This window comes from Eubalaena glacialis, chromosome 3 (assembly GCF_028564815.1).
Source record: "Eubalaena glacialis isolate mEubGla1 chromosome 3, mEubGla1.1.hap2.+ XY, whole genome shotgun sequence".
Classification (NCBI taxonomy): Eukaryota; Metazoa; Chordata; class Mammalia; order Artiodactyla; family Balaenidae; genus Eubalaena; species Eubalaena glacialis.
In genome coordinates this window covers 174,080,173-174,202,068 of record NC_083718.1, presented here as the reverse complement: position 1 = coordinate 174,202,068, position 121,896 = coordinate 174,080,173, and the positions used below count along the sequence as shown (strand labels likewise).

The 121,896-nt window shown below is 50.1% G+C and overlaps 7 protein-coding genes and 1 pseudogene across 7 annotated transcripts; 4 read left to right on the top strand and 4 right to left on the bottom strand.

Moving 5' to 3' along the window:
* The first annotated feature begins 802 nt into the window (after positions 1 to 802).
* Positions 803 to 24,338, top strand: ZDHHC18 (zinc finger DHHC-type palmitoyltransferase 18). The gene is made up of 8 exons (XM_061184684.1): positions 803 to 1,218; positions 5,435 to 5,595; positions 18,867 to 19,016; positions 20,451 to 20,588; positions 20,719 to 20,767; positions 21,290 to 21,392; positions 22,907 to 23,019; positions 23,934 to 24,338. Exons 1-8 carry the CDS (start codon positions 878 to 880, stop codon positions 24,049 to 24,051), a joined length of 1,173 nt encoding a protein of 390 aa, XP_061040667.1. The 5' UTR covers positions 803 to 877; the 3' UTR covers positions 24,052 to 24,338.
* SFN (stratifin) lies at positions 23,985 to 33,196 on the top strand. Its single transcript, XM_061184685.1, has 2 exons — positions 23,985 to 24,033; positions 31,949 to 33,196. Exon 2 carries the CDS (start codon positions 31,953 to 31,955, stop codon positions 32,697 to 32,699), a length of 747 nt encoding a protein of 248 aa, XP_061040668.1. The 5' UTR covers positions 23,985 to 24,033; positions 31,949 to 31,952; the 3' UTR covers positions 32,700 to 33,196.
* A 6,746-nt stretch (positions 33,197 to 39,942) lies between these two features.
* On the bottom strand, positions 39,943 to 51,810 carry GPN2 (GPN-loop GTPase 2). Its single transcript, XM_061186939.1, has 5 exons — positions 51,182 to 51,810; positions 50,440 to 50,596; positions 47,570 to 47,730; positions 41,811 to 41,941; positions 39,943 to 40,315 (listed from the first exon to the last, which is right to left on the bottom strand). Exons 1-5 carry the CDS (start codon positions 51,590 to 51,592, stop codon positions 40,243 to 40,245), a joined length of 933 nt encoding a protein of 310 aa, XP_061042922.1. The 5' UTR covers positions 51,593 to 51,810; the 3' UTR covers positions 39,943 to 40,242.
* A 190-nt stretch (positions 51,811 to 52,000) lies between these two features.
* On the bottom strand, positions 52,001 to 58,471 carry GPATCH3 (G-patch domain containing 3). The gene is made up of 7 exons (XM_061186938.1): positions 58,032 to 58,471; positions 56,331 to 56,755; positions 54,607 to 54,781; positions 54,212 to 54,271; positions 53,484 to 53,605; positions 53,248 to 53,375; positions 52,001 to 52,746 (listed from the first exon to the last, which is right to left on the bottom strand). Exons 1-7 carry the CDS (start codon positions 58,462 to 58,464, stop codon positions 52,509 to 52,511), a joined length of 1,581 nt encoding a protein of 526 aa, XP_061042921.1. The 5' UTR covers positions 58,465 to 58,471; the 3' UTR covers positions 52,001 to 52,508.
* Positions 58,472 to 67,713: 9,242 nt separating this feature from the next.
* NR0B2 (nuclear receptor subfamily 0 group B member 2) lies at positions 67,714 to 69,837 on the bottom strand. The gene is made up of 2 exons (XM_061186937.1): positions 69,268 to 69,837; positions 67,714 to 68,297 (listed from the first exon to the last, which is right to left on the bottom strand). Exons 1-2 carry the CDS (start codon positions 69,806 to 69,808, stop codon positions 68,056 to 68,058), a joined length of 783 nt encoding a protein of 260 aa, XP_061042920.1. The 5' UTR covers positions 69,809 to 69,837; the 3' UTR covers positions 67,714 to 68,055.
* A 10,026-nt stretch (positions 69,838 to 79,863) lies between these two features.
* NUDC (nuclear distribution C, dynein complex regulator) lies at positions 79,864 to 90,813 on the top strand. The gene is made up of 9 exons (XM_061184676.1): positions 79,864 to 80,070; positions 82,145 to 82,222; positions 87,007 to 87,210; positions 87,302 to 87,367; positions 88,178 to 88,294; positions 88,368 to 88,562; positions 89,799 to 89,882; positions 89,978 to 90,096; positions 90,546 to 90,813. The coding sequence occupies exons 1-9, from the start codon at positions 79,990 to 79,992 to the stop codon at positions 90,595 to 90,597; spliced, it is 996 nt and encodes a 331-aa protein (XP_061040659.1). The 5' UTR covers positions 79,864 to 79,989; the 3' UTR covers positions 90,598 to 90,813.
* Positions 90,814 to 93,191: 2,378 nt separating this feature from the next.
* On the bottom strand, positions 93,192 to 101,012 carry KDF1 (keratinocyte differentiation factor 1). Its single transcript, XM_061186935.1, has 4 exons — positions 100,951 to 101,012; positions 94,980 to 96,050; positions 94,414 to 94,488; positions 93,192 to 93,850 (listed from the first exon to the last, which is right to left on the bottom strand). The coding sequence occupies exons 2-4, from the start codon at positions 96,016 to 96,018 to the stop codon at positions 93,768 to 93,770; spliced, it is 1,197 nt and encodes a 398-aa protein (XP_061042918.1). The 5' UTR covers positions 96,019 to 96,050; positions 100,951 to 101,012; the 3' UTR covers positions 93,192 to 93,767.
* Positions 101,013 to 106,865: 5,853 nt separating this feature from the next.
* Positions 106,866 to 109,206, top strand: LOC133088836 (protein CEBPZOS-like; annotated as a pseudogene).
* Positions 109,207 to 121,896: the final 12,690 nt, after the last annotated feature.

The following is a 121,896-nucleotide window of genomic DNA, read 5'->3' as shown; positions in this document are numbered from 1 at the left end:
TGTGCCACAACTACTGAGCCGGCGCGCCTAGAGCCCGTGCTCCCCAACAAGAGAAGCCACCGCAATGAGAAGCCCGCGCACTGCAACAAAGAGTAGCCCCCGCTCGCTGCAACTAGAAAAAGCCCACGCGCAGCAAAGACCCAACACAGCCAAAAATAAATCAATAAAATAAATTAAAAAACAAACAAACAAACAAAAAACCACTGGGGCCCTGTGGCATCAACCTTGCATTAGGTGATAGGAAGCTTGGGTCTGGGTCCAGGTCACAGAGCTGGGTGAGGGAGGACAGAGGATGTGCCACACATACCACTTGGGCACTTTGAACTTCAAGACAGTAATTAACAGGCCCCTGGCTTTCAAAGCAGATTGTGTCCCCATCCCCACCCCTGCTGGCCCCCCAAAATGCCTGTCCAGTAGGTCATCAGAGATGGGTGAAGCCTGGCCCTGGAAATACAGATTGCCAGAAGTAGATCACGAAGTCCACCTCTCCAATCTCGGCGCTCGGCACGGCGCCCGGAATACAGCGGACGCCCAACAAATGGTTTGATTGCAAAAGAACAGAAAGAGTCCTGGAGCGCGCCTCTGCTGCCCCGTCATTGTGCAGCAGGGATCGGGGCGGCAGGGGATTGGTCGGGGCCCTGCAGCGGGTCAGGACCGGGCCGCGGGGCCCGAGCGCCATCCCAGGCCCAGGCGGAGGGGGCGCTGCGGCGGGAGGCCGCGCGGGGCGGGGCGGGGCGGCGATGGGGACGCCCCCTGCGAGCGAGCGCCGCGCGCCGCCGCCGCCGCCGCCGCCGCTAGCAGCTCCTCCGCTCCGCCCCGGTCCTGGTGCGGCCCGGCAGGCCCGCGGGGTGCAGAGCCGAGGTCCGCGGCCGACCGCATGAAGGACTGCGAATACCAGCAGATCAGCCCCGGGGCCGCCCCGCCACCCGCCTCCCCCGGGGCGCGCCGCCCCGGCCCCGCCGCGCCCCCCGGCCCGGGCCCCGGGCCCCCGCCGCCCGCCGCCGCGCCGCGCTGGAGCAGCAGCGGCAGCGGCAGCGGCAGCGGCAGCGGCAGCGGCAGCGGGAGCATCGGCCGCCGCCCGCGGCGCAAGTGGGAGGTGTTCCCGGGCCGCAACCGCTTCTACTGCGGCGGCCGCCTTATGCTATCCGGCCACGGCGGCGTCTTCGCCCTCACGCTGCTGCTCATCCTCACCACCACCGTCCTCTTCTTCGTCTTCGAGTGAGTTCGGCGGCGTCCCCGCCCCCTGAGGCGCCCCATCCCTTCCGATCTCCTTTGCCGCCTGCCGCTCACCCCACCTTCCCCAGCCCTTGATGGACACTCCAGCCCCTCTGGTCCCCTGCTGGGCACCCCGGCCTCTCCCACCTCCTGGGCCCTCCACCCTTCCCAGCACCTGCCAGGCACCCTCCCTTCCCAGCTTCTCCCTGGCCTCCTGGTGCCTCTCAGAATCTGCCCTCAGGCCTCTCCAGTCTCCTTGCTTATCTCTCACCTGTCCTTTCTGGTCCCCTCCCAGACTCGCCATCCTTCCGTGACAATTTGGATCACCATCTAAGCTGGTCTCCTCCATCCCTGCCAGCCACCCCATCCCTTCTGGCCCCTCCCTAGCACCCCCATCCTTCCCTGGCACCCTGCCTTTGCCAACCTCTGCCAGGATCACTGCCCTCCCATGTCCCTCCAAGACCCCTATCCTCTCTGCCCTCTCAGAATCTGCCCCAGGCCTCCCCAGCTACTTGGATAGATCCCCTCTCCTCACCTATCCCCTGGACCATCTCTTGTTCCCAGCTTTTTTCTGACCCCTTGAGGCATCTTTTCTTTATATCCTTTCGAGACAACTTCTGAATTTCTTCCTTGTCCTTTGGCTATATACCACCTCAGATTTCCCAGCCATCTTTCCTGTTCCCTCCAGGGTCCCTCTAGGGTCCCCTAGTCATCTCTCTACTCTCAGACCCTCCCCCCTTGCTTACCCTTCAGTCGTTCTCACCCTAGGCCCTCAAATATCTTTGGGCCTCTCATACCTCCCCTTTTCTCTCCAACACCTTCCTTAGTTTCTCCAGAGCTTCCTGTCCTTCCCTCCTCCTCCTCTGGCCCCCCCAGACATCTCCCAGGCCCCTGCCCCTCACCTCCTGACCTCCTGGCTTGCTTTCCCTTCCCAACACTCCAGAGTACCTTCTGGCCTGTTCCACGGTAGGAACAGTTGCAGTGCCTTGTTATTTTTCAAAAGAGGATTTTCCTGTGACAGGTCATGTTTGCCCCCATGGCTTTTTGACCTCTTCATATCCCCAGTGACTCAGGATTGGCCCACACAGTATTCTCCATTTCATGGATGGAGGAAGGGATGCCTGTCACTTTACCAGGGTCACATATTTGTATCAGAAGTTTTCCACTCTACCATTGATCTCTAGCTTGAGCCACCTGCTTCCTGATTCCTTTCACACACACTCACACATACACACAAATGCACACCTACCCATGCTGCATGAGCCCCACCTTTCTCCTGGTTCTACCCATCCTTTGTGGTCTTACTCAGTTTTACAGGTGGTTAAGAACTCCATCTCTGCAGCCAACAGAGCTGGTTCAAATCTCAGCTCCACATGCACCAAGTGTGTGACTTCAGGGCAGCCACTCCACTACTCAGAACCCCAGTTTCCTCATCTATAAAATGGGGTGTATAATAGTACCCCCTCCTCAGGTTGTCACGAGGGTGGCAGGAATTCATGCACATAAGCTTTTAGCTGGTAATAAGCATTTAAAGCTGGCTGCTGCTGTTACTTGTCATCACCAAAAAACCCTTCCCAAGGGCCATGATAAGGCTTCCACCAAGACACTGGCCCCCAGTTACCCTTTCCAGCTGCCAGATCATGTATCTGCAACCTTGGGTTTCCCCTTGAAGCAAGGTGAGGACTTCCTACCAATTAGCTTCTCCCTTTCACCCTTTCCTTTCTGACTCAGGGTGGATAAAAAGTTCCCGAATAATTAACAAGCAGAAACTCTGGGGATCCCCCAGCCTCCAGCATGGCCCTTGGGCTGAGTTTCAGATACACCCCGCTGTGCCGGCCCATGTGGGTGTTTTGGAAGTGACTTTTCCAGCATCCCTCAGGCTCCACCAGGTCCTCCCAGCCAGGGATGCAGCTGAGGCAGGAGGAAGTGGTGCTTGCCAGGGCTGGCCCCTGTGACCCTGCAGTGTGGGATTTGGTCAATTCAGAAACAGGACTTCCTCTGGGCTGAGGGGATATCTTCATTGGTGACAGATTTGTCCCCAGAGAGGGAGGAAGCGAGGACTTCTGGGTTCCAGGAGAGCTTGTGAATCATCCCGTCTTTGTTGCTGCGCTCCTCCTCACTTGGGCCGGTGGTGTTGGCAGGAGGGTTTGGGTTTGGGCTGAGAGCTCGCCTGGGCCTGGACTGGGGTGGAACCTCAGTAGGGACCTGGTGTATGGGAACGCTGTTGGTGAGGGCCTGGAGGGCGAGAGGTGCTCGCACTCTCCCAAGGCTCTGGGGAAGGGTAAACATGGCTCTAGGGCCTTTCTTGCTGTGAATGATTTTCTCTACTGTTTGATTTGGTGCATTATTGCACAGGCCTCCCAGCTTCTGCCCTGCTTCCCATCCCCACACAGCAGCCAGAGTGCCCCCTTTAATTCCAAGTCAGATCTGAATATTCCCTGAATATTCCCTGCCTCTCTGGATAAGAGCCAGAGCCCTCGTGGTGGCTTCCTCTCTGTCCCCATCTCCTCCCACTGTCCCCTGTGCATTCCCTCCCAGACACATTGGCCTCCTTGCACACTCCGACCTCAGGGCCTTTGCATGGTTTGGAATATTCTTCCTTTAGATAGCTTCCTGGCCCACTCCCTCACTTTCTCCTGTCCTTCCCTGACCATCCCTGTAATATAGGAAACTGGCCCCCTCCCTCCTGTCCCATCTGCCCTTATTCTCCAAAACACTTGCCGCTATCTGACATACTACACTTACGCTTCTTATTAGCTTCTTGCCTGTCTCTCTCCATGAGAACAGGTATTTATTCTCACTGTTGTATTCACAGTGCCTAGAACAGGGCCTGGTATGTAGTAGGCACTCAATACAGTAAATACATTGCAATACAATATAGCAAATACGTTTATTTGTGGAATGAAATGGACAGAGCATTTGCTGGGGGCCTGGAGACCCCAATCCTGCCATTGCTTGGCTGGGTGACCTTGGATCTGGCTGTGGGCTTTGGAGTCCCCATCTGTAAAACCAGGGGCCAGGACTTGGTGTTTCTGAGGGCTCTGCAAGTCTTCTCCATCTCCCAAGAAGTCTGGTTGTACATGAACTGGTTGAATTGTCATGTGGGTGACACAGAGGGCGCAGCACTGTTTGAGGCTCAGACCTGGGGACCACTGAGGTGTTTGGAGCAGAACGTGGCCCACTTGGAGCCCTTGGTTTCGGCAGTCTCTGCTCCTCAAGGGCAGGGCCTCTCTGGAGGCCAGAGCCTCCAACAATGGAGGCTCCGGAAACAGCGTGTAGATGCCCACAGGTTTGCTCCTCCGACTGTGCCAGCTCCTGGGACGTTGGCTGATTCAGGCCTCCCAGCGGTCAGTCATCCCCAAATAGCAGTTCCTCACCCCGTCAGGTGCCACTCTGGCTCTGGGAGGGAAGGCCACATAGGATGGTGGTTAATAGTATGGGCGGGCCTTAACGTCAGACCCGTGCACAGGCTGTTGGAGCCCACTAGGGTCAGGGGACCCGATAGAACTGCCTCCGGATGCCAGCCCTCGGGTGACAGTGGCAATAGCTGGACCACGCTCTTCCCCCTACACCCTTTACCTGGCTGACCCTACTCATTCAGGTTCTAGCTTAGGAAGTCTCTCCTTCATCCAGTCTTTCCTAACTGTTCTACTATTTTCCCCTTCCCCATTATAACATGCCAAGCCCTGTGTGGCAATTCTCTGTTTACATGTCTGTTTTCCTCACTGGGCCATAAGCCTCATTGAGGGAGCAGGGAGACTCCTGTCTTACTCACTGCCGTTATCCCTGCTGCTTGTTGAAGTCATTGCCTTTAACACAGAGAAGACCTCAGTAAATATTTGTGGAGTGACCGAATAAATGAATGAACACTGTCTTGGATGATTCATCTCAAGTGACAATCCAGTTCATTGGTAGTGGCTGCCTGAAGCTCTGTGTTTAGAAGGATTCTGAGGCTGCAGCCAAGTGCAGGGGTTGAGTGCTGGGATCTGTTGATCACATCTGCCAGGGGCTCAGGGAGAAAGTACAAGGATCAATTAGTGATGTCTGCTCTAGGCACGGACGGGTGCGGGGCTGCACTCATCCAGGGACCATACATCTGCCTCTATTCAGGACCGTGGTGGTGTTTGATGGGATGACAGCGCCTACCTGGTGCTGTAGCCCTGAGCCCCAGGCAGCCCTTGGAGTGTCTGCTCATCTCTCTCTCCCTCTCTTTTTCTAGCTGTCCCTTTTTGGCCCGCCAGCTGACCCTCGCCATCCCCATCATTGCTGCCATCCTGTTTTTCTTCGTCATGAGCTGCCTGCTGCAGACAAGTTTCACCGACCCCGGAATCCTGCCCCGGGCCACCGTCTGTGAGGCTGCGGCCCTGGAGAAACAGATCGGTGAGGCTCCTACTCCAGCCGTGGCTGTGTCTCCCAGCTCCGCATTTCTTGATTTGAGAGGAGGCCTGATTTTCTCTTCCCACACTGTGCTAGGCACTGGGGGTACCGTGGTGAGCAGGGCAAGCTGGAGCCGATGCTAGAGTGGAGGAAGCAGAGGATAAGCACATGAGCAAATAAGCAAGAAATGCTACCACGTGAGGGCTGGTGTTGACAGCCACACGGTACTGAGTGCTCATTGGAGCCCAGGCACTGTGTTCACCTCTTTATATGCATGATCATATTTAATCCCCCAGTAATCCTGTGAGACAGGTACTGTGGTTATTCTCCTTTTACTGATTAATTAAATTGAGTCTCAAAGAGGTTAAGTAAATGGTCGAAGGTCACACAGTCAGTGGAAGAGCGCGGATGAGACCCCGGGCACTCTGGCCAGAGTCCCTGCTCTTAAACATTCATACACACTTATTCATTCACTCATCAAACATTTATTGAGCCCCTACTATGTGCCAGGCACTTTTCTAGATACAGCAGTGAACAAATCTGACGATAATCCCTGTCTTCTTGGAGCTGACATTCCAGTGGGAGTGGAAAGACAGTTAACAATTAAATATCTAGTCTGTAACACAGAGAAGAGGGAAGCTGGGGGAGGGAGGGCGAGAGCTGGGGGAGGGTGTACAATTTTAAATAGGGGGAAAAAATAGGGGGGTGGGGAAGGCCTTGTGAAGGAGGTGACATCTGAGCAAAGACACAAAGACCTGCAGAGATGAGGAGTTGAGCTGCGTGGGTGTCTGGGGGAGAGCACGGTGGTGCGGGGAGTGGGCTGGTCCAGGGAGTGGGCTGGTCCAGATGAGTCGGTCAGGGGAAGCCCTTTGGAGGAGGTGGCGCTTGAGATGAGCCAGTAATGTGCGTTCTGGACATAGTAAAAGCAAAAGCCGGGAGTGGCGACCAGACTGGTGTGTTTGAGAAGTGGCAGGAAGGGCAGCGTGGCCAGGAGGGACCTGTGTTCCCAGCACCCAGGTGGCCCTTGATGCCTCCGTGAGTGCTGAGTGGGTGTCCTGGGTGGCTGGGCACCACGGCCACGGCCTTAATCTCAGCTTGCTCCACCCCAGCTCCTTCCTGCTGAGAAGTGACGTGGGGATTTGCACACCTCAGGGGTTTCCGGTCCGTGGTTGGCTCCTTCCCCTAACAGGGTGGCTTTCAGACAGACTTAAATAAATACCCAGCTGCCTCTGAAGAGCCCTGGCAGCCTGTGAGTGGCAGAGCCCTGCTGCATCCGTCCTGGAAGTCATTCCACTGATGGTCTGGAGTAGCTCAGGAGGGCGGCCGGGAGAGGAGAGGATGTTCTCCCATGCTTGTCTGTTCTTTGTCTCTTTCGTCTGCCCTGGCCTGTCTTCAGCCACGCCCTCGGTTGTCGTCTTCCTCTGCCTGCATCCAGCTTCCTTCCCCCTCGCACCCCTGGGCCACTTGCCACCCAGCCTCCTGGTCTCTGCTGCTTCAGTTTCCTGCGGTCTGACCCAGCGGCTGGCCGCTGGCAGCAGGGGAGGCTCGGGGCAGCCCTGTTTCTCCTCTCCCAGGCCGGGGCTAATCATGAGGCAGGATTATTGTCCAGCTCAGCCCAGGCTCAGAGGTCTGGCTGCCTGGAATCCTCTGGCCTCCTGTGAGCTGTTTGGGTCATACTGACAACAGTAATCCCCTGTGTTTGGGGAGAGCTTGACTGTGCTGAGTGCTCCCCAGCCATTATCCCTACAGATCCTCGCAACAGCCCGGCTGTGCTGATGCAGAAACTGAGGCAGGGGATCCCACGGCCGGGAGCGGGGGCGCGGAGACAGAGCCTTGACCCCCAAGCTGTATGCTTTCTCTTCTGAGATGGCGGCAGGGAGACGTCCCAGTCTTCCGCGGCCACGCGCTCTTTATTCTGAGGTCTCAATTCAATTGACTGGGAAGCCTCTGTGACCCCAGGTGGGCTGCACCTTCGTGACACCTTCCCAGAGCACCTTGTCCTTCCACCATGGCCCTGGGCTGCATGGTGGTCATTACAGAATTGTCAGGCAAACCCAGCGGCCTTTCCTGGGTGGTAAGTGTCTTGTTCACCTTGTCCGCCACGTGGAGGGCTCAGCGACGTTGGCTGAACAGACCAGCCTCTGCAGAGGCGCTCCTTGCTGTCCACTGGTGACTGGTGGAGAGACAGTTGGAATTTCTCCTAACCAGGCATTATAGGTTTGGTCGTTTATGCGTTAATTCTGTATGCCGACTCCTGACTGCAGGGAGAGGAGGCAGGGAGGCTGGGGGGGAGGGGATATGAATCTGATGTGAACCCTCCCTCTGGTGGTTTCCAGCTTAGCCCAGTCCAAGGTGGAAGGCCTGAGTGGCCGCCACAGGTTAGATGACGCTTTGGAAAAGGATCGAAGAAACCAGGGTATCTTCTGCCTGGAGGTTATGTGGAGGCTTCCTGGAGAGGTGCCCTGAGCCAAACCATAAGGTTTGGGTGGCGTTCAAGCACAGGAAGGTGTGTGAAGGGAGGCCCCCACGCAAATGGAACAGGAAGAGGGGAGGACAGAGTGGGAAGGAGGGGGGCAGGCGTGGGAGCTGAGCAGGCCATGTTGGCTGGACACAGGAGTGCTTCAGAGGATTTGGAGGATGGGTAGAGTCAGCCTTGAGGGCCCCTGAGTGTCAGGGTCAGAAACATCCCTTTGAGAACAGTTCCCAAGCCTGGAAAATGGCATCTTTGGGGTCTTTGAATCTAAACTGGAACTGAAGGCTTCTAATCAGGGTGAAACATATTTTCTTAAAAAGGACTAAAGTCACTGAGCCTTTTCGAGAAGGTTGGGGGCCGGCTCTGAGGTGCGTGGTGCTGTTCATATAAACGTGTGCTGGTGACCGGGGCCTGGACCCATGCAGACAGTGTGACCTTCTCATTTTGGCCCCATAGGCCAGCCACTCCAGCCCCATGGGATCTGGTTCTAGGGCTCCCACCCTGCGAGGACCATCCCAGGTGGGGTGGCCAGCTCTTCACAGTTTGCCCAGAACTGTCCCTGTTTTAGCACTGAAAGCCGCACATCTTGGGAAACCCCAAAGTTGCAGGCGGAAGGGCTGGTTGGCCACCCTGGTCTGAGCTCCTGACTTGTCAGCTGGTGAGCCGTGCAGCTAGATTACCCTGCAGGCTCTGGGCAGTTGGCAAAGAGGTAGGAGGAGGCGGCAACATTGCCCCCAAGAAGCTCCTGGTCTGATGGGAGGTCATAGGAACACCTGAATCTGAGTGACAGACACTCACCTAGCCACAGTTACAGCTCACACGACAGACACAGAGGCCGCCTCTCCCTCCGTCACCACACAGCAGGTCACAAACCGCATCCTATCTGCCTCCAGAGTGTCTCCCCTCTGGTCCTTCTGAAGCCGACTGCCCTGGGCAGACACACCTAATTTTCCACCTGGATTGGCTCAGGACTCTGCTGACCAGGCCCCGTCCTCTCCCTTCGGTCATAGTTGTCTCTCCAAGGTCCAGATTTGACCTGGCCCTCCCTGGCTCAGAATTTGGGTGACACCCTACTGCCCTCAGCAGCATTTCCTGAAGATGGGCCATTGGAGTGCAACCTCGGTGATTTTTGCCCTTTCTGCATCTCCCCTTGTACCCTCCTTTCTTTAGTATTTTCCTTTAAATGGCTTGCTTTTAAACGATTTTTACAAGGAAAATTTATATCACCCCTGTTAGCAGAAGCCACTTGCTCTAAATAGAAGATAATCATAAGAACAAAAGCATAGCAGTGTTACAGAATTCTTGATGGTTACAGTCGCCTGTGGAAAGCAGTCACCTTGAGGCCTGTGAGGATCACAGGTATTCGGTGTTAAAAGCTGAGACTTTCCCCTGGATGGAGTCAAGGCTTGAAAGAGAATTGAAAAGGGAGTGACTTTCTCATCATGTGATTCAGTGCTGCTTAGTGTCATGGCCAGGAAACAAACCATCTCCCATCTTCCTGAAAGCTCGTCCTCGGAGGCGCACTCGCCTGCAGGATGAAGGCAGGCTCCGGCCCACCCTTCCCTCCTCATCGCACTCCACTCCCCGGTGTTCCAGCCACACTGCATGCGGATGCCTTGACCCACGGGGCCCCCTCTGCTACTGTGCCCCCCCCATGCCCCCATGAGCCCGAGGTCTCAGTCTCTCCCAGCCAGCTGCATCGCTGCTTCATCTCGTTGCTTTCTTGAATGCTGCCTCTTGCCCGCTCCTGACATATTCCACTCTGTCTTCTCATGGTGGGTTGAGTACAGACACCGGTAACACCATTCATTGACCAGCAGTGGGTTACACCTTTACATCTCTCATTGGCATCATCATCTTACAGGGTTGATACTGTTATTACCCAGTGAGGAAACTGAGGCTCAGAGAGGCGGAGCAACTTCCTCAAAATCACAAGCTAACAAGTGGCCAGGCCAGGTTTCTCAATGAGATCACGCTGGCCCCAGAGTCGCCACCCTTGACTCACCATGCCTCCTGTGCTGACTCTGTAATCATCCACCTCTCCTGCTAACTCTGCCCCCAGGCCGAGCTCTTCCTGTACCCCCAGGCCTGCCAGGAAGCCTGTGTGTGGCAGGGGCTCCATAAACCTCCAGAATGAACAGAAATGGTCTGGTGGCGATCACAGTGACCCAGTATTCACAGCCTGGCCACTGAGGCTGACCCCAAGCCTGGAAGCTGGGCAACTGCAGCCCTGCAGCTGATTCCTCCACAGGTGGGAACAACAGAAGGGCAGCGTTGGGGCCCAGCAGGGCAGGCAGAGGTGCCCGGCCTCCCCTCACTAATGCCTCCTCACTAGCTCATGGCCAGCCTCAGGGGCCTCCCCACCAGCCCTGGGTTTCAGTCACAGCCCCGGCCGTTCAGCGCCTGGCTGCTCCTCTTCGGGGCCGGAGTTGGGGTGAAGATACCCAAAGCAGGCCCCCTGGTCAAGAAGGAGCCTCCCTCTCGTTACCACGTCCCTGGGGGCTTTAGTTTCCCACCTGGAGGTGCTTTTTACTTCTTGGGGAAGAGCCGGAACCAGAAAGAGCTCTGGAGGGCTGGGAGAGCATCTCTTATTACCACTCCTTCATTCATTTCTTCAACAAATGTTTTCTGAACTGAGGAACAAAGCAACCACATTTGACTCATTTCTGTGTACCTACCCCCTACTTCCCTCACCTGCCACCCCGGGCCTTGTACAATATCTTGACATCATAGATGCTAGTGTCTGAAAGAATGGACAATGAATGCCTTGGAGGACAAGGGTTCTAATTTCAACCCCACCTTGTACTGTTGGAGTGAAGTCTGTAAAACGCGGGCACATGTCCCATCGTTGCCCAGCCCAGGGCGTTTTTTGTACGAGTGAGACGGGGAATGTCAGTGCACTTTGAAAATGGTTTTTCTCTACTGAAACTGAAGAGGCTTGAGACTTGTGGTCAGGAATGGCAAGTGGTCTTGCTCTGGCCACTGACAAGCTACCACTGGTAATGGCTGCTGGGAGGAGTGGGTTGAGGAGGATTCTGAGGCCGAGACCAGGGCAGTTATTGGTCAGCCTGAGAATATGCTTTCTGGCCTGAGAAAAAGCAGTGGGACACCTGCTTGTCTTCCCCTACCCCATGTGGGGTCAGCCCTGAAGCAGCATCCCTGCAAAGCCTCCTTTGACCCATCTGATCTAGGGCCCTGCAGTTGGTGACTTTACTCAGCGTCTGGGTGGCACCCTTGCACTGAGCCATTTTTCCTCTCCTTTACCTCCAGCTCCTGGCAGCCTGAGGAAGCTGGGTGTGCAGAGCCTCACTTCCTCTTTCTCAGGGTTCTAGAGAGGAGGAGTCCTGGCTGCCAGGGGCCAGAACATACTGGTAGGAGTTCTCTTCCTGCCTTGGGGGAGAGGCATGGGCACCCCTCTGCCCTGGGAGGGCCTCTGGGAATCCAGTGAGGGTTCCAATAACTTTTCTCTTAGTCCCGAAGAGGGTCTGTGGCTGTCCTTCACTCACAGATGGGTTGTGTTCTCAAGTCTCTTCTACAAATCAGTTGTTGGAATATAGTGTTTTGTAGAAACAACAATAATAATAATGGCTAATATTTATTAAGCTCTTGCCAGGTGCTGGGCACTTTGCTAAACCCACTTGATGAATTCTTGCCTGATCCTCCTAACAGCACTAGGAGGTAGATTTGATTATGTCCCATTTTATTTGCTTAGCAGATGAGGGCACAGAGAAGTTAATCGACTTGACACACATCACACAGCTAGTAAGTGATTGGGCCAAGATTCACACCCAAGTGTCTGTCTGGCTCCAAAGCTTGTATCCAAGCCTGGGAGACCACACTGGGCAGGGGCAGGCACTGGGACCTAGGGCCCGAGGGGCAGGATTAGGGGTTGGGTTTGGAGTAGCATCAACAGCTTTGGGAAGAGCTGGGGAGTTCTGCACATTGGGGTGTCACAGCCTGAGCCGTTTGTCAGGACTAAGGCTCCTGTGAACCCAGCACTGTGCCTTGCAGCCTCTTACTCAGCCCTCACCACAGCTCTATGAGAGTGAGATGGTCTTGTCTCCATTTTATGGATGAGGAAACTGAGGCTCAGAGAGGTGAAGAGACTTCCTGAATTAGCAAGTGGGTAGCAAAACCAGGATTCGAACCCAGTGTTTCAGATTCCAGAGCCTGTGCCTTGCTGCCCCTCATGAAAACAGCTACTAGTAAGTACTCACCAAGTGTCAGTTGCCTTATGTGTACTATTTCTTTTCTTTTTTCTTTTTTTTTTTTGTTCAATTAAGTTCCACTTTTTAAAAAAATTCATTTATTTATTTTTGGCTGCGTTGGGTCTTCCTTGCTGCGCGTGGGCTTTCTCTAGTTGCGACGAGCAGGGGCTACTCTTCGTTGCGGTGCGCGGGCTTCTCATTGCGGTGGCTTCTGTTGTTGCGGAGCACGGGCTGTAGGCATGCAGGCTTCAGTAGTTGTGGCATGTGGGCTCAGTAGTTGTGGCTCACAGGCTCTAGAGCGCAGGCTCAGTAGTTGTGGCGCACGGGCTTAGTTGCTCCGCGGCATGTGGGATCTTCCAGGACCAGGGCTCGAACCCGTGTCCCCTGCATTAGCAGGCGGATTCTTTTTTTTTTTTTTTTTTCCAAAGTACTGGATAAGAAAGGAGTGAGGCGGCAATGGGAGGGATGCTTTCTTTTTTTCTTTTTTTTTTTTTTTTAAATTTATTTATTTATGGCTGTGTTGGGTCTTCGTTTCTGTGCGAGGGCTTTCTCTAATTGTGGCAAGCGGGGGCCACTCTTCATCGCGGTGCATGGGCCTCTCACTATCGCGGCCTCTCTTGTTGCGGAGCACAGGCTCCAGACGCGCAGGCTCAGTAATTGTGGCTCACGGGCCCAGTTGCTCCACGGCATGTGGGATCTTCCCAGACCAGGGCTCGAACCCGTGTCCCCTGCATTGGCAGGCAGATTCTCAACCACTGCGCCACCAGGGAAGCCCGGCAGGCGGATTCTTAACCACTGTGCCACCAGGGAAGTCCCGTGTACTATTTCTGATCCTCACCACCCTTCAAGGTAGTCACTATTATTTGTCTCCTTTTACAGATGCAGCAATAGGTTCACAGAGGTTAAGCAGCTTCCCCAAGGGCACCAGCTTAAAAGTAGAAGAGTCAGGATTTTTTTTTTTTTTTTTTTTAATAAATTTATTTATTTATTTATTTTTGGCTGCGTTGGGTCTTCCTTGCTGTGCACGGGCTTTCTCTAGTTGCGGAACCGTGGGCTAGTATTCGTTGCGGCGTGCGGGCTTCTCATTGCGGTGGCTTCTCTTGTTGCAGAGCACGGGCTCTAGAGCGCAGGCTCAGTAGTTTCAGCGCACGGGCTTAGTTGCTCTGCGGCATGTGGGGCATCTTCCCGGATCAGGGATCGAACCCGTGTCCCCTGCATTGGCAGGCGGATTCTTAACCACTGCGCCACCAGGGAAGTCCCAAGAGTCAGGATTCGAACTCCAGGCCTGCCTGTATCTCTCCTCTTTGCCTGCTGCCTCGTAGTTGATAGGCCCAGGACTGCCTGTTTGTCCCACTGTCCTTGCCCTCAAGCAGTGTAGGGTCCAGTTGGAGAGACAGTGTACACACACAGAAGTCCTGTCCCAGCTCAGCACGGAGCAGAGAGCGTGTTCTGTGCTGTGTGTGAGGCCTGACAGCCCCGAGGCTCCTGTGGTCAGGGAGGCTGCTGACAATGCCCGGTGAGTTCTGGTGTGCAGAGAGAAGGGAGGCCGGGCTCAGGAACAGGGGCAGGAAGCTGGGGCAGAGTAGTGGGAGAAAAGCTGGGAATGGAGGTTGGGCTCAACTGTGGAGGGTCCTAACATCAGGACAAGAAGTTTGCCTTTATCTTGTTTTTTAGGGGAGGCCAGTGAAGGGTTTCTGAGCTGGGAAGTGACTCACGAGGGGTTATTTAGAGGAATGTGACAGTGTGTACAAGGCGGGTGGAAAGGCAGAGGGTCTGGGAGCAGGTAGTCTTCTGGGGAAGCTGTTTGGTGATACGGGCCTGGCCTGGGTTAGGGTGTTGGGAGTGGAGAGAGTGACGGGTGATGAAGGAAGAACCTGACCAGACCTAGCGACTGGCCAGGCATGGATGAGGGAGAAGGAAGGGTCTGCGAGGAGACTTCAAACTGGGTTCCCCTGCCTCTGCCACTTACTGGCTGTGTGACCTTGGACAAATCCCCTGACCTCTCTGGGCCTCTTTTCTCATTTGTAAACTGAAGGAGTTAGAACAGAGGCAGTCAGTGAAGGGACATTTATCAGGTATCTGCTATGTGCCAGGGGCTGTGTTATATGCTCTTTGAGGTTCCTTTCAGCCCTTGGATTGTGCCATCAGCAGAAATAAGGAACCAGACAGGGAAAAATAACACTCATCATGACACTTCAAAATGTACAAAAAGACCTCAAGCCCAAGCTTTGGGAACTTGGGTTCACATCCTGATGTGAACCCAAGTCACTAGCCTCACTGAAAAGGCTCCTTAACTGTAACCTAGAGATGATGATGATAACTTTACCTCCTGGGATGTTATCAGGATTAAAGAGGAGAATATATGCAAAGTGCTCAGCATACAGTAAAACTCAGTGACCTGTTCTCTTTCCCTTCTTTCTCTCAGTAGTTCTATGAGCTGGCAGTAACAGTGCACACTTCTTAAGCATTTATTTTGTGCCACTTCACATGTATTAACTCATTCAGTCCTCACAACATCTTTATGAGGTGAGTACTCTTCTTATCCCCATTTCAGTGATCGAGGAAACAGGCACGGAGAGGTTAAATGATTTGCCTTGTCACACATCTAGCAAATGGCATCATCAAGAGAAACCCAGCTAGTAAGAGGTGGAGCTAGGATTCGTGTCCCATTCTACCTGTTATTCACATTTTACAGATGAGAAAACTGGGGCTCAGAAAAGTTCATTTGACTGCAACCTCACACACAGTCAGTGGCAAAACCAGGTTTCAGAGTATGTCCATTGGCCTCAAACCCCCTGCCTTGACCATGCTGCCGTTGCTAAGGAAGAGATGCTTAGATGCTTAGTTCCATTTTAAACATGCTACAGTCAAAGTGGTGGTGAAACAGCCTAGCAAAAGTCTCTGGTAGCTAGGAATGTGAGACACGAATCTGCTTCACTGATGCATGCCAAGTGCCTAGAATAGTGCCTGGCACACACTAGGCACTCAGTAAGTAATCGTCGGGGGGCAAGTGGCCAAACTGGAGATATTATCTGGGACTCAATCCGGTGGAAATGATGTCTGGGAACATAGCCGAGGGCTGGGGATCCCAGGCAGCCCTGTGTGACTCTCGGAATTCTGTCTGGGGAGAAGCCACTGGTCTGGGGAACGCTGGTCTTCTGTGGCCTGGGGTACCAAGAGGCTCTGTGGGTAGAATTGTGGGTTTTGCATATGGCAGATCTAAGTTCAGCTTCCTGCTCTGCCAGCCTACCCACCTTGTGACTCAGACAAGTTACTTTCTTTTTCCTTTTTCTTAGATTTTTACTGAAGTATAACAGGCTTGCTAAAAGTGTACAACTCGTAAGTGTTCTGTTTGTTGAGGGTTCACAGTTGGAACACACACGTAATTAGCACCCAGATCAAGAAACAGTGGTGTCCCAGGAGCCCCCCTTGTTCCCCTTTCCGGTCTCTGTCAGCCCCCGCCCCCAAGGATAACCACGATCCTGACTTTTAACACCATAGATTACTTTTATCTGTTTGTGAACATTTTGTGCTCTTACGTCTATGGGTATTTTTCACTTTACACAACGTTTGTGAGATTCATTCATATTGCCGTGTGTAATTAAGGATCATTCATTCTCGTTGCTGTATAGAATGCCATTGTATGAATATACTGCAATTTTTTTTTTTTTATCCATTCTACTATTGATGGGTGTTTGGGTAGTTCTAGATTTTGGCTATTTTGAGAATTGTTGCTAGAACAGTCTTGTACTTGTCTTTGGTGCATGTCAGTTCATGCGCATTTCTGCTGGGAAAATACCTACGAGTGGGATTGCTGGGATGCATATGCTGAGCTTTGGTAGTTAGTGCAAAACAGTTGTCCCGAGTGGTCATATGAGATTTCTAGTTGCTTTACATTTTTGCCAACACTTGAGAGATATATGTGTGTGTGTGTGTGTGTGTGTGTGTGGTTTTTTGTTTCTTTTTTTCAATTTTAGCCATTCTGGTGCATATGTACTGGTAATATATTGTGGTTTTAATTTGCATTTCCCTGATGACTTAACAAGTATGAGCACTTTGTCACGTGTCTATTAGCCATTTGACCACCTTCTTTTATGAAATGCCTGTTTGAATCTTTTGTCCACGTTTGAATTCAGTTGTCTGACTTCTTCTTACTGACTCATAGGAATTCTTTACATATTCTGGATACACATCCTTTGTCCTTTGTCAGATAAACATATTGCAAATATAACTCTGAAGGTCATCTTTTCATTCTCTTGATGATCTCTTTAGATGAACAGAAGTTCTTAATTTTGATAAAATGCTGTTTATCATATTGCTCTTTTATGAGTAGTCCCTTTGTGTCTTGTTTAAGAAATCTTTGTCTACTCCAGAGTCATGAGGTTGCTCTATTTTTCTTTTTCTTTTTTTTTAATCCAAAACGTTCGTATTGCGAGCTGCAGTCCATCTGGAATTGAATTTGTATTTAGTGGGAGGCAGGGGTGCAGATATGTTTTTTCCCCCCATTTGTGTATCCAGTGGACCCTGCACTGTTTATTGGGAGGAGACCATCTTCCTTCCTTTTTTTAAAAAAAAATAAATTTATTTATTTATGGCTGCGTTGGGTCTTTGTTGCTGCGCGCGGGCTTTTCTCTAGTTGCGGCCAGCAGGGGCTACTCTTCATAGTGGTGCGCGGGCTTCTCATTGTGGTGGCTTCTCTTGTTGCGGAGCATGGGCTCTAGGCACGCGGGCTTCAGTAGTTGTGGCTCGCGGGCTCTAGAGCGCAGGCTCAGTAGTTGTGGCGCATGGGCTTAGTTGCTCCGCGGCATGTGGGATCTTCCTGGACCAGGGCTCAAACCCGTGTCCCCTGCATTGCCAGGCGGATTCTCAACCACTGTACCACCAGGGAAGCCCCCATCTTCCTTCTTGGCACTGCAATGTTGCCTTTGTCGTGAACCACACGATCACGTACATGTTCATATCTGGAGTCTCTGTTCTGTTCCATTGGTCAGCGTTTCTACCCTTGTACCCAAACCAGGATGTCTTAAGTGCTAAGGCTTTATCATAAGTGTTGATGTCTCGTGGTATAAGACCTTTAGCTTTGTTCTTCAAGAGTGCCTTGGCTATTCTTGGCCCTTTGATTTCCATGTGAATTTTAGAATGAGTTTGTCAATTTCCACACCAAAAAAATCCTGACTGGGATTATGTTGTATCTACAGATTAATTTAGGGAGAATAAATCCTTTTTTAATATTGAGTCTGCCAATCCATGAATATCATATATCTCTGCATTTCTTTTTTCTCTTAAAATTTTTATTATGAAAAATTTCTAACATTCAGAAAAGTGGGAAGAATTAATACAACAAATTCCTATACATTCACTGTCTAGATTAGTTATTTGTGTCATACACACACACACACACACACACACATAATTCTTATTAAACCATTTCATAATAAATTATATACATCATAGACACCTAACCCATAAATACTTCAATATGTATCTCCAAGATTTAAGGATAGCCTCCTCATAATGACAATTCCATTATCACATCTAGGAAAATTAATAGTTACCAAATTTCTAATCTATAGTCATTTGTCCCCCATCACCCTCCAAATCTCTTTTGTTGCTGTGTTTTGTTTTTGGAAACAGGATCCAGTCTAGGATCAAGCATTGTATTGGTTTATATCTCTTAAATCTCTCTTTTTTTTTTTTATGTTTTTAATTACTAGTCGTTTCTTTTGAGGTTTTTTTTTTTTTTAAAAATTAATTAATTAATTAATTTATGGCTGTGTTGGGTCTTCGTTTCTGTGCGAGGGCTTTCTCTAATTGTGGCAAGCGGGGGCCACTCTTCATCGCAGTGCGCAGGCCTCTCACCATCGCGGCCTCTCTTGTTGCGGAGCACAGGCTCCAGACGCGCAGGCTCAGTAGTTGTGGCTCACGGGCCTAGTTGCTCCACGGCATGTGGGATCTTCCCAGACCAGGGCTCGAACCCGTTTCCCCTGCATTAGCAGGCGGATTCTCAACCACTGCGCCACCAGGGAAGCCCTTAAATCTCTTTTAATTTAGAACTATCTCCCTTCTCCTTTTGTAAGTGACATTGAGTTAAAAAAAATTTTTTTTTAATTGAAGTATAGTTGATGTACAGTATTGACATTGACTTTTGTTAGAGAGCAGGCCAGTGGTCTTGTAGATGTCCCACATTCCGGATCTGATTGTTTCTTCATAGCTTTACTCTCACTGTGTCCTCTGTCCCTCTGTCTCCTGAACCTCCTGGAAACCAGAACTTAGATCTAGGTTTGTTTATATGCAGATAAACCTCACGAAGCCTTCCCTGGTCTCCCTTTCTGATAGCCCTCCTTAGAGTGGAATGTGAGCAGGTGTGTGAAGCTTTAGCGCGGCGCTCGGCACATAGCAAGTTTCGGTAGGTGGTAGCAGCTCTTGAGATTTGTCCCCCACTTAGGCAGGGATTTTGCCCTAATGTTTGTTCCCCAGAAACAGCTTCCCTAAAGCTTCTCTTGTCCCAGCCAGGCAGCACTGGCTTCCCCCCGTGCTGAGGCTCCTGGCTCTGGGCTTGGCCATCCCCCATCTGTCTCTCCTCCCCGTCTCAGACAACACAGGCAGTTCCACGTACCGGCCACCCCCTCGGACCCGGGAGGTGATGATCAATGGGCAGGTGGTGAAGCTGAAGTACTGCTTTACCTGCAAGATGTTTCGGCCGCCCCGGACCTCACACTGCAGTGTCTGCGACAACTGTGTGGGTAAGTGGGAGCCCTGAGAGGGATGGAGCCTTGCAGACAGGGGAGTTGCTCATGGGGGGTGGGGGGTGTCTGAAATATCCAGGGCTGGGCAGGAAGTCTGGTTCACTGAGGAGGGGCTGTGGAGCGGGGGCTCTGAATGTGACCAGTGGTACCTTGGCTTCAGCGCAGGATTGGTGGATTCCTTCCCCCAGCTCTGAAGTGTGGGGCAGACACAGAGATGCCCTGAACCCTTCTTCCAGGCCTTGGCCTGGTCCTCAGTAGGTCCAGGTTCCAAGGAGCCAGAGACTGGAGCAATGACATTCTAGATATGTGGCCCAGGGCCAGCTATACTGAAAGACTTTGACCTGATTCCCCGAATTTGGAGGGACAAGAATCTGGAAACAGAGGAGTTTAAGCTGGTGAGGTGGAGAGGACATAGCCAGGCTTGGAAGCTAAGCTCCTGACCCACAACTGCAGTGGTTGCTGGGGAGCCAGAGGCTGTTTTGTCCCCTCTCCCTGCTCTCCAGAGGCCTGGCAGCTCTGATGGGGACCCAGGGTGCGCCCCTGGGAGGGTGTTGTAAGGGAAAGGCTATGCGGAGGACCCAGGCGAGCTGAGCCACGGTGACTGTGCCCGGTCTCCAGGGCGGAGACCTCATCACGCTAGCTCAGCAATCCCTGAGCAAGAGAACAGTGGGGAACACCCGGGACAGCAGGCAGTGAAGTGGGTGACTCAGTGGGCGTCATTCATCCCTGAGAATCTGCCCCCCCCCACCTCCGTGAAGGGCCCTGCCCTGGGTGTGAGACCTGCGACAGGCTTGTGACCCACATTCCCACAGGGGACTTTCCTCACTGGTCTGGGTGTGACCCCACCCCCAGGGACATAGTACTGGTGTGAGCTCAGCCCTCTGACTAGGCCTCCGATGCCGGTTCTCCACAAGTTACGTAGCGGCCCAGCCCCTCCTTGGTCCTCTATTCTAGAGCAAGGGACAGGGGTCGTTGGTTGTTGGCATGGGGCTGGGATCGTAGGCCAGGCGACAAGTACTTTTTGTGGCTCTTCTTTGTACCAGACACTGCCAGACCCTGGGATTCAGCTCAGGCCCTCTCATGGAGCTCACAATCGAATAGGGGTTACAGGCCAGCCTACCAATTGTAAATAAATATATAAACACACGTGGGCAAAGTGCTGCAAAGGATAAGTGCCGTGGCAACAAGGCAGATAACAGGGGCCTTACCTTGTCTGGGGTTGGAGGAGACTTTCTCAAGGAAGTGGCCTTGCAGCCGAGACAAGAAGAAAGAATTACGGGACCTGTCAGGTGAAGGACCAGAGGCCAGGAGTGTCGAGGAACTGAGAGTCAGGTGTGGAGAGAGCGAGGGGGTGGAGATGCGAGAGGCCTCTAAACACCCCTGCTGGTTGTGGGCCAGGGCGGCCCTAACCCATCTCCCTGGCCCTTCCAGAACGGTTTGACCATCACTGCCCCTGGGTGGGCAACTGTGTGGGGAAACGGAACTACCGCTTCTTCTATGCGTTCATTCTTTCCCTCTCATTCCTGACGGCCTTCATCTTCGCCTGCGTGGTCACCCACCTGACGCTGCGTGAGTTGGGGATGATGGTGGGAGTGCGGGCAGGGGCAAGCGGGCGGCCCGGGCCAGCAAGCTCGGCCAGGTCAAGGGACTGTGGTCACCCTCCGTTGAGCCGTGCCCTCTCCTGTCTCTTCCTCCCCAGGCTCTCAGGGAAGCAACTTCCTCTCCACTCTGAAGGAGACACCAGCGAGATATCCTTTGTCGGCAAGGGGGAGCCCTGGTGGGACCTGAGGCCCCTTCACTGGGGCGGGTCCCCGCACCTCATCCCGTAAACAGAGAGGAATGGAGTAGAGCTGATGTTTGCGCTCTAGAATCCAGTCTACCAGCTGCTTCTGTTCAGCCCCAGGCTGGAGCCGATTCTGAATGGGCTGTTGTGGAGCTGGGATGGCCGAGAGCTCTCAGGGCCACAGTCCCTGTCCTCCCTTAAGACACCGAGCTCCCTGGACCATGCCATGTCCGTGGTTCTGGTGTTTGGAATCCTCAATTCCCTCTACCATCCATCACCCTGGGCTCGTCCTGCCCTTGGGGTGCTCCCAAACCCTGCCTGGGGCCCAGGAGGTGATCTGAGATCACGGAAAGCTTACAAAGTTATATCCTTTCTGGGGAAGTAGCTCCACAGAAGGATGGGTGAGAGAGGCTGGCGAGGCCAGCTTCCAGGCACAGGGAGGCTCCCGGCCCCAGTGTCCGTGTGCCTCCTTGACTGCACTGCTCACCGTGCTGGAGTTGGTGATCTGCTTCTTCTCCATCTGGTCCATCCTGGGCCTCTCAGGGTTTCACACTTACCTCGTCGCCTCCAATCTGACAACTAATGAAGACGTGAGTAAGGCTGGAGCAACACCTCACCGCTGGGCCCGATCCCAGGATGGAGGCAGGGCTGAGGGAGCCTGGGGCAGCCGCAGTGCAGTCCTGACTCTCAGACTGCCAGGGAAATGCGGGTGGAGACGTGAGGTGGCCTGACATCTCCTTCCAGCTCTCAGGACTGGGCCCTGGGAGACCCTGTGCAGGCTTCCGAGGCCCCCTCGGTGCTGGCTCCCAGGGTCCCGAGGTTGCTTTCTCCCTAGCCCCGCAAGAGCAGCACTCACACCACAGCCATCATTATATTTGGCCAGCTCATTACCATTTCCAGAGTTCTTTCAGTTTCCGTCATCTCTCTGGGTCCTTTTGCCCACTCTGAAGCAGAGGAACAAGGACGCTTTTTCTTCATTTGATGGCTGAGTGACTTGCCCCTGGTCACCCAGCTGGAAAGGGACAGAGCCAGGGTTGCACTCAGAAGCTCGCTGTGCCCACCGCACTGCCCTTGTAGACAGCAGCAATGTGCCTGTTCTCAGGATGTCCTGGGGCTCTCTGAGGCATCCTTGCTGAGGGGGCCGGCCAGGACAGAAAGGTGAAGCTCCGTCAGCCTCCTGACCTGCTGCCTTGTAGATCTCTACCGACAAGCATTGTTTGAGCACCCACTGTGTGCCCAGCCCTGGGCCAGACCTGACCGCCCACCCCCCCGCCCCACCATCCTTCCAAACAACAAAAAAGCAAATGAGAGCCTCTGTTCCAGGGCCACCATCTGATACTGCTCAGAGGCCCATTGACCAACAGAAAATACATTTCTTGACCTCAGCCTGTCTTTCGGGGAAACAAAACTTAACATGCACAATAGGGTATCACATGCTGGGTGATTGGTACAGAGCAGAAATGATGTCAGCCAGCTTCTCCCAAGGTGATTTCCTGGGGGCTGTTTCTGCAGGATAATACTAGGGGTTAAGCAAAAAGGGGTGTCATGGTCAAATAAGTTTGGAAAACTCTAGGTTAAACTCAAGCCAGTATCCTTTACTGCTAATCTCCTTAGTGCCTTTGATAGCCGGCTTCACAGAGCTAGAGATGGGCAAGATTTCATCTAATGCTCCAACAGTGTTACCAGAGAGTTCCCTATTTTTCAAATGAGGACTGAGACTCAGAAAAGTGGTGACCTGTCCAGGGTCATGCAGTAAGTCTGTGGCAGAGCCAGAGTTCACGGCCAGGTCAGCCTGAGCCCTGTGCCCTTGCACTATCCTCCCTCTTGGGTGGCTGGACAGAGAAGGAAGGATGCACCCAAAAAGTCTCCTTTGGAGGCTTCTCTTTGGCTTTGCTCTGTCTTCTGTCTTGGTTAGCGCCTCCTCTTCTGGGTGCCCCCCAACATCCAGCAGTCCCCCACATCCTCACTGAATGGCCTGGGTTAAAGGCGTGTTCCCTGCAATAGACTAGCCAGAATTGGTTTCAGAATTTGCTGATTTTCCCCAGCCTCTAGAACAAGTGAAATGAAGGGAGGTACCTGACCCAGAGCTCCTTCCTGCTTGCAGATCAAAGGCTCGTGGTCCAACAAGAGGGGCGGTGAGGCCTCTGTCAATCCCTACAGCCATAAAAGTGTTATCACTAACTGCTGTGCTGTGCTCTGCGGCCCCCTACCTCCCAGGTAAGCCGGGGGGTACAGGGGAAAGGTCATAGGGCCTGGCTTGGCCAGGCCAGTGGGGGGTGGCCCTGTGAGTCTATTCCTCTGAAAGAGGTTCTGGAATCAGCAGACCTCTCCCCACACCACAGATGCCCTCTGTCCACCATCCCCTGCTGGATGCACTCAGGACACTTGTCACATAAAGGAATTCTGTAGAGTTTTAACTTGTAATCCTGTGTGCTCATTGTAGAAAAAAATTAAGTACAAAATATTAACAAGAGTATTGTATATCACATGTAATCCTACTCCCCAGGGGTAACCACAATTAATGTTTTGTCCATGCTTGAGTGACACTGCCTTTCTGGTGCTGATGGCTGGACTGGGTGGGGCCTCCGTCTTCCTCCTGGCAGAGGAGAGCCCTGGTGGCTCAGCCCTGCTGGGAAGCGCCCCCCTCTGTCCTGACACCAGGGGGCGCTAGATGTCCAGATCCGAAGTTAAATTGAGCACTATGGGGGCAGGGGAGGGGGGCTGGTAAGACCTCCCAACACCATCCCTACCTCCTCCTGCTCAATAGCCAATATGCCTCTCTCCGATCCTGCCCCCGGGGAAAGGACAGTAGGAATTGCACCATCTCCCAATGCCCTTTCATCCTTGCTCTTCCCCTTACCTGCAGCCTGGGAGCCCGACAGAACGCTGGACAGTTTGAATTAATAGTGGGTAAAATCTGTGGCCAAAAGCCAAGTGTCCAGAGTACAGAGACGGCCCTTCCAGAAGGGAAGGGTCTTGAGCCGCCAACTGGAGAGCAGCTCCCCTTTCCTCAGCCTTTCTAGGGCTGGGTCTTTCCTTGGCTGGGAGATGGACCCTGCCATCCAGCCCCCGGCCTGGAGCTCTGGTGTCAGGCAGGGCCTCATGTGTCCCCCCACCTTGTATTTTGAAAGCCTGATTGACCGGAGGGGATTTGTGCAGTCTGACACCGTGTTGCCCTCGCCCATCAGAAGCGACGAGCCAGCCTGCAGAGCCAAGCCTGATGCCAGCATGGTAGGAGGCCACCCCTGAACCGTGCTCAGTACTTGCCACCTGCTGGCCTGTATGCCCCTCCGCACTCACCTGCCGCCCTCCACACCTGCCAGGACCCTCCCCATTTCACCCGAAGGGAAGCAGAGCCGCCAAAGACTTTTTAAGTCTTTTCGTATTTATTTCCCACCCTGCGTGGCTTTCCCCACACTGTGCCATGGCTGTACCCTCTGCTCCCCAAACCAGGTTCCCACGGTCTTGGGCGCTGAATTCCCCCAGCTGATCAGTGGCAGGAGTGACAGGAGAGAGAGGCCAGGGCTCCTGAGGCCGCCCAGGGGACCACGCCAAGCCTCTGCCGTGCCTCTGAGCCGTGCCCCGTGTGAGTGAGGGTGCGGACTGAGTGTGATGCCTCCGAGGTGGGAGAGCTGCTGGGCCCTGCTGGGCCGGGGTCCAAGGGGTGAAGCAGGACCGAGGAGCAGTCGGCTCTGGACAGCAGGCTGTCGGAGAGGATGCTTCTGGGGTCTGCTTTGGTCTGTGGTCTCCTTCATTCTTTTTGTGATAGCCATTGTTCTTTCTTCCATTTTTGTTTTTGTATGGAGTTGGCCAGTAGACTAGAGCTGGGGCTCCAGGTAGAGAGGGCAGAGTTGGGGGTGGCAGGGGCAGCCTGTGTCAGAGGAAGCCAAACCGGCCAGCCAGGCACCCGAGACCTCAGCTCCTGCATGATTCCTGGGCAGCACACTAGGAGGTGGGGGCCTCGCCCTCTCTCTGCCCACGGATGGTTCAACAGGGGCCCAGCCTGGACCCCCACCTTTCTCCCCAGTCAGGTCTGGGGATGGGCAGGTTATACTCATGCTGGCAATACTTGAAATGGGTTTATTAATGCTGGGTATTTTGCACAATTTTATAGACCTCTTTTCTACATAGCCTTTTTTAAATGGAAGAAGAAAAAAGAAGTCAGCCACATTGCTATCTGTGTAGTGCCAGGTTAAGGGTTATCAGAAGGCAACTTGGTTTTAATAAGTTTATTACAAGAGACCTTCTGGCCGTGAGTGAGTGTGTGTGTGTATGCGTGTGTGCGCTCGCGTGCCCGTGTATGAATGTGGCTGGCTCCCACTCCCCCAGGGTTGCCTCACTCCCCACTAGCCCCCTCGGGTGTCAGCCGGTGGTGGCAGCAGCAGGAGCAGCCTGAACCAGGGGGACGGGGAGTGTGTGCATTGGTCACAGGAGACCCCTGGGCTCCTGCGGCAGCTCAGCCCCATCCTCCCATCTTTCCCTCCTCCAAGGACTTCAGACAAACAGTGGCTGGGACTCAGCTGCCCGGCCCCCAGGTCAGGCTTCCAGCTGGGACCTGCCCAGACCGGCTGGGGCCTGGTCAGGTGGATGTCGTAATGGCTGTGGGGAGTGGCTGCCATCCTGCACGCCACACTCCCTCCTCCAAGGTCTGAGTATGGGACCCAGTGCCAGGGGCTAGAGCATGGGGAGTCGGCCAACTGGAGGCCTCCCTCCAGAGAAAAGGAAGGAACAGGGTGGGCCGAGAGACGAGTGAAGGTTGGCCTAAATCTGGGTCAGAAACTTAGAGGACGTCCCTCCTCTCCTGGGAGTTTTAGTTTCTTGTCAAAATAGATAGGAAATTGTCCCTCTGTCTCCTTCCTTGGCCCTTTAAGTGGGCTGAAGCCCTTGGAAAGTGACATAGGAAGTCCTCGCATCTTGTCCTTCCTTGCTGCAGAGGCTAGTGGGTCACAGGCAGCTGAGAAGTGGCAGCCGCAAGGGGTTCCCTCTGGGAGAAGCAGCTTCGCCCCAGCCTCAGGACCCTGGGCCATGCTGCCGTGGCAGTGGGGGTGGGGAGGAAGCTGGCTAGAGGAGGGGACTCCTACCTGCCTTTTATTTAAGCCAGTATTCTTTGTTCCTGCTTGTAATAAAATTTTTGTTTTTAAGAATTGATTTGCTTTGGTTTGGTTTTTGTTTGCTCTTTCTTTGCTGAGGCCCCAGCTGGCAGCCCTCTATTCTTCCAGCCAAACTTGGTCTTTCCTGGGGAGACAGAAAGAAGGCAGGCAGCCCAGTGATCTGGCTACCGTTCTCCTCCCCTGGCTGGAGGCTGAGCAGAGGGGGCTGCGGCTAGGCCCCCGCAGGCGTGTAAGAAAAGGCCATCCTGTCCCTTCTTTGTCGCCTCTACCTTCCCCTGCCTTGGGGGCTTGGAGACCCCTGAGTTCTTCCTCCTTGCTGTCTTTCCGTGCTGACCCCCAGTGACTGCTCAGCTAAGAAAATGTTTATAAGGCAGTGGATTCCAGTTTGAGAGCCAGAACCTCCCTGGCCCCCGCCCCCGCCCAGGCAGCAGGGCCCGGGCCAGACAGCTCGTAACGCTGGCCCACCTCTGGTATCTCCCCCAGGACACCTGTCAGGATTTTGCCATCTCCTGCACAGCCTGAGGGGAGCTAACAGGCCTCTTTGCAGAGGGTTAGCTGGTAAGACTGTATCTCCCCGTCAGCCAGCACTGCCCGCTCCCCTCACACACTGTGTCATCCTCATCGCATGCCTCGCCAACCCCACGGAGCCCGTTCATCTGTCTGGTGTGTGGTGTGGTGTGTGTGCTGGCCGTGGTAGGGCCCCCAGGACTCCCCCCTAAGCAGAAGGGCCGGGGTGTTGGGGCAGGTCTAAAAGCCCAGCCCCACTCTGGACTGAGGAAGTGGCTTCGCACAGAGCAGCTCCCCAGCTGGGGCAGGAGGTGAAGAGCGAGGTTGGGGAGAGGATGCGCACCTGCCCTGAGGTGCTGGGGCAGTTCGGGTGGTGTCCTGGTGTGCAGGGGCCCTTGATCACTAACACTGTGTCCTGGCTTTCTGCCCCTGCTGAGCTTTCTCTCACCTGCCCGTTTTCTCTCCTGCTTTGTTGCCTGCTGCCCGAGCCTTGGCCCTTCTGTGGGGAAGAGGCAGGTGCTGTGGCACCCCTGTGGGCCTCCTCTCTCCTCCCGATCTCGCTAACCCTCTCTCTTCTCCTTCTTTGCTGTCCTGCCCTGGATCTCCAGTGTGTGCGGGGGCTTAAGGACCTCCTGAGGACCGCTGCTCTCTGCCTCTCCAGGAGCGGCCTGGGGGGAGCCAGGCGCCCGGCACCTCCACCTGCCTAACCCGGGCCACCGTCTGTGCCTACAGGGTCTGCCCCCAAGCCTGCCCCACACGTGTTCTCACTAGGGCCCCCCATAGGAGGCAGGGGCTGGCCTCTCTGCCCCCGCCCCCCTCCACGCGGCCAGTGTAGAAAGCCATAAAGCTGCTGTCGGCACGATGACGTAATACTATGCCGAAACTCACCCTCCCCTCCTCCGCTCTCCTTCCCCTTCCCCGGATCTGTAAGGAGTCAGGACTCTAGGAATCTTGCCTTAGAGCCTGCCCAGCCCCAGAATCAGGCACAGCTCTAGTCGAGCCGAGCAGGTTTCTTCAGGAGCCTTCTGGGGTGCTGACTGATGCTGCTGAACAAGTTCACTGACTGTCCTAAGCACAGCTGGTTTGACACTGTTCCCACGGCCCCACCCCCACCCCCGGAGCAGGTAGGACGCCAGGAGAATGCTTGTACCCTTTGCTCCAGGCACTGAGGGACTGAGCTGGCTCTGACAGCCCCGTGCTCTCCAGAGGAACTAAAGGAAACCAGGCCGGGCCTAGGAAGTCTGCTGAGCCCATGGGCGTGGGGTGGGTGCTGCTTGTCTGCTGTCCTGTACCTTTTTTAACCAAAATAAAGATTTCCCTCTTGCCATACCGTTGGCTGTCTGGTACCACCTCTGCTTTGGGGTCCAGGGCTGGGGCCTGTGATGAATCTGCAGAACATCTGGCTTACCCTCATCGCCAGCCTTGTCAGCTGGTCAGTGCTGTTCTGGAGATTTAAAAAAGAGGCCCAACGGAGCCAGAAGTGACACAGGCAGAGTAGCTAGTGTTGTCTTCACCCTGCCCCTCCGGAACTCCTGGTCTCAGTTCCAGAGACCTTCAAACCTTAGCTGACCTCTGAACTCGGAAAGGTCCCAGCCTAGGCTGGGACAGAGGGTTTAACTCCAGTCTGGGACTGTCACACCCCTGCACTGAGCCCAGCCCAGGGTAACAATGGAACCTTCCCTTTCCCCAGCTGCCGCCCCACATCGAGATACACACACAGTGTGCTAAGAGCTAAAAAATAATTACAGTGGCCATTTAGCAAGGGCTTGCCCATTCTCTTCCCTAAACCTATGAAGAAGGCAATGACAGCCTTTTTACAGGTGAGGGAACAGAGGCTCAAGAAAGGCACAGAAATTTCCCAGGGTCTCCCAGCTGATAAATCCAGGATTTGAACCTGATCTCTGCCCCAACCTCTGACCCTTCTGCACCACCCAAGGAATGAATTTGGCTGCTGTGGGAGGAGGGGATCTCAGAGGGAGAAACCCTAAAATTAGAGAATGTCATTCAGAGCCAACAGGGGGCTTAGTGATGATCTGTGTTGGCCTCCTTGTACTGATGGGGAAACTGAGGCCAAAAGGCAAGAAGGGACCTGCTCAAAGCCTTATAATAGAGCTGGGATGCAGTTCCACACCCGGACCTTATTCCATTCTCTTTCCAGTAATTCCACACTGTGTCCTCGACTGGAATGGCCTAGGAGATGTAGGGTACTCTAAACAGCAGCACCTTGAGGAAGAAAAGACTCAGATAGCTGAGTCACTTAAAAGTAATCTAATATCTCTCCCAAAGGCAACCAACTAGTAGAGTGAGCTCTTAGCTGAATAACTGAACCCTTGTTCACAGCTAACCAAGGGAGAAGGTGCCATAGTTTCTTCCAGTCACCTGTTTAATTTGATCATTACAAGACTGAAAAAATTTCCTAGGAAGTTCTTTCTGCAATCAAACCAGAGTCCCTCCTGCTACAATCAGAGCCCTAGCCTTTTTCTCAATGGAGGTAGATAGCAACTGGTTGCTATCTTCTGTATGCCACAACCCTTCAAAGCCTGTTAATTACTGGCTAAGACGGATTGGTTGTCTGTGAGACCAGAGGCTTTGATCCTGCTGGTAGGATGGATGCTATATGGGAGGGTGGGGAGGTAGCAAGCAGGATGAGGAAAGCCCCTTTGGGCTGCAGCTCCTGCTCCTGTCCTGCTGACTCAGGTGGCTGACGGTGGAACTCCGTGCCCTGCCAGGGCCTGCTGCCTCCTGCCTGCCTGGGCTCCTGGACTTGGGAAAGGGAGGCCTGGAGGCAAAGGGAGGTGCCTGAGACAGGAACTGAGTCAGGACCGACAGGCCAGAGCGGGCAGGAGGTAGTTAGGTAGCCTGGCTCCCAAATTCACCCCCTGAGCTTCTTCAGCAGGGGAGGGGAAGAAGTGAAGAGGCGTCGTTTCCCCTGCTCATCGCTGTGCTGAGGGCATAGAGCTTGTGGTGTGAACCATCAGGTCTCCTGGCTTGAGTGGTAGGAAGAGAATGCTTCCTCCCTTGAGACAGAAGCATCTCCAAAATTCCTAGGCCTATCAGGCCCTGCCCTCCAGGTTTCTAGCGTTCTGGGATCTCCTGCTTTCCCCCAGGACTTGGGAAAGCCTGAGCTGGATGACTAGTAGGAAGGAAGGTCCTTGAGGCCCCAGGGCCTGCGTAGGCCAGAGGAACGTCTGGGCTGGAGAGCGAGGAGGCAGTGCTGAGCGAGTGCATCTGACCAGTCATTCGTCTTCTCTGCAGCTGGGCAGGGTCTGGCCTTCGGCTGAGGCCTGGTTTGAGACCCTTCCTTATTTCATAGAAACCAGCTCCATATTAGTGCTTTGAGTGTATATGTTTATAATAATAAACATTATTATCATGTGGATTTTTTTTCACATGATATTAATAGTTACCATCCACTCTACTAAGTGCTTTCCTCACAACAAGCCCCGTTTTATACTTAGGAAAACCAAGGCTCACAGAGGTTAGGTCACTTAGACAAAGCCACAGCAGCTTGTGAGAACTGAACCCAGGCAGTCTGATTCCAAAGATACTAGGCTATTCTGTCTGCCATAGAAAAATAATACACATTCACCATTGGTAACCTGAAGATACTAGGAAAATCAAAAGAAAAAAAAAACCCACTTAGACTCCTACTACCTAAAGATGTACTCTGTAAATTGGTACTTTAGTGTATTTCGTTTCCAACGTTTTCCGTGTCAGTGATCTGATTTAAGCAAAGCCTTCAAGATGGCAAGCCTAAAATCCCTTCTGCTTCCTTGGAGAACCTATAGCATCAGCTCAGACTTGTCCTTACCTTTCCTTCAAAGAGGCAGATCTCATCTTTGGGCCTCAGAGTTCTGGCCTCAGAGTCCCTCCAGGAGGGGAGGGTGGGTATTCAGACACCAAGAGGAACTGGGGACGGAGAGGCCTGTGAAATAGCCCTGGTTCAAGGATTAAACTGGCTGGATCCCAGAGAGAGGAGCCCCACCCCTGAGTCCCATCTGAGCTTTGGCTAGGGGTGGAGCCGATAAGCAGGAACTCACCCTCATAGGTGCAATGCCAACACCTTTAGGTGAAATTCTTGGCTGACACAAAGATAGCACCTCAGTGAACAGGGACAGAAGATTGGCAACAGAGCAGTCTCCATCTCTGAGGCCTCTGCCAGGGGTCAGGGGTGGGGCCATGGTCAACGGGAAGGGGCAGGGAAACTTCTGAGAGGCAGGCTGGGGAAGGCAGCACTCAGCCGGGACTGCTGCCCCGTAAAACAAAATGGCCTGTGTGACAGCCACTTCCTTTTTTTCAGTCCTGTCTCTCTTCCCGGTTACTAGCATCCCGCCCTGGGGAAGCAAACTGGGCAGAGTACCCAGGTGGCCTGCTTCCCAGCCTCTGACAGAAGGCGGGCTGAGTCAGGCAGGAAAGTGGGATAGTCAGTGAGCTGGGTCCCCACCCTCTGTGAGCCCCACTGATGCATGACGGCAGGTGCCTTGGAGGGGCAAGGTGACCTGGTGTGGAGAGCCAGAGGGTAAGTCCTCAGACAAGTGGCAACAGGCCACCAACTTGAAAGGGAAAATTGTGCTGTGATGGGGAAAGTATCCAAAAAACCTACTGGGTGACTGATTACAAAGGCTGGGCTGGAGCGTCAGAAGCCGCTCGTTAAACACCTCATTAAGTGGCACCCTGAACGCTGCTGCTTGTGCATTTTGGGAGCTCAGAGGGGACAGGACCCTGAGGGGGAGTGAGAAGTGGGGGATGGAACCATTTCAGGTAGACTCTGGAAGAAGCCTGCATCTTACTTCTAAATACAGCCTGGAGCTCACAAGTCAGAAGCCTTGATGGGAGAGAAGCCAAAGCTGTGTGACCCTGAGCAAATCTCATCCCTCTCTGAGCCTTAGTAGTACCATCTCTGCAGTGGGAGTAGCAGTCACAGTCCTGCCCATTTCGCAGAGACACAGCAGAGACTATAGATCATGGGTATGAAGGTGCTTGGGAAACTACAGCCCTACCTAAACAATGAGTTATCTCACCTGAACCAACGGGGGAAATGTACCTGGCAGGATCAGGAACCCCATCCTCCTGCACCTGGCTGCATGGGCTCTGCCTAGGCCCACAGCGGTCAGGTAGCTGAAGCCATCCTCAGCCCCTGGAAGGACACGGTGAAGGAGGATCTGATTTGAGAAACTGGGGCAGCTACCTCGTGTGGGAATGTAATGGAAGCCCTGAACAAGAGGGGGCAGCCTGGAGGCTGGAGAGGTGTCAGTGCAGGTGCGGCCAACGCCCAGATTTCTCCTGCTGACTGTCCCAATGACTCACCCCACATCCCAGCCCTTTCACCTTTAAGGAAGAGCCGGAAAGGGTGTGGGGGAAGAGGAGAGGAGGCAATTCCGGGGCCCCAGTCCCGCCCCCTGCCCCTCCCCGCCCTGCTCTGGGCCTGGCCTTCCAGCCAAAAGGCAGGCGGAGAGCAGGAGCGGCACAGAACACAGCATTGGTTCCGAGGCAGCCAGTTAGCCCGCCGCCTGTCTGTCTGTCCCCAGAGCCATGGAGAGAGCCAGCCTGATCCAGAAGTCCAAGTTGGCCGAGCAGGCTGAACGCTACGAGGACATGGCAGCCTTCATGAAGAGCGCCGTGGAAAAGGGTGAGGAGCTATCCTGCGAAGAGCGCAACCTGCTCTCAGTGGCCTACAAGAATGTGGTGGGTGGCCAGCGGGCCGCGTGGAGAGTCCTGTCCAGCATCGAGCAGAAGAGCAACGAGGAGGGCTCAGAAGAGAAGGGCCCGGAGGTGCGAGAGTACCGGGAGAAGGTGGAGACGGAGCTCCAGGGCGTATGCAACACGGTGTTGGGCTTGCTGAACACCCATCTCATCAAGGAGGCCGGTGACGCCGAAAGTCGGGTCTTCTACCTGAAAATGAAGGGCGACTACTACCGGTACCTGGCTGAGGTGGCCACCGGTGATGACAAGAAGCGCATCATTGACTCAGCCCGGTCGGCCTACCAGGAGGCCATGGACATCAGCAAGAAGGAGATGCCGCCCACCAACCCCATCCGCTTGGGCCTGGCCCTGAACTTTTCTGTCTTCCACTATGAGATCGCCAACAGCCCCGAGGAGGCCATCTCGCTGGCCAAGACCACCTTCGACGAGGCCATGGCTGACCTGCACACCCTCAGCGAGGACTCCTACAAAGACAGCACCCTCATCATGCAGCTGCTGCGGGACAACCTGACGCTGTGGACGGCCGACAACGCCGGGGAAGAGGGGTGCGAGGCTCCCGAGGAGCCCCAGAGCTGAGCCGTGCCTGCTGCCCTCCCTGCCCTGCCTGCTTGTCCCCCACTCCTGGCAGAGAGGACTTGTACGGGGTGGGAGGCCCAACCCTTCTCCCCAGATGCTCTGCCCCAGCTCAGAAAGGCTCCACAGAGAGGAACCAGCAGAGCTGAGGCCACCTGGAGCCAGAGGATTCCATGCTTCCTGCAGCTGTCAGGTGCTCCTGGCCACTGGTCATCCCACCCAGCCCTGCTCTCTGCACCTCCGCCCCCCGACCCCACCCCTGAACCTGGCCACTTCCTCCCCACCCCGCCCCCCTCCTGCCCCTGCTGCCTCTGGATCTTAGGAATTGAGGAGTGTCCCACCCTTGTGGCTGAGAACTCAACTGTGTGGCAGAGGCTGGAGATGAGAGAGAGAGAGAGAGAGAGAGAGAGAGTGTGCGCGTGTGTGCGTGCAGCGAGCAAGACCAAGGAAGAGAGGGAAAGCATGTCTGCTGGGTGTGACCATGTTTCCTCTCAATAAAGTTCCCCTGTGACACTCCTCCTGTCTTTTCCAGTTATTGCGGAGGGACGGGACAGGGTTTGGCGTATGAGTTACAGAGACCCTGACCGCCCATGGGGCTGGCTCAGTGACCCGCAGACAAGACTCTGGAGCCAGTGACTCCAGGAGAGAGGCTGGGGGTCCAGCTCTCTCCATCGGGGTCTGGTCTGGTCCCTCCAAACTGGTCCGTCCCGGGAGGGTCAGGTGAGTGCAAAGACGGCTTGGAGGCTTCTCTGCCGGGGCCGCGGGGAGGGAGGCTTAAGAGCTCAGGTCTGAGGGGACAGGAAACCAGGCGTGAGGTCCGAGGACAGCGCCGGAGGGGTACGCTGCAGTGAGCGGCTCTGGGCACCTGAGATCTGAAAGCGGGAAAGAGTCATTAGATCTGAGCGGAGGGGAGTACGGCCTGGGGCAGGGGTATGATGCTGCCTTTAAAAGCCCAGGTCTGAGAAGACCGCCCTCCAGCTTTCGGAGATGGGGACAAAAATGAAACGGGCTGACGACGAGGAGGCTCAAGTTGAGTGCGAAGGGCCGCGAGGAGCGCGTCCGCCTTGGCCGGCGGTGCCCTACGCTTCCAAGCCTCCACCGCCCCGCCCCACCCCACCCACCCCGCTCCACCCACCCCGCTCCCAGCTGCAACACGCCTAGGAATGCGGCCTCTCCGTGTGGCCAGGCCTTCGCAGCCCGAGGCTGGAGGCGGGCCCGAGGCCGATGTCATCCAATCACGGGAGGGAGATACTCAGGGTACCGCCCCCGGGGCCCGACTGACCAATAAGAAAATGAGCGGCGTACTGCGCGCATTGCGTCTTCCCTCCGCCCACCCGGCCCCGCAGGCGCCGTGATGAGCTGCCCCACTGAGGGGCCCCGGGCACCCGCCGGGTGCCAGAGGCGGCGCTCTCCCGGTTTCACTCGGACGAGTTGCCACCCGTCCTACCCGAGAGCTCGGCATCCTCAGAGCAGCGGGACAGGGCGGGGCCGTGCGGAAAAAGTAGTCCCTGCCCTCTGAGTCATTTGCTCTACCGGCGGTGCCTGGGCCTGGCCGGGCGGGCAGGATCGGCTAGGAAAAGGCCCCCAAGGTGTCCCCATCACACTCCAGAGCCCAGGCAGCACTGAACTGGTAACCAGGAGGCTTGGAAGTGTCCCTGACTGGCTTGGAAAAGCCATTATACCTCCCTGGGCCTCAGTTTCCCCTTCTGTATCATAAGGGGCTTGGACTAAAGGCTTTCTAACGAAAAAATGTGAAGTTAAAACTGCCTGGGTTTGACTCCCAGCCTGCCTTGGCCAAGGCTCTTCACCATGCTTACCTTCTGTCCTCATTTGTGAAGTGGCGATTAAAAAATAGTACCTTCCTCTTAAAAGTTGCTGGAAGTTTGAGCAAATACATGCATGTAAAGTAGCCCATAGTACATATTCAATACATGTTACCCATTATTAATCCTTCCAGCATCAATAGTCTAGGATTTATCCAGCATTTCTGTGCCCAAAGCAGAATAATAAGGCCCAGTACTGAGGAACAGCTTTAGTGCCAAATCTGACCTACATGATCACTGGGCCTCCTGAGAATACTGGCCTGACATCAAGTGGTCACTCCTCCACCTGACAGTATTGGGGGAACTCAGTCCAGCCTCATCAGATTCCCCAGAGTCCAAGTTTGGTCACACCCATGGGACTCAAAATTAAAGGGCTCTTATCAGAGCTACTAATTCTACAGGGGAAGCTGGCAGGACCACTCTGATGCTTTCTGGGTCCCTCGTTTTCACCTCTCTTTTCCCAGAACAGTGTTGGGTTTCAAGGTTCCAAACCAGTCAGAGACTCTGGGAGAGGGCAAGTAACTTACCCTCAGCTCTGGAAGTGACCTGGTCTCTCTTACCAGACAGGTCTGGTGACTTCCTCTTAATGGGTAGGTCCTGAGAAAGGAAATTCTTTCTTTTCTCTCAGCATTTGACTTTTGCCTACTCCCTCTACACCGCTCATGGTTGCCCTCTATGGGGAAAGAAATGAGCTACCCTAAGGTAGCATGTTGGTGTTGACAGATTTTAAAAGCAGATGCTATGGATTGGAGTATCACCAAATCAGACAGCTAGCTGTGAGCTGGCTTAGGCACCAGCTTCTGAACTGGGTCCCAGACTTTTCTATCTAAAGCTTCCTTAATGTTACCCAGGGTGGGGTCTCAGTGAGCATTTCTTGTCATCTTTTCCTGGCCTAAATTTGACATTTAAAATTTTTCAGTCCTACGCAACATTGTAAATCAACTATACTTCAATAAAATTAAAAAAAAATTTTTTTTTCAGTCCAACTGCTAATGTATATGGAATTTCTCTTGGGGTGATGAAATGTTCTGGATTTAAATACTGGTGACAGTCGCACAACTTTGTGAATATATGAAAAAACACTGAACTGTAAACTCTATAATGAATTTTATGATACGTGAATTATGTCTCAATGAAAAAAAATCAGTCCCAGAGGGCAAAGTTGGTAAGATTGCCAAGTTCTGCTGGAAATTTCGTGGTGGCCACTCTTTCCAGTTGTCCTCTCCACTTGAGCACTTTCTTTTAACCTTTTCCAAATTTCAAAGCCATCTTCAGGTCAAAATATGACTAGCCACCATCCCTTTCACTTTAACACATACAGAGCTTTGGGTATGCTATCTAGTCTGCCAACTTCTTTCACTTATGTAAATACATTTATTCAGTCATGATTTCATACCTACTTGATTCTACCTCTAGGTTTGCAACTATGTCCTGGGTTTATTTTTTATCTATCTCCCCAGAGAGCTCCCTAAAAATGGTAACTTTGTCGCATTATTCCTCCTTCTTCCCACAGCGTCTCCAGCAAGCTTTTGTGTGCAGGAAGGAGCTCAAAACTTAGTTTTAAAACTGTCCTTCCAAATGCCTGGAAACCAGGTTAGTGCCAGGTCCTCTATTGTGGAAATGGAAATATAGCTAGTTCTGGGATAAAGCAAAGCTGTCTAGATAGAAATTGGGCTCACGAAGAGTCAAGTAACTACAGTCCTATCCTTAATGCACTGCCAGGTTATCCCCCAGGAAACAGAGGCCCAGGGCTTACAAAGATTTTCCTCTCCCAAGAATTTGAGTTGTATGGGGAAAATTTGCAACCTAAAATTTTCTAGAGAAGGTATCTACTCTTCTCTCTCTTACATGCAGTTACTTCAGAGAGCAAAGTCCAAATTGGCTCTGTAGATCCACAGAAGTAGGTGATGGAAAGCAAGGCATTGGGGTTAAGGTACCTTCTCAGAACTAACCGAGCACCCTAGGCCAAGGCATTGGGGTCAGGCAAGCCACTGTGTCTCCTTCCAGAAAGGCATGATATTCCTACACACCAACACACACACACACACACACACACACACACACACACACACACACACACACACACAATGTCCAAGTGTCCAGTGCCTTTTTGGGAAAACCTGATTTCAGATGCACCAAGATTGCTCTTCTGGCCAAAAGTGCCCCACTCCTGCTTCTTCCTAAAGAACAGAATACAGTAATAAAAGCACATGGCATGACTGCTATGTGCCAGGCAGTTTCATACCTTATTCCTCACGGCAATACATATTATCATCTTTGTTTTGCTTATGAAGAGACTAAGGCTCAGAGCCACTTGGGACACCTGGGCTTCTGGGGCTATGTGAAGTTGGCTCCCTGGCTGGACATGGAGGACACAGTGGGTTGGAAATGAGGCATATGGCTCTCCCCTACCCTCAGCAAGCCTGATGCCACTGAGGTCTGTGTAATCTGAGACTCTTCCTTCCAAAGGGGCAGGAAGAGGAGGTGAGCAGCCCAGACCAGGCTGGGTAAAGGCTCAACAACCAGGGGCAAGAGAGAGGAAAAGGGAGAGGAGGGGAGCTACTCAGCTTGATAGAGAATTTCCCTCCAGGATTTTGAGGTAGTTGGGCCTCCCAGCTTCTTCCAAAAACGGGGTGGGCCTTAGTAGTGCTGGGAAGTCACTTCCCTGTCTCTCTCAGGAGCCTTGAGAAAGGACAGAGAATCTCTCAGATCCTAACGGGATCCTCATCTTCCCACAGACCCTAATGGGATCAGGCTTCCTATTCTCAGCCAGCTGTGGGTGAGCGTTTTGCTACTTCAGAAACAGCTGAGGGCAGACTGGCTGTGCTTCAGCTCTGTGGGCTTTAGGGTGTCACCCTCACTCCTAAGCCTCTTTGTCTGGACTGGAAGCCTTTCCAATTAGCTGTGGTCACTGATAGGTTCCAAACACTATCTTCCAGTTGTTGGAAGTCCCCAAATTCAGAGCCAAGATATGCATAGTATAGCCCAGTGTCAGTGGTTAGCAGAGAAGACCAAGAAGGTCCCTTGGAAAGCATTCAGGGATGGTTTCCTCCCTCCGGAAGTTCACGATTGCCAAGTGAGGTCGGGGGTGAGAAGAGCACTTCCAGACAGTGCCTGTGAGATGTAAAGTGGCATTTTTCTGGGAGGCATTTTGGCAATATGAATCCAGAACCTAGAAAACATCAGCTATTTTATTTCTAGGACTTTATCATAAGTTAAAAGTCAGAGAGTCAAAGATGTTAATCACAGCACTATTTACAATAGCAAAAAAATTGCTAACAACTTAAAGGCTAACCATGGGAGTCTGGATAAACAATGTTATAGCCATACTCCAGAATATTATCATGTAGACATTAAAAAGGTCCTTATAGTTTTAGTTACACGAAATAATGTTAACTGAAAAAAGCAGGTTACAAAGCATTAACAATATATCCCACGTATATAAATGCTATAGCTATCCCTCTGAATGCATAGAAAAATAAGAAAGAAAAAACACAAAATATACATTTGAATAGAAAATTTATTATAAATATTTAAAAATTATTTATCTGTGGTGGGATTACGGGTGACTTATTTTCATTTTCCAAGCTTTTTACTTTTCTATCAGGAAAAAAAGAAATCTTAAGGACAGTCGTCATATGCTGACAAATCGAGGATGGTCTTTCTCTTACCCTACACACTTCATGCTGAACAGACCTCACCTGGAACCCAGACACCTCTGCTTTTCTGCACTGTGCTATCCCCTCCCAATCATGACAGGGGGGATAGAAAATCACGTTGCTATCAGTGGGAAGCGGACAGAGCTCCATTTACTAGAGGAGGAAACACCCTTGTTGTCACACCAAGGCCTGAAAATAAAGTTTGGAATTTTTCCATTCTTCTTCACTTGATGACTGCAGAGAATAAATGCTCAGGGTGCTTGCATATGAGGCCATAGAGTTCTAAATGATGCTTCCTTCCAGCTGGTGTGCTTTGGTGATAGCTGGGGCCTCCAGGATGGGGTAAGCATCAAAACCCATGACCACAGCTACTGGTATTAGTTTCAAAAACACAGCACCCACCCTCATGCCCTAACTGATGAGGGATCTGTCCAGCAGCCTGGGTGTCATTATTCCTGGGCTTCAGGCCCCATAGGTGACTCACAGCCAGCCCCAGGCAGTGCCTCCTGGCCTCAGTTTCCCTGGCTTGCACTGTTGACACTCCCTACCCACTGTGTACAGTGTCAATAGGGATGAGGTGCTTTGAACTCCTTAGATGAGAGTCGGGGAAGGAGCACCCAGTTATCATCCCCTATCCCGCCAGGCGTGGGAGTGGGGGTTGGCTGCTTTCACACTGTTCCAGCCCGGGGAGCCTCCTCACAGCCCCTCACTCTTCTGCCTTCTGCTCTGGTAACCAAATGTGAGAAGCAAAGCCCACTCACCCCCATCTCAATGCTACTTCAGAACAGTTTTCCTAAATTGAATTCTCCAACTGTCCAAACCACCAGTCATCTATCTTCCCCCTGATTTATGATTCAGTAATACCCTACAGGTGTCTAAATGCTTTCTCCTGATTGGTTACAAACCCTGTGGGAGGAGGGCTGACTTTTCACCATTAAGTATTCAGCAAAGTGAGCTATGAGAGAGACAGGCTGACTGAAGTTCAAACTCCTCATCTTTCTGTTTCCTCACAGTAAAGTGGGGCTTACTACTATTCCCCATCTCGTCTATATCCCTAGGAGCTGCTGTGAAAGCCACATGAGGACTGTGTGTGTGGAAGCTCTTTGTTAAATGCTAAGCCCTTCCCATGTATTAACAGCACTGAGTGTCTGCAAATAAGACTACTGGCACGACAGCCATCTGTCCCCTTCTGCTTCCAGGCTACAGCTGAAAAAAAAATTAAAATTAAAAAATAAACCTGGGATGCTACCTACTGGTTGAAAATGTGAATTGCATCCAACCAGTTGCAAGAAGAGCAAAGGAAGCAAACACCAGTATCTCCAACTTCAAGCCATCTTGATTTTTCCCACAGCCCTCATGATATCAGATTATATACTGATATTTTTCTTTAAGCAACTCATTTTGTATAAATAATTTCATTTTAAAGTCAACTTTTAATCACTACTATAAATGGAAAACTAGTTAACACTTGCCTCAAAAAACAATAAAACCGTGACATAAATACAACGAAAATAAAACATTACAAGATCTGCTAGGAAGTGTTGTCTGTGAGACCTCAAGCTTGAGGTTCACTGTTAAAACTGAAGACTAACCAAAGAGCATAACTGAGGACTGAGAGCCAACCCTCTAGTACGATCCCGTGCTTTGGGGGAAACACTGCCCTGTAGTATGAAGAAATAGGACTCTTCTGAGGAAAGGTGACATTCCCATATTCCCAACTCACTCGGCCTGGATGGTTGAAGAAAGTTTGGAAGCCACAAAAAGTAGAAGATAAACTCTTGTATTGTAGCACATTCCATCACAGCCTGAGTGGGACCAGTGCTGAATCCCTGGTGGCAGCGCCCAGAGATCATGAGGCTGTGATTGGTGCTCTGCTTGGCTACATGTGTGGCTTTTGGCCAGAAGTCCTCCGCAAGGCTGAGTATCCCCTCGCCAGTCTCCCAGCTCTGGCCGGAAGCGCTGCCCTTGGATCTGCAGCCCACTGAGCTGTCCGCTGCTCACTGGGAGCCGCCACTCTCCCCAGCGCTGGGTCGTGTGTCTTGTTCTCCAGAGCTCAGCTTGTTGCTACAGCTGCATGGCCTCCTGCTCCACTGACTGCTCTGAGGGCGCCAGGTACTTCTCCTGCAGGCCCAGGGTGCTGATGGAGGAGGGCTCGTCAAGGCTGATAGCATAGGCAAGGATGGAGAACTGGTCTGGGCAGGATCTGACCTCTGTGATGTGTGCCCTCTAGCTGCGTCTGGAGGTTCCTCCCATCCCACTCCCTTCCTCATAATTAGAGCTTCAGGCAACAGGGAACAATTGGGTCTGAGGAGTCCCTGAAAGTAACCAGACCCAAATGCTCCTCTGTTTGCCTCTTGCCCACACTGCTGAGGAGCAGAGAAGCAGAGAGCACTAACCCTCCAGCTCTGTGTTGTGGCACGTGCTCTGGAGCCAGGCCGTGGGGTTAAACCCCGATTCTGCCACTTCCTTTTTCTCATCTGTAATACAGAGTCGTGAGGACCAAATGAGACAACGAATATAAAGCGCCCAGCATGGCAACCGGCACACAGTAGGTGCTCAACAAATGACTTCTCTGTGACTTCTCTGCTTCAGCTAAAGGAGGGAACTCAAGGGAGCTCAAAGGAGACAACAACTTTCTGCTTGGGCTACACAGGGTGCCTCCTAGCTCTCTCTGGAATAGCAGGAAAGTGGGGCAGGAAGGACATCAATCAGAGTCACACAGGAAAAGACCACGACACTGCCCATGGAGCTGTGTGAGGCTGGCCGACCTGAGGCCTGGGTCTGGGGTCTGACTATGGCTATGTTGGCCACCACGGCTCTTATACTAGAGGACTCCAGCGTCACAACTTGAGATTCTACAACCAGGGAGACTGAGTTCCAGTACATCCCACGGCCCCCTCAAACACAGCACAGCTGCCAGTTCCCATCCCTGCCACCCACGTGACACACCTGCCCTCTCCTCTTCCTTTCCTTGCCTCAGTGACCACAACCGCCCCCTACCACTGACTAAACCAGAAACCTGGGCGTCTAACTTCTGCTCCACCTCCTTCTATCCCGTAACCACCTGGCCACCAGCTCTGGCTGTCTGTCGCCTTCATATTTTTCCAGTCCACACCTTTTTTGCTATTCTCACTGGTAATGTTGCATCCGGTCTCACCTGGAGACTGTAAAAACTCTCCTGCTCCCAATCACATCCCTTAAATGCATTTTCCACACTTGGAGGTGCTTTTCAAGAACGTACATCTGATTGCATCACGCTCCGCTCGACAACAGTATGCTGGTTCCCACTGGCCACCCACGGCCGAAGTCCACACTCCTCCATCGCCTACCTCCCCTTCCCACTGCATCTCCCTTTCCCCTTCACACTCAAGACACCAGGCAAAGCGAACCCCTCGCACCTCTCCTCAGTGCCCAGTGCTCTTTCATGTCTGGGCCTCTGTATTTGTTGCTCCTTCGGATCAATAGCCTCCCTTGCCCTCAGGTACAAACAACCCTGAAGCCTTCCAAGGGACCAGTTACCAGGGAGCCCACTGGCCAACATGAAATCAGTCATCTGCAAGCGCAGACATGGCCATTCCTGAGCCCCTGGCCTCCCGCTCTTGGCTGTGGCGGAGGCTAGCGAGCAAGGATACGAGGAGAAGTGGAAGTCAGCTCCCACCGCGGCAGACATCACGGCCTCCAGGCTCCGCTGCTCCTGGACCCCAAAGCAGTAGCCATTGGCTTTATCCACAGCCTTCAGGACCCGCTGGATACTCTCCTTGTCCTGGGCAGGGAGGAGAGAAACAGCTCTGAGTGAAACAGAGGTATGTGGAATTGAGGTTGTACCAAACCGATCGCAGTCTCCAAACACCCCCCTTGATCTTGCCTCATGAAGCCTCTGTCCATGCAGCTCCCTTGGCCTGGAGTACTTCTACATGTCCCCAGAGGCCTGGCTACACCTCATCTTTCCTGACTACCAACCCACCCAAATTAGAACAGATAAGCTCCTCTACGCACAGCCGCAGTCCCCTGGGTTTATCCCCACTGTAGCTATGATCCTTACCATCTTACTAACTATTAGCAAGTTATTAACTCATCTGCCTCTCCTACTTGACTGTGCACCCCTTGAGGTCGGGAACTTGTTTGTCCAGGCATCCCCAGTGCCTGGCACAGAACTTATCTAACAGTAGGCACCCAATAAATATGCATGTAACTTATTTGTTCGTCCATATAAAAGTGGTAAGAATGGTCCCTACATCACATTATGGGAAAGAGAGATCAAAATAATGCATGTACAGTCCTCAGCACAATGCCTAGCACAGAAAGCCTTCAATAAGTGGTAACTGTATGATTAATATTATAGGTTTCACCTCCTTGTTTTAGAGGAGAAAAGTGTGGCATTAGACAGAGAAGAAACAAGTTCCCTTAAGTTCACCCCCAGCAGAAAGGAATCTAACATGCACCTTTGTCTCCCAGGTTACCTTTGTAGGGTGCAAGGTGAGAGACACAATGGTTGGGTACTACTTTGCAAAGTCAACAGGCAGTTGCCCATCTTGAAGGAGGCTGAAAGACTTGTCCCTGGCCTTGGTCAAGTCCCTTGCTGATAACTTTCTGAACTCATCCTTTTTCACACTGAGGAGGGAACATGTGTAGCGAGAACCCAGCAAAACAGAACAGGGGGGCTTCCCTGGTGGCACAGTGGTTAAGAATCTGCCTGCCAATGCAGGGGACACGGGTTCAATCCCTGGTCCGGGAAGATCCCACATGCCATGGAGCAACTAAGCCCGTGCGCCACAACTACTGAGCCTGAGCTCTAGAGCCCGTGAGCCACAACTACTGAAGGCCGTGTGCCACAACTACTGAATCCCGCACGCCTAGAGCTCGTGCTCCGCAACGAAGAGTAGCCCCCGCTCGCCGCAACTAAAGAATGCCCGTGCACAGCAGCGAAGAGCCAACACAGCCAAAAATAAATAAATTAAAATAAAATAAATTAAAAAACAAAAAAACAGAACAGATAGGGCCAAAATTTGGTCTACCCTCTTTACTGGAATCCTGCCCACCACTGGTCTCGAAACCAAGGAGACTGAATGATAGTTGGACCCAGGACAAAGACCATTGTTTGAGCCCTCTAAGCCTCCTGGACACGTAGCCTGGTGTGCTCCCAGGCACTGCAGAGCCAATAGCTAAGGGACGAGGCTTCTTAGTGCCCAGTACAGGCACACCTCGGAGATACTGCGGGTTGGGTTCCAGAGCACCAGGGTAAAGCAAATTTCATGATAAAGTGAGTCACACGAACTTTTTGGTTTCCCAGTGCATGTAAAAGTCATGTTTACACTATACTGTAGTCTATTAAGCATATAGTCAATAGCATTATGTCCAAAAAAACAATGTACATACCTTAATTTAAAAGTACTTTATTGCTGGGACTTCCCTGGTGGCGCAGTGGTTAAGAATCCGCCTGCCAATGCAGGGGACACGGGTTCGAGCCCTGGTCCAGGAAGATCCCACATGCTGTGGAGCAACTAAGCCCGTGCGCCACAACTACTGAGCCCGGGCCCCTAGAGCCCATGCTCCGCAACAAATAAGCCACTGCAATGAGAATCCCGTGCACCGCCACGAAGAGTAGCTCCCGCTTGCCACAACTAGAGAAAGCCCGTGCACAGCAGCGAAGAGCCAACACAGCCAAAAATAAATAAATTAAAATAAAATAAATTAAAAAACAAAAAAACAGAACAGATAGGGCCAAAATTTGGTCTACCCTCTTTACTGGAATCCTGCCCACCACTGGTCTCGAAACCAAGGAGACTGAATGATAGTTGGACCCAGGACAAAGACCATTGTTTGAGCCCTCTAAGCCTCCTGGACACGTAGCCTGGTGTGCTCCCAGGCACTGCAGAGCCAATAGCTAAGGGACGAGGCTTCTTAGTGCCCAGTACAGGCACACCTCGGAGATACTGCGGGTTGGGTTCCAGAGCACCAGGGTAAAGCAAATTTCATGATAAAGTGAGTCACACGAACTTTTTGGTTTCCCAGTGCATGTAAAAGTCATGTTTACACTATACTGTAGTCTATTAAGCATATAGTCAATAGCATTATGTCCAAAAAAACAATGTACATACCTTAATTTAAAAGTACTTTATTGCTGGGACTTCCCTGGTGGCGCAGTGGTTAAGAATCCGCCTGCCAATGCAGGGGACACGGGTTCGAGCCCTGGTCCAGGAAGATCCCACATGCTGTGGAGCAACTAAGCCCGTGCGCCACAACTACTGAGCCCGGGCCCCTAGAGCCCATGCTCCGCAACAAGATAAGCCACTGCAATGAGAATCCCGCGCACCGCCACGAAGAGTAGCTCCCGCTTGCCACAACCAGAGAAAGCCCGTGCGCAGCAATGGAGACCCAATGCAGCCAAAAAAAAAAAAAAAAAAAAAAAAAGTACTTTATTGCTAAAAAATGCTGACCATCATCTGAGCCTTCAGTGAGTCGTAATCTTTTTGCTGGTTGAGGGTCTTACCTCCGTGGTGATAGCTGCTAACTGATCAGGGTGGTGTTGCTGTGGCAATTTCTTAAAATAAGACAACAATGAAGTTTGCTGCATCAACTGACTCTTCCTTTCACGAACGATTTCTCTGTAACACGCAATGCTGTTTGATAGCATTTTACCCACAGTAGAACTTCTTTCAAAATTGGAGTCAATCCTCTCAAATCCTGCTGCTACTATATCAACTAAGTTTACATAATATTCTAAATCCTTTGTTGCCATTTCAACATCCTTCACAGCATCTTCACCACGAGTAGATTCCATCTCAAGAAACCACTTTCTTTGCTCATTCATAAGAAGCAATTCCTTATCCGTAAAGTTGTATTATGAGACTGCAGCAATTCAGTGTCGTCTTTAGGCTCCACTTGTAATTCTAGTTCTCTTGCTATTTCCACCACATCTGCAGTTACTTCCTCCACTGAAGTCTTGAAGTCCTCAAAGTCATCCATGAGGGTTGGATGCAACTTCTTCCAAACTCCTGTTAATACTGATATTTTGACCCCTTCCCATGAATCATGAATGTTCTTAATGGCATCTAGAATGGTGACTCCTTTCCAGAAGGTTTTCAATTTACTTCGCCCAGATCCATGAGAGGAATCACTATCTATGGTAGCTACAGCCTTAAGAAATGTATTTCTTAAATACTAAGACTTGAAAGTCAAAATGACTCCTTGATCCATGGGCTGCAGAATGGGTGTTGTGTTAGCAGGCATGAAAACAACATCTCTATCAGAGCTCTTAGATGACCAGGTGCATTGTCAATGAACAGTAATGTTTTTTTTTGTTGTTTTTAAAAAAAAATTATTTATTTATTTATTTATGGCTGCGTTGGGTCTTCGTTGCTGCGCGTGGGCTTTCTCTAGTTGCGGCGAAGGGGGGCTTCTCTTTGTTGCGGTGCACGGGCTTCTCATTGCGGTGGCTTCTCTTGTTGCGGAGCATGGGCTCTAGGCACGTGGGCTTCAGTAGTTGTGGCTCGTGGGCTCAGTAGTTGTGGCTCACGGGCTCTAGAGTGCAGGCTCAGTAGCTGTGGCGCACGGGCTTAGTTGATCCGCGGCATGTGGGATCTTCCCGTACCAGGGCTCGAACCCGTGTCCCCTGCATCGGCAGGCAGATTCTTAACCACTGCGCCACCAGGGAAGCCCCAGCAGTAATGTTTTGAAAAGAATCTTTTTTTCTGAGCAGCAGGTCTCAACAGTGGGCTTAAAATATTTACTAAACTATGTTGTAAACAGATGTACTGTCATCCAGGCTTTGTTGTTCCATTTATAGAGCACAGGCAGAGTAGATTTAACAGAATTCTTAAGGGCCCTAGGATTTTCGGAATGGTAAATGAGCACTGGCTTCAACTTAAAGTCACCAGATGCATTAGCCCCTAAAAAGAGAGTCAGCCTATCCTTTGAAGCTTTGAAGCCAGGCACTGACTTCTCTCTAGCTATGAAAGTCCTAGATGGCATCTTTTTCCAGTATAAGGCTGTTTTGTCTACATTGAGAATCTGTTGTTTAGTATAGCCACCTTTTTTTTTTTGGCCACACCGGCCGCTTGTGGGATCTTAGTTCTCCAACCAGGGATTGAACCCCGGGCCCTCAGCAGTGAGTGCAGAGTCCTACCCTCTGGACCGCCAGGGAATTCCCAGTGTAGCCACCTTCATTAATTATCTTAGCTAGATCTTCTGGATAATTTGCTGCAGCTTCTACATCAGCACTTGCTGCTTCACCTTGCACTTTTATGCTATGGGGATGGCTTCTTTTCTTAAACCTCATGAACCAACCTCTGCTGGCTTCAAACTTTTCTTCTGCAGCTTCCTCATGTCTTTCAGCCTTCATAGAACTGAAGAGAGTTAGGGCCTTGCTCTGAATTAGGCTTTGGCTTAAGGAAATGCTGTGGCTGGTTTGATCTATAAAGACCACTAAAACTTTCTCCGTATCAGCAATAAGACTGTTTTGCTTTCTTATCATTCCTGTGTTCACTGGAGTAGCACTTTTCATTTTCTTCAAGAACTTTTCCTTTGCATTCACACCTTGGCTAACTGTTTGGCACAAGAGGCCTAGCTTTTGGCCTATCTCGGCTTTTCAACATGCCTTCCTCACTAAGCTTAATCATTTCTAGCTTTTAAAGTGAGAGGCATGGGACTTCCCTGGCGGTCCAGTGGTTAAGACTCTGTGCTTCCACTGCATGGGGCATGGGTTCGACCCCTGGTTGGGGAACTAAAATCCTGCATGCTGCGTGGCCAAAAAAAAAAAAAAAAAGTGAGAGATGTGAAGCTCTTCCTTTCACACGAACACTTAGAGGCCGTTGTAGGGTTATTAACTGGCCTAATTTCCACATTGTTGTGCTTTAGGGAATAAGGAGGCTGGAGGAGAGGGAGAGATGGGGGAGCAGCTACTCAGTGGAGCAGTCAAAACACACACAACATTTGTGGATTAAGTTCGCCATCTTTTTTTTTTTTTTTTTTTTTCCGGCCACGCCATGTGGCTTGCAGGATCTTAGTTCCCTAACCAGGAATCAAACCTGTGCCCTCAGCAGTGAAAGCACAGAGTCCTACCCACTGGACCGTCAGGGAATTCCCAAGTTCGCCGTCTTATATGGGTGCAGTCGACGGTGCCCCAAACAATTATAATAGTAACATCAAAGATCACGGATCATAGATCATCATAACAAATACAATAACAATGAAAAAGTCTGAAATATTGTGAGAATTATCAAAATATAACATAGCGACATAAAGTGAGCAAATGCTGTTGGAACATGTACTTGGTTCAATGCAGGGTTGCCACAAGCCTATAACTGGTAAAAAAAAAAAAAAAAAAAAAAAAAAATGCAGTATCTCTGAAGCACGATAAAGCAAAGTGCAATACAATGAGGTGTGTCTGTACCTGGATGTTGAGAGGGATGAAGGAGACCAGGCTGTAGTCTTCGATGAGCTGCACCAGCTTCTCATTGAGCTGACGGTAGTGGCGGAAGAAAGGATCAGAAGCCAGGTGGTCAAGCAGGTAGGAGAGGTCCAGGACCTCTGTATAGTAGTCCAGGTTGAAGGCTAAGAAGAGAAACTGGTTAGCACAGGGAACGATAGTCAATATCCTATGATAAACCATAATGGAAAAGAATATAAAAAAAGAATGTATATATATGTATAACTGAGTCACTTTGCTGTACAGCAGAACTTAATACAACATTGTATATCAACTATACTTTATCTAAAGAGAAAAGAAAAAGAAGAGAACCTGTGTTCTGGAGCAGCTGGCATCAGGCTAAAGACTTGAGGACAGGGACCATAATTTTTTCCTTCTTCCTTTGCCTTCATTCACTCACTCACTCATTCACTCATTCGTTCATTCAACAAACATTTGCTGAGGCAGTGAAATGAACTTACTAAGAAGAAAATACTTGATTTACTTGTTGGCTCTGCCATTTACTAGCTCTATGGGCAGTTACCCACCTCATGGGGCTACTGTGAGGATTAAGTGCTATAAACCCCAGTGTCTGGTTCAGAGAAGTGCTTGATCAGTGGTAGTAAGGTAGAACATGTACCAATAATAGTGCTTGGTCCCTGCCTCAAAAAGCTCATAGCCAGGCAGAGCTCCCAGGACCCGGCGCACTATCTAGTGCCTCTATCTAGCAGGATGGCCTCTTGGGAAAATCACTTTCCCTTTCCAGGTCAGTTCCTTCTTAGTGTAAAATGAGAAGATTAGACTAGATGACTCAGAGGTCCCTGACTCAGTTCTATGAATACAAACTTCTCACTAAGAGAAGGAAAGTGGGCCTCTCTGCACTGTCCACTTCTGCCTGGAAGACTCAAGCAGCTGGGCTACTCAGCAGGTCTGTCCCAAAGTGAGCCGAGGGAATCAGGCTATCGGGATCGACTGACTCACTCCCTGAGTTCTGCTTCCTGCGTTCTTATCAGCTCTATTTAGAAACTGACACCCCTGTGCCTGCAAGGAAGAAAGTGCTGGGCATTCCAACAAACTTCTTGGATTGTCTGACAGGTACGTTTCTCACTGAGAATGCAGAAACTGCAGCCAGGTACACTTGGTTTAAATTTTATCTCAATTAACAGGCTAGCTGAGTGACTGACCTTGGGCTATTCATGTAATGTCTCTGGGCCTCAATTGCCTGATCTGGTTTGTACCTCAGTCTCTTGTGAGGATGACTGGCAAGAGTCAGAGCTAGAAATGTAGAGGACCAGCATGTAGCCATCTGGGCTGTAGGCTGTGAAGGGGGAGACAGGCTTGGGAAGACACAAATCTGGACATAGATAAAATGGGGCTTTTTATCTCCATCCTTCCATGTCCCAACCGGCAGCCAGTCACCCTCCCTGGACAAGGCCCTGACACTTCACTCTCCCCACAACCTCCCTTCCTGCTCACTGCTGGTCATTTCAGCTATTCTTCCCTAGGTTCCTTTGTGGCTGAAGATGCTATTTAGGGAACTAATGCCCCAGTCAGCAGCGCACTAATTTTGCAGGAAAAAAAATGTTGGCCATAGACCCCTAGGCAACGCCCCTGCCTCATGCCAGCCTGCTTCTCTCTCAGTCTTTCCCACCTTGACAAACAGCACCTTTATCTGTCCACTGGTTCAGTCAGAAACCTGAGAGTCATCCTTAATTCCTCTGTCTCCACATGCGTGAGTTTTGAATCTATCTACTTCTCTCCATTCCCACTACCACTGCCTGGGCTGCTGCAAACACCTCCTACAGGATCTCTGTTTTCATTCTTGCCCCTTTCAATTCACAAAGTAGCCAGAAGAACCTTTTTAGTTCATGGTGTTTGTTCCCTTGCTTCATATTCATCAATGGCTTTCCTCTGTGTTTCAACAGTACAGGTTCTAGCCCCTGCCCACCTCTCTGACCTCGTTTCCTACCACCCTTCCCCTGGGCACTATCTCAGCTACCCTGGGCTCCCTTCACTCCCCACCCCCTTTTCCTTGAACACAAAAAGCTCTTTCCCGGGACTTCCCTGGTGGCGCAGTGGTTAAGAATCCGCCTGCCAATGCAGGGGACATGGGTTCGATCCCTGATCCGGGAAGATCCCACATGCCGCAGAGCAACTAAGCCCGTGTGCCACAACTACTGAGCCTGTGCTCTAGAGCCGCGAGCCACAACTACTGAGCCCGCGTGCTGCAACTACCGAAGCCCGCGTGCCTAGAGCTTGTGCTCTGCAACAACAGAAGCCACCGCAATGAGAAGCCCGCGCACCGCAACAAAGAGTAGCCTCTGCTCGCCGCAACTAGAGAAAGCCCGTGCGCAGCAAAGAAGACCCAACGCAGCCAAAAAAATAAGTTAATTAAAAAAAAAAAAATTGTGGTTCATGTGAAATGGCAAAAAAAAAAAAAACCAACCCACCAACAAACAAACAAAACTCTTTCCTTAAGGATTAGGGAAATAGGGACCCCTACTGGTCCCTCTGCCTAGGAACAGTTCTACTTTGGCTGGCTCCTTCTCACTATTCTGGTCTCAGCTCAGATGGTACTGTTCACTCCCCTCACTCCCAACCACTCACTATCCCATCACTTTCTTCTAATTCCTTCATAATACATATCACCATCTGTAGCTCTCTTGTCCCCAAAACCCAGAACAGTATCTGGCACAGAGCAGCACAAAATAAATGGGCAGGGGTCAGACCTGACTGTGGCTACTATCACCAGGCCATGCATGGTCCCTGGAAGCAGCTTCCTTCAGCTGAGATCTCTGCTTCACTCCAGCCCAGCCGCTGCCCTACTTTTTGCCTGTCAGAACAGGATCTCTTACCCAGCTTCCCATAGTGTTCAATGAGGTCCATCTTGGAGAGGAGGTTGACATGGGGCAGCTCCACATGCAGCATGGTGGCCAGGGAGGTACACAGTACCGAGATGAACTTGGCAGGGTCTGTGCAATAGTGAGAATCCACCAGGTGGACAGCAGTCAGCTGGGAGGGAAGGAAAAGACAAGGTGAGAGTGGCCTGGGGAGGCAGGGAACATTAGGGCCTATGTCTCCCCCATCAGACTGGGGACTTCTGAGGGCAAAGGGAAAGTCTTCCCATTAGTGTTTTCCTGCTTCTGTTTCATTCTAATAGCCACAGTCATTTCCTTATCCCAGGAGATGTGGGGCATCTTTTCCTACAAGATGCCTTGCACTGAGCCTCCCAGTGGGCAACTGGTTCAATTCCCACTGCATCTGACTCTATTCTTTCACTTTCTTTTGTCCACAAGTCACAACAACAATTACCATGCCACTTTCCACATAACCCCTTCCATACTCTCAATAATCCCAAATTGGGTACTGACACACCCATTTTACAGATGAGAAAACTGAGGTTCAGAGAGATAAACTGACTTGCCCAGGACCACACAGCGAGTCACTGTCAGTGGCAGAGCCAGGATTCGAACTCACAACTGTTTTACTCCAAAGCGTCTCGACCCCTACCTCGCTGTGGGACATGGGGGCGTGGCATCTGTTCTCCTCCCTCAGTTCCTCCATTTGCAAAAGGGGCCTGCCCGTCCCCAGACGCACCCTGAGGTCCCACTGCGCCATCTGGGAGAAGATGCTGCGCAGGGCTCCGTGGTGCGTGCAGAGCTCCACTTGGCCAGGGCAGTCGAAGAGGAAGTAGTGGCCGCGGAGGGGGTCGAGCTTGGCACGCAACCAGTCCAGGTTGGCCTCCAGGTACTCCATGCAGTACAGCAGGCCGCCGTTGGGCCCCAGCTGCAGCGCGTCCATCACGTCGCCCAGCCCCACCAGCTCGCCCACGTCCACGGCGCACTCGTACGGCAGCCCCTCATTGGCCGGGTCCAGGTTCACCACCGCCACACGCCGGCCCAGCGCGCGCAGAAACTCACTCATGCCCAGGCAGTACGTGGTCTTCCCCGAGCCCGGAGGGCCGATAACCGCCTGCCCAAAGGCCGTGGTCGGAGCGGCCCCCGCCATGGGCAGCCGGCACACGGCCCCGTGCGGAGCAGGTAAGCTCGGCAGGGAAGCAGGGCGGGAGCCAAGCCGGAGACGAGAGCCGAGGGCAACGGGATCCCCGACGTGCACTTCGTCGGGGGCCGGCGGTGATGCCCGGGGGTCGCCTAAAGAGGAAAAGCAGGCACCCGCGTGATGTGAGGCGACCAAATGGCCAGGTACTAACGGTACCAGCACCCGACTTCCGGACGACGTCGGAAAGAGCAGGGCCGGGAGAGGAAGTCCCGCCCATACGGTGACGACACAGCTTGGCGCCGAAGGGCGTGGTGACGTCGGTGCGTGGGGCGGACGTGGGGGCCTGGGGGAGGGGGCGGTTACCTTTCTGGGGATTTCCCCACCTTCCTCCCGGCCGAATTAGAAGAGAAAGAGAAATTCGGTAGTAAACTTTTTTATTCTCTCGTCAGGTCGCAGACCTGGGACACCTGCAGCGGACCCTCCGCTGCCCGGTCCCAGCCAGTTAAGGGTAGAGGCGATGGAGGGCCCGCCCCAAGACCGTCTCTTCCAACCACAAATCCTCTCCTCTTCCATGTCCCTTTTCCCCTCTTTCTGGGCTTCATGCTGAACCCTCTCCCACCCTCCCCTTGCCCCCAGGAAGGTTGTGACGATGACCTCAGTCAATCCAGTTTTCAGGGTGCTGGGGGAGGCAACAGGAGCAAGCCCATACAGGGACTAGGGTTAGGAGACCACCGAGGACAAGTCATTCAGCCCTATCATCAAAGGGTAGGATAGGGGGCTTTTTGTAAAAATGCCCCTGAGGTAGACAGGCAGAAGGCAAGTTCTGAACAAGCCACACAGACTGCTGCTCCCAGAGTTCTTTCTGCTTCCGTGGGAGATAAGGCCAGGCAGAGGGCTGCCACTGTGCAATTATGAGTGATCCTGATTAAGGAAGCCCTTGAACCTGCCACGCAGGCTCTGAGGGGCTGTCCGAGGCACAGCTGGAACCCCTCACAAAAGCCATATCTGTGCGAAACTTCATGCTGGTGGGTGGCTGGCGGCGGAGCAGCGACTCCCCCTGGTCCTGGGGTAGGGGCTCATCGTAGATGGTGGAGATGAGCCCTAAGCCAGTTCCACGGGGCCTCTTCGGTTGCCCAAAGGGCTGGAGCTTCTCTCCATGGTACCTGGATCAAAAAGAGCTCTCAGTGAGAGGGCTGCTATCTCACCCCAGTAAAGGGTTTGAGAAAGGACAGGGTAATAGCTATTACATATCTGGTTTGTCTCAAAGACTGAGCATTGAAATCTGGATCTTTGCTCTCCAGCCCCCTTATCCATCCATTGCTAGTGCCAGCAACCAGAGGCCTCACATACTGCTTTCATTTTAAATAGTACACGAAATTTAGAACAACTGTCACCACTCTGTGACTTACAGTCACTTTCTAATAGCAATCATCAAGTCCAAACTCCTCAGACTTGGGGGAATGACTCCCCCAGGAGATTAATGATCCTGTCAAGCCTGAGGACTCGGTCTTGAAAAAATTAGCGCCAGACCTACCTTTTCCTTCTAATTCTGTTCTGAAGTTCATTCCCTAGGGGTCTCTAGCACCCAATCCAAAACCAGAGGGAAGAGGGTACAGCTGAAAGGCTCACTTGGGCTCCCAGGGAAGTCCCTCACCCATACTCACCCCAATCCACGCTTGCATCTGGGGTGCTGGCCGTCACTATCCAGGGCCTCGGGCACCCCTGAGCACCCGCTGCCCAGGCCCTGGCCCTCGGCCCAGCCCTGCCGCTCCATCACCTTCCGCCCAATGCCCTGCAGAGGGAAGGGAGAAGACTCGAGATGGGGCTCCTGTGGGGGCGGGGAAGGGAATGAGGATAAAGAAGGAAAAGAGGGGGGTCAGTGGGCTGGCACAGTGCTCACCTTGGTGTGGCGCTCGAAGGTGCCCATCTGGTATCCGATCACGGAGCCGGCCTCCTGGCCATCACGGAGTCTCCGTTCCAGACGAATTTGGACAGAGTCTCGGGCATCCTTGTCTCCACCATCTGAGGAAGTAGAGCCCAATTTGTGGAAGGGTCTCTCTCAGCAGAAAGGGGGAAAATCAGGTTTCTAGGCCCTCCTCACAAGATTTAAATATTCATTTTTATGGTGTGTTATTACTGTATTATTATTTCTCCCATTAGACTGGGAGCTCGCCAAGAATAAGAACCACAGCTGTCCCATCTTACAGATGAGGAAATGGAAGTACAGAAAAGTCATAAAGCCAAAAAATGAGAGATGGAATTAGGACCCAGGTCTTCCCTTCCCACCCTCCAACCACCCTAGGTCATTTCTGACTCCAGAATCTAAATTCTTAACCAGAGCCCGAACTCCTGACCCTCCCACTCTACTAGGGTCTGCCCATCAGAACCAGAGCTCCCTGAGGGCTGTCGCCACATGTCCTTCCTCCACAAAGAAAGGAAAAAGGCTCTGCCCACAACCAGCACTTAATGCACTCAACTAGCAATGTTTTAAGAGAGGAACCCTCTCAGTGGGCTACCCCAAGGGAACTGGTGCCCTGTCTCAGCCTCTGCTAAGCAGGTCTGGTAAAGTGTCACTGCAAGGCCAGGGCACCATTCCACCTCCCAGTACTGCAACCTCTGGCCCAGTACCTGCATCGTAGTACACACTCATATCCACATCCCAGTCATCGGCTGTCTGTTCATCAAAGTCTGCAGATAGAAAAGCATCAAGCAGAGTGAGCCAAGGACTCTCAGTTCTGTCAAGAGTTAAATTAGACTTTCTAGAACTTGGGGCTTTTGATTTTATCTTCAAATCTCTCCTCTGAAGGGGGGGTCATTCAGAATTTGTAGGAGGGCATTTTCTCTCCACTCCACTGATCCCTCACCCCTAGAAAGGATGGCTGGTCTCTCATATATGACCAACGTAAGCCTCTTCCCTAGCCCTTTAGTTGGGCTCACTGCCAGGGAACCCACCGTGTGGAGCAGAGCGCCCTGAGCGAATGCAGCAGGGATCACCCCTGCCCTTGCCCGGGTGCCAGTGTTACCTCCTTCCTCTTCCTGCCAGAATTGGGCGTCAGTGTAGAACACCAGGCCTGAGCCGCCCTTCTCCCACTTGAGCTCGATCTCCTCCTCAAAGAGCCGCTCAGTGGTCCGCTCCTGCCCAGTCACGTCCTCATGCAGCGCTTCGTGCCGCTCCCACTCCTCACCCCGGTCGTCGTCCTGGGAGAAGGTGGGGAGAGGTGACCTGCCCGTCCAGCTTCCTGACCTCAGGCCCACGAGGAGGGCAGCTCAGTGCACAGGAGGTCCCATAGATGGGACCTCAGCTCCTTTCCTCCAAATTTCTCTGAGAAGCAGCACTTTCTGGCCCCTAAGCCGTGACCAAAACATCTCTCCATGCCCTGACTGTTTCTCAACATACTTGGCCCCTTCCGCCACAAGCCTGACTCACTCTTATCCCTGTGCTTTTGGCCATGTTGTTCTTCCTGCCTGAATATCTGCCCTCCTCTCCCACCACCACCTCCTCTTCACTTGGTTAAATCCTCCTCATTCCTCAAGTTCTATAGCTCACATGAGGTCCCCCACAATGAGGCCCACAGCACTCTCACTGGTCTCTGAATTTCTCACTGCTAATCAATACACCCTGTTTATGCCTTTCTACACTATGTCACAAAGAAAGAAGGGACAAGAACTAAACCTATCGTCTACTGTGTCAGGCCCTTCACATACCTTAGCTCCTTTAATCACCCCAACAACCCTGTGAGGTTAGTACCATTATTCCCATTCTACAGGCGAGGAAACCTCGATTTAGAGGAGTAAAGTGATTTGCCTAAGAGAGGGGCAGAGCCAGCGTTCAAACCCATACCATACCACATCCCCTTTCCAGATGCTGGTTCTCTCTCTTCAGGGAGCTTGAAGGCTCTTTGAGGGAAGGAAATGAGTCTTAGAATGTCTTTGGAATCCTGCGCTAGCCCCTGTGTTTACAACTGCTTGACTGGACTTGTGGAATGATAGAATGACTCCTGGCTTGAAATCTTGGGGACTCCTGCCCCAGTTAAACTCCAGGAGGTCTCAGGAATCACTGCTACAGAGCAGGTGCTGGAGAAAAGGCAGGACAGTACCACACACTAAGGATGTGGTCCAGATGTGTTAGCAACTCTGAGCTGGGAACTTTGAAGACACAGGTCAATTACTTCTTACCCAGAGTATGCATTTAAAAAAAAAAAAGTTTCCCAACAAATCACACCTCTCCCGATTGTATGGAGGAACAACCAAGTTTGGAGAAAGAGGTAGAAGAAATGTCTATTTCATTGATAATGTTAGAGTGGAGGCTAGTGTTCAATCCACAGACTCAAGGTCAGAAAATAGAGGCGACTTCTCAACCACATAATGAAAGCACACAGAAGTTAGACAAGCAGCGAAGGGGACTGGGTTCACATCCCAGCTGTGCCTCTGCTTCCTTAGGTCATCTTATCTCTTGGTCAGTAGATTTCATCAATGAAAGGGACCCTCCTTACATTTCTTCTGAAGGAATGAAAAGAAGACCCCTTTGAGAATCTTTTGATAAAAGCTCTGGCCCCTCTCCCAAAGAAACATATACCTGCACGTGCAAATGCAGTTTTACGTTCAATGTCAGAGAGTTCAAAGTCTTTGGAAGCCTCCTGAGGACCCCAGGTTTAGAACTCTGGTAATACACAATTGAAGAGTGGTACTGTTAATGCTTTGGCCTCTTTAAGCTGCCAGCGAGGACAAGGTGGCTCTCTGTACTCACGTCATCTGAGTGTGACTCTTCTTCCTCTTCCTCTTCCTCTTCTTCCTCTGGCTCTCCACAGGGGTTGGCTGGTACGTCTGCCAAGCAGGTTCCCTGGGGTATTTCCTCACCCTCGGCTGTGTACACAAGCTCTTCCTGCTCCACAGTCTCTGAGTCGTCATACTTGAAGGGCACATTGCCGTAGCGCCGGGAGGAACCTGTCTTGGGGAATTGGAGCTGCAGCTGGGTGATGATCCGAGGGGGTAGACGGCAGGCCCGGATCAACTCCAAAAAGACCCGCAGGGGAGTCCCCACATTTCCACTGGGCATCAGCACCGGTGGGTTCAGCTCTGGCAGTTGCCTCAGGTCGGCCAGCGTGAAGGCTTCACTCTCAGCCTTCCGACTCTGCAGTTCCTTCCGGGTCTTGAAGGGAAAGGAGTCCAAACCTTGGGAAGCAGGGAGAAGAATAGCTCTTGAAACCTAGAAGTCTCCAGCAACACTTGAGCCAGAAACTGTTCAAGGTTTAAATCCTTTAGCCTAATGCTGTTTCTCCCTTTCAGACTTTTCCAGAGTCCCTTCCTCTGTTCCCTGACCAGAACCACCTAGTAATTTCATGCCATTTCTCATCACCTAGGCTAAGCTCACAAGTTTCTTCCAGATCTGGTTCCTGACGACCTTTTGATTCTCAACTGCCACCAACTCTCACCCCCTGCACACCGTCATACCATGTGTTCCAATCACATCAAACAATTTAACATGCCCTGAGAGTTTCATGGGCTTTCACATCTCTGTGTCTTTGCAAATGCCATTTACTTTGAACACCATTCTTTCCCACCAACTCCTGTTTATCTTTCAAGATCCAGATGAAAAGCCACATTTCCTAATCCTTCTAGGAAATGGGTTTCTCCCTCCTCTGTCATCTCACAGCAGTTGGTGTTAAAAGAGAACAGGCTCTGGAGCAAAATGCCCAGTTAGTATTGTTGACTCTGTCACCTTGTAATATAACATAACTTCTGTATTCTTCAGTTTCCTCAATTATAAAAAGGGTAACAATAGCTCCTACCTTGTAGGATTGTTGTGAGGAGTCAAAAAGAAAACAAAAGACTTCGAACGGTGCCCAGTAAGTGCACAGGAAGTGCTCAGTAAACGTTAACAATTAGAATGGCATCTCTGCGACACTTACCTTTTTACAAATCTGTCTTCCTCTCTGGATTCTAAGCACAGACTGTGTCCAACTGTTCTCTGCATACCAGCTAGAGTCACACTACGTCTAGCAATACAGGCTAGATTTGTTGAATGAATAAATTAGAGGGCCCTGCACTGTGCTTCCTGTTTCCCTATCAAAGTGATTTCCCATGAAAATGGGAGCTGTCCAGAGAAAAGAGTTTGTCTCTTCATGTGCATCTTGCCAACAGAGGACTGGGTGGGGAGCAACAAAGACAATATCTGATTTCCTTTTTCCCCTTCTATGTCAGTGCAAAATCAAAAGGGTCTCGGAATAGACTTAATAAATTGGAAAGATCATCTGAATAGGCCTCTTTCTGTTTTTTTTTTTTCCCCCGAGTTTTTCTAACGTGCGAGTGGAGCCTGAAACTTTGTCCAGAAATGATATAAACTCCTAAAGAGCCCTAACGAGAGACCTGACTTATCCTCAACAATCAGACCGGTGCCTCTGTTCCAGTGCCTCTAGTAGTCCCAGTCTATTATCTCTCCTACTCGTACCTGATGCCTCAGTAGGTAGCCGAAGTCTGCGGATGAAACAACGACCAGGTAACCAAGTCCCCTGAGAATCCAGCCACCGGCGGCCCGAGTACATACGGAGAAACCTCTGGGCTTGAGTTGGCCCCCGTACCGAGATGACGCAGCAGCAGGTGCGGGTCTGGGCGGGAGCAGAGTCCTGAGTGGAGAGAGTGCGGGCATCGTTGAGTGAAGTCTGGGCGAGACCCTGGCGGATAGGGGTTAGGGTAGAGTCTGGAGCAGCCTGGGGAGGGGCCCGCTCAGGCCGATGCCGGTAGTGGAAACAGAGGAAGCCACAGCCGCTCTGTTCCCGGAACTGGCTAAAGTAGCTCCGTAGCTGGGCTGAGCGCAACTCCGCCGGGATACCGCTCACTATTAAGTAAACTGCCGCCTCCTCCGCCGCGCTGGACGCCGCCATCTTGGGTGTCACATGATCGGCTGGAACCAACACTTGCGAGAATATTGCGAGGGGCGCTGAGGTGCTGCAATACTGCGTAACCGGTGATTAGTTCGCCGGGGTTGTGGACGTGGAACCAAGAGCTGGGAAAGCACGGAAGGAAGTCGTTAGGTCCCTTTCCCGCAGACAGAAGCCGGTGGTGATGGGTAAAACTGACCTGAGAAGTGGGGTTACGGCTCTCTTTCATAAGGCTCTAGTGAGGATCAAATCAGAAGCCTGAGGGAGGGGCAGTGTTTAAGATTTTTAGCTGTTGGATATCTCCCAAACCTAATCGCAATTCTTTATCCGTTTAGAGCCTTTTCAGTCGTAAATCCATTTATGCTACCAAAACATATTGGTGAACTCCCACAAATCAGTAAGAAAAAGATAATCCAATTGAAAAGTGGGCCGAAGACCCTTCACAGAAGAGAAACACATGCAATTAACAATGAAAGATGCTCAATCTCAATCATCAAAGAAATGTAATGAGACCCACTTCATAGCCACCAGGTTGGCAAAAAATTTTAAATCCTCAAATCCTCTTTTAAATCCTGACGCTGTAGAGCAACTGGAGCTCCCATACGCTGTTGGAAGTGTAAACTGGTACCACCACTTTGGAAAACAATTTGGCATTATCCTGTAAAAGTGAAACTACACATACCTTTTGACCCAGCCATTCCACTTCTAGTTATATATTTTAAAGAAATTCTTGCGTATGTTTATCAGGAGATGTACCAACAATGTTGAACCTCGCTCAAGCCCTGTGATCCTGGAAAACAGTGAAAGTTAAGAAACCCCTCCCACCCTTTTGTGTTCTGGAACACAACTTACTGCAAAGAGACACCCTTCCTTATATTACTTAGATAAAACTCATGGGTGCCCCCTTGTTTACCTATGGCAAGGCTAGACACAGACTCCAAATTTCAATTCTTTGCCTCATAAACGCTTAGATGAACTGCTTTTCCCCACAGAGCAACGAAAACAAAATGCTTGTTAACTAAACTTTGGTTAAGCTTCTCTCCTTCCTCCAGGTCCATGAACTTTGCGCTGTGTCCCCCTCCCCCAGCTTGAGCTGTACACAACCCCTCCTTAACAGCCCCTCCTGAGAATAGGCTGGGTTCAGGGTAAAACATTCTCTGATCTACTGTGCCATAAACCATTCCTGGTCATCCCACTTCCTCACACCCAGTTCTTTCTAGCCTTATTTACTCCCCCCTATGAAAGAAAACCTCTTTGCCTAACCCTTGAGACACGTGTAGGTCTTATGGTTAGAGCTTCTCTCTGCAATAGCTTCCTTCTCCCTATTTCAGTAGTTCCTTTCCTTCCTTGCAATAATCACTTCAAATAAAGTCCCTCCTTCCTAAGTCCAGATTTGTTTGTTATTTGACAGTATGTATGAATATTCGTAGCTGCAGTGTTTGTAAGAGCAAAAACTGGCATTTAGTACCAATAATTTCAGGTATATGATACTGAGTGAAAATAAGTCAGAAAACAGAATATTCCACTTGTATAAAGTTCAAAAAATACAAATCAACATTTTTTAAGGATACACATATAAGTATGCTTTAAGATCATAAAGGGAGTTCCCTGGTGGCCTAGTGGTTAGGATTTCGGGGTTTCACTGCCGGGCCGGTTCAATCTGAGATCCCGCAAGGCAAGTGGTGCTGCCAAAAAAAAAAAAAGAAGTCAAGGCTTAGAAATTTGATCCTTAGCTAGCAGTGTGACTTGGGGCAAGTTACTCAACTTCTCTGAACCTAAATTTCCTCATCTGTTGGATAGGAATAATAGTCCTTACCCTTAGAGGATTGTGGTGAGAATTTAATGTCATCACGCATATAAAAGTCCTCAGTAAATACCTAGCATACAGTAAGCCCTCCTTAAACGTTACCTGTTATTTTCATGAGAATGGGGAGCCACAAATATGAGAGCGCTTTCCATACTTATTTTATTTATTTATATATTTATAAATATTTATTTATTTATTTGGCTGCCCCAGGTCTTAGTTGTGGCACGCGGGATGTTCAGTTGCAGCATGTGAACTCTTAGTTGTGGCACGTGAGAATCTTAGTTCCCCAACCAGGGATCAAACCTGCTGTGGAAGCGTGGAGTCTTAGCCACTGGACCACTGGGGAAGTCCCTCCCTACTTATTTTAATTATTCATCTTTGTACGCCTTTCACATAGTAGGTGCTTAGGGAAAGCTGGTTGGTTGTTGGAGGCCTTGCTGCCTTTGGGAGGGATCAAGAAATGATTAACCCCAAATTCAGGGTAGTCATTACCTTTGGGTGATAGATTTAGAAAGATGTCAAAAGCTGATGGTAATAATGATCTGTGGAACAATGATGAGGGTTCTTGTACTGTTATTCTTTTTTCTTTTTTTATTTAAACCTGGGCCCGTGGCAGTGAAAGCACCGGGTCCTAACCACTGAATGCCAGGGAATTCCCAGTACTGTTACTCTTTATGTATTACATATATTTTATAAATATTTTATTTTACTCAATATTTTTAAAGTTTTTAAAAAAATTAATTTATTTTTGGCTGTGTTGGGTCTTAGTTGCAGCATGCGGGATCTTTCGTCATGGTGGGCTTCTCTCTAGTTGTGGCACGAGGGCTCCAGAGCGCATGGGCTCAGTAGTTATGGCACGTGGCCTTAGTTGCCTCGTGGCATGTGGGATCTTAGTTCCCTGACCAGGGATCAAACCCGCGTCGCCTGCATTGGAAGGCAGATTCTTAACCACTGAACCACCAGGGAAGTCCCATATTTTACTCAATATTTTTAAAATCTTAAAAGGGAAAATACTATTTCAAAAAGCAATAAAGCAAGTGATTACACTATGGTGATCACAAATATCCACCTATTCAAGAAATAAAAAATAAAAACAGTTCTAACGAGCATCTGGGTAATTGTGAAAAGGGACAACGTTACGTCTGGATTTTAAAATCTGCCGATGGATGTTTAGATTGGTACACTATTTTAAATTAATTTATTTATATATATATATATTTTTTTTTGGCTGTGTTGGGTCTTCGTTTCTGTGCGAGGGCTTTCTCTAGTTGTGGCAAGTGGGGGCCACTCTTCATCGCGATGCGCGGGCCTCTCACTATCGCGGCCTCTCTTGTTGCGGAGCACAGGCTCCAGACGCGCAGGCTCAGTAGCTGTGGCTCACAGGCCTAGTTGCTCCGCGGCATGTAGGGTCTTCCCAGACCAGGGCTCGAACCCGTGTCCCCTGCATTGGCAGGCGGATTCTCAACCACTGCGCCACCAGGGAAGCCCCCGGTACACTATTTTAGAAAACTAGCAAGATCTACTCAAGTTGAGCACACATTCTATGACTTGGTAATTCCGATTCTTGTTATATAGCACCAGTTCTGCAAACATCCGTGCACCAAAAAACGTGTGCAAGAATAATGCTAGCATTATTATTTGATGAACCAAATGTTCCTCAGCAGTATAATGGATAAATAAATTGTAGTGTAATGGGATACTTTACAACAATGAAAGTGAATGGGTTACTGCTACACAGAGCATAGATTATATCTGGATCTCAGATATAATATCAAGTAAAAGAAGACAAACACAAAAGAGTACATGCTATACAATTCCATTTATATAAAGTTTGAGACAAGCAATCTCATTTAGCATGTTGGAAATCAGGGGTTAGTGATACCCTTTGGGCAGGAGGGAGTGGTAATGATGGGGAGGGTTTCTGGAGTGTTGCTAATGTTCCATTTCTTGAGCTGGGTGGTGGTTACAGGGTTGTATTCATGTTGTGATAATTCACCAAGCTATAAAGGTCTGATTTGCGTACTTTTATGTATATTATACAGAAAAGGTTTAGTTAAAGCTATGTTTTTTAAAATTTGAGAATTGAAAAATAAGTGTTATGTAGCAAGTGATGTGAACTGAAATAAAAATGGTGTGCTCTGGAAAAGCTGTTAGATGACCCAAGAAGTTATGCACTTATGACTACACACAATTGCCATTTGTGGGATGAAATTTCCAAGACTCACAGGATGCTCAGTGTGTAGTAGATTACCAGTAAATCATCACTGATGGAATGAATATTCCTGGCACTAACATGGGGATGTGCTGCTGAGTGTGGCTGGGGCCTCTCTTCAGGGAAAGTGGGCCACTTCCTTGGGGGAACAAACAGGCCAGATTTCTCATCAAAAACTTAAACCCAAAGGTAACCAAGACTACATTAAAAAAAATTTTTTTTGTGTGTTGTGTATTTTATTTATTATTATTATTTTTGGCTGTGTTGGGTCTTCGTTGCTGCGTGGGGGCTTTCTCTAGTTGTGGTGAGTGGGGGCTACTCTGCGTTGTGGTGCACCAGCTTTTGATTGTGGTGGCTTCTCTTGTTGCAGAGCACGGGCTCTAGGCGCGCGGGCTTCAGTAGTTGCAGCACGGAAGCTCCGTAGTTGCGGCACACGGGCTTAGTTACTCCGCGGCACGTGGGATCTTCCCAGACCAGGGATCGAACCCCTGTCCCCTGCATTGGCAGGCGGATTCTTAACCGCTGCGCCACCAGGGAAGTCCCAAGACTACATTTTCACTCTCATTCTACCTTACAGTGAGGTGGGGAGAAGGAGTCTAGGTGCTGTTATTTATTCTCCACTTGATCATCTCTGACCGTTAGAGACTCAAGATAGCATAGCATTTAAGAGCATAGGCCCTAAATCCAGACCAGCTGAGTTCAAATCCTGACTCTACTACTATTAACTGTGTAACCTTGAGCAAGTTACCTAACTTGGTGCCTTGGTTTCTCCATCTGTGAAATGGAGATAATGATAGTACTTCCAGCATAGAGTTGTAAGAATTAAATAACATAATCCATATAATGTGTTTAGAGCATAGCTCTCCATAACTGTTAGCTGGTTATTGTTTAGTAGCTACCCAGAATGACCTGCCAGAAATGGATGGTCCCCTTTGTTAACCCTGATTCCCCGAGACCTTAGCCTTGTTGCCTCCACCAGTTTCACTGGGATTGCCTCTCTCTGCTGCCTTGTTCTGTGACATGGCCCCTGTTCAACTCTCCAAGATCCTCTCTTGCTCTTAGGTCTCCTGGGATCCAGTTGCCCCAGACCACTGGCAGTTAGCAAAACACGCTTGAACTCTGACATCTCTGTGCCTTTGCACCTGTCATTCCCTCTTGCCTGGGAACTCCCTATTCAATCTCTTTAGCTCATAGCAGCTACCACTTGGCTGAAGCATTTTTCCCATCTCCAGGCAGATTTAATTACTACCTCTTCTGAGCCCCTGCTGCCTGTTGGATGTCCCTCTATCACAGTTCAGATCACTCCGTGTTACGGTTACTTGTGTGTGTCTCTCTGCCATAGACAGGATGTTCAATGAAGGCAGGGACTGTATCTTATTTATTCTGTGCTCCTCAGCATCTAGCACAGGATCTGGTACAAGTGGACATCAAGAAAGATGTTGAAAATAACATGAATGGATGGATGGATAGTGGGTGTTGGCTTTTTGCTGGCATTATAAATTCTAGGTTACGTGACTGTACCAAGGGCAGAGTGTGTCAGCACAGGGCACAGCACCCGTCAACAGCCTGACTGCTTAATAAGCAGTCAATGATTTGGCTAATGAAGGTAGAAATAATGATGATAATAAAATGGTACCTGAGGCTGACCCAGAGCCACAGCCACTCTCCTGCTTCCTAGTGAGTCATCCCTGGCTGGGCCTGAGGACAGGGATCAGGCTGAGAGACAGTCAGTAAACAGTGGCTGAGCTGACTCCAGACAACCTGATCTTGGCCATGACTCACTCCAGCCTGTGCTGGTGGCCAGAGCCCGGCCTCCACAGTCACACAGGCCTGAGTTCAAATCCCAGCACAGATGGTGATCAGTCCAAACCTTGAATAATTTGCATACCCTGTCTAAGCCTGTTTCTTCCTCTACCCTCTCTGGTTGATGTGACACGGTTCCCACTGTTAAGATACTGATAGCGAAGGCAGCCTCCCACCTTTGGAAACCCTGCAGTCTCATGGAGAAAGCATTATTGCCCTTATTAAATTGTATTATAGGGACTTCCCTGGTGGTCCAGTGGTTAAGACTCCACGCTCCCAATGCAGGGGGCCAGGTTTCGATCCCTGGTCAGGAAACTAGATCCCACATGCCGCAATGAAGGGCCCGCATGCGGCAACGAAGATCCCGCGTGCCGCAACTAAGACCAGTACAGCCAAATAAATAAATAAAAATATTTTTAAAAACTGTATTATAATTTTCTCTTTAGTTTTGCTAAATTTGTCTTTATGTTCCTCTAGAAGGCTTGGGTAGGGCACAGGGAGTGACTCAAAAGATACAGACAAGAGGGCTTCCCTGGTGGTGCAGTGGTTGAGAATCTGCCTGCCAATGCAGGGGACACGGGTTCGAGCCCTGGTCTGGGAAGATCCCACATGCCGCGGAGCAACTAGGCCCGTGAGCCACAATTACTGAGCCTGCGTGTCTGGAGCCTGTGCTCCGCAACAAGAGAGGCCACGATAGTGAGAGCCCCATGCACCGCGATGAAGAGTGGCCCCCGCTTGCCACAACTAGAGAAAGCCCTCGCACAGAAACGAAGACCCAACACAGCCATAAATAAATAAATAAATAAATAAAAATTAAAAAAAAAAAACTCCTGAGATTAAAAAAAAAAAAAAAGATACAGACAAGAAATAGAAGTGTAGCTTGGACTTCCCTGGTGGCATAGTGGTTAAGAATCCACCTGCCAGTGCAGGGGACACGGGTTCGAGCCCTGGTCCGGGAAGATCCCACATGCCGCAGAGCAACTAAGCCCGTGTGCCACAACTACTGAGCCTGCGCTCTAGAGCCCGTGAGCCACAACTACTGAGCCTGCGTGCCACAACTACTGAACCCCGTGCGCCTAGAGCCCGTGCTCTGCAACAAGAGAAGCCATCGCAATGAGAAGCCCACGCACCGCAACCAAGAATAGCCCCCGCTTGCTGCAACTAGAGAAAGCCCGCGCGCAGCAACGAAGACCCAACACAGCCAAAAATAAATAAATAAATTTATTTTTTAAAAAAAGAAGTGTAGCTCCCCAATCATGTGGAGGGGTAGGGAAGAAATTTGCAAAGGAACAAGGTAGGCTAATAGGGAAGCTATTTGGATGATGGAAACATTAGGTAAATTGAGGGAAAAGGCTGGGGTGGAGAGTGGAGAGAAGCGCTTTCTAATGCCTGCTCAGGGTTAGGGAGGGCGGGTGAGAGGCAGGAAGACAGTCTGAGGTTCAGAGAGGAGCAACAGTAAACTAACGGGGGCAGTTGGTGAAGGGACATAAAAGATAGAATGACCCCAAATCCCTGAATCTGCAAGATTTGGCTCCTATGGGGAGATGAGTCATCTGCTCTTGAAAGCGTCTGCAAGGTGAGATGGGCCCAAGGGGTGGGAGGGGCAGGGCAGGGACAGGTGTCAGGGACTGAGGTCTGGGTCTGGGGTTCTGGTGGAGGGTGAAGGGGTAGAGGGGTGCAGGGCTTGTTCCTGGGCTCTAGAGGACGTCTCTACTTGGGGATATGATTAGGTCCTGGCTGGGGGGGTGTCGCTGAGCAGGACATGGCCTTTCTGAGAGGAGGGTGGATATTGGGGTTGCCATGGGAAAAGGGAGTGATTGAGGCCCTAAATGCTGGACAGAGCAGTTTGGCCTGTATTTGCAGCCTCTGGGTAGAACCTGAAGTGCATGGACTCAGGTCTCTTTATGCTGGGGGCCACTTTTTCTTTTACTGTGACATACAGAAGGTGGAGAGCATGCTCTGGTGTGTCCCACCCATGGGTGGAGGGGTGTAGGTGTGAACGTCTGGCTTGGGGGCACGTCTCCTCTCTGTGAATGTGTTTGCCGTATGTCGCTGGGTGAGTGTATCTGGGCTGTGCATTTCTGTGCTGTGTGTGGGCTGATGGAGGGTCTGTTTTGTGGGTCTATGTAAGCGTGTCTGAGTTGTTCAACTTAGTGTGTCTGTGAGAGAGAGTTGTAGGTCTGAGTTGTGTGAGTGTCTTCGTTGTGGGGTCTGAGCTGTGCCATTCTGTCTCATTCTGGGTGTCTGAGTGGTGAGTGGGTGCTTGGGTAAGGGACAGGGGTGCCCTGGCTGCTGGCACTGGGTACCCATAATGGGTACATGGCCAGTTCAGTTGTGGTGCCTTTCCTTGTGGCCTTAGGGAAAGGTCTGAGTGATGACTCCTAGACTGCTGTCCCTGAGTGAATGACCTCTCGTTGAGTAATAATTAACTTGGCCCCCCGTGAGAAGAATCCACACTGTGGTGGTGAGGGGGGTGGGGCCTGGCTGGGACAGGCCTCATTGCTGGAGAAAGGAGGAGACCTGAAAGGGGGTCCTATAGGCATGTGTGTTGTTATCATTCCCTCCTGCCCACCCTGCAGGTCAGTGACCTTGACCTGAGTGATATTCAAAATATTTAACAAACGGTGAGGCACAGACATTGACTAATCAGAATAGACACAAGCCATGCACTGAATGGAGCAGCCCCGGAAGCCGTGGCTGTGCCAAGAGTTGCCCTCTAGCTGCTGGACATGGGGATGGATTCCAGGAGAAGGGCCGGCACAGAGGGGCAGTGGAGGGAAATGCAGGGGGGGCTCCAGGCAGTGGCGGCTAGGAGCCAACGGTCATGGAAGTGTGTTTCAGACTTTAACAGCTGGTGTGGCAACTAAGCCTCGGTCTGCTCTGGTTTCCAAGCAGCCGCCAGACCAGCCCTAATTGCCCTTGCCCCCTCCCATCGGGAGAACAGTGGACTGTCCTCCTCTGTCTGCTGAAGGAATGGAGGAAGTGAATGATCCCAAACTGCAGAAATTCCTGTAACCTGTCTGTTTCAATTTGGAAATGGGCTGCTTCATTTTCCTTATTGGCTGTAATTGACAGTTCTCACTGAGGTGAGAGGGAGGCCGGGGCAGGAGCTGAGGGAGGGCTCAGCAGGGGATTTGAAGACAGGGAGAGACACTCCCTACCCCCTAAGATAAAGGCAAGGACAGGAGAGTGTCCTGAACGGACACTGCCCCCTGGATTCAGACCCATGTGAAATAAATCTCACCCCCAGAAATGAAATCATCATCCCACTCTGAAAAATTAAAATTCCAGTTTCCTGAGGTCTGGCTTCTGTGCCACTTATAGTTCCTTCCTCTTGGGCTCCCTCTGACAGGGGCAGGGTGGCTCTGGAGGTGAACCGGTCCCTTCCACATGGACAAACTACAGTGTCAGGCTCCAAGTGTATCACACCTTTTATTACAAAACCCAATAACTTAAGTCAGTTCTGTACAAAGTCAGTAGGACTCCTGGCCCAATGAGCAGTCGAAACTTCCAACCCCGTCCCAGGAGGGGGTAGGAATCTTGGCCCAGAGGCTCTGGGACCACCAAGCGCTGGCCAGACAGCTGGAGCACTGTGTCCAAACCAAGGAAGGCCAAGATGGGGTGGGGCTGAGTGAGGGCCCCATAGCCCACCTGGCTGGGCTGGGACCAGCTGCTCATGGGAAGCCTCTGGGAGCACTGGGTCACCCAGGGATCAACCAGGCCAAATCAGTGCTGCCAGCCTCCACCCAGTCTCTGCTTGAGCTGGAGCAGGTCACCTCAGCAAAAGCATGTCTTCGAGGAGGCCAGCGATGTCAACGTCTCCAATGACAGGGTGAAAGAACAGGTCTCCAAGCAGGCTGGGTGGAACGGACTTGAGGGTGGAGGCCGTGAGGAGGACACGAGCCAGGCGGCTTTGGCCTGCTGGGCACCAGGGCTCCAGGACCTCCCACAGGGCCTGGTGTGCCTCCTGCTGCAGGTGCCCGATGTGGGAGGAGGCGTGGAGGCCTGGCACGTCTGTGGGCAGAGAAGGCACAGATGGCTGGTGAGTAGCCTACTCCAACACCACGGGGCAAGACTGGCCCAAGACCGGAGGCCACCGGCTTGGCCTTTGAGGCCCCATTACTACCTCCTTCATTTATTTATTTATCACTTCATTTTTCCATCCTTTATGGAGAGGCAGTATAGAGCAATGGTTAAGACCCAGGCTGCCTGGGTTTGAATCCCACACTGTCACTTATTAACTGTGTGGCCTTGGACAAAGTTACTCAAGCTCTGTGCCTCGGTTTCCTCATTGGTAAAATTGGGGTAAATAATAGTACCTATCTCCTAGGCTTGTTATGAGGTTTAAATGAGCTAGTATATGTAAAAGCCTTAGAACTGGACCTAACATATGGTAAGTGTAATATGAGTATTCGCTATGATTATAATGAATTATAATAATGCATTCTATGAGGGCCTTTGGTGAGGAATTCTCATCTAGATGCTCTCCAGATTACAAAGAACACTTCCTGTATCCGTTGCTCTCCTGGCTGAAGTTTATGGGGACTCCTCCCTCTCCTCCCCCACACCCCTTCATCTTTATTCCTCTTCTCTATGTGGTCTTTCTGAACCCACAGAGTTTCACCTTCAGAACTTCGCCATGCAGTCTGCTCGTGAAGGCGTGACTGAGGCACAGCTGTGTCTGCCCACCCTCCCCTTCCCCACTCCCACCTTCCCTGAGGGTCAGGGCAATTTCTTAGGCAGAGTGGCAAGGACTAGATACTGATATGAATAGACCTGAGTCCCCATTCTTGCTCTGCCCCTACCTGGCTGTGTGGCTTTCACCAAGTCAATTAGCCTCTCTGGGCCTCTTTTGTGAGATGACTATTTGGTGATAATCAGGACCCAAAGTGATCACAGATGCCAAGCCCTTAGAAGGCGCTGTCCCTGGCTGGGCCCTGCCCCCCTCCAGCCTTGGCCCATCCAGGAATGTCTGGGAGCTCACCAGGGTTGAAGAGGATGGTCCCTTTCAGGTAGGCATATTCCTTGGGGCCCAGCTCCAGACTCCAGAAGGACTCCAGGCAGCACTGAAGCCACTGCACTGCAGCCAGTGAGGGCTGGGGCCGATCCGGCACCTGGCCATTGCCTGCACCGCTGGTGGGCTCCTCCAGCAGGATCTTCTTGAGTATGCTGGGAACTGGGACCTCAGCCACCTCGAAGGTCACAGTGTCTTGGGCCAACCCAAGCAGGAAGAGGGGGCCCCAGCAGCCCCGCAGCAGCTGTCGCCGATCCTGGGGGGGCAGCTGGCAGAAGGACGGCAGGTTCCTGAGGAAGGCCAGCGTCTTGGCCAGAACATCCAAGGCCTCCCGGCAGGTGCGATGGGGAGTACACAGCCGGACGGGCCGGTGCTGCCTGCACAGGCAGCGGCCACGGGCTGGGGGCACAGAGGGCCAGCCCCTGACGCTGGGGCTCAGAAGTGCATACAGAATGGTTGGGCGGCCTGCAGCACCCTGGCATGGGCAGGTCCCTGGCTGGCTGGAGCTCATGGTTGAGGATCTGTTCCTCCTTCCTCCAGGCTCTCCCGCCCTCTGCTTTGTGCTGTGGGTGCTATTTATATCCCCAAATGGGGGAGGGAGGGGGAACCGCCCAACAACCTTGACTCCAGAAGTCATGTTCATTGAAAAAAAAAAAGAAACTCACACTGACCCTGGCAGGACCGGTGGGGAAGTGGCGGGGGAGGGAGGCTTGGAAGCTCCACGTGGCCCTGATATCACTTCAGTCAATGAAGCAGCGGGTGCAGGGCACAGGGTCACCTGCCTGCTGGCCCTGCTGCCCCTTATCAGATGATTCAAGTGGATAAACAGGGTCATTAACCCAGGCTGTACCAGGGCACCAAGGCCTCAGGTGCACAATCAGCAGGTGGCCATGGCAGGTGTCCCTATTGGTGCCTGCAGGACTCTCGCTCAGCTAGGAAGCCAGCCCCAGAGCCGGACAAGCCTTGAACACAAGGCCCAGCCTGGAAGCGCCTTATCGCTCACTTGTTTGCCTAACCTTGGGGCCCTACTCCTGTTGTTGGTGAGGAACAGGCTGCAGGGAAGGGAGCCAGGATCCTGGGGGGCTGGGAGGACTTTGCCCACTGTGCAGTCTAGGAGGCTGCCTTCCTCTGACTCCAGTTCTGGGGGGCCCTGCACGAATAAGGTCCTTAAGAACTCTTTCTCCCCAGCCTGGATTCCTGGAGCTCCTGAGGGGCCATATCTGCTGAGAAGCCCTTGCAGAATGACAATGAAATACTGCTGTTTACTGAGCACCTACTATGTGCCAGGCACTTTCAACTCTAATATTCAGAGCTTCCGTATGAGGCACGATTCTTACTTTTTGAGACTCAAAGAGGTAAAGTGACTTGCCCAAGTTCACACCACTAAGAAGAGACAGAGCCCACATCAGTCTGACTCCAAAGTCCTTGCTTTTTCCCCTGGACCCACTGACCCAATTGTGGAGCCAGAGCTGGTGACTACCTGGGCCCCCACCTTGCTGCTGCTTCCTGGTCTGCAGATGTTGCCCACTTATGATCTGGGCAGAAACGTTGCTCTGCCACCAGCCATATGGCTCCACTGTCCCAGGCATCTGTCTCAGATGCTGGGGCATGGGTTGTCAGAGCTGGTGGGAAGGTCCTTGGCTGCGTTATGTCTGTAGACCTTGGCAAGCCCAGCCTGGCAAGCCTTCTGCTAACACGCTATTGGGCAGCCATCGCCATCCCTGGCATCTGCTCCTGGCTCTATCACTTTTCAGTTATGTGACTGTGGGCTGAACCCCAAATCTCTGTGGGCCTCAGAAGCTTCATCCTGGACAACGCCTGCTTGCAGGGGTGCTGTGAGGACAAAGTGAGATCCTACGTGTTGAATTCCAAGCAGTTTCTGGCATACAGTAGGAGGACTTTGCTCCCCCTTCCCTCTGACTAAGGAACTAAGGCAAACAGGCCCCAGCAGACAGGCACGCATCTTTCATGCAATTACAATTGCATAATAATCTTCATTCTTACGTTTATAAAGTTCCTTTAATGCCCTTTTATCTTACTGGGTCTTCACAACATCCCGTGGAAGGAGAGTCTACAGTCAGACTGGCTGGGTCCAAATTCTGCTTCATCACTTAACTGAGAGACCTTGGGCAAGTCACTTTATATTTCTGTGCCTCAGTTTTCTCATCTTTGAAAGGGTAGTAAGAAAGCCCACTCATGAATATTGGTTTTACGGGGCATGAAGCTGATACAATTTTGTAGGGCCTTCATTAAGAATAGAAAATCAGGTGTGAAAGTGAACATTTAATAAATGATAAAACAAATCAGTACAAAGTACAAACATCACAAACCCAGGAGAATAACAAAGTACTTTTACTGATCAATTGCCTGACAATATTTGCCTACATATTTTAGCTGCACATTCTTTGCTCGCCTCTTCACATGTTAATGATATTTATTTTGAAACTGACGCAAACACCGAAGGTTGCAGGTACAGTACAGGGAACTTTTTTTTTTACCTTGAACGCTTTGGAAGTAAATTGCCAACCTGAGCCCCATCACCCCCAAATACTTTAGTGTGTAATTCCTACAAACAAGGACATTTTCCTACATAACCACAACATAATCATCAACATCAGGAAATTAACATTGAATAAAACCAGGAAATTAACATCTAATCTCATTGAACATCAGGAAATTAATATCTAATCTCTAGTTTTCGCCTTTAAGTTTCACCTAATGCTCCAGTGAAATCATTATAGTAAAAGGGCTCAGTCCAGAATCGCACATTGCATTTCTTCGCCATGTCATTCTAGCCCCTACTGGTCAGGAAAACTATCCTTAGTCTGTCCTTGCCTTTCACAACCTTGACACTTTTGAAGAGTTGTTATTTTGTCTCATGGCTTTCAATTGGAGTTTGTCTGTGGCTTTCTTGTGATTAGACTCAGGTTATGTATCTTTAGTAGGATTGTCCCTGGAAGTGATGTTGTGTTCTTGATACACCCTGATATATCAGGGAGGACACATTTCCATTTGTCCCAGGGTTCACTTGGTCACTTGATTAAGGGGATTTCTGTCAGACTCTTCCGTATACCAGTTACTCTTTCCCCCTTTGTAATGAATCAGTCTTTCTTTCTTTTTTTAATATATATATATTTATTTATTTGGCTGCACTGGGTCTTAGTTGTGGTACGCGGGATCTTTGTTGCCGCTCATGAGGGATCTTCCTTGTGGCATGCAGGACCTTTAGTTGCAGCATGTGGGATCTGGTTCCCTGACCAGGGATCGAACCTGGGCCCCCTGCATTGGGAACGAGGAGTCTTAGCCACTGGCCCACCAGGAAATTCCCTGAATCAGTATTTCTTGAGGAGGTACTTTGAAACTATGTAAACATTCCTCCTCATACATTGAACGTACCTGTGTGTGTTTGTATTTAACTATGAATTCATGGTCTCCTATTTTATTCAGTGGCTTGTAGTCTGTTACTATCGCTATTTATTTTGATGCTCAGATTGTCACAGACTTGGCCAATGGGAGCCCCTTCAAGCTGGAGTCTATGTCCTTTTGACATGCCCCCATTACTCTTTGAACATCCTTTGTTTCCTGGTATATGAAGATATCACTTTTCCAGCCCCTGGAATCAACTAGTACTACACGTAGCTCTGATTTAATCTTTTAGTGGAGAATAGTATTTAAAAACCATGATCTGGGTACCAGAATCATATTTAGAAACGAAGATCTATTAATCGCTCTTAGGGTGCCACTGCTTCCCAGCCCTCCCAGAGTTAGGGAATGTACACACACACACACACACACACACATTTATACCTATGTTTATTTATACATACTGAAAAACATGAGTTCATACTATTACCTGTAATTTTAATTCACTATAATGGGATTCATTCTAGTTTTCGCCCTTTCTATATTATACCTCTCTTCTCTGACATTGAGAAATCAGGTTTTCATTATTTTTAAGTTATTTACTCATTGGATCAAGCCTCCATTTGTAACCAATCTGCCGTATCCGCCACAACCCTCTCTGCTGTAAGATGCCTTCCTCTCCCCACTTGGGCTCTGATACCTCGGGTCAGGTTGCCCCCTCCCACTCATGGACTTCTTCTTCACCCTGCTGGGCCTGTCCCTCTACGCCAGGTCGCTGCTCTTTGAGGACACCCTCTTGCCCCTGCTGAGGCCACCGTGGTGCCCTCCTTCGCTGGTGTGTGCTTTTACCTTGTTCCTTTCTACCCAATAGCTTTAGGATGGACATTTTCAGGAAGAGAAAGGAAGAGAAGGAGGTAGAGCTGTCAATGATTTTTAAAAATAAATTTCTACAGTGAGAATAGAGAGATGATTCTGTCTTTCCTCTTGCAAGGTTAATTTTTTTTAAGTTTTATTCTTGATAGTAAGGAGATGTAAAACATGCCCTTTCACATATAGATGTATTGGGTTGGCCAAAAAGTTCATCTGGGTTTTTCCGTAACATCTTATAGAAAAACCCAAATGAACTTTTTGGCCAACCCAGTATTTGCTACCTGTAGTACTGCTTGTAGGTTTGTAATCAGAATTTTTATAAATTCTACATTGTGTAATGCCTATTGGAAAAGAAAAACATGAATGGAACATTTATAATTGCATATGCTGCCTATTCCTTATAGGAGGGAACTTCCTTTTTGAGTTGGTGTCAATATGAAATGACAACTTAGTGATGAATGATCGAAAGAATTTTGCACAGATTTGCTTCTTGCTCCATACAAATCCTTGTTTCTCCTCCACCACCCGCATACTTCCAGGTGTCCTGGGAATAATTCATATTGGGAAGAAGGATAGAGTGGGAAAAAACAGTGATCTTGACTAGTTGTAGTTTAAATTTTTTATTTTTTGCAAATTAAAAAGAAAAAAATATACATGTATTTGACCCTAAGAAGACATTGCTGGGACCTAAGAAGACATTGCTGCCTTGGAAGGGCCCATGCAAATGCAAGGTCCTGGAATTTGAGCTTCATTAGTTTAACAGCAAATCTGCTTCTAATAATGCGTTTCTTAGGTGTTGTGAGAACACAAAGTGCCTGGCACAGCAAGTGCTCTGTAAAAGACGACAATTGTTATTGTTATTGTTGTTGCTTTCACCCTTGTTTCCTAGAGGAAGAGGTTGAGGAAGAAGTTGAGGAAGAGGAGACCCAGAGTAGGGAGGAGACCCCTCACTGGGGGTAATGGAAAAGCTGGGCTGGAAGTTGGGTCCCCGGGTTTTAAGTCTTGCCTTTTTTTGCACTGTGAGGAACTGTGTCTTCTGAGCCCTGTGTGTGGCCTGAAGGCCAGGGTCAACCCTGGAGGCCCTGGAGGGTGAGGAAAGGCCTCAGCTGGGATCTCCACAGCCTGGAGCCTGACTGGGGCCATTCACTCAGAGGGGTAGGAGGCCTCTTGGGGGAAGATGGTCCATCAGCTGCCCTCTATCTGAAGGGAGAGACACAGGTCAACCCTCAGGAGTCCCCAGTCTCAAGAGGAAGACACAGCTCTAGGAACTCCAGACCTAATTGGGGTGACACAGGCCAGGCCCCAGAGACCCTAGTCTGATAGAGGAGATAAGCCTGGCTCTTGGGGGCCTTCAGTGTGATGGGGAGACACAGGCCAGCCCTGAGGAGGCCCCATTCTGAGGAGGGAGAGACAGCCCTGCTCCCAGTAGCTCTAACAGGGGCACCAGGGTGCCCGCGTCGGTGGGGGGCGGGAACCCTACAGTGGAGCCATGGGGCTGAGTAGCTTGAATTTGGAAGGCTTTCTGGAGGAAAAGGTCATGACAGCACTCTCTCATCCGTACAGCCCTCTATGGTTTACAAAGTGCTTTCCCAATAATTATCTCAGTTAATCCTCATGTGACAATGGGACGAAGGTGTTACTATTCCAACAGGGACGACAACCACCATCATTCTAAGCAGTGACACTTGCTGAGCACCTACTGCCCAGTGTCAGGCACTGGGCTGGGCATCATCTGTAAATTAAAGGGCGCCCCGCAAGGCAACGTGGGTGAAAGTGCTTTGCAATCCTATGACCACGGTGCACACGTTGCTCTTGTTCTGTACAGAGGCCTGACTACTTGAGGATGCAGCTGGGAGACCCTGGGCAGCAGAGGGCCTGGGTTAAGGACTGGACTGGGAGGCAGAGTCAGGACTAGATGCCTTTTCATACTCTGAACATGTCATGCAACTTTGTGCCTCCAAGATGTTCCCTGTGCCTGGGATGTCTTTCCGTTACCCTGTCTGTTTGGTAAGTTCCTGGTCACCCTTTATGGTCTAGCACAGGCTTCACAGTTTTTCCCTCTCCACCTCTTTGGCAAAACAATTTGCTCACTCCCTGAGTTCCCAGGTCATCGGGTTCACCCCCCCCAATAGAGCACTTAGCACATGGTGGTGTAATCACGCACTTACCTGCTGTTGATGGTGTTCAAATGTAGACGGGGTCACACTAGGGGAGGCTGACTTATCACCAAGAGGCCTTCCTGGGCAACGTTTATTATTTCAGTGAATTTACCAGGGCTCAAGATCAGGCCTAGGTCTCTCAGCGGGGAGTCACATCAAACAAGCACCTGGGTCTGATTTATAAAATCAGAATGCCAATTCAGGGAGGCAGAACTCTGAGATAAGAAGTGGGTAAGTGTGTGGGCTCTGGAGTCAGGCTGCGTGGGTTCGAATCCTGGCTCTACCCTTTCAGCTGTGTGGCCTTGGGCACATGACTTCATTTCTCTGGCCCTGTTTTCTCTTCCCCTAAATGGGGATAACAACATAGAAGCATTATGTTAAGTCAAATAATGTTTATAAAGTGTTTGGTACGGTACTGGGCACTTAAATTTTACCAACAAATTTTACCAATTTGTAAAATAAATTTTACCAATATTTATTGAAAAGTTATATAATGAGAGTCAACAGTATCAGGCACAGACCATTTATTCATTCCCCAAATATTTATTGAGGTTCTACATTTGAGGCTCTGAGCTGAATGCTCAGATGAATCAGACAGTTTCTATCTTTCTTGAAGTTTATATTCCAGGGAAAGGGGATGGATATAGAACCAAAATTTCTTTCTTTCTTTTTTAAAGTATTTATTTATTTATTTATTTATTTGGCTGCACCGGGTCTTAGTTGCGGCATGTGAACTCTTAGTTGTGGCATGCATGTGGGATCTAGTTCCCTAACCAGGGATCGAACCCGGGCCCCCTGCATTGGGAGCACGGAGTGTTAGCCATTGGACCACCAGGGAAGTCCCTAGAACCAAAATTTCTTAATTGTATATTTCAATTGTGGTAAGTAATTACACAGGATGAGCACAAGGTACTTTAAAAGCAAAAATCATGGAGATGGAGACTTAATCTGTATATCAAGGTCAGTAAAGACCTCACAGAGGAAGTGGCATTTGGGTTGAGACCTGATGGGTGAAAAGGAGTTGCTGGCAAAGGCCTAGTAAGGACAGGGCATTTGAGGAAGTGAAAGCAGCCAGTGAGGAGGGAGCCTGGTGTGTGAAGGGGAGTGTGGGACAAGATGAGACTGGAGAGGTGGGCAGGGCCCTGATGTTGTTGCTCCTCGGAGGCCATGGTGGGGAGCTTGGAATTTATCCTGAATGCAATGGCAATAGGGCTAATTTTAAGCAAGGGAATAACAAGACCTGGCTTATCCTTAAGAGCAATTGCTCTGGCTGCTGGGTGGGGGATGGACTACAAAGTGACAAGAAAGGAGGTAAGGAGACCAGAGAGGAAGCTGTCGGAGTAGATGTCAAGCAAGAGATGATGCTCGTTTAGACTGGAGTAGCAACAGCATCTTGCTTCACACAGCAAGGTGAGGAGACAGAATCAAGATATATTTTGGAGGGAGAGCTGACAGGACTTACTAATGGATTAGATGAGGTCAGATTTTGGCTCATCCAAATGCGTAGATGAGTGGAGGTTTGGGCTTTTGCAAATTGGTGCTTGAAGGGGCCATTTAGCTCAATGGGGAAGACTTTGGGAGGAATTTGTGTGTGTGTGGGAGCATCAGTGTTGGCCATGTTGGTTTTTAAAAATAAAAATAATTCTTGAATATAATAGAATATCTATTAAGAGTTCAAATTTCAGATTGTCTCATAAAGTTATAAATTTTTTATTGTGTTAAAATATACGTAACATTACACTTACCACTTTAACCATTTTTAGGTCTATAGTTCAGTGGCATTAAGTACATTTACATTGTTGCGCAACCGTCACCACCATCCATCACCAGCCATGTGAGTTTTCAGATATCTGTTAATCGACCCAAGTGGGGCTCTCCAGGAGCTCAGGAGAGATCTGGGCCAGAGGCATCATGCGATCACCTACAATGCCGCGGGCAACTAAGCCTGCGTGCCGCAACTACTGAGCACACATGGCACAACTAGAGAGAAGCCTGCGTGCCACAACGAAAGATCCTGCATGCCTCAACAAAGATCCCGTGTACTAAGGGATCTTAGCACTAAGACCCAATGCAGCCAAATTAAAAAAAAAAAAGTAGATCACCTACAGAGAAAGTATAGATAGAGGAAAAGAGGAGGGGATAAAGGACAGAGCCCCCAACAGTTATAAATCTGAGTAAGTCAGGACACTGAGAAAGAGTGTTAGTGAGGTGGGAAGAAAACCAGGTAAGTGTGGTGACATGGAAGCTCTATGAGTGTGCTAGGGCTGCCATAACAAACTATTATAGACTGAGTGATAAACAACAGAAATTTATTTTCTTACAGTTCTCAGGGCTGGAAGTCCAAGATCAAGGTGTTGGCAGGTTTGCTTTCTCCTGAGGCTTTTCTCTTTGGCTTGCTGATAGCTGCCTCATATGGCCTTTCCTCTGCTTTCTTATGAGTCCCTGGGGTCTCTTCCTCTTCTAGTAAGGACACTAGTTATATTGGATTAGGGCCCCACCCTTACGAACTCCCTTAACCTTCATTACCTCTTTAAATAGCCCTATCTCCAAAAGCAGTCACACTGGGAGTTAGGGTTTCAACATAGGAATTTGGGGGGAATACAGTTCCGTCCATAACAGAAGCCTAAGGAAAAAGAAAATTATTTCCAGAAGGAAGAAGGGGTCAACTGTGTCAAATGCAGCTAAGTCAAGTAAAGTAATAGTGGTCCACTGGCTTTGGCAATAAGTAGGTCATTGTAACCTTGGTCAGAGTATTAAGAAAAGACTAATTAGAGTAAATAAAGAAGAGATGGAAGGTGAGGAAGTGGTGAAACAAGCAATCTTTTCAAATTTTGCTGTGAAAGAGTACTGAAAATTGGGGTGGTAGGAGGAGAAAGTGAGGTCATAGAATAGTAAAAAAAGAAGTGATGGGCTTCCCTGGTGGCGCAGCGGTTAAGAATCCGCCTGCCAATTCAGGGGACACCGGTTTGAGCCCTGGTCCAGGAAGATTCCACATGCCGCGGAGCAACTAAGCCCGTGCGCCACAACTACTGAGCCTGCGCTCTAGAGCCTGCGAGCCACAACTAATGAAGCCCGTGCACCACAACTACTGAAGCCCGTGCACCTAGAGCCCATGCTCTGCAACAAGAGAAGCCACTGCAATGAGAAGCACACACACCTCAACGAAGAGTAGCCCCCACTTGCCACAACTAGAGAGAGCCCACGCACAGCAATGAAGACCCAACGCAGCCAAAAGTAAATACATAAATAAATTTATTTAAAAAAAAAAGAAGTGACATTGAATTGCGTTTATAAGTTGAAAGGGATGATCCAGAAGAAAGAAGATTGTGATGCAGGAGATTTAGAAAAGGATAATAAGAAGAGTAGAATCCCTGAAAAGACCAAGATGATGAAATTCAATACAAAAGTAAAGTGGTTGGCCTTAGATGGCTGGGACCCGTCCCGCACATTAATTGAAGTGAAGGTTGAATAAAGCACTCATCACATAATTTGCAGGGACCAGTTTAAAATGACAATGTGGAGTCTCTTGTTCAAAAATTATTAAGAATTTAAGAGGACTTCCCTGGCAGTCCAGCAGTTAAGACTCCATGCTTCCACTGCAGGGGGCAGGGGTTGGATCCCTGGCCGGGGAGCTAGATCCCGCATGCCTCGGGGCCAAAAAAAAAAAAAATTTCAGGACTTCAGCAGAAGAGCATTAACCCAAGCACAGAGCCCTTATAAGCTCGGGGACCCTTCAAATTTGTATGGAGTATGTGATGATGACGGAGGTGGGCAGTCATTTGGGCAAGTCCCTTCTCCTTTCTGGGCCTCAATTGACTCATTGAAGGGTTAGAAGTGATGACTAAGAACACTTTCCGCTTCACTGTTCTACAAGCTGGGAGGTCATTCCCATAGGAACAAAGTTCGTGCCTTTTTAGCTTCCAATCTCTCCGGAGTTGGGCCCAGGGCTTTCTGGAAGGCTCCATAAAAAGCGTCTGGTGACCATAGCAACTCACACCAAACTCCGGGGCCCTCGTCTCCGCCCACAGTTTCACTGACGAGCTCTTTAATTGGCTTAGCAAGTCGACCAATGGCCGGCGAAGCTGGCTGTTTGCCGCGCGGTCAATGGCTGCAGGCCGGAAGAGAGGCGGGAAGAGAGAGCTAGCAGGCGGGCCTGGGCGGCGGGGCGTGTGCGTGTTTCCGGCTCCGCTGCGGAAGGCCGAGGACTAGAGCGGTTGGACCGGACGCGACCCTAAGGACCGGAGAGCGTGGGACGCGTGTGCGGAGCTCAGATTTCGGAGCGTAGCTAGCGGCCGGCACGATGGGCGGAGAGCAGGAGGAGGATCGGTTCGACGGCATGTTGCTGGCCATGGCGCAGCAGCACGAGGGCGGCGTGCAGGAGGTAACGGCCCGTGCGGCGTTGGCTCGGCCTGGCCCACCCGGGGGGCCCCAGCCACGCTCTCTCCGTCCTTCTCTGCCTTCAAGGGCCGAGATACACCCCTGGGCCTCGTGAGCTCTGGGATCCCCCCCCACGTTCTTACTGCACTCCAGCTTCCGGCCTGGCCTCCTTGTCGCAAGTCTTGAAGTCGTATCAGTCATGGGACCCTGGGGCCCCTCAGTAGTTCCGGTCTTAGCAGCTCCGGCGTCCCTGCACCCGCCCCTGGAAAAGACCCAGAGTCTTGGGATCTCTCCCCGCCACCCCCCCCTCTTATTCTCCCACATACTTCTGGCCCCGTTTCTTTTCTGCTGGCCACTCCCGAAGAGCATCCTTTAGGAGGAACTATTCTAGACATTGAGATTTGCATGTACCAAGACTTGGAACGAGCGGAGGAATGTGTGCGGTGTGTGTGGTGGGGGTGGGGTGGTGATATTAACACGTGGTCTTTTTAGGGCTTGAATGGGGGAATAGGAGACCTGTGTTCACAATTGTTCTACACCACCTACCAACTTAAGACCGTTCCACGTCTCCAGGCCTCAGTTTCTTTCTTTGAGACAGAGCTACGAATCCTTATTTCCTGTATTTGTAGGAGAGTAGTGTCTTGAAGTGAAGGACAGTGAGGAATTCTCAGTAATCAGGCTTGAACATTCAACAAGTATCTGTTGAGTGATTGATGTGTGCAAGAACATAATTCATGCGTAGTGACCAGACCCAATAACACGTAGTGTATGAAGGATAAAGACCAACTAGTCGAGATTCTGGAGTTGGTTTTTTGAACCATGGAAAGTTCAAAAGGTAGAAAAGCCTATCAAGATCAGTCTTTCTATAAAGAAACTGAAGGAACTTGCCCAAGATCATCCAAAAGGGTCCTGACCTAGAGGGGACCAGAATCCTTAGGCCAGTGTGTGCTTTCCACAGACCATTTCTGATTCTGTGTCTCTCTGGGGACATGTTTTCATGGAGCTTTCCATTCCCATTCTCTCATTTAGGTGCCTGTGGTGACCAAGGACTCCTAAGCCCTTTGGGGTGGGAAGAGTGCTATTAATTTGGAGATGTGAAAGGCTCCCATCCCCCACCCCCCTAAATTGTTGACACAGTTGGATTTGGGAGTGAGTTCGTTTTTGAGTGAATTGAAAAAGTGTCTAGAAGCAGGAATTGAAACCATTGAGATAAATTCTAGAGTCAGATTTAGAACCACTCACTTGGGCAAATAAAAGGGCTTAGTTATATGTGCTAATCTTAGGTCACTACTAGGTCTTTTCATTCAGCAAAAATTTTATTGAGCATGTACTCTGAGTCAGATCTGGTGCTAGGCATTGGGGATGTAGACAAAGTCATGGTTCACAGTGCCTGCTTGTGATGAGTTCACTCTCCCGCAGAGGGTCTCTTGCTCTGGGCGAGACACTGCTAAGGACCTCACCTCCATTACCTCCTTTGGTCCTCACAGAGGATCCTCACCTATATCCCTAGAAATAGGTCCTGCTGCTGTTTCTGTTTTATGGAGTTAAGAAACTTTCCCAAGGCCACAGAGCTAATGTATATCAGTCTGATACCCAGACCGATGCTCTTAAACGACTTGGCTACACTGATACCCCAGCCAGAGTTAGTTGGTCTTAACCTTCTTTGAAGTGGCTTCATTTGTTCCCCTCCTTCTAGGTCTGCCCTAGTAACTCAGCCAGTGCCACTCTGGATGGGCTTTTTATTTTGTGGAGAGGAAAGCTGGATCCCAGGTGTTTCAAGCCCTGGATGCAGAGGAGTGTCCGATATCCTCAGGCTGCTTCTAGCACCACAAAAAATGTGAAACACATATACACATGCACACAAGAAATGAGAAATCTGCCTTTCAGGTGATCTAGGTAAGGTTAGGCTAGGCTTCCTGGCAGAAGTGAGTAAGTCAGGGCCTGTTTTCTCAGTTGGGAGGCTCGGGGTGAAACAGTCCAGTCCCAAGTTCCCTCCTAGACTAAGGAAGTTAGCTTCTGTGTAGGTGAGGGGCTCCCAATACGGCATCTCTACAGCTTTGGTCTTTGTCTTCTTTCAGCTCGTGAACACTTTCTTCAGCTTCCTTCGACGCAAAACGGACTTTTTCGTTGGAGGAGAAGAGGGGATGGCAGAGAAGGTGAGTGTTGGGGACCACTGTCCCTTGGGCAGCTCTGTTTCTCCAGAAGCAGAGCTTACTTGGCCTTCCTTTGGCATAATAATGACCTATAGCAGAAGTAAAATACCAAGGGCAAAGAGTCGGGGAAGGGAAGCAAGCTGTCATTTATTGAAGCCCCTCTCCTTGCCAAGTGCTTTATCTACCCTATCCCCATGGTTCTCTAGAAGTTTGAGAGGGGCAGATGTTACTATCTCCATTTACAAGTGAGGAAATTGGTCTGAGTTTTGGGAGAGCCAGGGTTGTCCAAATTTTTGAGCTGAGTTATGGGAGACCCAGGATTGGAGCCAGAGTCTGTTGTAAAAGTGCCTTCTGCCCCTGACACCATGCTTTTTGGTTCCTTTTCCATTGAGGTTTTATCTAATTACCTAGCTGGGAGATGAGAGTAGGCAAATGTTAGAAATTGAGCTTAGAAGACAGAGATATAGGAAAACTCAAAGCCGGCTATCCCAGTCTTCCCAGATGCTGTGAGCAAAAGTTCAAGGATTTGAGAATTGCAGGGTTTAAAAAATTTTTTTTTTTAATTGAAATAGTTGATTTACAATCTTGTGTTAGTTTCAGGTGTACAGAAAAGTGAGTCAGAGATATATATATATACACATACATACAAACATACAGATATATATATATATATATATACTTTTTCAGATTCTTTTCCATTATAGGTTATTATAAGATATTGAATATAGTTCCCTGTGCTGTACAGTAGGTCCTTGTTTTCTATCTGTTTTATATACAGCAGTGTGTATCTGTTAATCCCAAACTCCTGGATTATCCCTCTTCCCCTTTCCCCTTTGGTAACCATAAGTTTATTTTCTGTGTCTGTGAGTCTATTTCTGTTTTGTAAATAAATTCATTTGTATCATTTTTTAAGATTCCACATATAAGTGATATCATATGATATTTATCTTTCTCTGACTAACTTCACTTAGTGTGATAATCACTAGGTCCATCCATGGTGTTGCAAATGGCACTATTTCATTTTTTATGGCTGAGTAATATTCCTCTGTGTGTGTGTGTGTACACCACATATTCTTTATCCATTCATCTGTTGATGGACATCTAGGTTGCTTCCATGTCTTGGCTATTGTAAACAGTTCTGCAATGAACATTGGGGTGCATGTATCCTTGAAGACCATGTTTTTCTCTGGATATATGCCCAGGAGTGGGATTGTAGGATCATATGGTAGCTCTATTTTTAGTTTTTTAAGGAACCTCCATACTGTTCTCCATAGTGGCTGCACCAATTTACATTCCCACCAACAGTGTAGGAGGGTTCCCTTTTCTCCACACTCTCTCCAGCATTTATTATTTGTAGACTTTTTGATGATGGCCATCCTGACTGGTGTGAGGTGATTCCTGAGAATTGTGTTTTGTGGTATGGGTTCTGATACCTTGAACATCTTCTAATTCCTTAGGTTGTGAGTATGTTTTTGAAGATTGGTAAATCATGTCACCTCACTGAACCGTGATTTTTATAACCTTGATATTTGTTTTCACTTAAATTTAAGAGACATAATAACAAGAAGGAGATATTTTGCAAACTGCTTTCTGTGGCTTCAGGCTTCTAACAAGCTGAAATGCTTGATAATGTGTCTTGATGGTCTGAGGCTACTCTGTTATAGACACTTTGGCCTGGAGTAGGAGTCCTGGGTTCTTGGTCTAGCTGTGTGGCCTGGTTGATTTCCCACCAATTCTCTGGTCCTTTTAATCGTCACATCTGTAAAATGGAAGAAGGTGGACTCACTGACCTGTAGGACCCTTTGTGGCTCAAATACTCTTTCTGTATTAGTACTAGCACCTCCCATTTTTCTGTGGGCCAGATGACCTTGTAATATCTGCATTCATTCATTTGTAAACTAATTGAGCACTTTTTTAACACTTTGCCTGTGTTAGCTACTATGACAAACCCTTCGGGATTATAGAGGTGAATACAGACAATGGTCTTTGTTTTCATGGATCTCACAGTGTAGCCCCCTTACAAACCGCCCCCCCCCCAAAAAAAAGACAATGAAGAAGTGACGAGTGTTAGGGCGGAAATCCTGGGAGCATAAAATGGGGACTAACCTAGGTTGGGGGCTCAAGGAAGACTTGATGAGGAAGAGGTGCCTGAGGTGTGAAGGACGAGTAAGATAGCAGGCAGAAGGGAGAGAGATGAATAATACTGAGAAGTGGTGTCTCAGAGGTGTCACGGGCATGATGGTGTCACTGCTGTGATTGGATGTCTGCTGGTCCCTCTTAGACCTTGCTATGCTCCTTGGCTCTTTGTTCCCTTAGAGTCAGCTCTTTCTCAGGAAGTTAGTCCGACTCTCAGGCAGGCAGAAACCTGTCTAGCCTTCCTGCCTGGTCTCCATTTGTAACACCAGTAACTTCTTTGTATTGGGGACCTACTGTGCACCGGGCCACCAGATGCATCGTTTCCAAGTGCGTTGGTTAAGAACATGTTCTCTGGAGCTAGGCAGATGTGAGTGAATCCTGGTCTCCCCCTCTTCCTGCTTGACAGCTGTGTGGTGGTGGGTGAATCACTTTCTGAGCCTCATTTTTCTTCCCTGGAAAAGGGGATAATCTTTCCCTCACAGGGCTGTTTTAAGGATAAAAAGAGGTCATATAGTGTGGCTGGCACATGAGGATACAAGTTCACAGACCCTTTTTTGGACCTCTTGGGGCCAGATGTGTTTTGGGATTTAGAATTCATTGGATTTTAGGAGGGAATACAGTGCATATACTGTACATTACATACAGTACCCCAGTCCAGGGGTCAGGAGCAGCATCATGTAATGAAACATTAATATTTCTACAGAGAAATGTGTAGCAATATTTATACCAAGTGGGAGATATGACTCCCACTGTAAATGACTGTAAATACCTTCATGCTACAAACTTAGAGAAATATAAAAATACTTTTAGTTTTTATAGCTTTGGGGCTAGGCATTATGGATTCGGATAAAGCCATAATGATCTAATCAGTATGTTATTGACATAGGAAGAGATGAGTGGACTAGTGAAGCAGAATAGAGAATCCAGAAAAAGTCTAGCACGTATGAGGATTTAAGATGTGTCCAATAAGGTAGGTAATTCAGTTCAGTAGGCAAAGGACAATTTAACAATTCATGATGCTACAACTGGCTACTGGTAAAAGGTAGCCTTTAAAGGTACCCTTTAAACTTGAAGAGTGTGGAGCTACTGCAGTGTGGCGTGAGGTTGGAGGTGTGAGGGTAAGAGGAGGAACTGGCCTCAAATGAATGAGAGGCCACAGGGCATTTGGCAGAACCCTAGATCTGGGAGCCCATGGCTGACTCCAGTGACCCTGAGCCCCACGTGATTCCCCTCAGCTCTTGCAGATCCCTTTCTCCCTCCACCTATGGCTCAGAGATTCTTGAAAGATGGTTTGTTGACCGCTGATCATGTGGTGGGTGCCCTGTGAGGCCTCCTCCAGGTGTGTGGGTTGACACAGAGTTGGGTTTCCTAAGTTGGGTAAATTCCTGAGCCTGCCAAAGGTGAAGAGGTGAAATTCAAGAGACACTTGAGCTGGTCCTGGAGGATGAGTAGGAGTTTGCCAGGCAACCTGGGAGTAGGGGCAAGGACACCCTAGGCAAAGAATAGCTATGTAAGACTGCTTTTAGAAATAATAAGATAGAAGCACAGAGAGATGACCTCAGGGTCACACAGGTAGGAGTAGACCAGGATCTCAAATGTAGGTGTGACTCTTACGTATGCACGAGAATTGGCCAGGAGAGCTTGTTAAAAATACAGATTGCTGGGCCATATCCCCAGAATTTCTGATGCAGTAGGTCTAGAGTGGGGCCTGGGATTTAGCATTTCTAACAAATTCTGGGTGACGCTGTTGCCGTGGGTCAGGGGAGCACACTCTGAGAGCTGCTGGTGTAAAACATGAGGTAGAACCATTTCTCCCATTGTATTTTCATAGCAGAGAAGGTGCTTCTCCCCATCCTCCACCAGCTGACACTGAGTTAGCCTCAGCCAGGTGACACATGTCATGAGAGCTGATGAAACTGGGGCTTAGAAAGTGTCAAAGTTGTTTACTTGTTCAAGGCCACAGAACCAGACAGGTGGCAACAGTATTGGGGTTGCTCTCGGGCAGCAGGAGGACCAGCTAGCAGGATGTGCGTTGGAAGCATCCTGGGAAGGTTTCATGGGAGAGGCAGGATTTGAAATGGATGGCTTGCAGGCTGAGGAGAGGAGACTACCTTTTCCCTCAAGAAAGGTCTCTCTGGCCTGAGAGCTGGGGAAAAGCTTCTCAGAGGGGCTGAGGCTGGAGTTCTGCTTCTAACAGCTTCACTCCATAATGAAGGACTTTTCAGAGCACTTATCATTTGGTCTGCACAATATCCCTGTGAGGTAGGGACTCATCCTTGCTGATAAGGAATCTGAAGCTCTTAACAGGTTAAGTAATTTGCCAAAAATACAATAGCTAGTGCGTGACAAAGCCTGGATTAGAATGCAGGTTGTCCAACTTCAGTGTTGGGTCTTAGTCCCTGGACTGCCTTGTTTTGTTTTTTTTTTTTTTTTTAAAGTGGTTGCTGTTTATTGAAGCAAATTCTTTGCAGGTATTCTTATTACAACTCAATGATATAGGTGTGTATTAAATCCCATTTTGTAGATGTGGAAACTGAGGTTCTGAGTGCAATGCCTTGCCCAGGCACTCAGCAAATAGAGATAGGACTAGCCTCACGTCTTGGGACATGTCCCGTCCCCTGATGCCTCATTGCCTTCTCTTTCTTCCTCAGCTTATCACACAGACCTTCAACCACCACAACCAGCTGGCACAGAAGGCCAGGCGGGAGAAGAGAGCTCGGCAGGAGACTGAGCGGCGGGAGAAAGCGGAGCAGGCAGCCAGGCTGGCCAAGGAGGCCAAGTCAGAGACCTCTGGGCCCCAGATCAAGGAACTGACTGATGAGGAGGCCGAGAGGCTGCAGCTGGAAATTGACCAAGTAGGAGTGGGCTTCTCTCCCCTGCCCCCCTGATCCCCATTGGCACTAGAAGTGGGTACCCTCTTGCCAAATGTTTTGCCCTTTGCCACAGAAAAAGGATGCAGAGAATCATGAAGCCCAGCTCAAGAATGGCAGTCTCAGCTCACCAGGGAAGCAGGTGAGATGGACTGGGGCTGCTCAGGACTAGCAGGGGGCTTGGGAACTTCCGGGGACTCTTCAGCCTTTCCCTTTCTCTGGAAAGCCTTCCCCTTCCCCACCCTGCCCCTCCCTAGCTTTGGGAATCCTCCCCATACTTCAAGATTCCACATTGGACCAAAGTGGGTTAAAAAAAAAAACAAAACCCACTGGCTTTAAGCCTTGGCAGGAAAGCCCAAGAGCCAGGGAGGGCAGTGCCTGTACAGGCACCATTTGGGTGGGCTGGGGTCCGTGGGCCCAGCCTGGCCCTTCATGGTGGATTGCTCTGACACACCTGGGGCATGTTCCCCTCAGGGCTCCTCCCATTGACCTGAGTCCAGCTTCCCAAATAATCCTTGGGGCACTCATTTGGCTTTGCAGAGGTTCTGGTCTGAGACTAGGGTCTCAACCCTACAGACACAGAAAAAGGAAGTTGATCATTTGTCAGCCTGGTTTTATTTTAGAACAGCTCTACTGATGGCCACCTCATGACCTGTTCTGTGCTGGGCTTTCTTCCTAAGTCCTTTGGCTTGAACTGCCAGCTGGGTGGGTCCCATGGGTCCATCTCTGACTGTCACCGTCCCCCAGCTGTCACATGGTCTAGCAATCTGAGCTCCTCTCAGGCAGAGATCAGAACAGGTTTTACCTCTGGCTCCTAGTGCGCCGTGGACTGGGCAGGGACCAGGTCTGTACTGTTCTGTGGCTGTACGCCCAGTGCCAGCCCTGGGCCTGGCCCAGTGGGGTTCAGTCTGGGTCTGTCAAGTAAGTAGCCGAGCACCCCAACTGTGAGCAGGAGGCTGAGGAGGAGGAGGAGGAGGACGAGAAGGACAAAGGGAAGCTGAAGCCCAATTTCGGCAATGGGGCGGACCTGCCCAATTACCGCTGGACCCAGACCCTGTCGGAGCTGGACGTGAGTGCAGGGGCTGGGGCGGAGGTGAGGGAGCCAGCCTGGGGCCTCTCCTGACTGCTCCTGCCCCATGCAGCTGGCAGTGCCTTTCCACGTGAACTTCCGGCTGAAGGGGAAGGACGTGGTGGTGGACATCCAGCGGAGGCGCCTCCGGGTGGGGCTCAAGGGGCAGCCGGCGATCGTGGACGGGGACCTTTACAACGAGGTGAAGGTGGAGGAGAGCTCGTGGCTCATCGAGGACGGCAAGGTGGTGACGGTGCATCTGGAGAAGGTGCGAGAAGCCCCACCTCCTGGCCTGTGTTGTGACTTAGGGAGAGGGGGCTGCTCATGAACTCGGAGACCGTGCGGGGGCCTGATGGACGTACCTTTTTTAATCCCCACAACAAGACTTTTAAAGTAGGTCTGTCTAGTTTTAGAGTCAGGAAAAGGGTAGCTCAGAGATTTGCCCAGGCTTTTGCCTCTAGGAGGAGGTGGAGTTGGGATCGGAACTGTCCTTAGTACCAAAGCCTTTTCCTTTCCATTAGGTTTGTACATGCATTCAATTCAACAAATACTTGAACACCTACTACGTGCCAGAGACTGTTCTAAGCGCTGGAGAGAGAACAGTGAACAACACGTAGAAAACTGTGCCCTGAGGAAGCCTACGTTCCCTCCCTTACACCCTCAGAGAGCTGGGATTACAGACACCAGTAAATGAATGTGGTCTCTGTAAAGTGCTAGGGGTCCAAGGAAAGCGTCCCATGGCACATACCACCTGACCCAGCCTACCTGACTGGCCTTGGCTGCCTCTGTGCCCTTGCACTTGCATTTCCTCCCACCTGGAATGTCCTTCCCTGCTTTTTAATGTGGTTTACTGCATGTCCTTAAAGGCCTAGCCCATCCACGTATTGTTCTGACCTCTCCCTCCACGCTGGATGAATATCTCCCTCTGTACTTTTTTTTTTGTATACATTTATTTTATTTATTTATTTTTTGGCTGCGCTGGGTCTTCGTTGCTGCACACGGGCTTTCTCTAGTTGGCGGCCAGTGGGGGTTACTCTTCGTTGCGGTGCGCGGGCTTCTCATTGTGGTGGCTTCTCTTGTTGCGGAGCACGGGCTCTAGGCGCCCGGGCTTCAGTAGTTGTGGTGCACGGGCTCAGTAGTTGCGGTGCATGGGCTTAGTTGCTCCGCGGCATGTGGGATCTTCCCGGACCAGGGATCGAACCCGTGTCCCCTGCATTGGCAGGCGGATTCTTAACCACTGTGCCACCAGGGAAGTCCTCCCTCTGTACTTTATTCTTTCCGTTATCATGCTGATTTGTGACTGTCTCCGTGTCTGTCTCCCCCAGCCACTGTGGAGGGCAGAGGTCTTGTTCATTTGCACTCTAGGTCCCAGTACAGGCCTTCGCAGGTCCCCAGTGCAGGATGTGGATGGGAGAGAGTTTGGTTCTGGAAGGGTTGGGTGGTGGTTCCCAGGGCACAGAGCAAGCCACCACCCATCCCCCGGTGGTCCTCCTCTTCCTCTCAGATCAACAAGATGGAGTGGTGGAGCCGTTTGGTGTCCAGTGACCCCGAGATCAATACCAAGAAGATCAACCCTGAGAACTCCAAGGTGAGCCCTGGCTGGTTGGAGGAGCTTCGGTTGGGAGGTGAGGGGCCTAGGTGTCCCCAGAGCTTCACCCATCCCTGTCACTGCCTGCCCCCCAGCTGTCAGACCTGGACAGTGAGACCCGCAGCATGGTGGAGAAGATGATGTACGACCAGAGACAGAAGTCCATGGGGCTGCCCACCTCAGATGAGCAGAAGAAACAGGAGATTCTGAAGAAGTGAGCAACTGAGAGATGGGGGTTTGGGGAAGGTGTCTGGGGCTTGGACCTGGGTGACAGCAACGAGTGTGTACTGAGCAGAACACAGGAGCTGCCCTGCCCCTTCCAGGATGAGCCAGCCAAGTTTGTGGCTTTATAGCCTTGGCTTGCCTCCCCTAATCACTTGCTGAGGTCATCTTGAGGGCAAGGCCACCTCAGGGTAGGAAGGGGTAACAGGCGGTCATTGTCACCGACAGAAAAACAGTGTCAGCGTTGGCACCTCAGCTTCCAGCCTCAGGTCCTCAAATGGGCCTTAGAGAGGGTCCCTGGGGCCCCACTGCTGCCTGGCCTGGCTCCAAGTTGCTCAGAGTTCTAAAGAGATTAGACTTCATGTGGGGAGCTAAGAGAAAGGGACTAATTTGGGGGAGAGGGATGGCCTGTTTCACCTTCTTCCTACTTTCCCTCCCCAGGTTCATGGATCAGCATCCAGAGATGGATTTTTCCAAGGCCAAATTCAACTAGCCCCTGTGTTGGCCTCCCTGAACCCTTGGGGCTGAGCTCCCAGCTACCCACCTTCCTTTCCCACCCTTCCCTGGGACTTGTGGGCCTCAGGGCTGGGGCAGGCATGGGGCTGGCCCACACACAGGTCTGAGGGCATCATGGGAGAAGGGCTGGGGCCTTGGGGGTGTCTTGTCCTCCCATTTGGCCTGCTGTTACACATTAAAACTATTTACCCAATTCCACCTGTGTCCTCCCTTCCCTCTGGCCTTTCCCTGGGGGACAGGCCTCTTATGGCTGCTGCTGGGATCTGGGGGCTTGTCTTCTAGCCCAGGTTCTGCCATGTGACCTAGGGCAAGTCCTTGCCCCTCCCTGGGGCTCAGTTTCTCATTACTTAAATGGAGGATTCAAACAAGGCTTTTAGTCTGTGTATGATTCTGACCAAAAGTGGCTAAAGGGACCAGAACATATGTCAGATTCTCAGAGGGGCCCATGACTCAGCAAAGTTTAAGACCAGCCTGGCTTGATTCCATTTTCATCTCTAAGACAATTTCCCACAGCACTGGGTCTGTCCTCTAGCCCTGGAGCAAGTGTTTCTAAAACTACACTCTTGTTCCCAGGGGCAGAGAGCAGCAAAGGCTGGGGAACCGCCCAGGCCTCAGATTGGCTCTGTGTGTGGTGGGGATCTGGCCGGGAAGGCAGGGTGAAGCCCAGTGGAGCCTATTGTGTGTCTCTGACCTGGACCTCTGCAGATTTTAGGGCTTCACAGAGTGAGCCACTGAGGGAGTGCCAGGGCTGGAGAGGTGTTCCCTTCTGCCTAAATCCAGCCACCAGAGCTGACCCTTTGGTGGGAGAGTACAGGTCACAGTGCAGGGTGCCACAGAGGTCATGGTTACAGCAAGAATGTCTAGGTTGGCTTGGCCAGGGTGCTATGCTCTGTGGGCCGTGGGTGACCCCTGAATTTCTGGAACACAGCATGTCTGTCCTTTTGGCATTTCAGAATAGCTTGTTAAAGACTTAAAGAAGGTATGCAGTGTTTGGCTTTGTCTGTTTACCAAATTTGTAAACCCTCTTTTCTGGGAATGCCAGTAGTAGTTCCCAAGGCTAAGCTTGGAAAATGGTGCTCTCGGGCCAAGGCTAAGATGGAAGGACTGTGGCATCACTCTCCTACTCTGTCCAGCAATATCCCTGGGCTTCAGTGCCCTGTGGTCATTTATTCTTTTCTTTTATTTATTTATTTATTGGCTGCATTGGGTCTTCGTTGCTGCGCGTGGGCTTTCTCTAGTTGCGGCGAGCGGGCTTCTCATTGCGGTGGCTTCCCTTATTGCGGAGCACAGGCTCTAGGTGTGCAGGCTTCAGTAGTTGTGGTGTGCGGGCTTAGTTGCTCTGCGGCATGTGGGATCTTCCCTGACCAGGGCTCGAACCCGTGTCCCCTGCATTGGCAGGCGGACTCTTAACCACTGCGCCACTAGGGAAGTCCCACGGTCATTTTCTTTACCTTCTTTTTTTTTTGGCCATGCCATGTGGCATGGCGTATGAGATCTTAGTTCCCCGACTAGGGATCAAACTCATGCCCCCTGCAGTAGAAGTGCAGAATCCTAACCACTGGACCACCAGGGAATTCCCGGCCTGTGGTCATTTTCAATCGCAGAGGCCTTGACCTGGAAGAGACAGCAGAGCCTAAGGAAAGGGGCCAGTTTTATCACTGGTACTGGGCCCTGTGGTCATGGCCACAAGGGACCATCCTGTGTGTCCAATAGGAAACTGAACAGACAAGTACAGTTTGTCCAGTCACTTTCCAAAGGGTGCCCATGAGGGCAATAGAAGGTCTGGGGGCTGCTGCAGGTGAAGTGGGGCAGTGAGGGATCCTGGACACCTAGCTTATCATCAGTCAAGACTGGGCTGCTGGGCCTGCTCCGGTCTCACTGAGAGAACAAACACATCCCTGTGTGTGAGGAGTAGCCAAGTAAGATCCTTCTGAACCCAGCTGGGCTCTGATGTCCAAACAGGGGGAGCCTGCTTCTACCCCAAGCAGGTCAGCTTGCCAGCTTGGGGGCACAACTGCCAAGAGGCCAGCTTCCGGATACAGAGCCACAGTTAGTAGCTGCATGACCCACTAAATTCCTTGACACCTCTGAGCGCCAGCACCTGTGAAAGAAGAATGACCCCCCCCCCACTCCTGGGCTGCTGGGAGTGCTGAGCAGACACCAGTGACCCTGAGTGCTGTCCGCACCAGGGGGAGGTGGAGGGAGCAGCAGGTCTGAGGTGGGGTGGGCTGACACGTGCTCAGGGATTTGGGGAAACTGCAGGGATGGCCAGAAGCAGGCCAGCCTACAGGCAGTGAATTGGGGCAACAGAGGGAGTCCAGGCAGGCCTGCCTAGAAGGACCTCTCAACAGTGACAGAAACCACTTGGTAAACCCTTCTCAGGCACAGACACTGTGACTGGCTCTATCTCCTAGAACTCACCGTGAGCCTGACAGATGGGCATCACTGCTCTCAGTTTAGCCTTCTGCCCTCAACCCCACGACACTAAGCCAGGCTGGATACTCTATGCTGTCTCCTGCTCCAGGCAGCAGTCAGGCAAATGGGACAGAAAGGACAGTATCACAGCCAAGATGAGCAGACAGATGTCTATTAAGTTTTGTACTATAGTCGCGTTAGCATGTAGAACATCAGCCGAGAACCTAACTGCTCAGCAGAACGTAACATGGATTGGGCACTGCCCACAGAATTCCAGAGGCCCTGTCTTCCCCCAAACCCAATCCATTTAAGACAAGCTTCTTTTAGCTGTTACCTTCCCTCCCCGCTGTCCTGGGGAGGGGGAGGTTTGCATGATCGGTTATGGGGTGTATGTTACAGGGGGAGCACGTTATGGGGGCAGAGTCAGGATTCAGTTCCAGAAGTTAACCCCTCAGTCTTTGCTTTCCATGACCTAGGCTTCCTGAAGACTGTGGGCAGGAAGGAACAGGCCCAGGCAGGGGTCAGGCCAGCGGAGGACCCGGGGGATGTGGGCACCACGGCTCAGTGAAATGCATGTGGTCCAGGAACCAGTCAGCCAAGGCAGGAGGAGCCAGAGTGGTCACTGCTTCTGGGCTCATGGCCTCCCTCCCACAAAGAGGGTTCTGGTCCCTCTCTTCATGCAGTAGACGTGCTTCTCTCAGAAGGGGTTGCGTCCCCTGGGCCCAGTGCGGGTTAGCAGTAGACCTGGAGCAGGGGTGCCCCTGAAGAGTCTGTGTCAGTGCCCTGGAAGGATGAGTCGTGGCTGGCTTGGTATCCTGAAGGGAAAGGGAGCAGGAAACAGAGGCTCAGAGATGGGGAGGGGCTCATGCAAGTCCCTCAGGCAGGGAGAAACCTGCTGAGAAGGAGCAGAGGGGGACTTGAGCCTGGGTCAGTCTGATCCTGGCTGGGTGATCCACTCAGTTTCTTGACCTCTCTGAACCCCAGTCTCGCTCTCTAAAGGGTAATAACCCTGCTCCCAGGGGCTTGTAAAAGCCAAGAGGATAGCAGTAGAAACCACACATGGTGCCTTCTCAGCACCAATGGATGGCCCTCCTCACCCGCCCTCCATTTTCCTCTCCAGTGACCTGGGTTTAGATGCAGGTTCTGGGCACCTGCCCCCCCGCCCCCCACCGCTGGTTCAGGGGCATCCCCCTGAATCTCTCCCAGCTGAACCTTTAAGCCAGTTTGCAGGACTGGGATGGGGTATAAGGCTGCTCAGGCTTCTCGTCCCTTTCTGATCCCATCCTCACCCACCCCAGGAGGAAGCTGGGAGAGGGGCAGGTGGGGGGCTGCTAGGGCAGTCCCCTCTCCTCTCCACACTCTCATGTCAGGACCAAACCTGGGGCTCCATAAGGCCTCAGCTTCCTGGCGATGGCATCTGCGGTCGTCTCCTGGGATATCTGCACTGTGAGTTCTAGGGAGGGAACATGAAGGGGCAGTGGTCATTATCACATGCTTTCAACCCTATTCCCCACTTCTGCCCCCAGCCCATTGAGAGAGGGGCCATTCACCCCTAGGCTGGGCTAGGGAAACGATGTTTAAAACAAAGACGGAGAGAGAGAGAGAGAGAGAGAGAGAGAGAGAGTGTGTGTGTGTGTGTGTGTCGGTCTGTCTGTGCAGGGATGAATGGGTGGGTAGGGGTTTTGGTCAGGTAAGAGGTCCAAATTCGCATGGGTTCCTGGGTCCTGTTAACTAGGCTAGCTGGTTGGGCCTGAAAGCTACTCTGGCAGGTGGCAGCAGGGGACAGAAAGAACCTGTTAGGGGATGTAGAAGAGTGGAGAAAAAGGAGGAGGAAGAGCTGGGACCGGCTGAGGGTGGACCCACAGTGGCCAAAGACCCCAGTGCAACCCTCCCTGTCCAGAGCCTCCTCTACTCTGCCCCTCAGCCCTGTGGGGCCCCACCTACCATCCTGGCTGAGCCCTGAGCCCACCATGGTCTCATGGCCACTGTCAGGGGCAGGGGCAGCAGAGGCAGCCACCCTGGTTGAGCGCCCCTCTGTGGTCTGCGGGCGGGCACGGCTCTTTCGGGTACTGATGCGAATGATGCCGCGTACCAGGCGGCCCTCAGCGTCCTGCTCATCCAGGTGGTAGTCCTGGGTGATGCTGCTGATAAGGTCCGATATCTTACTGGTCTTCTCCAGGAACACAGTGTCTGAGGTGCACTTGGCCAGCTCGTCGATCTGGTGTACACTGAACAGCTCTGTCAGCTTCTTGAAGATGAGCACATCGATCTCTCGGCTGGACATGGAGCCACTGCCTATCTCGGGCAGGTCCAGGTCCGACTCGTGGAAGGAGTAGTACTCCTCAGAGCCTCGGGGACTGCTGGCAAGGGTGCTGGGCAGGCTGTGCCGTATGGGTGGGGGGTCGGCCAGTGGCTCCTTGCAGCAGGAGTCCGCGTCCGGGGCTGGGGAGGTGGTGCTGCGGTAGGGATACACAGGAATGCCTTTGAGCTTGACGTCAGGGTAGCTGAAGCTGCTACCCATGGCCGACTTGAGCCGCTGGCCATCCCGCCGGCTGGGAGGGGCACGGTCAGGGCTGGGGGGCACTCCGTTGTGCTCCTTGACCCAGTTGGCTTCAGCAGCCCCTTCAGGGGAGTCCCCAGCGGACAAGCAGGGGCTGCAGCCCCGCACACAGGCTCCACAGCGCTGGAGGCAATCCCGGCAGCGGCGGAAGCAGAAGGCAGCCCGGCACCAGTCCCACACCCAGGGTTGCCAGAGCAGGCAGCAGGCTGGGGGCTCAGCAGCCTGCTCAGCAGAGCCAGAGATGAAGGTAAGGCTCTCGGGTCCATGGTGGCCGGGGTCCTTGGGGTCTGGCCTACGGGTGCGGCGGCTCGGTGGGGCCCAGGATGGCTCGTCATATGTCTCCAGGCATAGCTCCGTTGGCCGCTCCCAGGGTCCCAAGCGTGGGGGCCCAGATGATGGGCGGGGGTGTCCAGGGCGGGGCATGGCTCACCGCATGGTTTGCCGTAGCCAGGCACCTGTGGGGGAGAGGCCAGGAAGGAGTCAGGATCAGAGGTTGGCGGCGAGCTCCTGCGCTATGACCTGAGGAGCTTCAGACTTCTGGTTTCTGAGAGGTCTGTGATGTGGATGGGCCCAGGTATGCCCACGAACCCTGTCTAGTATCCCCTTGCTCCCCAGAGAGGAAGTTCTTTCTGTGGTCTAACTATGTATCAGAATCTCCTGGGACTTCACACCCATTGGGATCGTTACTATTAAAAACAGAAATGACAAGCATTGGAGAAGATATGGAGAATTTGGAACCCTTGTGCATTGCTGGTGGGAATATAGAGTGGTATGGCTGCTGTGGAAAACAGTGTGGAGTTTCCTCGAAAAGTTAAACATAAAATTACCATCTGATCCAGCAATATCACTTCTGCATATATACTCAAAATGACTGAAAACAGGCACTCAAACAGATATTGGTACACCAGTGTTCACAGCAGCATTATTCACAATAGGCAGAGATGGAAACAACCCAAATGTTCACTGATGGATGAATGAATAAACAAAATGTGGTCTATACACACAATGGAATATTATTCAGCCCTAAAAAGAAATGAAATTCTGATACACACTATAACATTGATAAGCCTTGAGACATTACGCTACATGAAATAAGCCTGACACAAAAGGACAAATATTGTATGGTCCCGCTTATATGAAATATCTAGAACAGTCAAATTCACAGAGACAGAAAGTAGAATGGTAGTTGCTGGAGATGGGGGAGAATGGAAAGTTAGTATATAACGGGTAGAGTTTCAGTTTGGGAAGATGAAAAAGTTCTAGAGATGGATGGTAGTGATGGTTATACAACAGTGTGAATGTGTTTAATGTCACAGGACTATAATGTTAAAATTACGTTAAAAAATTAAAATGGTATATTTTATGCATACTTTACCATATAAAAAGAAAAATCTCCTGGGATCTCACTTTCTGGGCAACGGTCTCCCTGAGTTTCTTCCCACTGTTGGTAAGCCCAGCAGCACAGAGCCTCTGAGGCTGCTCAACAAATGCCTTTCCATTGACTTGCTACAGAACCTGATCATTACCACCTTCCCTTTCTTCCCCTCCTCTTTCAAATCAGACATGGGAATCAACAGGTCCCTGGTCAATGTTTCAGTATGGCTCAGATTTGCTCTCCTATCAACATTTAACATCAAGCACTGTTTTGCTTCCTTTGACTAGACGAGAAAGCCAAGCCTCAAAATACATCTTCTTTCCCTTTTCGACTTGGTTGCTAGCAAGCTCAGAGCTAAGATTTCACTGAACCTGGCCCTGTGTTAGGTACAGAAGAACCAAAAATGAATGAACTATAGGCGCTGTTCCTGTGATTCACACATGGTTTTGTAGGGAAAACAGATGCTTAAAAGCTCATGAGCTGGAACACGTAGGATATATGGGGCATCATGGGAGTAAACAACTCTGCCTGCGGGAACATTACATAGTGATGTACTTGGGAGGGTCCTTGATCACATGTAGGGGTGTGCTGGGGAGTAACTATCCTTAGCCTGGATTTTCTGAGACATTAATCTCTTAACTTTTTATTTATCCCTGATTTAATGGCACTAGTGTCCTAGAACTGGTGATGTGAAAGGAACCTGGGACTGGGCATCAGGATATCTGTATCCTAGTCCCAGTTCTGGCTCTAATAGGCAATGTGCTTTGGGCAAATCAATGCTACCTCACTAAACTGGCCCACCACCATCTCTCACCCACATACTGTCAAGGCCCCCATCCTGGCCACCTCTATTCCCTTCTACTTATGGCAGCCAGTGACAATTTAAAACAACAACAACAAAACACAAATCTGGAGAAACTTGGCAGACACTACTTTAATCAAATGATCAAAGTTAACATTATTAATAATGGGACAAACTGACATGATGTGTCTCCTGATACTATGCACTAAAAAGGACACAGCATCGCTTATGGAGTAGTCCTGCCAAAAATGTATAACCTGAATGTAATCATGAAGAAACATCAGACAAGCCCAAGTTAAGGGACATGACACTAAATGGACTGTGTGATCCTGAATTGAATCCTGGATCACAAGGAGAAATTGGATAATTGGTAAAATTTAAAAATAGACTGTATATTATTTAATAGTATTACATCAATGTTAAATTTCCAATGTTAAATTCAATGTTAAATAAGACAATGTTCTTATTCTTAGGCAACATATACTGAAGCATTTAGGGGTAAAGAAGCATGATGTCTGCAACCTAACCTCAAAGGGTTCCCCCCAAAACAGAAGGTATATGTGTGTAGACAGAGAAAGGGAGGGAATGTTAGCCATGGTGAATGCAGATGAGGAGGATACAGGAATTCTTTAACTATTCCTGCAACTCTTCAACCCATTCCCCCAGCCCCACTCAGCGGTCCTTCTCCAAGGACACTCCAGAACCTCAAGTCAGATGGGAGCCCCTCTCCCCACAGCATTCTGCTGGGCTCTTGGTCAGCTGAGTTGGCTTTGAACCCATTGTTTGAAGATAAGCCTATATGACCCCAAGGGGCAGGGACTGTGTCTGATTCCTTTCTGCATCAGTGTCTAGAACAGGGTTGGTACAGTAAGTACTTCAGGAGACTAATACATTCTGTGTGACCTCTGGGTAGAACCAGGACCATTAGGTAGAAAGAGAAAGGACTTAGGCTCCAGGCTGACCAGAGTTGGGGGAGCAGCAGTCTGGCGAGAGTAAGGTGAAGTCCCCCTCCAAAGGTGTGCAAACTGAAATTGTAACAGGTGACTTGAAAGTCCCTCACAATCCAGAGAGGCAAGTGGTTAAAAACCTTTGCCTGGGTTTGAGCAATGTTGGGGTGGGTATGGATTTATTCATTCACTCATTTATGAATATTTACTGAGAGCCTGCTTGTATGCCAGACACTTCTAAATTCCGTGGATAAAGTGGTAAAACAGACAAAATTCCCTAACCTCAGGAGTTTGCCTTCTAGTGAAAGAGTTAATTATTGAAAGCTTACATTATTCTCAGTGCTTTAAATGTATTCAACTAATTAATTCTCACAACCCTATTTGTAGGTATTATTGTTGTTGTTGTTATACAGAGGCACAGAGAGGTTAACTAAGTTGTCCAAAGCCACACAGCTGTTTGAATGCAAGTGGCCTGGCCCAGACTCTTATCCACTACCCCATCCCATCTATTATTTGGGAGGAAGGGGGCAAAGTGGTCAGCTGCCAGCTCCATGGGTGAGCCTGTGCCCAAGGAGGGCCTGCATAGGGAGAGCCCTGAGTCTTCCAGGCTCAGCCCTTGGATCAGGAGGGTGGGCACATCTACACTGTTTGAACCACACTGAGCTCTGGGGTACCTGGGGTTTGTAAGAACAACAAGACGTTATTGTTCATGGTCTTGGTTACTGTCTCCTCCTCTACCTCCAAGGTTTTAGCAGTCACTACCATTCATTAAATTCATCCAACAAATATTTTCTGAGCACCTACCATGTGCTCAGCACTGTACTGAATGCTGAGGAAGCAGCAGCAAATGGGCCAGAAATAGGCTCCAGCTCAAGAGGACTTTTGCTTTATTTAACACTCACAATTGCCTGGCAAGTATTATATCTCCACTTTACAGGTCAGGAATCTGAAGCTCAGAGAGGTGAAGTGACTTGCCCAGAGACACCTAGCTGGAAAGGAATGGAGCTGGATTTGTACTGTGGTCCGCCACACTCTGGAGCCCCTGTACTTTGCTCTGTGCCACACATCTCGGGGTGGGGGGGGTGGGATGGAGGAAAGGGGGACAAAACCTGGGGTAAGGACAGTGCTTGGCTTCAGTTTTCCCCTCCTTTCTAGGCCCTAAACCCTCCTAAAGTCAATCTCAGCCCATTTTGTCCTGGCTGTATCTCTCCCTCACTGCTGCTGCCCCCACCTCCAAAATCCTAGGAACACCAGTCTCTTGGTTTATCAGGGGCTCCTGTTGTGGCCTGGGGTAAGACTCCTGGCCTCAGTTTTCTCGTCTTTAACAAGGGGAGTGAGGAGTATCTTCAGGGGCCACCTTGAGGTTTAAATGAGATCTTACTGCTTAGGGGCCTTAGAGCTGTGCCTGGCACCTGGGAGGGGCTGAGTCAGTGGGCGCCCCAAGGCACTGCAGGGATCCTCCTCAGGGTCAGAAGCTCCCAGGTCCCAGGCACACCCTCCCCAAACTTCTAATTGATGCTCTCCCACTCCCCCTTAGTCCCTGAGAACACACACACTCCGAGGTGTGTCTCCGTCCCATCCCCTTCTTCCGAAGGTGCTCAGGTCAGGACCGGCCGCACCAGCCTGTGTCCCACCCACTCGAGTCTTGCACACCCGGCCGAGAGGGGCACCCCAGCCCTGCTCACGAAACAGCCGTCGGCTCTCGTGTCCGGCATCCGCGCACCCTTGATCTCCTGCCCCAAAGGCTCAGCCCGGGACTCCGCATCCGCGGGCACCTACCTAGTCCCGGGGGCAAGGAAGAAGCAGACCCCGGCACTGCCGCTCGGACTAGCATAGCCCCTACACCAGCAATGCCCTCGGGGCAAGCACCAGCTTCGCCAGCTGCAGGGGCCCTCTTCCCGCGGGCGGACCCAGCCTCTCGACACTGTTCCTCAGGGTGTGCACGGCCCCGTCTCCCCTCCCGCCCCCGCCTCCCCGGCAAGCACGGCTCCCACCCCAAGCCAGCGCAGCCCTAAGGGCGAACACGGTCCCCTCACCCCAGTTTGCCCGCCCAGCCCAGGCGCCCGCTCAGGCCGCTCCCTGGCCGGGCCCGGCCCGCGCACCCCGGAAGTGGGAGGGTGGCACCGGAGGAACCGGCCCCGGGACCCTCGCTCGCCCGGGCGTAGCCTCAGGGGTCTCTCCACACCGGTGCCGCCTTGGTTCGCGCCCCCTCGGGCCCGCGTGGGGCTTACCTGTCCCGCCAGGTGAGCCGCCTCCAGCTCGGCCCCTCCCCCCGCCCCCCTCGCCGCTCACCTGGGGCGCAGGTGAGCGTCTCGCGGGAGCACTGCACGGGTCGCCGCTGAGGACACACTTCCTGCCTCCGCGAAGCGCCTCCGCCGCGCACCTGGGCCGAGGCCCCGCCCTGGGAGCTGGGCGGGCACTGCGGCCGGGCTCTGGCCCTCGGTCCGCGGACTGCGAGAGCAGCGCTCGGCCTAGTCCGGGTAAGTGAGGTGTGGCGGGCACGGTGGACAGACGGCGGGGCTCAGTTTGCTTTTCTATTAAATGGACAGATGGGCCCAGCAATCTCTGAGCTGCTGCGGAGGACTTGCCGGGCCTTAAATGCTAAGCTCAAAGGGCATGTCTCCTGAAACTCCTTCCCTGACCCCTACGCCTGTCTGGTTTTCTCTGTACTCCTTATCATAATACTCAGCACACTGTTTTCTTGTCTTCCGTCTCCTCCTTTAGCCTCTGACTAGGGTATGCTCTTGTTCCCAAATGCCCCGGGTGCCCAGAGCAGGACCTGGCACATCCTAGGCGCTCAGGAGATGTTCTCTACTGATTGAATCGTTGGGACCTGATTTCTCCGTTTGTCCTGAGGCAGAACTGGAGGCCTGGTTCCTCTGCTCTGATCAGTTCACCTTCTCTTTTCCAGGAAATCTGCAGAGGAAGACAGAGGCCTCTGCTCTGGGGCGGGTGGAGGAGGAGACTGGGCTGTGCAGTCCTGAAACATCCCAGATCAGCAGAGGTGGCCACAATGGGCCATGGTCACCGCATCCCATGGGGTCTCTGCAAGAGGCAATATCATTGGGTGGCAAGAGTCAGGGGTCGGATTATTCTGGGTTCCTGCTCCCCTTAATACTAACTTAATAACAATAGCACCAATAAACAAGTGACTTTTAGGGAACATCTCCAGGATCCACGCTAACCCCCTTACTTGCATAGTATTATTTAGTCCTTACACCTGAGGATTACACCTCAGGTGTTATCATTCCCATTTTACAGGTGAGGAAACTGAGACTTAGGATGGGGAAATTATTTGCTCAGGCAGTTGGTCCAAATGGTGTGACTTTGGGCAAGACACTTCCTTCTTTAAGCCTCATCTGTGGAGATAATAGTACCTCTCTCCAACTGGGAGAATTAAAAAAGATAATGGATGCAAAATGAGATAAAGGATACGGGAAGAGATCACTGGGGTAAGGATTGGTAAGTGGGAGGAATTCAGTACTGCCTAGCCCCTTTCCCTCCAGGTGTACCAAAGATGCACAACCTCCTAAGCCTAGATGGAGATACTGCCAATTAGGACAGTATCTTCTTCTGCCCTGTTTGAGTTGCCTAGTCCTCTCCTTGCCCAGCCAGGGTGGGACACTCCTTGGAAGCTAATTCCCATGGCAACTGGGGGGTTTCCTTCCCTATCTCACCTCTCAGGACACCATTGTCTCATTCCACAGGTGCCCTGCCATGTGCACAGAGTAGATGCTCAATTTCCACCAGAGACCCTCCTTGGCAGTCCCTCCCACCACATCTTGTTCACATTCTCACCTGGGGCAAGTGGCCGTTGTACCTTCATTTGGAGCTCAGAAAGTGAGTCACATAGTGTACAATTGAACATCTGTGTGCCCTAAGACCCAGTAAGTGCATTCCTGTGTTACAGACACAAGAATTTCACACATATGCCAAGAGACATGTACAAGAATGGTAGTAGAAACATTGTTCACAGTAGCCCCAAACTGAAAACATCCAAATGCCATTGATAGGAGGTAAAGAAACGTGGAATAATTATATAGCAGTAGAAAATGAGTGAAAAATAGCAGTATGGCTGGATCATGGTGATATAATACTGAGTGAAAAAAATGCAAGTCCCAGAAGAGTGCATGTGGAATGGTATCCTTTTCATAAAGTTCAAATACAACTAGAAGTACTATATTTAGGCATAATATTGGGTTGAACCATATGAACTTGCTGTTTTTGACCTGTTTTGACCTAAAAAAAGGGAGAGAGGGCAAATTTAGTACTAATTTATGTGTGAAAAAAAAACTTAAAAAAAAAAGGCAAGAGAATGAGGAACACAGAATTCAGAATAGTGATTGCCTGAGGGTGGGGTAGTGGAGGGGTCAGGAATGGTGGGGAACCATAAGTAGATTTAATTTTTAGTGATGTTCTGATTCTTGTGTTGGATTCAAGGACTTTCATTTTATCATGAATGAATGAGTGCATGAAAAAAATAACAATTTATGCTGTAACTAAATAATTAAGGGCATGGTTACTTGCCAGGTTTTCAAGGTAGCAAAAATCCAAGCATCTGGAATCTTATTTAGTTTTCCCCCATTCATATATTCATTCTTTTCTTTTAAAGATTAAAGTATAATTTACATACAGTAAAATTTACCTTTTTTAGGGTACAGTTCTGTGAGTTTTGAAAAATACATACAGTTGCATAACCACCACCACAAATCAAAATATAGATCAATTTCATCACTCCCCCCAGATTTCCCTAAACCCTTCTGCAATCAGTTCCTCCCCACTATCTCAGCCCTTGGCAACCACTGATCTTTCTTCTGTCTTCATAGTTTTGCTTTTTCCAGACCATGTTTAGTAAAAGTACATTGCAAAATTCTGATTCTGTAGTACCTAAAATGCTGTAGATTAATAAGTAGGAACATGATGATTGAAGCAGCTCAGAACTACTTTCTTTGTCTAGAAAGAAAAAAAAAGAAAAAGGGGAAGGAAGGGAAATATGATCTCTGAACCTCTGCCTGCACTTGCTGATGTATGAGGGAAACTTTCTCTGGAGCCCCTGCCTCTCACCAGCTGTGGGGCTTGGAGAAGCCACTTCCCTTCTCCTCATCTGTAAAATGGAGATAATATTTCCTCCTCCAGAGTGTTTTGTGGAGTACTTTGCAAAAGGCACAAGTTAGCTGGTATTTTAATCATAGCCACACTGAAACCTCTCTCCTCATCTGCCCTTCTCCCTCCCACACTCAAATACACTGGGCCTTGTTCCCAAGGGCCCATACCCCTGCCACAGTGTATACTGAAAAACTCTGTCAAAAATTGATGACAGTGTAGGTATATACCAAAAAGAACTGAAAACAGGTACTTATACGCCAGTGTTCATTGCAGCACTATTCACCATAGCCAAACGGTGGAAAACTCAAGTGTCTATCAACAGATGAGTGGATAAACAAAATATGGTATATACACACAATGGAGTATTATTTAGCCATGAAACGAATGAAGTTCTGATACATGCTACAACATAGATGAACCTTGAAGACATCATGCTAAGTAAAATAAGCCAGACACAGAAGGACAAATATTGTGATTCCACTTATATTAAATATTCAGAATAAACAAATTCATAGAGACAGGGATTAGAGGTTTCCAGGGGCTGGAGGGAGGGAGGAATTGGGAGTTATTGCTTAATGGGTACAGAGTTTCTATTTGGGATGATGAAAAATCTTGGAAATAGAAAATGGTGATGGTTGCACAACAGTGTGAATGTAATTAATGCCACTGAATTGTAACTTAAAAATGGGCAAAATGGCAATTTTTCTGTATATATATATATATATATTTTGGTTGTTTTTGTGTGTTTGTTTACCACAATTTAAAGCCCCCAATGGGCTTCCCTGGTGGCGCAGTGGTTAAGAATCTGCCTGCCATTGCAGGGGACACGGGTTTGAGCCCTGGTCCGGGAAGATCCCACATGCCGTGGAGCAACTTAGCCCGTGTGCCACAACTACTGAGCCTGTGCTCTAGAGCCCGCGAGCCACAACTACTGAGCCCGCGTGCAAAAACTACTGAAGCCTGCGCGCAGCAGCAAAGACCCAATGCAGCCAAAAATAAAAAAATTTAAAAAAAAGAAAAGAGAAGATTAAAAAAAAAAAAGTCCCCAACAGAATTCCCTGGTGGTCCACTGGTTAGGACTTGGTGTTTTCACTGCTGAGGGCCTGGGTTCAATCCCTGGTCGGGGAACTAAGATCCTGGCTTGGCCAAAAAAAAAAAAAAAAAAAGCCCCCAAACTGATGACATTCTTTGAAAACAAAACACGGTACCTTATGGGTCCAGCATTTAGCATAACAAAGGAGAGAAGTCTATTGGAGTGACGTTTCCAGATAATAGTCCACCTCTCCTGTGCACTTCTCTTTACAGTATACAAAGCAAACACCTTTAAATTTGATCCTTACAACAGCCCTAGAGGTAGCCATGGTCATATTCATTTTACAGATGGGGAAACTGAGGCACATCAAGGTCCCAAGGCCATACTGTGAGTTAGTAGTGGAGCTGGGTGGGAACCCAGTCCTTCTGGCTCCCAGTAAGAAACACTGTGTCCTCCTCCTGGCCCTTAAAGCTGTGTTTGGGCTTCTTTCTAAGCAGAAAGTCCTGCCTTTTTAACCACCTGAGTTCAGTTTTTCCTCTTGGCCACAGTTGGGGACCATTGTCCTGATCCTCTGCTTCCACCCCTGTTGCTCTGTTCTGATCGATGTTTACTTTTCTGGTCTCCTTCCTCGGCCACCATTCAGGCTCCTGGACTGGTGAAAGAATGAGGGGGAGAGGGAGGTGTCAAGGATGGCTGGGGTTCTGGCTTGTGCTAGTGGATGGATGGAGATGACTGGGGAGGGCAGGTTTGGGGTATAAAAGTGTAAACTTGGAGTTAGACCTGTTGAATTTAATGATTTGTGAGATGGCCAAGAAATATCATGATTGTATATATGGATGACATTCACAGTGATACTTAGAAGCTATAAGACCTGCAGCTTTGGGTGTGAGGAGAAGCAGTGGGTCAGGGGAGTGTGGGCAGTGGAGTGTGGATCCATGGGTATGCGCTCCTTGCCTCTGGTGTGCTTCTCTCATAGGGGGCACTAGGGGGCAGCACTCAACGGCAGAAATTGCCAGAACTTCGGAGTCACAGGATCTAAGTTGGAGTCCTAGATATACCCCTGTTCAGCAACAGTGTGAACTTATCTCTTTGAACCTCAGCGTTTCTCATCCTAAAATGGGATTAATGTGAGGTAGGACAGAATGGTGGTTCAGAGTTTGAACTCTGGAGCCAGGGAGCCTGAATTTATGTCCCAATTCTGCCACTTGCTAGCTGTGTGACTTTGACCACATTATTGAACTTCTCTGTGCCTCAGACGCCTTGTCCACAATGTTAAAGTAGTAATAGTTTCATGTGGTGATTACTACAGAGGCCAGCACATGGTAATTAGATGACAGCTATTTTATTTTAACCCCTTCTTCCTGCCCCCTCTCTGCCTCCCCAGCCATTCTGGGGCCAGGACTCTCAGAGGCCAGACCACTGCCTCTGGGAATAAGCAGGAGAACAAATTACTACGACTGACCATAATCATCTACTATGTGTTAGGTATATTATGAGCCTTATTCCCATTTAATCCTCACAATAACTCAGTGAATATAGATCCCAAATCCTTATTTTATAGCTAAGAAAATGGGTTCAGAGATTTAAGCCTCTTGCCCAAGTTCACACAACTAGTTAAGGGGCAGAGCCCAGAACTGAGCCCAAGTTCTTTCTGTTCAGAGCCTGAGCTCTTTGCAGTGGCTCCTCTGGATACCACTGAAACTGGGCTCTGGAGAATGCCCCAGGCCCCAGCAGAATGGGGGAATTCTCCCCTCAAGAATTCCCTTCTGTAATCAGCTCTAATTCTACTTACCATACCTCTCTTTCCCAGATATAATTTCCTGGACTTCTGAATGGAATAAATGGAATGGAACCACCTGAAAGGGAGCCCCGTGGGAAAAGAATGGTGGCGGATGAACAGAATTGGAACATGGAAGTTGAGGCTGTCTTGGCTCTTCTGATTGGTCAATCTGTCTATATTTGTCAAACAGTGGGCCAATGACTGTTCAGAGTTGCCGCTCCCCTTTCCTTCATTGGCTAAAGGATGGTGTTCCTGGAGGCTGGAGAGAACCACGGGAGTCCTGGAGTTATGCTGGGGAATGTTGGACAGGTAAGCTGGGATCTGGGCTGGGCTGATAATGTGGTTAGAGGTGTAGTTGGAGCCCTGGAGTTCTAAGGAGCTGGGCTATAAGCGCTTCTGGAACTCTAGGTTGGGCTGTTGAGAGGGAGACCCCAGGTCCACCTGACACTGGGGGAATGACTGGGGCTCCCTGGCTTTAGTTTGCATGGCACCCAGTTGCTAGGCCTGGAGGGAGCTGCAGGCCGAGAAGCCGTCCTGTACCAGGTTGAGCCGGTGGCTGCTTCTTTGGTTCTGAATTTGGTTCTAAGCCCTAGTAGAGGTATTTTCTGCAGAGTCCTCGTGCTGGAAGAAACTTCATCCAACTCCTTCAGTTTACTGATGAGGAAATAAGGCTCCTGAAGAGAATGGCTTTAGCCGAGGTCACATAGTGAATAAGCAGTGGGCCCTGGAGGAGGTGGTGTCAAGACAGGCTTGGTTCAAATCCTGCCTTTACCACCTAGTGCTTTGTGAGCTGGGGCAGCAACTCAGCCTGTCTGGGCTTTAGTTTCCACATCAGTAAAATCTATTCATTCAGACCTTCTCTTGCCTAGCCTCCACCTCACCCCCAGTACTGCTCCCTCACTCTCTTACACACACACACACACACAACACAACACACACACAGCACACACACACAGCGGCTTGGACACACATAGCCGATGCTGAGTCTCCCGGTCCCTCACAGGGAACAATAGGAAGCTCTGGCCACTGAACACCACCCCCAATTTCTGGCTCTCTCGCCCTGCCCCCAGCCAGTCTCACATCCCCTGTTAAGCCTTCCCAGAGAGCCCCCAGCTAGAAGGCTGTCTCCCTGAGTTACCGCAGAAGGCTGTCTGAGCCCTCCTCTGATGCTTACCCTCTCCCCAGACAGGAGCTCCTGGAGAGTAAAGTCTGGTCTGATTCATCTCTGAGTCCCCAGCACCCAGCTCAGGACAGGGTCCAAGGGCTATGGCTGGGAGTGTTTGTGGGAGGAGTAAGTGAAGGAAGCCCCTCCAACCCCTCCCCTTTCTCGGGAGCCCATGACCTTCACCCTCCCAAACCACTGATGTGGCAGAAAGAGCCCTGGAGTGGGGACTCACACAGACTTAGGACGAAAACTCAGCCCAGACTCTTCCTAACTGTGGGTACTTGGGAAATGACCTCACTTCTCCGAGCCTCAGTTCCCTCTTCTATAAGTAGCCTTTCTGGGATGCGGACGTGTAAGCTGAGAACTGGAAGACTTAGACCGAAAGACCTAGAGGAAGAGTCTTCTGGGCAGAGTAAAGAGCTGGTGTGAATGGTGCAAGATGGAGATGAGCTTGGCATGTTCGAGAAACAGAAAGGAAGCTAGCATTGTTGGAGCGCATTGAGCAAGGGGAGAGTGACTGGTGGTGGGGGTGGAGACGTGGCGGGCACTGGACTGCACCGGGCTCGAAGGCCACTGAAGAGTCTGTCTTTTAATCTAAGTGATATAGGAAGTAACTGGGGGGGGGGTGTCTCAAGTGGGGGGGGGGTGACTTGGTCTAATACCCCAGAAGCTTCACTCTGGTCCCTGTATGATGACTGCCGGAGAGTAAGAGTGGAGGCAGGGAGTCCAGTGAGGAGGCTTTGGGAATAATCCAGGCGAGAGAGACAGTGGCCTGGACCAGGGTGTGCCTGGGAATGAGGGGAGAAGTGGTCGGATACATGATATATTCTGGATGTGGATCCCACAGGACTGGATGTGCCAGACATGGGCAGAGAGGGCTCAGGATGGCCCTTGGTTCAGTTATCTATTGCTGAGAAATAAACCACCCCAAAACTTAGTGGCTTAAAATGATATATTATTTCTAAAAATTCTGTGGTTCAGCGGGGGTCAGCTAGCCAATTCTGCTGGTTTTGCCTGGTGTCACTTATGGGTCTGCATTCAGCTGGGAGCAGCGGGGGCTCGATTACCACGAGGGCATTGCCTCTCTGAGGACCTCTCTTCACCTGGTCTCTCACCATTCAGAAGTCTGATGCACAGCCCCACGAGTACGTGCCTCAGGATGGCCCATACTATGGATCCACTGGCAAAGAAGATCTTTAAAGGAGTTTTAGTAGCTGAACTTGTGAGCATTTTTTGGAACATATTTTTTGTTTGAGAAGAAGAACACAAGCCAAGATTTCAGGCAAACAATGAACAAGAAATTCCCCTTCATCTTGGAAGTTTATTACAAATCCATTGAACATTCTGGAATGTTACAGAATCAAGAGCAAGGTCAAGAAAAGTGGCTTAACAGCAAAAATTAGAAATTTGACCATCGATCAAGGTTTGCCCTATTTCATAGTATCAGGCAAGATTAAAATTCCAAAATTGACATGGATGGATTTTAGAATATTTAAGGTTAAATGTAAATTCTAATTAAGCCAGAGGTTTTGTTCTTTGGACTAACTGTGAAGAAATTGATGGAAGGTTTGTTTATTATAAATGGAGTTTTGTTTACTACTCAAAATAAAGTGGTTCTCCTTAAAAAAAACAAACTCCCCTATGATTCTGAATACGTAAACCTTTCAAAATAGATAAAATAGTAAAACATCTATTTTAAATATTTATTACATTTTTTCTTTTCCATTATAGTTTATTACAAGATATTGAATATAGTACCCTGTGCTATACAGTGGGACCTTGTTGTTTATCTAATTTATCCCCCTCTCCTTTCGCCTTTGGTAACCATGGGTTTGTTTTCTATGTCTGTGAGTCTGTTTCTGGTTTGTAAATAAGTTCATTAATATTTATTACATTTTAAGTCACACATTTAAAATCATATTATCTAAAAACATATTAACTAGAAATATTGCTTTTATCCATTTTCACTTTACCTGAAACAGTATTCAAACTCTACATAAATGTCTCTGGTATTTACTACTAGAGCCACTTTGGAATAAAATTCGTCATAAAATTCAAAAAACAAGCAAACAAAAACGAAGTCTAGCTGACCTTCACAGCGAGGCACCTGGCTTCCAAGAGGACAAGCCCCACTGTGCAAGTGCTTATTGACTCTTTGCTTGCTTCATGCTTCTTGGCATCCCATTGGCCAAAGCAAGTCATATAGCCAAGCCCAGAGTCAGCATGGGAGGGGACACACAAGGGCATGGATATCTGGAGGCCTGCTTCATTGGAGGCCACCAAAGTAACAGTTTAGCACAACCCCCTGGGTTTGTGGTCTAAGGAAATGGGTGAAATTCAAGGGTAGAGGGGAAAGAACAGGGTTTGTCGGAAGTGGTAGGGTGATGGTGCAGTGTCCCGCCCCCAGATCTCCCAAGTGAGCCACTGAGGAGGACAGTAGGCTTGGGAGAGCCAGCAGCAGTGGACAGTCAAAGTCCCTGGCAAGTATGGTGAGGCAGGGGAGGGGGTGGTAATCAAGGTAGAGAACCTGAAAAGCCTCTAGGCCATTCCCTCACTCAACAGGCATCACTGAGCCCCTACTCTGCGCCTTTCCCTGGTCTGACTGCTGCAGACACAGAGAGGAGTAAAACTTGGCATGTGACCTTGGAAGACAGATCATACCCACAGGTGCCAACACAGTGTGAGAGGTGGCAGCTTAGTGCTGCAGTGGAAGGTTGTCCAGGGCATTTTGGGGTCCCAGGGGAGGGACTCCAGGAGTGGTTCCCAATGGAGGAGTACTAGAAAAATAAATAGACAAGACAGTGGAGCTGGAGTAGATAGAGGCCAGACTGGGCCCCAGCCTGGGCCCTATAGCTGCCTTCTAGCCGTGGCAGTGAAGAGGTGAAAGCAGGCCCACAAGTAGGCTCTGGGAAGACCAGCTGCAGGTATTATTCTTCCCATTTTATGGATGAGCAAACTGAAACTCAGAGCGGGTAAGTCATTCAACCGAGATCCAGCTCCTCACATCCTGGGCTTCTTTCCACACTGTTCAATTCTTGCTGAAATCATAGGGATGGTTGGGGAGGGGAGGATTCTCTCTTGAGCTTGCAGGGATGTGCCCAGAGGCTGGCGTGGGAGCTGCTGTGGAGTGCCCCTCCCTGGGTCCTGGCTTTGTGCCACCTCCCCTAAGTAAGGTAGAGCCCTGTGAGGAGACATTAAGGGAGGTGGTGACACAGACTGGGGATGGGCAGACCCAGACTCGGAGCCCCCAGTCTGAGCAGGCTTGCCCTCAGGCCCCTCCTGTGGAATCCCACCCTCAGGGGCCCCCTGTCTGAGGGATGAAGGATGGAGGGGAACTGTGTGGAGGTCAGAGGCCAGGGCCAGGGGAGAGCATGGGGTACCTCTGACTAGGGCTGGGATGGGTTCCCTATAAAGTGAGGAAAGGTGGGGAGTTGCCAGGTTTAGCCCTGGGGGCTCAGGTGAGGGGATAGGAGGGAGGCTGGGAGCTTAGAGTCTTGCTTCAACCTGAATAACCTTGAGTTTGTCCCACTCTTCTAGGCTGGTGCTGCGGGTCCCAGCGCTCTGCCAAGTAGAGCCACTAGCACAGGAGCTCAATAATTCACGAGCCAGCTGGGCTCTGGCCTCCCCGCAGAAAGGAAAGGCAGCCCTGCATCCAAGCTGACCCCCATCCAAGCCCCACATCCAAGCTGTTCCTTCCTCCCAGCTTGTCTGGGGGTGGCAGTGGGGGGAGTGGCTGCTGAGGCCAGGCCTCAGATACAAGAGGAGGGGGTACATGGAGGAGATGGAGGGAGTGGGAGGGGAGGTCCTGGCATCTGATGCACTCACAGCAAAAGCTTCTTTTCCTTGGAACCAGAGTGCTCTGCAGCAGGTGGGACCGGGGAGGGAGGCTGGGGGGAGGGGAAGGCAGAATCAGAGAAAGACCTGGAAAGGAAGATAGAGACACACCTAGAGAGAGTCAGAAAGAGACAGAAGCGAGAAAAAAGGCTGAAGCAGGTGTAGTGGGTATGAATATGGGTGCACACAATCAGGTAGGGAAGATACAGGCTATTTTTAAAAACCCACTCAGAGCCCTCATTCCATCTGGCTGGCGGGAAATCCAGTTTCCATTATCGTTGGACTCTCTCAACCCATGACAGCCCGTAGGGTTGGGCCAAGGCCCAGAGGTGTTACAAAACCAGACATGAACAAGGTCCTTCAGTCTGGTCACCAGGCCTCCCTGGTCACCTGACCAGCATGACCCTATCAGGTCAGGGACTGTGCCATTCAGTGCCAGCCATGCTTGGCACATGGAATCTTTGGTGATCTAAGGGACATTCAATGTGGGGTCCAGTCTTCTGAATGCCACTTGTCCCCTTGAATCCAGGGCCTAGATCCATCCATTTCCTGGGATCGGGAAGCCTGAACTGCCACCCCCACCCCTTATCTAAGAGGTTGAGAAAGAGCCTCCCACTGTGGTCCCTGGAAGCTCTGGGCAGTTTTCTGTCCCAGAGCCATACCCTTGCATCCCCCTGGACCCTGGGTCTGGGAATCTGTCCCTTAGCAGAGTCCTTGTTCCTTAGCATCCTACAGCTGAGCAGCTGAAGCCAATGCAGTGGTCCTTCTGGAGCCTGGAGGATGATCCCCAGAACTTCCACCAGCCACCCCTGTGGTGGTGGGGATGGCAGACAGGCAGAGCAGGACCCTCGTTGTGAGTGAGCAGGAGGGACCTGATCCAGAGCCACATAGTCATTAAAGTATTCAGAGCAAATTTACGTGTGCCTGTGGTCGGCCAGGTCCTACCCTGGTCTTTAAGACCCACACCCCCACCCCATGACCTGGTCCTTACATATTTTATGGTAAAAATTTTACTGTGAAACATACATATGGAAGAATATATGTGTGTATATCCATGTATATATACATACATATAAAAATATAAAATATATGTATTGTTTAAACAGTAAAAATGAAGACACCCACCACTAGTTTAATGGGACATTTCAGTATTTTTGAAGCTCTCTGTATGATCCTCCTCTGTGGCCTCCCCTTTCCTCATCCTTCCAGAGAAAAACATCCTGAAAATAGTGTTAATCATTCCCTTAATGGTGTTAATCATTTGGGCTGATTCATCCACTGGACACAATAAGCATCATACCTAGGAGTCTCAATACTTTTAGGGGTCCACAAAAACGTTTTAATTTCTTTTATAATGAGAGCTGATTTATGCTGTACACTTTAAACTTGTACATAACTGTATGTTAATTATATCTCAATAAAACTAAAAAAAAAAAAAATCAGAGATGATTGAATAAATGGGGAGAAGAGACATTTTCCTTATGGAATTCCAAATATATGTAGATACCCTCCCCTCCAGGAGGGGGCACTTTATCAGGTTAATGGTGCTTTTTACCTAGTTTGCTGAGAATTATTTTTTTCTTTCTTTTTTTTAGTTTGCTAAGAATTTTTAACATAAAAAATTGTTGAATTATCAGGTGCATTTTCTGTATAGATTGAAATATTCACTTGGTTTTCCTCCTCTAACATTAATATGATTAATTACACTAGTAGATTTTCTAATGTTGAATCAAACTTCCTAGAATAAACTCATCTTGGTCATGATGTGTTTATTATCATTTTTTTTTGTTATTATTATTTTTTTTGGTTGCACTGCGTGGCTTGCAGGATATTAGTTCCCCGACCAGGGATTGAACCCGGACCTCAGCAGTGAAAGTGCTGAGTCCTAACCACTGGACTGCCAGGGAATTCCCGTGTTTATTATATTGTAAATACGTTGCTAGATTTAGCTTGTTAATCTTTTGTTTAGGGCATTGACATCTATGTTCTTAAGTAATATTCTGTAATTTTTCTTTCTCATACTCTACTTGATCGTTTTTGATATAAATTTTTATTTCTCCACGAATTTGTCTATTTTACCTTTGTTCTAAATTTGTTGTCATAAAATTGTTTCTAATATTCTCCAGTTATCTTTTAAATCTCTGCTATAGCTGTAGTTCTGTAGTCCCGCTCTTCAAATTTAACATTGTTTATTTGTGCCACCTTCCTTTTTTTTTTTTTCCTTGGTCAATCTTGCCAGGAGTTTCTCAGTATTGTTCCTGCGTCAGTTAGTAATTAGATTCAGCTGGAAGTATAAGACCCCCCCCCCCCCCCACAGTACAGCAGCTCACTGTTCTACCATCCCTAGAGTGAGGCCCTGGTCTTAAGGTCCTTGATGGCATCCATCACATCTGTGTTTCTGACAGCAAGATGGAGAAAAGGAGAAAGAAAAAGGTAGAGGCTGTGGGTCACTTCTTCTCTCTGGCTGCTTAACATCTGAGTGCCCCAGGCTCAGTCCTTTGTCCTTGCCTCTCCTCTGCCTTCTCTCCTCCCATGGTCATCTCATCCAGTTAAATACTGCCTATCTGCTGATGACTCCGAATTCACACCTGCAACCCAGCCCTCTCTCCTGAGCCCCAGACATATAAAGTCAACTGCCCACTCGAAATTTCTGCTCAGATATCTAATTGACATTTCAAACTCAACATGGTCAAACTTTAGCTCCCTAGAAAAGAAAAATCCAACAAAATGCTGGAGCTGGGAACCCAAATGGTCCCTTTCTTCTGAATGCTTCCTGATTGCAACTTGCAGTTTGATTGCAACTTGGCTTCCCCTCCCCAAATAGAATAATCTTCAGCTCCTTGCACTCCATTGTTTAATGGAACTAAAGCAGCATTAAAAAAAAAAAAAGGCAATTGAATAGTATGGAATACATTAGACCAAGGAATATCAGCATGCCTCACATGTAATTAGGGTGAATATTGCTTGTGAAATTTTTGTCTGCGTCCTGGGTTCTGTTGTAAAAATGTCTTTTTTTCTTCCAGTTCTATGGAGATATAATTGACATACAGTGTATAAGTTTAAGGTGTACAGCAGAATGTTTTTTTTTTTGGCTGTGTTGGGTCTTCGTTGCTGCGCGTGGGCTTTCTCTAGTTGCGTTGAGCGGGGGATACTTTTCGTTGCGGTGCGCGGGCTTCTCATTGCGGTGGCTTCTCTTTTTGCAGAGCACGGGCTCTAGGAGCGCGGGCTTCAGTAGTTGTGGCACGCGGGCTCAGTAGTTGTGGCTTGCGGGCTCTAGAGCGCAGGCTCAGTAGTTGTGGTGCACGGGCTTAGTTGCTCAGCGGCATGTGGGATCCTCCCGGACCAGGGCTTGAACCCGCGTTCCCTGCATTGGCAGGCAGATTCTTAACCACTGCGCCACCAGGGAAGCCTGGCAGGCGGATTCTTAACCACTGTGCCACCAGGGAAGTCCTGATTTGTCTTATATATGTCATGAAATGATTATGTTGTGAAATGTCTTATTGTGGGTTAAATTTAAAATTTTTGACTGGTCTAGGTCTCAGGGTTCAACAGGTGCTTTCAGGGCAAACACCAGCTACAAGACTCATTTACTCTTGAGGAATTGCCCTTTCTTGTCATTTCTGACCTCTGTTAATTCCCTTACTTTGTAGTCAGCTCACTGATGCTTTACAAGAAAAATTTTTAAAATTTATCCATCATTTTTAAGTGCCATATATGAGGAAGCATTTCTCTGCTCCCCTCTTCTGCCATTTTGCTGGAAATGGAGCTCTCTTTCTGCGGGTCTATCCCATCTCATTCCATTACCACAGCTCATTATATTCCAGCTTCACTTGCCTCCTCTGTGTTCCCCAAATGCGCCAAACTATCCTGCAAAGAATCTTTGCACTTCCTGTTCGTTCCACCTGGATTGCTTTTCCCTAGCACTTCTAAAGCACTCCTTTGCTTTCTTCATCAATCAGGATTTATTCAATTATAAGTTCAAATAGCTCAAAATAGCTTAAGAAAAACAGGAGAATCTATTGTCTCACTTAAGTGAAAAGTCCAAGGGTACCTTCAGGTACAGCTGGAATCAGGTGCTCAAGTGATTTCCACGCTCATCAGGTCTCTGTTTCTGGGCTCTCCTGCCAGGCACCAGGCACACACTTCCTTTGTGGTGGCAAGATGACTGGCTGCAGCTCCAGGTTTATAGTCTACTTGGTCAACAATTCCTGGGCAAAGAAAGTTTCTCTTTCTCAATAGTTCTAGTAAACTTCCTAGTACTGAGTTTCACTGGCCAGGCCAGGATCATAACCCCATTCCTGGAGATAGGCTGGGGTCAGCCCCACAAGAAACATGCACTGAGCATATAGGAGAAGTGGTTCCCCTCAAAATATAAAGGCATTGTTATCAAAAGTAGGACAAATAAATGGTGGGAAGGCAAAGCCCACAGCTGCCCACTCCAATATCCTAGACTTCTCTATCTAAAGTATATTGTTGGGGTTATGCCCTTATCGTATCACCCTGTTTTCTTCCTTCAAAGTATACATGTAACGCAATCTGAAATGATCTTATTTGTTTTGATTCTTTATGGCCTTCTCTCTTCCTCTGGATTGAGAGTGCTCAGAGGGCAGGGACCTTACTTGTCTTGATCACTGCTATATTTCTAGCACTTAGAAGTGTCTGGTACATAGTAAGTGCTTAATGAAGGCTTGTGGTAGGAATGAGCTTGCTGGACAGCCCATCCTGTCTTGCTGTCTTAAGAATCTCCCATGCAGAGACTTCCCTGGCGGTCCAGTTGTTAAGACTCCGTGCTTCCACTGCAGGGGGCATGGGTTCGATCCCTGGTTGGGGATCTAAGATCCTGCAAGCCGGGCAGTGCAGCCAAAAAAAAAAAAAAGAATCTCCCACGTGAGGTTATTCATGCAAGGCAGCCACATTTCCCCTTCTACTAGATCAATCCCATCGCATACAAAGGTGCTCCTAGCAGCTCCCATCTTACAGAACCCCTGTTCAACCCCCTTTCTTGCCAGCTACCACCCTATTTCTCTTCTTTTCAAAACAAAGCTTACACAGAAGAATGGTCTGCATTTGCCATAATTGCTTCCTTAATCTCAATTTATTGCTCAGCCCACTTTTCTGTTTCCCCCCTTTATTGACAACCATCCCTGCTCAGGCTCCTTTGCTGGTTCGTTCCCATCATGCTGGCTTCTAAATGTGGTGCCTCAGACTTCTGTCCACTTCTCCATCAATACTTTCTCCCAAGGCCACTCATCTTATCCCACGGCTTCAAGTACCATCTATGGATGACTCCCCAAATTCAAGTCTCCAGCTCTTACTCTCCAGTGCTGACTTCCAGAAGCTTCTATACACCTGCCTACTTATCATGGATATCCAACTTGGGTGTTGTGAAATAATAGAAAAAATATGTATATTGGTGTCTGCCCCCAGTTCCTGACACAGAGCTCCTAAACCCCTTGGAATTTCCTGGGTCATGGGAGCATATTCTGTTCTAATGAGGTGACTGTTGGTGGGTGCCTGAATAGCTTCAGGAAGGGAGCTGGTCACCAGAGAGACGAAGCCATGATTAGAAGCTTGGAACTTTCAGCCCCACCCCCACCCCATCCTCTGGGAAGGGCAGAGGGGCTGGAGATTCAGCTAATGATCCATCATGCTCATGTGATGAAGCCTCCATAAAAATCCCCAAAGTACAGGGTGTGGAGAGCTTCTGGGATGGTGAACATACCCATATGCTGGGAGGGTGGTGCACCCCAACTTCATGGGACAGAAGCTCCTGTGCTCAGAGATCCCTTCCAGATCTCACCCTACGTATCTCTTCATTTGGCTGTTCATCTGTATCCTTTATAATAAACTGGTAAATGTGTTTCCCTGAATTTTCCAGCTGTTCTGGCAAATTATTGAATCCAAGGAGGGGGTCGTGGGAACCTCTGATTTGTAGGTAAGTCAGACAGAAGTTGTGGATAACTTGGGGGGAATCTACTACTTGTGATTGGTGTCTGAAGTGAAGGGCAGTCTTGTGGGAATAGGTCCTTAACCTGTGGGGTCTGCGTTAACTCCGGTTAGTGTCAGAATCGAATCACATTGAATTGCAGGACACCCAGCTAGGGTTGAAGAATTGGTTGGTGTGGGAAAACACACACACACACACACATTTAATGACCAGAAGTGTCAGAAGTGAAGGATTCTGTGAATAGAGGATTGAGAGTAGAGAAGAAAAACAGAAAAGATTTTCCAAAATAGGCATCCAAAACAAAATTCTTTCCAAAGGTTTACCTATCCTCTATGTGTGTAGACCTTTACTAACTAGTAAAATATATTTTTTTCCCTTTCTGTGTTACTTTTTTTTTTTTAACTGAGTTTTGCTTTTCTGCATCAGACTGATACAGAGAGCACGATTTTACAAGTCAGACTTTCATTTTCCAGTGCACAGTAACTCAAACCATAACATCTGAATGCTGCTGTGCTAATGTCAATTATTTTAAACAATCTTTCCATGTTTTTTTTTTTTGGGCCGCGCTGTGCGTTTGGCATGCGGGATCTTAGTTCCCCGACTAGGGATCGAACCCGTGCCCTCTGCAATGGAAGTGTGGAGTCTTAACCACTGGATTGCCAGGGAAGTCCTCTTTCCACCTTCGAAACTGAATGTATACCCCTTGCAAGGTATACACTTTCTTAGTTAGACTAAAAAATGGGAAGATACAATGGGCTATTGCTATAGACTTCTTTTGTTCTTTTTTAAAATTTTTTTAAATTTAATTTTATTTGTTTATTATTTTTGGCTGCGTTGGGTCTTCGTTGCTGTACACGGGCTTTCGCTAGCTGCAGCGAGCGGGGGCTACTCTTCGTTGCGGTGCATGGGCTTCTCATTGTGGTGGCTTCTTTTGTTGTGGAGCACCGGCTCTAGGCGCGCGGGCTTCAGTAGTTGTGGCACGTGGGCTTCAGTAGTTGTGGCTCGCAGGCTTAGAGCGCAGGCTCAGTAGTTGTGGCATACGGGCTTAGTTGCTCCGCAGCATGTGGGATCTTCCCGGACCAGGGCTTGAACCTGTGTTCCCTGCATTGGCAGGCGGATTCTTAACCACTGCGCCACCAGGGAAGTCCCGACTTCTTTTGTTCTTATTTTTGTAATGAAGCAATTATCATGCAGGGGGAAAAGAAAAAAAAACCTCTTGACCTTGATTTCTCTACGAAAGCTGTTCCTCCCCTGGTCTTTCCCATCTCAGTCAAGAGTACCACACCTAATGGTACCTCACCCCCACACGAATCATCCACAAGTCCTCTCAGTTCATCTGAGATCCAAATCCAAATCCAAATCGTCTCTCCTCCCACCTCTTGCCATTACTCCTGGCCTGGCCTCCATCCTCTCTCAGCTGGATTACTGCAGTAATCTCCTAACTGGTCTCCCTCATCCTCCTCTTGTTGCATTTCAGTTCATTCTCTACATGGCTAACAGCATGACCTTTTAGAAACAAATCAGATCATGTTGATCCCCACTTAAACCTTTCAAAGGTTTCCCCTGCACTTAGAGTAAAACCCCAAATCCTCACCCTGGCCTCCAGACCCAGCTCCTCTGATCTCAGCTCTCCCCATTTTCTGGCTTACCAGGCACTGAACACACTGATCTTTCTGTCTCAGGACCTTTGCCCATACTATTTTTTCTGCTGGGAAATCTCTCTCCTCAATTCCACATAACTGACGCCTGCTCATCTTTCAGGTTTCAGCTTAAATGTCACCTCTTAAGGAGAAGCCCTCCTTGACTCCCCTTTATATCATGTAGCCAGATTTTTAAAAAACATGTATTTATTTTACTGTGCCAGGTCTTAGTTGCGGCACGCATGATCTTTGTTGTGGCACGTGGGATCTTTGTTTTGGCATGCGGGATCTTTAGTTGCGGCATGCGAACTCTTAGTTGCAGCATGTGAGATCTAGCTCCCTGACCAGGGATCGAACTCGGGCCCCCTGCATTGAGAGTGTGGAGTCTTAGCCAGTGGACCACCAGGGAAGTCCCTCATGTCACCAGATTAGACCTTGTTCATGATTTCTAGGGAAGCACTACGGCCTAGTGGTTGAAAACAGGCTCTGGAGGCAGACTGCCTGGGTGCTGAATCCTAGCTTGGCCACTCCTTGACCATGTGGCCTTGGCTGCATTTACTTAACCACTCTGTCCTTCAGATTCCTTATCTGTAAAATGCGGTGTGTTAATAATATGCCTCAAAGGATAGGTACTCTGTACATGGCACAGAGTAAGCGTTAGGTAAATATTGGCAGGTATTTTATTGTTCCTTCATGGCACATTTCTTGGGATTTAATTAGTTTGGTTTCTGAAATGTAAGCTTTGTGGGAACAGGGTTTGTGCTTTTCTTATTTACTGCTGTGCCCCTAGCACCTTGCACAGTGGCTGGTACATGGTATGTGCCTAATTACATTGCTGAATGAACGCACAAAGGCAGATTCGAACTCACCCCTTTTGGAGCTTACAATCTAGAGAGCATGCAATCTAACCTTGTCCTTCTTACCCTTCAACACCTGGCCATTTTAGAGCTGTGAAAACTGAGACCCATAAAGGTGGGGTGATTTGAGTAAAGCTTCAAGGGGGAAGGGGTATTGCTCTTTCCAACTTTCCAGAGGGAAGTAAAACTCCTACTTGTCAGAAACGTGATGAAGCACCAAAAGCACGTGGAACCAACGGAGCCCTACATCCGTTGTGAACACAAGTCACAGCCTTTTATTCTAGAAATAAGAACCAGGGCAAATTTTTCATCACAAGAGAAATTTTAAAAGAAAAGAAAGAAAAAGAAAACCTGTGAGCTCTCTGGTTGGAGTAGCAGGATGGGTTGCAGTGCTGTTGACTGAGATGCCTGGCACTGCAGTTGTGCCTTCCTGGGAAAGATATCCAGTGCCCTGTCTGAGTTGCTGTCCTCCCCCCACCCAAACATGTTGTTCATGCCACATTTAGGAATCCAGTGGCCTCATTTGACAAACGTGGGAACAGAGGCTTAGCAAGGAGAAGGGACTTGCTCTAGTCCACATGATGAATTAAACTCAAGTTTTCTAACTTCTAGCCCAAGATTCATTTAAGCTCTAATTAATATAAAAGCTCTTCATATGAGAATGGAGAGAAAGGGGAGGTGAGGGGGAGGAGAAGTTTGGAAGAAGGAAGAGGTGTTGGATCAGGTGCCCACTGGCGGGCAGGGGCACTGACAGGTATGTGGGGCAACCAGAGACCTTGCAGGGAGGGCAGGGGAGTCTGCTGAGGAAAGAGGAGATGGAGGCTGGGGCCTAGCTGGGTTATTTTCAGAGCTGCTATCTTTGTCAGCATCTGCTAAATTATTAAACTGATATCACATCCTAGAGGGTGCCAGGCCAGGTTGCCAGGAAGAGACTGAAAGGGAGGGGTTGGATCTCTGAGCAGAGGCCTTGAATCTTCTAGGCTGGGATAGAAGTCGACTTTTCAAGCCTTGACCTCCTGCCCCACCCCACTCTCAGCTGATGGAGGGGATCCTGCTTTGGGCCACAGCTGCACTTGCCATTCCCTCCGTAAGGTTCTGTCTCCGCTGGCTGCTGTCCTGGAAGGAGAGTGTGTATAATGGACAGGACTCTGAAACCAGGTCCCCCCTGGGCTGCCTCTTCTCTTTCAAGGTCTCTGACTCAGACCACAGAGAGACATGACTAGCTGTGAGACCTTGGACAAATCCTTGATCTTTGTATGTCTTTGTGCCATAAGTATTAGTGGTTCCATTCCTCAGGCCCTGAAGTTCACAGAGAAAAAGTGCCTTTCTCAGGGTTGTGCAGCTAGGAGAGAACTGAGCTTCAATTCAAATTCAAGTATCTCCAATTCCAGATGCCTTTCCTCTCTATTCTTTTTTTTATATTTTAGTATTTTTCCTATTTCCTATCTTTCCTACAAAAGGAGTGCATAACTTTGATGAAGATCAGAAAAAAAGAATAATCATTATAGTTTAAAAGTGTATTTTCTAGGGCTTCCCTGGTGGCGCAGTGGTTAAGAATCCGCCTGCCAATGCAGGGGACATGGGTTCGAGCCCTGGTCCAGGAAGATCCCACGTGCCATGGAGCAACTAAGCCCGTGTGCCACAACTACTGAGCCTGTGCTCTAGAGTCTGCGAGCCACAATTACTGAGCCCGCGTGCCACAACTACTGAAGCCCGCGCACCTAGAGCCCGTGCTCCGCAACAAGAGAAGCCACTGCAATGAGAGGCCTGCACACAGCAACGAAGAGTAGCCCCCGCTAGCCGCAACTAGAGAAA

Bases quoted from the DNA above. Each gene is read 5' to 3' on its own strand.
- GPN2 (XM_061186939.1), bottom strand. From the start codon at position 51,592: ATGGCGGGGGCCGCTCCGACCACGGCCTTTGGGCAGGCGGTTATCGGC. The intron at 50,597-51,181 runs GTGCGTCTGGGG...CTTCCCTCCCAG, and splicing joins TGGCGCAGTGGGACCTCAGG to CTGACTGCTGTCCACCTGGT. The intron at 47,731-50,439 runs GTAAGAGATCCT...TTCTCTTCTTAG, and splicing joins TGAACACTATGGGAAGCTGG to CCTTCAACCTGGACTACTAT.
- SFN (XM_061184685.1), top strand. From the start codon at position 31,953: ATGGAGAGAGCCAGCCTGATCCAGAAGTCCAAGTTGGCCGAGCAGGCT.
- NR0B2 (XM_061186937.1), bottom strand. From the start codon at position 69,808: ATGAGCTCCAGCCAGCCAGGGACCTGCCCATGCCAGGGTGCTGCAGGC. The intron at 68,298-69,267 runs GTGAGCTCCCAG...CTCTGCCCACAG, and splicing joins GACCATCCTCTTCAACCCTG to ACGTGCCAGGCCTCCACGCC.
- KDF1 (XM_061186935.1), bottom strand. From the start codon at position 96,018: ATGCCCCGCCCTGGACACCCCCGCCCATCATCTGGGCCCCCACGCTTG. The intron at 94,489-94,979 runs GTAGGTGGGGCC...TTCCCTCCCTAG, and splicing joins CTCAGGGCTCAGCCAGGATG to AACTCACAGTGCAGATATCC. The intron at 93,851-94,413 runs GTTTGGTCCTGA...CTTTCCCTTCAG, and splicing joins GAGGCCTTATGGAGCCCCAG to GATACCAAGCCAGCCACGAC.
- ZDHHC18 (XM_061184684.1), top strand. From the start codon at position 878: ATGAAGGACTGCGAATACCAGCAGATCAGCCCCGGGGCCGCCCCGCCA. The intron at 1,219-5,434 runs GTGAGTTCGGCG...CTCTTTTTCTAG, and splicing joins GTCCTCTTCTTCGTCTTCGA to CTGTCCCTTTTTGGCCCGCC. The intron at 20,589-20,718 runs GTGAGTTGGGGA...CTTCCTCCCCAG, and splicing joins GGTCACCCACCTGACGCTGC to GCTCTCAGGGAAGCAACTTC.
- GPATCH3 (XM_061186938.1), bottom strand. From the start codon at position 58,464: ATGGCGGCGTCCAGCGCGGCGGAGGAGGCGGCAGTTTACTTAATAGTG. The intron at 54,782-56,330 runs GTGAGTACAGAG...ACCTTCTCCCAG, and splicing joins AAGAGTCACACTCAGATGAC to GACGACGACCGGGGTGAGGA. The intron at 54,272-54,606 runs GTAACACTGGCA...TTCTATCTGCAG, and splicing joins CTGGCAGGAAGAGGAAGGAG to ACTTTGATGAACAGACAGCC.
- NUDC (XM_061184676.1), top strand. From the start codon at position 79,990: ATGGGCGGAGAGCAGGAGGAGGATCGGTTCGACGGCATGTTGCTGGCC. The intron at 87,211-87,301 runs GTAGGAGTGGGC...CCTTTGCCACAG, and splicing joins TGCAGCTGGAAATTGACCAA to AAAAAGGATGCAGAGAATCA. The intron at 88,295-88,367 runs GTGAGTGCAGGG...TGCCCCATGCAG, and splicing joins AGACCCTGTCGGAGCTGGAC to CTGGCAGTGCCTTTCCACGT.